This window comes from Molothrus aeneus, chromosome 5 (assembly GCF_037042795.1).
Source record: "Molothrus aeneus isolate 106 chromosome 5, BPBGC_Maene_1.0, whole genome shotgun sequence".
Classification (NCBI taxonomy): Eukaryota; Metazoa; Chordata; class Aves; order Passeriformes; family Icteridae; genus Molothrus; species Molothrus aeneus.
Genome location: NC_089650.1, coordinates 12,351,921 through 12,496,099, shown reverse-complemented (window position 1 = coordinate 12,496,099; position 144,179 = coordinate 12,351,921). Strand labels below are relative to the sequence as shown.

The following is a 144,179-nucleotide window of genomic DNA, read 5'->3' as shown; positions in this document are numbered from 1 at the left end:
TCACAGTAGCCAGAGCTGGAGGCCACACATCCAGAAATTCTTGTCTCATCTGAAAACTCCTTAACTCCATTTTAGCCCATTTAATGTAATTTATTGATATGTTAAAGAATAAATATCCCAGCACTGAACCGGAGAGCATCACGATAGCTGCCTTTCCACTGTGTTTAGTTCAGTGTTCTCTTTCCTAATTCTTAAACCGTTATCAGTCCTTGAGGGAATCCTTCCTCCAGAGCTGAGAGGGTTGAAGAGCTTTCACTAAGGAGCACTGTTGGCACCTTTTTTGGAAGATGGCAAACTCAGCACTTGAGCACAGATTGTGTCCATGTGATGGGTGACATGGATGTCTTCCCTGGACAAAATGAATGGAGATACATAGATCATACAGATAATATTTACTATTTGTTCTCTTCTTTGGGGGATTTTTTTCTGTGATTTCCAGCAGTGGCAGGGAGCCCTTTTTTAAGGTCGGTGCCACACTGCCACCTTTCATTCCTGCAGCACTTTGTCAGTGCTGAACCATAGATCACATCTCATGGCAGCTCAACAGCTGAAGTGCTTTAAGCTCCTGAAAAAATATCATCTGGTCTGGGCAGTTTTTCACTGGTTCAGTTTCTCAATTTGCTCCAAGTCATCCAATATTGATTTATCAAGCTGAGGCAGTTCTTCCTGGTGAAGAATGTCTCCATTGTAGGAAATTCATGGATACTTTTAGGGCCATTAGATGCTTCTGAAAATCTCTGAGGTTCTTTTGTAGCTTAGCAATATGTCCTGTCACAAACATTAAATACATAGTCACTCTGGTGTTTTGTTTCCTCTGTCCCACCCCTGATAGGCATGAATCAGGGCACTGTGTCTTTCTTCTTTTTTTTCACATTTTCTATAACAAGTTGAGGCTTTATTTTATCCTCTAATGTTCTGAGTCTTGATAGACACTTTGGTTGTGGTTTCAATTGTTGTTTTTCATAGAATCATCCTAGAATCACAGAATGGGGTAGGTTGGAAGGCATCTTAAAAGATCATCTACTGCCAACCTCTCACCATGAGGGTGGTTTTTTTTCCCCTGAACTGCAAAATCTAACACAATATAGACAGAAGTTTTTTTTTGGTTTTTTTTTGGTTTTTTTTTTTGTTGGTTTTTTTTTTTAATTAAGATTTTTCCTTTATGGAATGGTTATGAGACAGTTCATGATATGACCATTAGATTACCTACTTAGTATTTATTTTTTTAAGTTCTTCTGAAATTTGGACCCTAAATGCTTACATAGATTTACAACAAGGCTACATGACATGAAAAGTGATGAACATACACCAACTTCTGTTGCCTTTCAGCCTTTTCACTGTAACTCAAAGCCCTTTTCTTGTACTTTAACAGACAGGTGCTCTTTTGTTTCAGCCATTTCTGAAAGCAGAACAGGAACTATTTCATTACTCCCTCTAGCCTAGGTCAGGTGCTGTGAGTGGTCAGCTATCCAGATATTCAGCATGCCGAGGAAGGGAGGGCATATTCCCTGGACACCCAAGTTCAGGGCAAGGAGACTTGTCCCCTTTGGCTTTTGTAGCCACATTTCTCTTCACAGAGAAAAGCAAGGCACAACTTCCCAAGGCTGTTTCTGAGATTCACATTCTTTGAACCTCAGAGAAAGAAAAACCAATTCTTATCTCATTTACTGCCCCTGTGTTTTGGAACAAGAGGAATGCATTGAGGAAGATTATTTACCTGAAGGAATTTGCTTGATTGGATTCTGGTGTGAGTGTTTTGATTCATTGGCCAATTGGATCCACATGTATGAGTTTGGACTGTCAGCTGGCAGTCACGAGATTCTGAGTGCAGTGAGTGCTTTTGCAGATTCAGTTGTAATATAGTGTAATGTAATATAGAATAATATAGTATAATAAAGTAATTAATTAGTTTTCTGATAATATGGAGTCCTCCTCATCTTTCTCCCCTTGTTGGGGGTCGCTTGCTTCCACTATAGGCTTTGAGCTGCTGTTCCTGAGGCTGGCAGGCACCTTTCTTCTTAGATTGATGGTGGGTACCCAGAGTCACAGGCAGCCTCTCAGCATCACTTATTTTGTTTTGATAAAGCTAAAAGCCTTCACTATTTTTTTTCCCTGGAACTTCTTTGAGCTTTGGCCCATACTGACTTATAAAAACCGCTTACTCACTCATTTCTTTCTGAGATTTCTTCCAGTCAGGAGCATAATGAACAGCAGCCAATGTCATTGTGACAGTGTTGCAAATATCTCCAAGTATTGCCAAACTGCCACACCATAGATTAGGATTTCATTGTGGGAACCAGAATTCAATGAGAATAGCTCTCCAACCATAGGAATGATTGGTCATTGGAATGATTTATTTGTTGATTGGAGTAGATACCCTGTAAACCAGAAATATTAAAATCAAGGGCACAGAGATTTTTGTAAGGATGTGCTTGTTTCAGCCTCAACAAAAACTGTTACAGAAGAGAGAGATGATAGGAATCAGATTATGACAGTTTTCTCTTTTTTTTTTTTCTCCTAAAATGATATAAATTGTATCTCTCAGACTGGAAGTGTTTTTCTGAATTATTTACCAGTTTACATTTTTTATCATCTTTCTTCACATCTTCACTAGAATAGTAATACAATAAACAAGCAAAAGTTTTTGGCTTTTATTTCTGAAGGGCAGAAATAATCCACACTTCAAGTCACAGTCAGCATCCCCCCCCTTTTTCATCTCCTTTTGATCACCACTGAGGACAGACATATTCCTCTGCCTCTCACTAGGCACGTGCTGAGCTCAGAAATTCCACATCTCATGGCTGTCTCCAGAGGGAATTGTCATATGCCAAAGCCCACAGTGGAAAGGAGTGGATTTTTACTGTGTTGGATATTTTTAATATCTAGCAGGAGTAGTAGAAAGGGTAGCAAAGCAAACAAAATTAGTATGAACCTCAAGGTGGAAATAACTCATCTTTTCTGTTAGAGTTTCTTCCTCTTCAAGTCTGTTTCAGCTGAAGCCAAAGATGCTCAAATTCAAATGCTCAGACAATTTTGCAAATGAATTTATGGCTCATTCTGTGATGCACTGAAGGAAATGCTAGTTTCAGTTCAGTTCCTAGGAAAAAGTACACAGTGCCTGACATTGCCTGCTGCCACAACTGCTTGTCACCCTTACCTCTGATCTCTCCCAACCCACTCAATTCTTGCTGTTCTGTGGAAAGCTTTGCTTTCATACTGAAAAGTGATCTTTAGAAGTGTTTACTTAAATGAACAAGATGCTGCTTTTGTACTTGTTCTGTGTTTCTCATACCATTAAAAAAGTCCTTTTCTGTTAATTCTTGTATTCCAGAGATCAGTTCTTTGCTTTCCAGAGTAAGGCAGTACACAGGTAGCAAACACCACCTTGGTGTATTGGCTTGATTGTAGCTCAAGCAAAGTTCTCACCAGGCTTCTGTAAAGAATTGTGGTTTTCACTGGTTGCCATCACTTGATTGCTGTAATCAAGATTATATCCCTAAAACTACTGTTTCAACCAAGTTGTCCTGCTCAGAATACGAGATTCAATCACCATGTTCAGTGTAATAGAACAAGTTGACTCCCTTACCCTTTTAGCCCAGGACACTGATCTCAGGATGTATCAGCTTAAAGTTCCAGTGGCAATGAATGGTTTTTTTTTTCACATGAATAAAAAATGAGGAAGTGTATGCATGCACATTTTCAGCAGGTGGTTTCCAACAGCCTCAGTCTCTAACCAGCTGTTTTCTCTGTTCCCTTCTCATGGCTTCTGCAGCAAACATGCTGCATTATTATTCAGAAGATTGGGATTTTGAGGAGGGAAAATGGAGAGTCCCCAAACCATTCTTTTCCTGCAGCCTGCATGGCTGGCTGGGAAGCACAAGATGTGCCTTCTCAACAGCTTAGTGGAAAGGGGTAGAGACAGCCAATTTATTTTCCTCTGACAGTTGAAAACCTCCCATTTCTCTGCTCTCCTGACTTCCTTGTCTCTACTTCTCATTGCAGGGGTCACTGCAAACTCGTTCCAACTGGCTGCAAACAGCTGTGCTGTTAATTACTTTAATGGCCACAGAAGATCCCAACAGGTAACATTTTTGCTTGATTTCCCATCTCTTCTTTATGTTCCTCCTAATCTCTGCAGTGGGAATCAACAACTTTCCCAGTGCAAGAGGTGGAGGCTTAAAATAATAATGTATTTAATTGCAAAGGAATGTTTGAAGGGAAACCAAGCGCTCTGTTCTTAGACATGTTTTGGTACTTCTTTTGGAATTACAGCCTGTAGGAAGGCATTGCTTCATCTACTGCCTCTGCAAAGCACCACAGTCACAGATGGGATCACTCTGCCCCCTAGAATTGTCTGTTTCGTGTTCATTACTGTCTTCTGTCACCTTTTATAAAGCCACATTTTATAGGGTTTTACAGTTATAAAGTCAAATATTATATGTTTTTTATAGGGAGAAAATAATGAATTATAGAAGATATATATGATATCAAAGCAGATACAAACCAAGATTATTACTCTAAGGCATTCATTCATCTGAATGGTCCTCATAAAGTACAGTAATGTCAGAGATTGCACTAAACACACCTTCATTGCATGGTTAACCCAAACATCACCTTAATTTTCTCCCCCTTTCTACTATTTAGGTGAAAAATCTTGTACTATTGAACAAATGCATCCTCCCCGGTAAGGGTGACAACCCTTTGGACTCAGGTGGAAGATATCCAGAAAACAGGAAACAACAAGGACTTAATTCTCCAGTATTGTTCCTATGAATCCCCTACATTTATCAGTAAATAACTGAGACTATTAACTTACAGTGGCAGCCTAATTCTTCTGGTACTTTTTAAAGAAAATATCTTTCCAAACAAGGAGAAAAAAGGACCACTGAGGAACCTTCAGGTATCTCCATCCTCTGCTGAAATAGAGTTAAAATTTTCCAGAAGTGATAAAAGGGAAATTAAAATATGTTTCCAGCCAATGAGTGGGATTTCTTAACAAGACTTTGATTACATTGAGAAAGATGGTGGTAAAGCTTCTGGCAAAATGCATTGGTAATAATTGCAGCTGAAAGTAGAGCAAAACACAGGAATAAATTGTCTGGTTGTTGTGGTGTGCCTGTTGCTGATAGATTTTAATAATACATTAGAGCTAAATAAGCATCTCTCATTTTTGGGGCAGTCCAGTAGATCTTGCCTTAGGGCAGATGAATAAACTGGTTATTAGACTGAGGTCCCTCACAGCCCTAATTTTCTGTGATTCACCACCCCAAGGAAAAAACCTGCTCTTGTCACCCAGGCTATGAATGATCAAGGTCCTGGGTGCTGTCCTGGCTGTCTGGAGCCTTTTTATGTGCCCAGATAAGGAGTGGGACAGAGGGGAGGTGAATATTCCTGCTGCCTTGTACTGGCTGACACTGTTTTACCCTGTTTTATCCTGACAAAACCTTTGCAATCCTGCCCACAGCAGGGTCTGAGCCTGGGCTGTGGTGTGGAGTATTTTCCACAGGCAGGGGAGCTGGGACAACAGGAATTCTGTGGGACACCTGTAGAAGCAATGTCACGATGTTTGTTCTGTGGAAGGCAGCCACAAACTTGGGAGAATACATCTGCAGGTGTTGCATTCTGCTGCAATGCTCATTCCTCTGGCTGGCAACACTGAAGGGTTCAGAGATTTAAATTGTTTTGAATTCACTTTCAAGGAGTTGCCAGAAAGTCCAAGAAAATCTGTTCCTTTCTTGTTTAAAGAACTCCATAGGCTGTGGAATGTAAAACCACTGGAGAGGAGAAAAAAAAATCCTTTAAGCAAGTTACATTTTTATAGGATGTTATTTTTCTTCTATTTTAAATTTAATGATTTTTTTTATTCTTTATACATGCTGGATAGGCCTACTAAAAGATTCTTAAGCACATGACATGTTTTTCCTACATAATTTCTGAGATGAAAAATGAATAAATGCTGTTAGCAGCTGGAAAATAACACCTCACTTCAGGTTCATTTATATTATCCCAATAAATTGCTTGGCACGTGCTTTAGAGCTTGTACTGGAAGTCAAACTAGGTATAAGTGTAGCAGTAATGGAGAATTATGTTGTACTGTTACCTAAAATTTGCATGACAAGGAGTCTACAGCTGGATGGGTTCAAACTAGAAACTTCTTCATGAGATTCTTTTAAATGGAGCTTATTGGGAAAGAAAATTCATCTTAAAAGTGGTGGCTCTCTTTAGTCTTTAAAATAAAATTGTAGGGTCCAAGATGATTCACCACATAAATAAACTAGATTAGCAAATATTGATTGATTCCTTACATTTACGTAGGGCTATTCATCTGGGGAGAACAGCATCCTGTGCTGATTTACAATCTATTCTCCCTGCATATGTACCAAACTTCTAAAATAAGTAGCAGATCAAATGCTTTTTACCACTGCAGAAAAGGATTAGAAAAGCAAAGAACTGCCAGGAAAAAAAAAAAAAATCATAGGTACATGGAATTATCAATGGAAATGTTTCCTTAGGGCTAACTGAGACCAGACCATGTAGGTTTTGGAGAGGTGAAGGTTACTAAAAATGACCTCTGTCCTGACCAGCTCCCAGGTAAATAAAACTTGTCTATTTCTATACCTTTATTCAGAACTGGGCAGGCTTTGTCACAGTGGGGTAAATCATGAGTGTGAGGAATTTGTGGAAGTATCTCCTAGCAGCAAATTCCAGGAGTGATCACCTAAGGGCTGTGAAACCCACAGGTTCAGCTTCCAGTCCCACTGGGTCTATTTTAAAGAACATGAAGACTTCAGAGACAAAACATTTCTCAGCATTGGTTCTGGGTTTGCTGTAAAAGAATGCTATCTGTCAGAGAAATGACATTCAGGTATGGTGGCTGATGTTTATTTCCTGCTGCTGTGGGTGAACCAACCACAAAACCAACCACAACCTTCTGTGCCAGCTTCTTTTTCTGCCTTACAGAAACATTCTCTGAAAACAGACATTTCTAGACTAGAAAAACAAGGAAATGGTTGATGTTTGAAGTCTCTCTCTGCTCTGCTTCCCTTTCACTTTGCCATGCTGATAACTGCACACATTGGAGAGACCATATGATCTGCCAAAGAAAGCAGGGAATTATCTTGATAGCAGTGCTGAGATAGCATCTCTAGGGGCAAGTAGAGGGGTATAATCAACAAAAAATCATGATGGAGTGGATAGTCTTTCTCTCTTAAACCTAATTTTACTAGCTGCTTTAGCAAGCACTGAACTTAAATATGAAATATCTCCTTGAAACCAATGTGGAATCCCCAAATGAGACCTTTGGCAGCAGAGCTTACCAGAGGGTGCATGTGAGATTCCATAGTAAAGCACAGGAGCTGGCAGCCTCTGGCCCTCAGAGGGGAAGAACTTAAAATCAGTGCCTGAGTCATGGAGACAGATACAAACACTCTTGTTAGCTCTCTGAGAGATCAGCATTCCCATCAGGCCACCACCCTGCCAAGCCTTGTACACATTCTCAGCTCAAAGCAGATAAATAAGGGGAAATTTGGGAAACATGGACTCAAAGAATTACAGAATTTCAGTATAGGAAACACAGTGTTACACTACTAATTTGCTGATTACTTTCAAAGGTACTGCTCCAAAGGTTGGGTTTAGCTTTAAATATGCTGTGTCTATTTCAAAGCAGGAATTCCAAGGTAACGTAATTGCAATCTTGTGAAGGGTTGCACATCCTTTCACAGACAGCTGGGTGTAGAGAGCCATTCAGGGCAAGAATTGCTTCTTCTTTCTCTGATGTTCTCTGTAAGGAAGTCTTTGACTTCTCAGAGTGAAGCCCAAAGTTCCTGCCAAGGTAGAGAGCAGAGAGAAGGAATGGGGGAAGACTGATGGGAGCATTCTTCTGTGAATCTGTCTCATTGTTTCTGCAATCTGCATGTACCTTTGACTTTGTGAGCTTCCAAATGTAGAGATTTCTACAATGCAGTAAGAAGCTCTTCTTTTTTTGTGTCACCAAGAGAAAGAGATTCCTTTAAGGCCTTATGGTAGTACTGATGCAGCTTTCCTGTTCACAGCTGTTGTTTCATGACAGATGGAATCAGGCACTTGGACATGGCCAGTGGTGAATAGTGACTCATTCTACCTGGTTACCTGAGTTATGTGTCTGTGAAAAACTGAGTTATAAAACACACAGGGGAGACAAACTGATGTAAAGCGCAGCAGTACAGTCCCAGGCAGGGGAAAAGAGTAAAGAAATTGCTAAAACAAAAAGAATTATTTCTCCAGAGTTTTGGCTCCCAGAACCTTTTGTCTGAGTCTGGTTTCCAAACTTCCCAGAGGCTGTTTTGTTATTCCTGCTCAGGTCACATCACTTGTGCCCAGAGCTGGTCAAACAGGCTTTGACTGTCAGTAGCCAGATGCTCCCACCTCTGCTCTGTCTGCAGGTTCCCAGGAGCACAGGGAAACGCTCCAGGCTAAAATCATGGCAACACTAACAGCAGTCCTGGCACATACCTTCCAGATGATTTATGGGAACCAGCACTTCATGAACAGGAGCAGCACTCAAAATCTTTCCTTCCTTCACCACTGCTGCTTCTGCCCTAGGACACATGACTGCTTTTTCCTGTCCAAGGGAAGGGAATCACATCAGCAGCTCCTCTAAGATGAGAGATCTGGGTGTCTGTACCAGAGCTGTAGACTTGCTTGGAAGACGTGACTGTCTCAGGGCACTGAAATACCTTATTTCCCATTTAACATTTTATACATAGAATTCACTCTCACATGTACGGCTTGTGAGATATTGTAGCCCTTCTAAGTCAGGTTAAGAATTCCTTAAGGAATACTTTGGAGCTTATCCTCTGGGATTTGTTCTCAGCACTTTACATTTGCTGTAAGTAAAACTGTACAAATAACTAACAAGTTACACATGGAACTTTAACTAAGATGTTGTCTTACCCTTTTCAATTTTCTCTTTTTTCTTTTGTTTTTCACATTTCTAGAACCTACAGACAGAAAATGAGATCTCTTTCAAGAAAAGCAGAATGCTGCCTCTCTTTTCCAATTTCTCTGTTCTTCAGGGGCAATGAACTGGCACTGCAATCAGTCAATACCTAACAAAAGTAAGGTACAATAACATGACTGCAACAGTCTCTAATGCTGTGCAACTTGCTAATAAATCCCTTGAGTATCAGGCAGGTTATCTTAGATAGGCTGGCTTCCATGCCTACTCCTCCTGTGTATCATATTTGCCCTAAAAATATTGTGCCAAAATTTACTCTTATACAACTGACCATGAGAAATGAGCTTGACTTTTGCAGGCTTAATATTGCTGATATTTGCCCCTCCTCCTCTTGTATAAGCTTTATTTCTTTAAGGGATCTAGTGAACTTTTCACACTCCTCAAAAAATGTGTGGCTATTTCCTGAATGAAATAACCAGGGCTTACCTCCCTGATGATGGCAAAAATCAATTTAAATAAAAAGAAGCCTGGACTTCTAGCTATTGTTAAAGAAAACTTTCCCTGCACCACTTTCATATGCTATTCATGGAAGGTAGGAGAGAAGTGGCAGTCAAAATCCACAGCATCCTTAAGAATCCTTGGCTGCAGTTAAACTTCAGGAAAAGTTTCTCTGAACCAATAATCTTCCAGTCTCATCAATGTTCATTTGTCTTTGCTGAACTCTCTGTAAAGAAAGGTGAATTTTCCAGACTTACCTCAGCCTGAGCCATGTAGAAGTTACTGTCTCTTTGAAATATGTTCTGACAGACATGAATTCTAATCAGGCACAGATGATTTTTCATTCACTGAAGACTTGAACCAAAAAGCAAGAGGTGACAAAGCTCAATCCTGCTAATCTTCTTTCCTCACTTTGCTAAACTTAATCAGCAATTGCTGGCACTGACCTTTCTTTCCTTGACATCAAGAAAAGGATGCTCCTACTGAATTAATCACTTCCAGCCTGATGAGGAGGCTTGCACTTCTAGTCAAGTGTGGGATGCAGATAAGGACATGCATTCCTTCTAATGATCAAACACAGGTGACCCCATTGACACCATTTGTGGGGTGGACAAAACCCAGCAATCGAAATTCTGCTGAAGCAGAAATAAAGTGATTGTTACACCTGTGCAGATCTTTCCCTTCAGAGAAAGGGGAAGAAAACTTTGCAGATGGAAACAGAATGAAATTACATTCTGAAAATTATGGGACTTCATTTTCTCAGGCACTTTTTCAATATAATATAATACATATATAATCTTATAATAGGAATTAGTCTTACTTTCAGAAAAAGATATTTAGAACAGCATATAAAACCTGGAATTCTGACATCCTCCTTTATTCATAAGAGATTCATTCTGAAGTAAGCATGATGATATCTCATTACTCCTGCCCTGTATGTCTGGCAGCTGCCTAAAAGACCACAAGACTTTGTGATTAGAGAAGTGACAAGGGCAGAAAAGAGTTGAAACATCTCTGAAATGCATTTGCAATCAAAAGGGAACAAAGTATCCCTTGAAATATGGAAATGAAGACACTGGAATAGTATCTTTTTGAGGTGGTAACCCGGAGAAATAATATTTTTTGCATGAAGATGTACATACGAGTCCTGCACAGATGCTCTCTCATATTCACCCTCCACAAAAGATATAAAACCAAGCTGAATCAGATTTAACTATATTCTGAGTGTTAGTGGTTTTGTTTTTCTCCTTTAGATGTGTCTCCAGTTCTGTAAACAAAATGTTGACATTCTCAGTTCATAGTGACAGAAGAGCTAAATAAAGACTTGTTGCAGGAAAAAAAAAAACAAACTGAGAAGATAGCAAGCCAAGGCACATTATCATTAGCATTAATATTAGTATTATTAGCATTATTCTAGTAATTAGAAAGTATTGCTTATTAAATTCCCTCTTCTTTTTTTTTGGTAGGTATTATTGCCATGATCCAGGAAAAGTCTTTTTGCAAAGTTCTTCTTGTAAGCATTTCACCTGGGGAGACAAGGCTGCCACTAACTGCAGGAGTGATGCTTATGGATGCATCATGGTTCTGCCAGGTCCAGACATCTTCTGTGGGATCTCATTTAAGTTGTTTACAGCACAGACATTTATGTCTGGAATCTTTATCTAACCACCCTGAAAGGTCGAGGGGAGAGGAAAAGACACTGAATAATTCACTTAAACTCAAGGGGACACTTAAGGAGACCAAGACTATCGGCTCACTAAAAATGTCAAATTCTGTCCAGCAAGCATGAAAAGAGTCCAGGGGAAATACCTGGCAGGCATTTAGACTTAAGCAAAATTAATCTCACCCTTCACTTCAGCAGGTGTTGCATAAATTAAGAGATCACAGACACCGGAGTAACCAGATCACATCCCCCATATGCCTCCAAATATGCTTGTGTGACAAAACAGTGAAAATATCGTTCCATCATTCCAGTAGCTCTCTACATTTACACCAAAAAACCCCCATCTGCTGAAGCAGCCATAAAACAGCTGCAGAGGGGAGGTCAGCATGGCTGGGTGTTTGCTGGCTGCTTTATTCTCTGTTTGTGGCAACAAACCAAATGGAGCACAGAGACCCAACAGGCTTTTTTGGCTTGCAGTCAAACTGTGAAATGGTCCCATCAGCTGGGCTGTAGCCAACACTGCTTCTCATGTCAGGTATCCAGGGAAGAAATCAGTCAAGCCAGCAATTTCTGTCTTACCTATTCCTACCCTCTCAGACTAAGCCAGGCATTTTAAATGCATCACTCTCCTTAGCCACCTTTCCTGCCCTGCCTGTGTTTTCCCCCCCATATATACATATATATACACACACACACACATATATATACATATATATATGTTCTTTGTCAAACATAGCAATCTGAGTGTTATTACCATAGACATTCTATCAAGAACTATATAAAAAAGCTATTTCCTTTCCTTTACCCTCTCCTTGAAATTATTGTCCAGCTGCTTCAATAGACAAAAAATATCCTTCCTTGCACACATGATTACTATTATTGAAAAGATTAAAACAGTCTGGCTATCCTAAAGAAAGAAAAATAGCAACCCACACACAGAAGAGCAACTTCTGCACATAACCATCCAACCCAAATTCCAGGACATGGCCCCTCCTTGGTAAGAAATGTCTTAGGACGCTGCTTCTTTTCCTCTGCCCAAGCAGCCCTGCAGGTGGTGAATAAAAAGGAAGGAAAACTAAAAATATGTTATTAAAAACCAGCCAAACAAACAGTAGGGAAAGCTGTCTGCCTGCAACCTGCTTGTAGCCCAGGAAAATCAATCAGTCTCTAAACTGATTTCCAAAACAAGAGAAGAGACTGGGAAGGGCCAATATTTCAGTGTCTGATCCATTCTTCACTTCAGCTGTGCCTGTGTTATTGCACATAAGAATTTATTATGATTTGCACTGAGGAGTGCTAATTTATTAACCAAAAAAAATGTGTTGGACAGCTTCATTACACAGACAACAGATTCATTTCACTTGTGCTTACTTTTTGTGAGGCAAGTTTTAAGAGAACCCTATTGCTTCCTGTACTTTTGATGAAAATACATTTAGGCTGTTTTCTCCTAACTTGGGTCTCATTTGATAGATTCTATGTCCTGATTGTAGCATTTTGCTGCCTATAAAATTGTACTTGGGGAAGAGCTGTTACAAACATTGCATCGTAACAATCCCTCGATTGTTCTGTGCTTGGTGCTTTCCTGATTGAGGCTTCAGTGTTCTATTACCATACAAATTATGTTAGAATGAGAATAGGAAATGGGAAAAAGTGTTTCTCATTGATTATGAAGTCGAAGCTGTTTTAGGAGCAATGTGGGATAGTTTACCTTGTGACTCATGCAGCTATACAATTCAACACCACCTATCTTATCCATAACGCTGTAATCGAGTCACCCTGTTTTCCTTCAGGCTGCTGCATCTTTGTGAGCATCCACATTGCAGTGGAAACACTCATTTGCTAAAATAACCCTAGGTGTGTCATCCAGAGCTATGTCCTTGGCAGTCTCATGTTACTGTTGAAAGCTCTGAGCCCCTTCTGGCCAGCTTTGATTTCGGTCTGAGTGTCCCTCACCTTCCAGGGAGGCTTTTGGCAAACTGCACACAGAGGGCTCTTGGACCTTTGCTGGCCCAAGTGGAAGCCACACAAGCCCCTCTTGCTGGTAATTCTGTGGCTGTCCCTTTTTCTCTTCTTCACTTCTTAAAAGCAGCAAGATGGTGTAGAGATGGAAATTTTCTTCTGACCTCATTTGGATATCAAGGCCAGCCCTGGTATCCTCAGGGAACAGACAAGTATGTGGGCTGAGCATGCTGCTTGACACAATTTGTCTTAACAAAAAACACTTGGCTTGTAAAAGTAAACACTTGCTAGGAACTGTGCCAGCTATAATTCCATCACCCCACTGGTCCTATTAAACACTTTTATTTAAAAAAAAAAAAAAATTATCTCCCATTGCCGCACACAGCTTTGTTTTTATAACTCATGCTACTGTCCCAGTGTAGTCCCAAACCCTGCAGTATTAGGAGACCCAAATCTCACTATCTTGGGACGGGCCAGGCCAAGTTGGGCTAGGCTGGAAGGGAAGTCACAAGGCCACTTGGTTGAGTTTGTAGTTTGCTTTGACTTGGAGCTTTGAGGGCTTCTATTTTCAGCATGTTGGTAACTTGACACCTTTTTCTGTATTTAGAATGGTTTTGGGAAAGGAAGATGAGACACAAAGCTGGAATTGGAGGCTTGGTTCCTCTAACTAACCATCAGATTTGTTTATTCACTTGTGATTGCAGAGTCTCCTATTGTGGGTGAGGAGGTATATGTCAGAAAGGATGTGATTTAAATTTTATATCCCAGGGTAAATAGCAATTACTTCAGAGACAATAAGCTCACAAAGCTGTGTTTTCATCCCTCTGCAAGTGTAATTATGCCAGACTGATATGAGAAATGGGCACAAGAATTGGATCATTCAGAATTTAAAGTGATTGTTCCTCAACAAAATGGTGGGGAAAAAATGCTGATTATGATAAAAGATGTTCAATATTCATGCTTCCAGAGTAGGGGAAAATATTTTCCAAGGAGCTATTTCTGGGGCAATGATAATTTTTTTCCATCAATAATGCTTTGAATAATACTTCTATACAGTTCTTTGTGTTAAAGTTGTCTAAACATCTTACCTTATATTTCCATATGAAAATTTGTTAACTTCTAAAATACAGCTTGCACACTAAATCTCCTGGGTCTAAGGAGAACGACAACAATAATACAATGATTTATTTCTCAGCTCGGGTACCAGCCCACACATTCAGTTCTAAATGAAATGTTCTTCCTTCATTTTTTTAAATATAAAATGTTCATATTTGAGCACCCAGAAAACTCCATTAGGTAAGATGACACTGTGTAAAGGAAGTCAAAAGAGCCAATATACCAGAGGACTCTGTACTTTAAAAACTTCACTGCTCCTACTGTAGTCCTACCTTATGCAACCAAATACCAGTTACATGAAAAATTGTGATAACGTTGCAAAAGCTGCCAGAGCTCTGAGATGAGCTTTTGTACCAGTAACAATGAACAACACTGACAATGAGCAACACTTTTTTCCTGTTAGAGAAAAAAGAGCAACTCAGCACAGCTAACTTTGGAAAGAACAAGCTGCCACTGTGCTCATCTTGGAGCAATTTAAAGGTGCCTATGAGTTCACTCTGCCCTGGTCTAGGACAAGCACACAGGACAGAAGTTTGTGATCCTTGTTTCTTAGGGTCTCTCTGATTTTGTTCCAGACAGAAGGGAGATGTGGTCTGAAAGGCCACCGATAACAGAGGAATGACCTGTGGAGGGATGGTGAAGTTCAGTTATGGAGAAATGTCAGCAGACCAGCAACTGGGTCACCACTAAATTGATGTAGTCTTACCTTCTGCCTGCAGGAGCTGAGAGCAGGGCAGGATGCATCTGGAGATGATAAGTCACCAGCATGCCTAACACCTGGAGTGGTTGCCTGTCACCTGGAAATTTTTCTGTTTAAATCTATGGACTTGGAGCGAAAACTTTCAATTTACTCCCAAGACTCTCCCTGTGGATTTCCCTTCATCAATGTCCATAGGAAAGGTTTTCCCTTTTCCCTGCCTTTCTGCTGTCCCACTGCTTTGACATGTTGGATTTTGTTGGACCCTGAGTCCTACTACAAACTTGAGGTGATAACTAAAAAAAAAATCAATAAAAGAAGCATTACAATAACAGAGCTTTGAACTCCTTTTTAAACCCTTTTGACATGCAGAGGCCTCCCATTGTATATCTAACTCACAGGTTAAATTCTGCAGAAATCCAGAGGCTTCATCCCTGGAGAACCAGCCAGGGCATTCCAGCACAGACTAGCACAGAGCCTCGCTGCATGCACACAGCTGGCTGGATTTTTCTGCAGACTCTGGGTTTCTCTGCTGCAGAGCAGGATGGACAAATTGCTGGAGTGAAATGTGTGACTGAGATATGAATTAGCATCTCCTGACTATTGGTCTGCAAGGAGCAGTTATTGTGGCTAACAATAAAATATCACTTTAGTCTTCACCCTGTCTTCAAAGGGCCTTGCACTTTGTACTAGAGGGAGTTTATTTAACCAGGCTTGGAAATGGCAATTGTAATAAGGCAGGGCTCTTACACCTCCCAAAAGTAAGAAAGAGAGAAAGAAAAGGTTGTGGGTTTCTATCCTTCCCTTCTCATTTAAGCCCATTTTGTGAAAATACCATAATGCCTTGGATATGCTGGGCTGCATCTCCTAATTGTCCTCAATTCTAGTGCCTTTAAGTAACTGTGCCTTGGTCTGTGGCTCATCTGTTGTACCTTTGTTAGGAGCCTTACTGGAATCTCTTAACAAAGGCACGTTTTATACCTACGATTTATACCTACATCAGCCTATTCACAATTGCCTCTGTGTTTCTCAGTGCTGCTAGTTTCATCTTTTGTTATATCAATACAGTAACGATTGCTGCAGTTCAAAGTCCTGCAGTTTGACTCTTTCTTTTCTGTCAGTCAGTCTATTTTTTAGGTAGGACAGTACAGAGATTAAAATCAAATTATTTTTAAAGCTCAGTGACAGAGCCAGCCTGCATCCTATCTCCTTTTGGAAGCAGAAGCACAAAGGTTATACAATTAAATTCTCCAGAAACACATAGAAAAAGTTTTCCTTTTCTTTTTAGTCCTTTTGTGTGATTTCTTCTCTCTTTCCAACAGATTAATAGCCCAAATTGACACCCACAAAATCTCAGCTCCATGACATGGGAAGCTCTTCATCTACACCAAGACCTCAGTGAAGCTATTCATTCTCACCTGTGGCTTTGCAGAGACATCACTCTCAGAGTCAGAAACCCTTGTCTCTGTGAGTAGCACCAGGTTAGATGACTCACATTTGATCTTGGCACTGTTACTTTGCTGCAGGCTCTTAGCCCAGCTTGCTCCTCTGCTGGTCCTTCCTTGGCAGCTCCCAGATTTGGCTCCACCAGCACAGAGCTGTGCCTTACTGTCAGGCCAAGATGGGCAGCTCTGGGCAACCATCTCACAGCACTCTTCAACAATTTCATGATGAAAAATCATTTCAAACCGTGACAGACTTTTTTTGGTTTTCCAAAAGTAGACTATCTAGCAAGTTTTGCTGTAGGAGTGGTTCTAGTCTCAGCAGAGCACTCTCCTGTTCTCAGTGCCTGGATTTGCAAAAAGCTTTCTGGGAAGCAGGTCAGAAACTGCCAAAATAATCCATGCTTTTCAAAATCACACAGCAAGTTGTATATGCTAGAGAGGAATCAGGTCACTGCCTGGTGGCAGGCAGATGGGCTCCCAAATTCCTGAACCTACAGTGACTGCTGCTTTTTATGGTGCTCCCAGGCACTGTTCTTGCTTCCTGCTCTCTTCCCCTTACTTTTCCTGCCCTGGAGGCTGCTGCTGCTGCCTCCAAAAGAGCAAATGTGTGCAGGAACAACAGGCTTGTTTCATGGAAACTGTGTCCATGCCGAAAATAAGACTCCTCTTAATGCTTTTGGCAGATCAAGACCAAAATAGTGATCATCTTCAAGATTGTTATTGCCCTTGTATAATCCATATGATTGCTGATTAAATCAAAGATATATTGCAATTAGAATAGAGATTAAGATCTCTGATTTGGCACAAGGAAAAATGGGAGCTGAACGAGCATATAATAGGCAATGAGGAGTCAGGAACTTCCCTTGGGACTAAGTGCTCAGTTCTAAGAATATCCTTGAAAATCCTGACTTTGAGTTCCAGGTTATACACCTCCAAGAAGTGCAAGTGCTGCCTGTCAACACTACAGAGCCAGGAGAAATCCTGTTTTCCCTCCTATCCTATTACTCAGCACAGGGTTAGTCATAACTGCCCAAAATAAATGTAACTTTATAACATGAGGCCTTCACTATGCCTTGCTATCCATCTCTCTGGATTATTTAATTATTTCCTTTTCTACCTTACTTGTCCTTTTTTCAGTCTATTGGTTTTAAAGGAGTGTCTAGGGCTACACATTCATGTAAATTCAAAGAAAATAAATCACTTCAGGCTCTTCTATTATGTTTTCAAGTGAATCAGGAAATGCACAATTATCAAATTTAAAACAATTATCGGAAGCAAAAATCCTTACCAAGACAAGAAAACCCCACCCAAACTCACACACTGCATGTTATCTCTTGCTAACATCACCATTAATAATCTTGAACCCTACTGGCAGAGGAAAGTAAATGATAAAAACCCTCATCAAAGGACCAGAAGACAAAAAATAAAATCCTGGAGGTTAAACCTTGACTTTTTGAGAAGGATGTCAAAGGCAAACTGCAGTAGCTGGTCTCTTTGCTCTACTGAGGGCACAATGTCTGACTTTAACTCCATTTCAAAACACACAAAAAAAATACTGTTATTTCCCTGGAATTTAAATGACATTTCCTTTACATAGGAAATACAAGAATGTATTTCTTTTTATATGCAGTTTTGTATGCTCACAATTACCATGAAAGAGAAATATGGGAGTTTTTTGTCATTGTTAGTAATGAAACTTAAAGGTGTTCATTGGATACAGAAGTGACATGAGGTTCAGAAACGAGAAATTTGCAGGCAGGGCATTGATAGATTTTCATATTCCACCTTACAGCAGCAGAAAGAAATAAATTGCTGCATTGTCCTGGATATTTCTGATATTAAAAAGCAGAAAGAGCAATCATTTCAAAGCCTGGAGCAACTTTGCCTTTTTCAGCACATGAGATATTCTCCCTTTCATAAGATTTTCACCACGGTTTCTGTAATATTGCTAAAGTTTCCCCACTGGGACAGTACAAGCCTGGATTGGCATTTGGGCTGAGGTCTAGATTATTACATTAGGGATGTTTCAATGCAAAGGATTTGCTGCTACACCGACCCCTTTTTATTTTCCTTCTTTTTGACTGACTTGGTTCTAGAAAGTTAACTTGAATTAAAACTTGACCAAACAAAAACCAACAGCTGGAATGTATTCTGAAAGATGTAAATTTAATTTAGTTCCACTAAAATCCTGGTTGGAGCAGCTCTGAGAGTGAGCATCTGATGGGAACATGTCCTAGGGTGACGTTATGATGCTTGTATCCCCATTCATATGTTCTGTTAATGTTGGATATTATGTTCTGTACCTTTAAGACCGGCTCTGAAGAGGGAAAGTTTTGTTTTGGTTTTCTTATCAGCCTGGCGGGACACAGAGACTGCAGCTTTTGCTTTTGCTGCTTTTGCTTTTCGCTTTGCTCTCTCTCACTCTTGCTTGCTTCGCTTCTGCTTTCTTTTGCTCATTAGCTAGTTTAGCTAAACTGTCCAAATTTCTTCCTGGACTGTCTCTCCTTTCCTTTTTCTGACCATTTCGAACCTGCTCCGGACTGGGACCTGGGAACACCGAGAGTTTGCACCTCATGGCCTGCAGCAGCTGCCCCAGCGCTGGAGGGACTGAGAACAGAGTGACCACCCCCCCAAGAGAGACTTTCTGAATTTTTCATCCCTTTTTCAGAGCGGTGTCATCTGGTATTGTTCATTTTGTGTGCTGGGGGGTGCTGTGCCTATTAAATAAACAGGTTCTTTCCACTCCTCTCTGAGGAATCCTTCCCAAACCAGTTGGGGGGAGGTGCTGTGTGGGTTTGCTTACTGGAGGGGCCCTCCTTTGGAAATTCTCCTCCAAATTTGCCCTAAACCAGGACAAGAAGCTATATGTTAATGCATATTCCTCAGTCTATAGAGGGACAGAGAAATTGGAAATGTGTACTCTTTAAAGGTAAAATCCACAGAGAGAAGCATTACCATTTACATTACTGAGGTGCCCTTTAGTTGAGATCCAAATTTATCTTCCTGAATTACCATCTTTAGGCAATCTATTCTCTCTGCAGGTTGGAAAGTGCTGTTCTGTATGCCCAATACAATGTTATTTAGTTATTAATATTCACAACAATGTCAAAAAGGGATGGCACTGTTATTATTATACACAGTTTTAGTCTTCTTCCTGTCAAAGTTGGGAGTCACACTGGAAAAATTGAGATGGCACCTGGATGTGGTTTGTTTTACTCAGTATCCAAAGGCCAAATAGTAAACTTTGTGTGATATCAACTTTAGGCAGCTCAACTGAGCACAACTGGATTTTGCAAAAGGTTATTTATTGTGTTTGCAGGGACTCTCATGACAGGGAGAAAATGATGCATTTGACTCCATGTTCTCAAAAGGCTAATTTATTACTTTATGATACTATATTATATTAAAGAATAATATACTATACTAAAGAATACAAAAAGGATACTTACTGAATGCTAAAGAGATAATAATGAAAAGTCATGACTCTTTCCAGAGTCCCAACACAGCTTGGCCCTGATTGGCCAGAGAGTCAAAATACTCCCACCAGAATCCACTGAAACAATCACCTGTGGGTACACAATCTCCAAACACATTCCAAAGGAGCAAAACACAGGAGAAGCAAATGAGAGAAAAATTGTTTCTCTTTTCTGTGAGGCTTCTTAGCTTCTGAGGAGAAAACTCCTAGGTGAAGGGATTTTTTCAGAGAATGTGAATGCCACAGTTATTGAAGCTTCATATCAACACATTTTCCTTCCAGATAAACATAATGTTAATAATAACTAGTAACAATCAGTGATACAACACAGTGCTCTAAACGTGGGTCAATATTTCAGTGCTGCAGAGACTTTGGGTTTGCCTCTGAGGTGGAATCAGAGCTCTTCCCAGGGTTTCTGTGCTGTCACATGGCCACCCATCCACTCCATCCATTCATCTTCTGCTACAGCCCTGCCCAAGTGTGCCTACACATAATTTGTCAGAGTGACTGGTGCCTGCTCTTGAAAAATCAGATAAAATGAGGTTATCCAGTGAGGTCTTCCCAGTTGTAAAATGAAGTCATTAATTTAGTCACCACATTAGAAGATGTTTTGTACTCCCTGAATTCAAGTTTCTTACCATTTTCTGTCTCAAATGTATTTAATTTAGTATGCTGCATGCTCTACCAAGTTGACAATGCCAATGCATCATTCATGCTCCACAAGCTTCACTTGGGACTGCTTTATTTCCTCAGCTTGGCAAAGTTGTTTCACTAAGTGCCTTTCTATTTGCTTCATTAAGTGACTTTCAGCATGGACCTAATTCTCCACCCTGAAAACTGGCCTGAGGTCAAGGAGCTGATCACTCTTCCTTGTGTTTAAGCACTTTGTCTCTAAAGTTCTAGCTACAAAGAGATTTCCTCATTCTGTTATTAAAAGCAGCAAGGAGATCTGGGAAATTACCAGGTCACACATCTAAGTGATGGCTGCAAGAATTTTCATCCCTTTCATCCAACTACACTGTTGGATGAAACCCTGTAATTCTGTGCTTGGGATCTCTGAGTTGATATTGTATGAAGTTCCTTATTTGGCATTTGGATACTGAGTAAAATAAAACAAAACAGAATCTCCTTATCCTTCCCCACCCTGAAAAGAATAACCTTGCTCAGGAGGAATCTCGCTTGTGCTTGAGACACAGGAGACAAAATCTTGCAGTCACATTCATTCTTCTATGTCTCCATGACTTGAATACATTTAAATCCCAAGTGATGAGAATGAAGAAAAGCAGGAAGGAAAGATTGTTTAAGGTGACTGAAAAATTATCAACCTCCAATGACATCTCTTAAAGTCTGTCTTAGAAATGGCATCTTATCTCTCTACAGCCACTGTTCTTCTGCAGAGCTTGCTGGGAAAGATCATGTAGTAGCAGAAAGGTAACTAAAGCCTTGGAACAGAAGATTGGAATGAAGAGAGATGGGAAATTACTCAATTTTAGTTATCCAAATACTTCAGACTAAAATATTAACAACAAAACTCTATAAACCCCTGAGAACGTACAAGTAGTGAGATAGAAGTTGACAATTTAGCAAGAGCAAGGGTTAAAGTGTCCTGTGGAGCAATCAGGACAAAACGTCTCTGTTCCATTGACTCCTGCCTGACTGGCAGACTTGGGAAGGTGAGGAAGGGATGTTGAATCACTCTTATGCTGCTCAATCATTATCATTCACCTCAAATAAGTACTTAGGCGTCTATAAAGTGGTGGCATTATAAGTGCCAGAGACTATGAAAATCTGAACTGCCCCCATCATCCTATGATATGGCATTGTGCACAATCACCTGGCTCTTTGGATGCTGTCTTCCAGATGTGTCCTTCAGCAACAAAGGCCTTGAACAGCAAAGCCCTTTTACATTCCTTCCCTTGGTTTGGCTCAAAAGGTCCTTTTCTGTATCACTTACACACTGGTTCTCTTTGCCTATGGACAGGCTAAGTGTGAATCACAATTTCCATCCCAGAGGAACTGTGCTGGTATTTTACCATTTTTTAAAATAACGTGTTGGAAAGCTGACATATTTTAACATTTTTGACTGAAATGAACAATGTTGATGTTCCCAAATTAGAATGTTTGTCTTGCTGAACTCAGTTGGAGTTTCAGTTGAAGTCAATTCAAAATGAGCATATCTCTGCCAGTGCTGCTGCAGGCTCCTGGCTTGCCACTTGCTTTGGGATGAAGCTGCAGTGACCTAGGGGAAGTTCAGGGTGGGATAAAGGAGTCTGGCCTGTAATGGAGCATGAGAAATAAAGTCATGTGAATTCTGACATAATAGGATTTGAAGGGTTCAAGTAGAACATATTTCTGAAGAGATGATTATGTCCTGCAGTCATTCTGTCTGGGAGAAGGGATGTACTGGCATGGAAGAGGCACAGGAACAGGACACTCCTACCCAAAGAGGAGCAATTCTGAGTCTCTAACGCTGAAACTTGTTGCAGCAGGTCAGCATGTGTTTTATTCCAAAAACAATCCACAGCAAACTTTAAGGAAGAGGAGACAAGTTCATGGTGTGCAAGAAAAAAAGAAAAGCACCAATTCTGAGCCTACTTTTCAGTGCCTGTTAGTAGGTCTGAGGGGGAAAAAACAAGAGGAGAGCAGCTGATCAGCTGTCTGCTTCTCCCAGGTCCTTCTCCTCCAGAGCTCCTGCACAAATTGACTCAACATACTCAGGCACTGGGTAGGGTATGGAAAAATGAACTCCCTCTTTCTCTCTCTTCTTCTCCCTAAAATGATTCCTTCTCACTTGATGTAATTGACTCTTTTTCCAGGGAAAATTGACTCTTTTTCCTGGGAAAAGGGGAATAAACTGTTAATGTGAGTAGAGGGGTAGGGGGATGTAACAGCTCACTCTCGAATACTGCTGCAACTGTGGGGTTCTCTATTTTCTGTGACAGGGCTACTCACTGTGTGTGACTTTGGTAACAACTTCTCCAAAACAGTGTTAAAGACCTAGTAGTCTGTGAAATATTCTATTTTTCTCCCATTCCAAATGGTAAAACAGTATCTGAGATTTCTTGTAGACGTTTTCATGCCACTAACACAATGCTGTGGGAAGCCCACCTTGTCATGGCATGGACACAGGTCCTCTTAGGACTTGGAAAAGAATCAGTGAGAGGAGAACAAGAAGCTGAGGAAGAAAGCAAAATTTCCAAGACAACTAATCAGGATAAATCAACTAATTCTGAGCAAAATAAAGCACCTGACTTGTGCAGAGTATGTCAGTTCCTTGAATTACTGTCAGAGCAGAAAGCTTTCCATGCTTTAGCATGCACTGTTCATAAGAAAACTGTGCCATCTTGTGGGAAAATGTAGAAAATATCGAACCATACCTCCAATACATTCTGCAAAATGAAAGGCAGGCGCTTCCATGATCAGATATTTGAGGGAATATTCAGTAAAGGGAAGTCCCCAGCCTGAGCACTGAAGGACCAAAACCTTCAAAAGACAAGTTTACCTTCCTGACCTAAACACTTATGTGGGCTTTGTAGTTCTGAGACTGAGAAGACAAACAGCCAGGTGATTTATTACTGAAAAGTGCCAGTCTGGCAGGTTTCTCCCTGCCAGCTGTGAACTTCCACAGTGGGCTAATTCTTACCCAAAATAAAGCAGCGTAGGCCAGCTAACACATACCATCCTAATTTGGAACCTTTTTAAGAAAAGACTATGCAGATCAGAAGAGGTATGTTGATCAGAAGAGACATAAATGAAAATTAAGGGAAAAGAAGACTATTGGAACTGGAAGAAGAAAACTTGTATCATCAGAGCATCAGACTCTGTGATTCTTGGCAAAGAGCAAGCCCAAAAGACTTTGTGTCCACGAGAATCCTGTTGAATTAGCAGTAAAAAATAAAACCTAGATAATAGCAACAAATGTCTTGGTCAGAGTTCAAACGCTCTACAGCAAAGCCTTGGATTATTTATATAGCTTGGAACAGTGGTGCTTTTCAAGCAGACATTTGGACATGAATATTACTGGGCTGCTGTTGCTCAGGAATCCTGCTGCAAGAGGCACCATGAGGCAGGAAAGATGAGAGAAAAGGGACTTTAATCTCTGGGGCCAGTACAGAGTGGCAGAGAAAAAACAGTGGGGAAAGCAGCCCAGTGTCCTAGAAAAGAACAGGTAGTACTAGTCTGTGGCAGAGGAGGGCTGTGCTGTATCCTTCCTTCTCCAGGGCCTGGAGTGCTTTCCCACTGTTCCAGCCTGGCCTTGGTGTTGTGGAGGGAGCCCAGAGCCACCTCTGGCCCCTCTACTCACAGTGCCTCAGTAATTGCAGCACACTGCTGCTAAAGGGTGAGGTTAAGGAGCTCTGGACAGCCCAAGCTGCTCAAGATTCACAGCTGGGCTTACCCTTTGACAGGAAAAAGCATCAGATGTGTCTGATTAGCTGCACTACTTTCCCACAGCCACTTAAATAAGGCAAAGTATGGAAGGAAATTCTTGAATGCAAAAGAAGAAAACAAACAAGAACACAGGTCAGGACAAGATGCATTGCCACAAAATCATATTTGGGACACATATGTTTTAAATATAAAAACAACTGAGAGATGCTAAACAGTGGAAGGAAAAAGGATATTAAAAAAATTAAAAATAAGAGACTGTCGGAAGTCTTAATAAGCAACAAAAAAGGAAATCTGAAAACTTATGTTTTTTGCTGCTTGGAAAACTTCACTTTTTTATTAACAGTCCCTTGAGATATAAGGGAGGGTTCAATGGCAGGGAGAAAATTTTTAGTCTGGTTTGTTATTTTTACATCAAGAATAAGGACAGCACAAACTAAGAAGGTCAAGCATCAAAACAAAAAGAAAGTTCATGTGATATGTCCAAAATGTTGACAGAACCTACTTTAAGTGAGAGTAGGTCCATGGAGTAGGGCAAGAACCAAGGCACTGAACTTTCAGCTAAGATGGAGATTCAGGGCATTCTGTCCCCTGAAGTCAATACAGAGAGAGGGGCTCCAGAGAGCAAAGTAAAGGATTTCTCTGCAGTGTTTGAAGATTGAATCAGGACTTTGCTGTGGCCACATTGACACTGGGGATGTTTGGTTCAGGACCCCAGACTTACATGTGATGGTTTGGGCTGGGATAAGAGTTACTGTTCTTCACTGGTATGGGGCCATGCTTTGGATTTGTGCTGGAAACGGTGTTGATAACTCAGGGATGTTTTGGTAATTGCTGAGCAGAATTTACACAGAGCCAAGACCTTGCCACTCTCATCACACCACCAGCAACTGGGCCGGGGCTGCACAAAGAATTGGGAGGAGATACAGCTGGGACAGCTGATCCCAATTGGCCAAAGGGATGCCTCAACCCAAATGTTGCCATGCTGAGCACATAAACTAGGGGAAGCAGAAGGAAGAGGAGGGACATTAATTTCTACTCTTCCAGTTCTCTCTCCCAGCCCACCCAGGGGGAATGAGCAATTGTGTGGTTAAATCTTGGCATTATGTCTAGTCCAAAGTAAAACAAAGTATTTGCAGGCACCCCAAGGAAGGCAGCAATGATGCATCTGCCTCCATAGTCTCAAAAGGCTAATTTATTACTTTATTATACTATATTATACTAAAGAACACTGTACTGTACTAAACTAAATACAAAAAGGATACTTATTGAATGCTAAAAAGCTAATAAAGAAAACTTGTGACTCTTTCCAGAGTCCCAACACAGCTTGGCCCTGATTGGCCAAAGAGTGAAAACAACTCACACCAGAATCCAATGAAACAATCACCTGTGGGTAAACAATCTCCAAACACATTCCAGACAAGCACAATACAGGAGAAGCAAATGAGATAGCAGTTGTTTTCCTTTTCTCTGAGGCTTCTCAGCTTCTGAGGAGAAAAAATGGCGAAGGGATTTTTTCGGAGAATGTGAATGCCACAGCACGTGGTGTATTTGTGCCCTCAGCAATGCATTCTCCACCCTATTGATGTGTCCTGGCTGTGCCAAACTGTTGCTCATGTGTTTGCTGAGGCAGCACTCCCTGAAGTGATCTTGGGCAGAGTGCTGAGCAGCCACAATAATGCTGTCCCCAGGCTGACTCGGGCAGAGAGAGCTCTGAAGGTCTGGGGTTTTTGGCAGAGCATCTCCTTTGCCTGGGTTTGCCAGGAAGGGCAGAGAATGACAAACATAATCACACCATCCTCTCAACCAAAGCTGCCTTGTGGCACACAGGATTACCCAGTGGCATGCAGGGGAAGCAGAGCCAGCCCTGGCAACAAGGCTCGTGGCACCTGCAGCCTTCCTGCGCAGGGCAACCATGAAGGTGCTGGTGTTGCTGGTGCAGGAGGATGTCAGCCTGTACCAGCAGCAAGTCCTTTGCAGCAAAGTGCAGCAAGGGTTTGTTAGAGCAGACAGAACAGAAAATGAGCCACAAAGTTGGGATCTGGCCCTGATACTGAGACAAAAGAGAGCAAGACAGAGAATCAACAAGGAGTCAGCTTCAGCACCATGCTGCAATGGGCTTTTTTGCATGGGAAGATGGGTTATGTAAACCTATCCTGAACACATCATGCATTGGTGAGCTTCACTTAGGAAGGCTCAGGCTTTTAGCTCTATTAATTGGGGCTTCCTCTGATGACAGCATCAACTCTGCTGAAGGAAATGGGAATGTATTTGAATAAAGACCTAATCAGGCCAGTAGCAACTACATATTCCCACTGCTGAATGGCCTCTTTGTCAATTCAGCACAGATGTTTGATTGTATCCTGCTTGCTTGGCTTCCTTTTCATGCACAGCCTAACTAGTGTGATTAAAAAAAATTGCAATAACATTCCTCCATATTTGCTTTAAATTCCTCCCTGTTGGTTTTGACCTTTCTGAAAATATAACTACAAGTGAGTTTTGACTAAGAAACATTTTTAATTTGTATAGTCTCTGACTAAAACAGGACCTTGAGATTACTCTCTGAGCTTGGGGAGCCCATGACAAGTGCTGGGGAACAGACAGAAAGGTCTTTGGAGGAAAGAGAATATTTACAGGTTCAGAGCTCCCAGTTCATCATAAGCTGTCATGGGCCACCAGTTGATGTTCACTGGCTACATCCTGTACCTCTCATTCTTTGTTTCTCCTGGCAATAGACATTCTACTGGCCCCTTTCCCAGTCCAAGCTATTCAACTTAAGACAGTGCCAAACCACCAAATTTGATCCAATTTTAATCTCCCAAAGCTTGGGATAGGGTTTTACTCTCTTGTTATAAGATTTTTTCTCATAACAAAATTGCTCCTTTCAAATATTCAGAGTATACAAATTGTTGCTGTCAAATCCACATATTACATTATTTCAATTGTTTCCCTTTAGTTTTTCAGTCTAGTCCATGAAGAAATGACATATAAGTCCACTGATACTTGCCTCTTCTGACTTTCAGCTGGATTTATTGCTTCATTTCCTTGAAGCAACCTCCCAGCCACAGGAGTTTTAACAGGCTCACTTCTAAGGCAGACCATCTCTTCTCCCTGCCCCAGCTCTCTAGGAAAACTGCCCCCTACTCTTCCTAGACAAGTTCTGCTTGAATACCAGGTTGTTTAAAAAACCCAACCAAACAAAAGAAAACAAACAAACAAAAAAACAGCTGCAGCAATTTTATATGGGATGGGCTGTTTTCCCCCTTGCACAGCCATGCACTGAGGTGGAGGAGGGAGGGCACAGCCTCACAGGCCATGGTCACATCATGGGGGAGCCAATGAAGGTCCCAAAAAGTGGGTAAAGGTTTGGGACTGATCGCCTTATCCAGTAGCCACCAGCAGATGAAGGAAAGAAGTTATCATATGGTTTAAAACCAGTTCATTGAGGTTTTAAGTCCAAACTCCAACTACCCTGACTGGCAATTTTTCATAATTTTTACTATCTTCCAGAAAGGAAAAGTAGGTGACCTTGTTTCAGCTCATAGTAGTTTCCACCAGCCCCAGCACATTGTGTAAGAGAGTTTCTCCCTTTTCTGCATTGGGGTTGGCATCTGCTTTGTGAGGCTGGATCCAGTTGGTGCTAGGTTGTGTTATGGATGAATTGCACAGGCACTTTTCAGTCTGTGTCCTTTAAATCACATCGTTTTTGAGAAGCAGACCACAGAATTTTTCTTGGCTGGAGTTTCCCAGACTGTCTTGAGAATTTGTTCTTGCCAGATATTGTTATCCTGATCAGTGAAACTTTTCACTGCACTCATTTCCCTCTGCAAAGCAAGCAAGCTCAGGCCGATGTATTTCCGAAGACTGAATGCGATGTAGAATTTGTGCTGAAAAATCTGTGCTGGATTTGTGTGTCATATGAACGCCTCCATGATTCCACAGATGCACATTTAAACCTTTGTGCTATGTGGTGCTGTTCTGTGCTGTTCCTCAGACACCTGCAAGCACCACAGATTATACTATTTCCTTTATGTTCTCCCATCAAGAGATACACTCCATATCAATTTTCTTGTCTTTTGATTGCCCTTTTTTAAAATTTGGATCCATTTTTTTTCCACATGGTTGTTTTTTAGCCAAATTCATCTACAGATGAGTAGAGGAAAGAAAAAAAGGCTGCACAGCAGTGCTGCAGTTGTTCCCCTACAAGGCCCTAGGATGATTCCAGTGACAGTAGAGCACTGTCCCTCTTTGTCTCAGCACTCAGTGAAAACAGATGCCCCCGAGTTTCACTTTTCTCTTTCCACAGCCTTTGTTCCCCTCACAAGCCATGAAAAAAAATATTTTGTTTGCACAGAGATGACATTGCATCTCCTGACCCTAAAACAAGTCTCCTGAACTTAAAAATGTTCCTTAATGTTTTCACATGTGCAGTCCCCCAGTTTCAGCTGCAGTGCCAATGCACTGGTGCTCAGTCCACAGGATCAAAGCCTGAGACAGTCACGAGTTGTGTGACAAATGACAAAGTGTTAAAACTGTTTACACTACATCAGGATGAACTTTTAAGTTATTTAGATATGTAAACATGCAGGGAAAGACCAAAAATAATTTTTGAAAGGCCTTCTCTTGTTTAGGAACAAAACCACAAGATTTTAAAGGTCCCAGACTGCAAAAGGACATAGAAATTGAGGTAAGTACCAATCTTATGGCCTGATAATCTGCTGCTGGTCTGAAGAAACTCCAGCAGAGTTTCCCAACACAGAGTTGTTACGGTACATCCTGCACAGTAGGATTAATCAGTTTTCTGATGTAGATGTGATTTTCCTTGGATTCACTGAACTATGCCAGGACTAGAGAAAAGTAGCAAACATTATTCATCCATTGAGTTAAAGGGGGCAAAGTGAATCAACTGAGGGAAAAAAAAAGGATTTCTTGGGTGAATAGTTTGTGTTACTTTATAAAAGAATAACTATCTCATCAAATTTGCTTTAGGACCTGTGTGAAAATATATGCCTTCACTTAGAAGAGACAAGTCTCCAGTTCCTAACTCCAGGATTGGGTCTCTTTAGCAGATTAAAATCATGATTCCCATCCCTTAGTATTTGGCTGAGTGAGCCAGAACAAGGTTTTTCTGCCTGCCTGAGAGGAAGGGCACATGCCACCACTCTGCCTGTGTCACTGCACTGCCTGGGACATGATGGGATTTTGCACCCAGTCCCACAGTAAATGCAATAAACCTGACTCCAAGTGTTGCTCCTTGACATGCATTCAGTAAATCATCAAGAAGTCCTCACCTTGAGGGCTTATTTATGACACATTAGCAAATATATTTTTATTTGGTTTACAATTAATTATTTATTGGTTTTCCATTCAGTTCCTGAGGGGCTGAAATTTTTTATTTAGCATGGCTTAGTGTCACTGAGCAACTGCTATTGTTGAAAACCTTATTAAAAGTATTTTCATATCTTTCTGCCTTTATTTATAACAACACTACTTGGAGCAGTTAATAAGCCAATACCTACCTACTGCTAAGGGCAGATTTTTATTGCTGCTTTTTGAACTGTGGCCAGGTTAGTAATTCATATTTAATATCCATTCTCTGGTGTCCTGATCTCAGCAGGTAGGGAGAGTGAGAAACACCCACCTCAGAGAACTCAGATCTTTCACATTATTTGCAGACTAATACAGACTTGGCAATGAACAGTTGTAGCAGCAAGGGGAAGCTGGGGTGATTTTGGGTAAGAAAGGAGCAAGGGTTTGTTATCAGTGAGCATTCACAGGGCAAGCTGCTGAGAAATGTGTGTGGGTTGGGGATTTTTTGGTTAGGGTTTTCAAGAGGAAGCAGATGTAAAGTTCAAATATTAATTTCCAGCCTAATCCGTGCCTGGCAGGGAGGAGGTTTCAGGCTCCTTGCCTGCTGTATTGCCCTGCCCAGTGAGACCTTTCTGTGGCTGCTGATCCTGGGAGAAGGGGGCAAAGTCACTGTCTGTGCTTCCCTGGTAGGGTGGAGCTGCTGCCCTGCAGCTGGCACCGAGTGTGACACCTCCAGAACAAGGAACTCTTGGGACAGCAATCCTTGGAGCTGGCACATTAAATCCTGTTAACACTGCTTCTTGAGGAGCAGAGTGAGCTCAGATCTTACCTGCTGGTACTGCAGTTTAGAGCAGCACTTTTGTGCTGCAAGTGGGAAGGATGCTTTGTGATCATGTGAAGTCCCAGGGGTAGGAAAGGAAAATGTGACAAAGAATAATCCTCTGCTAAGGAGCTTGCAATTTAAATACAAGCCCATTGTTTCAGGATTTAAAGGGATTAGTGCCATGCAACCTGCACGCTGGGCAGGCTAACTCTGGCCTGCCTTGTCACCTTTCCCAGCCATCACCTCACTTAAAGGACCCTGAGTGGAGGGGAGGCACCACAGCTGTATTCTTGGTCTCTGACAGATCTGTGCATTGCAGTCCTTGTGCTATCAGGACAAATAACTTGTACCTCGGGCTATCTCAGCAGGTCCAGCACAGGCTGAACAGTGTATTTCTGAGATTTTCAGTAGGCAAATTACTCCCCAGTCTCTATCCTTAGCTGATTCTCCAGGCCTTGCAATTTGCTGCTTTTTGGAGAGCACAGCTCCTTCAGTTGTGATTCCTCCTGAGTCACAACAAATCACTGCATAAACTGTGCCCTCCACACCCTCTCAACAAGATTCTCCTGCTTCAGGGCTTCTTTGAGGGCTGAGTTTAAGACTGGCAGAGCAGATGTCTAGCTGGAGTTTGGTACCTGAAAATAGACTCATCCTGCAATTATCCACACACAATGACACAGCCAAGTTGCTTCCTTTAAAAGGGAACTTTTCCATAGCACCACATTTTTCTAGTTTATTCCGTTCTCATCCCTCATTAAGGCACATTCTCACTTCTCTCTTTCAGTTTTTTTATAACTTTATCAACCAAAACTGATTCACACTATTAAAAATTGTCGCACCTGGCTTATTCCATGTTTATCATGGTAAAAGTAGATATATTTCCTTGAATACCTAAAACACATCACTCTGTTGACTACCACTATAATCCTGGTTAGAGGGTGGCTATGCTTAAGGAAGAGTTTCTGTCACTCATGGTATCCCAGAAGCTATTCTTATATAAAACATCAAGTACCATTTCCATATGAAGCTCAGAAGTATTCTTTCCTGGATGTGAAAAGAAGAATATTTTTCTCTTCCAGCATTTTTTATCCAGACACTGGGCTTTTAGGGTTTGTTTACTCTGTAACAGGTGGAGTCAGTGTTCTGTAGTTACCTTGCCATGGAATTACTTAGTTTGAGCTGGGATGATCACCCAGGAACATGCAGCAAGTGAAATAACAGTGCTTCAATTAAGAGAGTGCCTAGGTTCACTGCTTTATGAGGTTTGTAACTTAATTACCAGCACGTAGATCAGCAGGGCTTCAATGTTTCAGGTGAACCTGCTTTAACAAGAGGGCTGGACTAGATGATCTCTAGATGTCTCTTCAACCCCAGCCATTAATGATTCTGATACAGCAGTATAGCAATTTATGTAACAATTAATTCAGTGATTTTTTCTATACATATAGATACATTTATATTTACATACAAAATAAATTCCTAAATGCTTCAGCTCTTTCATGCAAAGAATGGAGATGTTATATTTGGTTTCATGTAAAAGATTCACATTCAACTTCCCAGTATAAAAGTCCAAGGGTAACTGGAGAGTAGCACTGTGGGTATGTTTGGATAATTACTTGAAATCAAGGACCTGTAAAGAACACGTTTATTTCCAGCTTTACACCACCTTCATTTTCAGTGCTGTTTGAAGAGGACAAGTACCACAATAAACATTCTGATAGCCACTCCAAGAGGTGCCCAATAGTATTATTGCAATGGGTCTTAAAAGCACATAGCAGATATTAATATCTTCTTTCATTTCATTGCTGCATTTACTGAAGCAAGAGTTTTATGAGAATTTGGTATTGTTGTCACTGACCTTTCCTGCTGAAAACATTTACCACCATATTCACCATCAGTCTTTCTTTCAACAGCATCTGTTTAAGGAAAAATGAATCTTTTATTTATTCTCTTTATAGCTCAATCTTTTTCCCCCCCCATTATTATTTTGGCTTAATAAAAGGCTTTTTAAGATGATCAGGAACCATGCCTGTGAAATGCACCATCTGGGAGCAGAAACAGACCCAGAATGCAGATGAGTCTTAAAAGAGAAGTATTTTACAAAACAAAGCACCCAAAAAGAAAAAAAGGAATTTTTTTTTTCATTCTACCCTATCAAATATGGTTTCCACTAAATGACAGAGAACAGGGAGAACTAGAGAAGACACTGCACTAATGAAAGACAAATAGATTTTTATACTGTGTAATTTATGCTTGGGGTTACAATGCAGGAAATACTTAAGCCTGCTGTGATTCAAGGCTCATATGAAAGCAAGCAAGTCCTCTGATTTAAAAGGAAATAAACCACTTCAATCTCAGGTTATCAACTGTGGCAGTGATGGGAATGCTCTCTCCTTGTTTCTGCATTCATGATGTTTCTTTTACACATCTTTCTATAAAGAGATGTTCAGCTATCAACATGAGAGTTACAATAATCTTGGAACACAGAAGAATTACAGGGAAAAAATGGCCTCACATGAAACAGGCTATTACATCCCAGATTTCCGTCCAATTCTTCAGCATCTGACACCCCTTAAGAAGGTCCACACTTAATGCATTATCATAACCTAATTCTATTACAGTTGGAGAGCTCTGAAAATGCTCTTCACCCCCGAGTTCAGCAATTATTGATACTGCTATAAAAGCAATAACCCTGACATGAAACACCCAAGGCCATTTAGTGCTATAAAACAGCACATCTGCTGAGTGACTGGGAAGGGCAGTGCAGACTTGCTGTCATGGAATATCTCCACTCAGTGCAGTTAGCCTAGGAATGACTGTAATCAAAAGCAACTGATTTACCCTGTTGAAAATGATTAAAAACTTTCATTCTTGCTGTTGGTCCTATGAATGCTGTCATGCACTGTCATGAGAAGAGTGCCTATAAATAGCTCATGGCATTTCCTGTGTTAGGGCTATTTCCAGAATCCATGCTTCCCATATTTCAGAAGGATCCTTCTCAGAAACATAGATGGGATTCATCAGCTATCTGAGGTGTATAGTGATAAAAGGCCATTTCCCATGCAGGGAATATTTATCTAGGAAATGTCTTTGTTCTTCTTTGTGCTCATGCAATTCCTCTGTCATACCACAGTGTATATGTACAATCAAAAACTTTACCCACTACATCAACAACTAAAAAGTTTAAAAAAAAAATGGACATGTAACCTGACAGTTTAGACACTCTAAGCTGGGTCTGTTCACACCATTCTATGAGGTCACAGAATCATAGAAAAATTCAATCCAGAAGGGGAATCACCTAGTCTATTCTCTTCCTCAAACCAGGGATACTTTCAAAGTTAAGTCCAAGGAATGAGGAAAGCATTAAACATCTCAGGTAGAACTACTGGAGCTGGAACCAAGAAACATCTGCTCCTGCAGGTCTCACAAAAAGGTAACCCAAAAAGCATCTTGGGAGAAAAGTGAAGTTACCTGGTGGTTTGAAAGGAGCCACTCAGCCACTGGGTGTGCCATTTATTCAAACCAGAATTCTCCCCTGGGATGCCAGTCAGTGTTCCATGTGGGCCTCTGGATCCTGGCACAAACTCCCTTGCTGCTAAACCAAAGAGTCCCTAGATGTCAAAATTTCTCTTCACCATTCTCTGGCCCATAAGGGATGTTCCCTACACTGGGAGCTGTGTCAGACTGCCAGTACTCACCCAGAAGAAAGAATGGAAAGAGGTACATGAGGCTGGATCTTCAGCCCAGCATGGCAAAAGATTTTCTCACCAATATAATGTCCCTTTTTCCTAGCTCAGAAGTGAACCGTACACAGATGGGTTTACTGCTCCTTACAAAGGTTTCTGGAGCTTTGAAGGCAGTAATAACACAGCTTCACCACGATTCTTATATAGATATGAAGCATCTTGAGGCATAAAGAACTAAATTACCAGTCTTACTTTGCCAGAAATACATGATCAATTATCTGTCTGCTTCAATGGTGTTTGTAATTTCAAAGCTGTAAGTAAAAAGAAAGTGCAGGCTCTTTGTGTGTATACTGCTCAATTACAAAATGAGTTAATGAACCTCAGAGTCTTAAAACATAAGACATTTACAAATGAACATAGAAAGCAGAAAGGCACCAAGTGCAATTCTTGCTGCCATTTCTCTGCTGAACCATTTCTAAGCTTAACTTGCCTGTGTTTGCGTCAGCAATCAAAGCAAACATTAAAACACCCAAGAGTTAAATTTGCTAATAAATCAACACAAACTCAGCCCCTTGCTTGCCTAGACAGGCTTGCCTTTAAGACAAACCCCTAACAGTTTCTTCCTGGAACAGTCCTAGAAGTCTTCATTTAGATTTTTTTTACTAGAAACCCTTGGCAACCCTGTTTTAAAGATAATGGGCAAAAAGTGAGAATGCTGGTTTTGTTTTTTTTTTTTTTTTTTAAAAAGGGTGCAATATTTTATCATTTTGTTCTTTCCTGTGTGGCTTCAGATTGAACTACTGATGTCCTGATAATGAGACACTGTTTTATGAGATACATTAATCTCAGCTGCACCTTCTGAAAGTGCAGCCACTGTGTTTAAAGACTGCTTTATGTTTTTATGTCTGCTTTGCACAGACATAAAAACAATGCTGGTGTAAGGCATTATACAAATGCAGTGGCAGAGCCAAAGGCACAGAGTATGAATTCCTGTGAACTCAGCAGGTTTTGTGGTACTGAGTACATTCTTTCTCCATACTGCTGTGAAGGGTAACTTACCTGTGCCCATTTGCTCACAGAACTGTGCTCTGAGTTTTGGAGATCTCTACCTTTTCATTTCTAACACCCATAGGGCTATGAAGGTTCCATTTCTGCTGAGATATTCCTCATTTTCAGAAAGGTTGAAAGCATTTTCATGGTGCCACATATTTGCCATGTATGAGTTTAGGCATGTGTGGTGGTGTTCACAGGGGTCCCAGAAAGAGACGAGGATCTGACTCCATGTTTCAGAAGGCTGATTTATTATTTTATTATATATATTATATTAAAACTATATTAAAAGAATAGAAGAAAGGATTTCATCAGAAGGCTAGCAAGGAATAGGAAAAAAATAGAATGAATAGGAAAAGCTTGTGACTAACCCAGACAGTCCAAGACAGCTGGACTTTGACTCGCTATTAATTAGAAACAACCACATGAGACCAATCACAGATCCACCTGTTGCATTCCACAGCAGCAGATAACCATTGTTTACATTTTGTTCCTAAGGCCTCACAGCTTCTCAGGAGAAAAAATCCTAGCAAAGGGATTTTTTAGAAAATATCATGGCTACAGGTATGATCAGAGATTTTGAGGTAGCTGATATGCTCCTGTTATCTTCAGAATCATAGAACAAGGAATGGTTTGATTTGGAAGGGACTTTAAATATCATCCAATGCCCTCCATGGGAATGGACAGCTGCCACTAGACCAGGTTTCTCAAAGCCCCATCCATTCTGGCCTTCAGCACTTCCAGGGATGGGGCATCCACAGCTTCTCTGGGCAGCCTGTGCCAGTGTCTCTCACCACTCTCACAATGACAAAATGCTTTAATGCTGTTTCATTTTGTCAGGAGCTTCAGGTTACCTAGAGGATGTGTAGAGCAGCTGTAACAATGAGGAAAATGAATTTTGGAACAAATTTAGAAAAGACTTGTCAAATTCACCATAAATTTGCATCATTTACCAAGATGGGACAGCTTCCCAAATGTGTAAGTCGACCACATCATTAGATGCTCACTGGAGCAAACAGAATTGATTGGACCCAAATTTCTGACTGATGCTTTGCCATAGATCACCTTGTAGGACTTTCATGCTTCCTTTTGATGTTTGATAGGATGGTTAAATTCCAAGCATGATGATGGCCTGACCTAAAAATGCCTTCTCCTGCCACCCAGTAGATTGTCAGGATGTGTGGAGAGGTGCCAGGAGCAGTGGGGAACACAGCAGGGATGTTGTGTGGCTGTTCCAGCAATGCTCACACACTGGGATTTTGTACACCTAATACCTGGTTGCATGGCAGTGTGGAGGGCATCCTAAAATATGGAATGTTCCAGCAATAAGTATGTGTGATCCAGCTGCAAAGCACCATGAGCCAGTTGGAAATGCAATATTAGCCCATTCAGAATGGAAACACTTTAGTATTATATAAAGTTCAGACTTTGTAACTACTTTTTTTTAGCTACTTTTTGATTATTATTATTTCCTTTTATTTCAGAATAGATTTAGGCTTCAAAAGCTGTAACAAATTGCATCTATATCCAAATCTACATTTTTCTTTCTGTATTCATCCAGCCACAAGGAATGTAATTTCTTGTTTCTTTTAAATGTTTATAAAATAAATCATACAGATCTGCAAATTCAGCAGAACAGACTTTTTGTGGTTAAAGTATTCAGCATATGGATCATGTTTCATGATAGAGAAAATACTTGCTATTAAGTAATTTCATATTTTAATTATGGTATATTTAAGAAATACTTTTTAAAAAGTTTTATTGTATTTTGGAAAAGTATGTTTATGGTGATGATCAAAATAATTTAAATAGCATTTCTTTTTTTTTTCTTATGGATTCAAACTCAAGCCTTTAATCTTACCTAAACTTTGAAACAGGAGAAACACAACTTGTGCTTCTTATTTCAAGAAGTTAGAAAAATCTTCGTCCAAAAACTTTAAAAAAGTTTAAGGAAGTCTGAAAGTCTGGAGCTACCAGAAAGTGGGAAATGCAGCTTTCACATTAAATGAGAACCTCTGAATTTGAAGTCCAGTTTATTTCTTGAATTTCATCAGGATTGGGGCCCAGTCCCATGCCCTGTATCCTTCCTTCACTCTCTCATGGCAGCAGCCACCCATTGTAGTGAGCTCACAACAGACCTAATCCCAGCACAGTGCCTGCTCACTTGAGCTACAGTATTTTCTTCCCACCTCACAATTTGAGATTTGTTTTCACACTGCACATTGTCTTGTTTCTCAACCTTTTCCAATGGTTCTGCAAATACTGATCTGTACTTCAGAGATATTTTCTTTCTTTTGACTAAATGTGGCCCTCACATAGTTACAGATACTGTTAGAAGAGTTTTTACCCTGTAGGCAGAATTTCAGTCTTGCAATCAGTCATATATTGAAATTTCCTTTTCGGGAAAAAAGGAATTTCATGCAATTGTGGGACAAGAAATCTTAAATACAAAAACAGCTCCAGGCCCAGGCAAGTGGTCATAAAAGCTGTGAAGAATATGACATGAATTTTCTCCAATTAAAACCAAATGCAACAAGCATGCAACAAACAACAACATACCTTCCTAGCTAGCACAGACACCAAATATGGTGTCATTTTCTCACCACAAGCAGCTTTAAAAAAAAAATAAAATTAAAAATCTATGTTATGCTTCCTTGTAAAGGACAAACAGTTCATTTAAATGGGATTCATAACTTTCGTGCCAAGTTTGAGAACCTGGAAAATTAATCTCTGTGTGGGTGGAAGAAGTGTGCTTTTTCCCTTGACTAAACACAACTTTCCTCATTTTAAAAAAGGGCCCTCCAAAGCACAGTGGAACATCTTCCTGCGTCCTCCCAGGTGACCTGCCGTGGTGACAGCTGGAGCACGTCCCATGTTCCTTTCCAGGTGTCAGTGAGGCTGCAGAGCACCTGTGCACAGAGATGTGAGAGAAAACTGCTCACTTTGAAAATTTAAAAAGGTTTATTAAACTTTGACAAAAATACAACAAAGGACTACATGAGGAAAAAGCTGCAGCACTGGGAACTGCCCTCATGGATACCACATGGCCAGTTCATCTTCAAGATGGATGCTCAGTCTTTTATACCCCTGAGGTTGCATCAGCCAGCCCTGGCCCCTCCCAAAGTCTGTCAGTCAGCTCCTCTTTGCCATTGATCAGTGGAGATGCTTGCTTGTAACTGGGTTGGAGCTCAGGTGTTGCCATGCTGCCCCCCTGAGCACCCCCAAGCTTTTCCATTCCCCACTGCCCCATGGCAGGGACACCTGTGCAGCCTCTTTGTACCTGTCCTGGACAGCCCAGGCTGTCTGATGGCAACAGTACAGGGGGGAAAGGAACTGTGGGGAGAACAGAGGACATCTAAACTGCAATAACATAACTGTACATCACTAAAGCTTTTCTTAATATTCACACAATACCGATCTTTTAATTTTGAGAGCCAATCATCTCATCATCCATCTATAACAGAGAGCTTCTGTTCCTCTGCCCAGCCTGTTCCTGCCACTACAGGAGGCTTCCACCTCTCCTCCCACCCTTGGATATCCCAGTGGCACCAGCTGGGACATGGAGAGCTGGGACACAGCAGGCACTGAGCAGCTTGCTTTAGCTCCAGGGTGTGCAATTCCAGGTTAGCCTGCTCCAGGTGTCAGCATGCCCCAGCACTGCCCCTGGTCCCAGCCCCAGGTCTCTTACAGAGCTTTCCCACCTGAATTCAGAAAAATTGTTCTGCCTTTTGTGGGGCTGGGAGTGGCACAGGGGCTGTTGGGAAAGGACCTGAGGACCTGGAGATGTCCATCTGCACTCATACAGGTTGGTCTGTCCCCTCAGAGCAAGGAGAGAGGATGCCAGCTGAATCCCAAGCAGATCCCAGGGAGCAACATCCACGTGTGGAAATCTGCTAATCCAGGTCAGAGGCTGCTCCATACAGGATCTTGCTTTAACTGTGCAGAGAAGATTCAGGCTGACACAGCGACCAGCTATATAAAACTAATTTTTCCTTTCCCTGCCGCAGTGGTGACAACTAATTTTAAAAGTATGTGCTCTTTATGAGCCTGACTAATAGCCCTTGGGGCGTCATTCTAATTACTTCAATGGCCTTGGGTGGGGTCTGGAACGTTTTTGTTACCTTTTGTGCCAGTTGGGTCAGCTGCTTCTGCTCTGGTGGTGTCCACATGGGAGAGAGGGAGACAACATGGGGAAGGTTTTGGCACACGTCTTCTCTGCTCTCCTTGAATTCGGTAATTCCTCTCAGACTAATTGACAAGCCACAGGGAGCCACAGAGAGATGGCATTTGTTATAATTAGGAGTAAACTAAGAAGAGCATTTGGGCAAAGAGGGAGGCAGAGTAAACCACCACAAGTAAACGGCAAAGCCACAAAGTTGGCATGCAGGGCTTGGCTCCCAGCCCACCTCTGCTCCTGCCATTCCTTCAGCCCCAGGGCCGGATGCCAGGAGGAAGGAAGATACTGCTACAGGAGACTGTGGGACATGGGGGCAGGAAGAGTAAGGACAGCTGCTGGAGAGAATGTGAATCCTTCCTAATTTGCAGCTGTGGGTTACAGTGGGAGACGCAGTCTCTGCTCTACCATTGAATGTTGGGGAAAATGCTAGTCAGTTGTTTTTAAAATTTTAAAAGTTTAATAGTAATAAAATGGTTATAAAAGTAGTAATATAATTAGAGTAATAATAATTTGGACAATTTGGATTAGGATAATATGAGACAATAGAAAGAAAGAGTTACGGACAGTCCGGGTACCTTTTTCTGGGCAAAATAAGCCTGAAAAAGGACACATGTTAACGGAGGATTAACCCTTAAAAATAACAGCCTATTGCATATTCATACATCTCATACATGATGCATAAATTCCAATCAAACAAAGGATTCTGTCTGGTCATCATCAGCTTCTTCCTCATAATTCTAACGGCATCTTCAAGCCTGAGCAAGGTGGGAAGAAGTTTGTTTCTTCTGATAATGGAGCAATAAATTCCTTTTCTCTGAAAGATTTAGGTGTCCTGTGGCTGCTATCTCGCTGTGAGTCCTTTCTTTAAAAAAAATATCTTGCAAAGCATAGTTTGTATTTTAACATTTTGTTATATCCTAAAACTATATTTAACACACTACTTAAGAAAATTAATACATCATAACTTTCTAACACAACACATACAATATTCATTTTAATATTTGTGAAAAACCAATCATAAAATATGCATTTTTCACTATGTCCTGTCTCCTTTCTGCCTGGCAAACACCAAACATAAAGTTCTGCCCCATCCAGCTATCCATGAAGACCTAACAGCTCTGTTGCAAATAATATTTTGGGATTAAAATAGGGCTCCTGAAATAAGTTTGGGCCCCTTGCCCAAGAGGGTGTTTCAGGACCAAGCCCTAGTTTATTAGGAAAATTAGAATAATGTCAGCAGTATTATCTCCCTGGGACACATGCTTGAAACCAGTTATCTGCTCAGCGTCTTTCTGCTCTCCAGCTAAAGACAGCAGGCCATGCACATCCCCAGAGGGAGGGGGTGGAGGGAATAAAAGAGGTTATTGTCACAGAGGCAGTAACCTGTAAAATCTGCAAAGCTGCCTTCATTTTTTCCCTTTGCTGTCCAATGTTTCAACAACTTAGCTCAGCTGTGGTTTTCTATTAGGCTTACTGTCAAAATAAAAATAAAAAAGACTGGCTGAAAGAGAGAGAGAGGGAAAAGAGAAGGGATCAGCCATCTTTTTATAATTTCATAAAGGATTATGTTAATTTTTTTTCCTGCTTCCCTAATTTATTAACATTTACATTTAATCTGTCTTTGTACCTTCCCAGAATCTGTTTCTACCTAATCTGTCTCCTTCCCTTATTCTCCTATTTTAACTCAAATGTGGCATAACCATTAGATCCAGCTCTTAAGAGTACAGGGTTAATTTTCCCCTCATTTCTGCTGTCAACAGCCAGCATCATGTGAGGACACAGAGGGACCTGTTGGAAGTGAAATGTACATCATTTTGAAACTCTCCGTTCATCTGGACACTTTGTTTGAATTTAATGATCAAGAAATTTCACAGGTCACAGAAGGAGGTTATCTGGTACTTAATAGTGACATAAATCTACTTTTAGAGGTCACTGGGATGTAGGAGTGGTCCCAAGAGGACTGTTAATCTGAGCAACTTTTCCTACTCTGTTTTCAAGCCTTCTCTGGTTCCTTAACAACCTGCTCGCACACACTGTGCACAGAGCTGGTTTTGTCACTGCACTCGAGCCTACCTGTGTTCAGATAAAATTTGCCACGTGTGTTTTCTGTACCCAACCAGCCTGGCACCCCTTTGCTAACACAAGGCACAAGGTCTGACCTGGAGGAGCAGCGCCAGGCCAAGCAGTTCTCAGTTGCACCATCCTGACCAGCAAATTGGCCAAGAGGAGCCCCAGGGCTGTAATGAGGCCCCAGGAGTGAATGAAGCCCTGCTGGCCAGGGAATATACCCCAGCATAAAGCACAGGCTTCTCCTGGTGTCCAGGAGGAGGAAGGGTGCAGAAGGCACCTTGGTGAATGAGCTTTTGTGGAAACAGCAAGCTGGAAATGCCCATTGTCCTGAGGCTATAAAGCTCCACAGTCATGTTGTGGCTAAATCCTCAGAGCATTGTGCTAAAATGGATTTTCTGTACTTTTTTCCTCATCTCCAGCCATGCTCTGCAGTTCAACTCAGACCTTTGTGTGGTGGTGTTTTCAGGGGTCCCAGGACGAGGGAAGAGACGAGAATCTTGACTCCATGTTTCAGAAGGCTGATTTATTATTTTATTATATATATTATATTAAAAGGTAATGATGTATTAAAACTATACTAAAAGAGTAGAAGAAAGGATTTCATCAGAAGGCTAGCAAGGAATAGAAAGGAATGATAACAAAAGCTTGTGACTGACCAGACAATCTAAGACAGCTGGACTGTGATTGGCCATTAATTAGAAACAACCACATGAGACCAATCACAGATCCACCTGTTGCATTCCACAGCAGCAGATAACCATTGTTTACATTTTGTTCCTGAGGCCTCTCAGCTTCTCAGGAGAAAAACCCTGGCAAAGGGATTTTTCAGAAAATATCATGGCTACACCTTTGCTTCCATGCTACAATTGCACATGCATTAGACAGGAGGTTACCTCTTCCACAGTTCTCCTCTGCTGTTTTCATTTTTCTGTTTTCCTTTTCTCTTTTTACTGCCTGCCCTGCAGCATTGCCCCCATGGGATTATTCCTTATCTCCCATTAGTGTAGATTCATTCCATATCATGATATCCATATCATTCGCTCCCATTCCATATCTCCCTCATCTGCATGCTCTTGACCACTGTGAGAGCTCTTCAGTGTCAGCTGCCTCAGACAATCTCACCATGCCAGGGGTGCTGCAGGGCTGCTCCCCCATGGAGTGGGAGGTTTTACAAACAGGGGGACGTGTCTGGTGTGGTTCTGCCCAGCTCCCATCACACCTCCCTCTGATTCTGTTGATGCTTTGGTGTTTCCAGCACTCTCAGCAGTGATACTGATGCACCCCCCACACCCCCCCTTGATGCTGAGCTCTTTAAGATCTTTAATTATTAGAGATTTGAATTCTGCTTGAGGAAACCTCATCTCTGAAACTTGGGTAAAAGAGAAGATATCTCAGTCATGTGAACACAGATGTATGAAAGGGACACAGGTATCCTGTTTTGCACTTTCATAGACATTTTCATGTTCCTACAAAAACGATTGTCATAAAACCTGTGTCTATAGATAAAGACCGACCACTGCTTTTTCTGGACACAATATGGCCCCAAGGGAAGACAAACTTCTTCATTTCTTCAACTGTTTGCATAATCCTTTTGAGCTTTGTAAGATCAATTAAAAGTACTAAATCCAAGCCATTACTGATTTGAATTTTGGTGCCCAAACCACACTTAATGAGGTATATTAAACCTAGTTCAGCTTATCATATATCTCTTAAAGGGGTATAATTAATGCTGAGTGGAAACCAGGTGTTCTGCCCTGCAAAAGATTTTCCATTGTCAAAAAATGTTGAGACAAATCCAACACCTTTCAGAGAAAGAGAGGTTTGACTTCACTCCTTTTGTTAAAGAGGTTTCACTTTGTATAAGTAAATACTCATTAAGAAGACAAGTGTGGAAGGTGCTTATTAGGTTTATAAAAGGCTGATGGGATGTGAAGGAGACAAGTTGGAATCCCTGTCTCCATTAATACTGATTTCCTTGAAGGCAATGGAGTCCTTACAGTGGAGGAGCCTGAAGGATTCTCTCCACATGTGGGCAAGTGACAGGTAAGGTTCCTTTCTCAAATGTGGGAGTTACAAGGATTTGAATCCAAATTTTCCATGTTTTGTAGCAATACACTAAAATATTTCCTTCATTCACTGAGGACTGAATGCTCTCTTAAATTGGCCCAACAATTCCCTCTGAGTTTTAGAAACATTTCCTGCCAGAAACGGTACACATATTTTCCCCAACTCAGAAAATTTTGGTTTCATTTAGTTGATGTTTTCCAAGCAGGAACATATTAACCAGAAAGTTCCCTGCCACCTCTTTTAACTGAACTTCATTGATTTTACTGTTTAGAAAAGGAAGATAGGGCTGTGTCTTCTGAAACAGGAAGGAAGTGGCGGAAGGAAGTGGCGGAAGTGGCGGAAGGAAGTGGCGGAAGGAAGTGGCGGAAGTGGCGGAAGTGGCGGAAGTGGCGGAAGTGGCGGAAGTGGCGGAAGGAAGGAAGGAAGGAAGGAAGGAAGGAAGGAAGGAAGGAAGGAAGGAAGGAAGGAAGGAAGGAAGGAAGGAAGGAAGGAAGGAAGGAAGACACTCTGGCCTCCATGACACTTTTTGCTATTGTGTATGACAGAAAGATTTGGGAACAAAAGTAATGGTTTAAGTCCCACTGAAGTCAAGTAACTCAGCCGTAGGGAATTGTTCAGCTCACAGATAGGATGGAAGTCTCAGTGCTGAGGGATCCTCAGTTCACTGGAGGCTTGGTGAAAGTCAGGCTAAATAGAGTGTTCCCCTGGTGTCTTGGCACTTGACACAGCCCAGGGTGCAAAGGAGCAGCTGATACAACCTCTGATGAGTGACACCCATCAGAGAGGGAAGGTTGCAGTAGATTCTGCACTGCTGGGATTCACAGGCATGAAAGACACCTTGTCCCCTGGCTGAGGAAGCTGCTGCTAGCAGTGTCCTGCTGTATGATCGCAGACACACATGTGTACATGCCTCCATCTATAGCTCTTCAAGGAAAACAGAGGAGGTGAGAATTTCCTGCTTTTTCCATTACATTTGCCCTCAAGCTTTTGTGCCAAGCTGAAGAAGAAAGTGAGAGCACCTCAGAGAGGCACCAGTTCACACCCTTCTCAGCAGCAAGAGAGGTATTTGGTTGTGTTGTCAACCCTGCACTGTGACATGATCAAGAAATCCTTGCAGATAATAGGAATGCTGTGCTATAATATTGGGTGGTTTGTGGGTGCTAGCACAGCAGGGGCAGCTTATTCTGGGAGGGATCAGAGAAATGAAGCAGGCAGCAGCAGCAGCTCAATTTCCCCCCCTCCTGAGGCAACAGTCTGACACAATTGGCAGCTCATTTCTCCTGCCCTGGGATGTGAGCTGCCTCTGAATGCCTCCCTTGTGCTAGGGCTGGTACTGACCTAAACGTGGGCCTGGTGCCAATGATTACAACTCCCATTAGCTGGAATATACATTAACTGCAGACGTTTCAGACCTCTCCAGCAGGGGAATTGCCTGCTGTATGCATCCATTATTTTTCTGGAAGAGAAAGAACTCTGTTTCATGCCTGTTATTCACTCCCACAATCTGTTTGTTTTGGTTTATTCTGGGATTTTTTTAGGAAGCTGGCACTGTTAGAAACAGTTTTATAAAGGCCCTGAGGCAGTTTTGTCACCACAGTGTAGTATTTTATGCTGTCATGCAACGTGGCACTGGGTGGCTGCAGCTGCTGGGGATGGGGAGGTGCACCAGGACAGGCAGAGGCAGCTCCAGGAGCCTGGGGGGATGGCTGGAATGTTGCATCCACCTCTGCCCCACCACCTGTGTGCACACAGGCTGAGAGGATGCCCTGTGAGCCCCAGCAGAGAGCCAGGCATCACTGCTGGGAAGAGTCTCTTGAAAGTTGTAGTGATTTAAAGCAGTTATGGGAGCTCTTTTAAAGCCAGGGCATTACCTGTGCTTTCCACCCGCCTTTGCTTCTTTATCCTTGATCAAATCTTGCATCCTGGACAGATTTTAGCTATAAGCCTGAGTTGTTAAATCAATGAGTTCAGTCCTCTCTTGAAGCCCAAGGTACAGTCTAGGGCTTTAAGATGCTATTCACTTTACAGTTGTTTATCAAGAAAAATCATGGTTCACAAGTCTGAAAACAATGTGTTTTGAACAAAAATCCAGCACTTCATGCATTCAGGTTATTGATTTTTACTTGAGTCTGTGCAGCCTAGGATATTTAATTGGTTCTGACCTCCATTTCCTCTCCAACCTGCATGTTATTTTCTGTGCTGTCAGTAAAGCTGTGTCTCAGCTCTTATCACTATGATATAGTTGCTGTTTCACTAAATGCAGCCAAAGAAAGTCCTGGAGAGGTGAGTAGATCTGCAGTCTCTCTTATGTGTCCTCTCTACATGTGAAACAGGTGTCTTGATTTTTAATCTGAAGAATCTGGTCACTTTGTTTCATCTCCTAAGGCTTCTCAACAAATCTGTGTGCTAAATATTGCTGTTGGTTATGTCAGCTGGGAATGCTTCGTGTTGGGACCTGTTTGAATAAAATAAAGTGAAAATTCCTCTCTCCCTTCCTTCATCTTGGTGGCTCATTGCAGTCATAGGCACAGAATGGGGGATTGGTCAGACACCTAAAGCACCCCAGGGCATCAGCAGAAGTGAGGGCTTTGTGTGCTCAGTGTGGCACAGACAGGCTGTGGCTGGAGGATTTTAGAGTCTAAAGAGATAAACAGACAAGGAACAAGGGCAGTGTTGTCCTTCCTTTACTGCTCACAGGTAAACAAGGCAGAAAAAATGTCAGTGTTTTACTCAAAGTTTGCCTTTTACCTGAAGCAAATGTTTGCCTGCATCACACAAAGAAATGGAAGTATCCCTGAATGACTCTTGAAGACCTTTGCCACAAAGTTGTTCTCCTATTTGAAAACTTGGCTGCTTCAGGAAATGATGAATTGGTTCCCTGGAGGCGTGACAGCCGAGTGTACTGGTAGCAAAGAAAAGTAACTCTTGCCTCTCTAAAGATCTGCACGTTCTCAGTGGATCTGAGGTGTCACACACACATCAGACCTCCCATTTTTTGAGGATGCTTTGACTTCCTGCATCCCATGTAATTGCAAACTGGTTTAAGGGTCTTATCTGGGAGACTGTGAGCTGTAAATATTCGTTCAGCAGAGAAAATGCAATTGGTTTGTGATTTCTCAGTGTAAAAAGGCTTGGTGTTGTAGGGAATGCTCATTTTCCAGAGGAAGTGTTTGGTGTCTGGAGGGTCAGGCATTGCTTTGCAGACCACCTGGTGCATCTCTCCTTGCTTTGTTCACGTGGCTGCCTAGGAAGAAGGGAAGAGCTGAACCACCCTTCTGCTTCAGCCTGAAGGGAATAGTTTGAGTTGTCCTCTCATCTCTCCTGTATTTAGTCCCCCATCCTTCCCTGAAGAGCCCCAATGTCACATTCACATTCTCTGAAAAGTCCCTTTGCCCAGGATTTTTCTCCTGGGAAGCTGAGAAGCCTCAGAGAAAAAGGAAAACAATAATTATCTCATTTGCTTCTCCTCTGTTTTGCTTGTCTGGAATGTGTTTGGAGATTGTTTACCCACAGGTGATTGTTTCATTGGATTCTGGAGTGAGTTGTTTTCACTCATTGGCCAATCAGGGCCAAGCTGTGTCAGGACTCTGGAAAGAGTCACAAGTTTTCATTATTAGCTTTTTAGCCTTCTGTAAGTATCCTTTCTGTATTCTTTAGTATAGTTTAGTATGGTATTCTTTAATATAACATAGTACCATAAAATAATAAATTAGCCTTCTGAGAACATGGAGTAAGATCCATCATTCCTTCCTTTGTCTGGGGGCAACACAAATACAATACCCCACCAGTGTTCCCCTGGAGTAAACAAGTGGCAATATCAGTGTGTTAGAAGGCAGAAGCAGCAGATGAAAGTTTTCAGATCATGCACCAAACTTTCACATTGCACTTCCCTTTTGACTCTGTCCAGCTCCTGTGTCTGTTTGCTGATGTCATAACCTCACCTGCATCTGGCACCCACTCCTCACCCTTCCCCTCTTCTGTCATCCTCTTTGCATGATCCAATCTCATCTCACTCCAGTCTGAGTCGTCATGCAATGCTACTTCATTGCACCCCACCTCTAATACTATCACCACATAATCCATCCTTTTTGTGTCTCTAATCTCTCAATTTTATAATTATTAGCCAGAGTCTTTGTCTCTCTCCTTACCCCAGAACAAATTTATCCACAATTTTGATAAGCTGCTGAATCATAGACTCTGAATTAAAATATAAAATCTCTAGAATGCTCTGGTCTGGCTATTCTTGATAATGAGTGGAAAAGAGCTTGTGTTCAGTATTTGGTGTTTTACTCTGCTCCTGAGATAGCACCAGTTATTCCTGAGTTTGCATTGTAAAGCTCTGTTTTTATTTTGCCTTGGATTTAACATTTCATAACATTTACTGAGGAGACTTTTTTCCCCTGCAGTTCTGAGGATTTAATCATGAAACTCCCCCTGTGAACGTTCACTGCTGTCATTACTGGCTTTGCAGGCTGAAAAGCAGGAAATGCTCTGCATAGCTGACCTTCCTTTATGATATTAGCAGTGATTTGTGGCAGATATTTCTTGTCTGCTGCATTTCAGACCCCGTTTTACAGTAGCACTGCTAACAGCACTTTCTGCTGCTGAACTCTAAGTCATGGCCCTGGAGTTTCCATTGGCTTCGTGCCATTGGAGCTTACACTGTCAGCCAACAGGTTGCAGCAAAGCAGAACTGTTGGGATCTGTGGAAAGTTAAACAACCCAAAAGGCTCATTCTGCTTTAGCCAGCAAGGTCTGCATGCTTATAGGCTGATATTAATCCTCAGAGAGGTGTAGCTGTAGTGATTTACACCAGCAGTGCCCAAGCAGCCATGAGGAAAGTTAACAGTCTGCACTTTATAAGGTGCAGCAAGAGAAGGAAATCAGTCTCCCATCAGTGATTTCTGTGCTGGATCCTGCTGATTGCTGACTCCTTCTCCTCTCTCCTTGCTCCTGCCACTGCAGATTGCTGCCAGCAGCAGCGCCTGACTGATGCTTGAGGCACTGAACACAAAAAGCATCTGCATCATGAGGTGGCATCATTAATTTCTTCGTAGTCTAACACACATTTGACCAGAGCTGCTTTACTGAAATAGCATTTTTTATGAAGTTTTGGTTTAGGGAAGACTCTGGCTCACTGTTGCTGGGGTGAAACTGTGAGCATCACTCCGAGCTGTATTCACAGCTCCAGTTTCATTATCTGGGCTATCTGTACAGTGCCTGGGGAGAAAGCCTGATTTCTGAGAATGTTTCACATAATCCAGGCTGAAACACAGAGACTCTCTAACCTAGTCAAGAGGAAATACCAAGAAGAAAGGGGAGTATTAAATTTTGTGTCTCTTTGGAGCTTAAAGCTAGTGGGAGTTATTCATCTCTGCTCAAGTTTTCATTGCAAAAATGAGTCCTCTCCCTAATTTTTGTCTAAAGCAGGAGAGCTTTTCTTAGATACTTAACATATTCAAGTAAGAACCAAGAACCTGGATTCCAATATATCTTCTACTTGAGGCAACTTAAACTTCCATCTTTTATATGAGCTTGGTGAGTAATGCAGTACTGATGGAATGTATCCTGCTTCCAAATAAAAAAGGTGGCTAGGCAGTAAAACCTGCATCTTACTTGTGAGTGCTGTGATCATGGCAAAAAAGCACCACCCTCATTTTCCTTCTCTCTGCCACAATAAATATTTCATTACCTCCCACAGATAGTAAGAGATTCAGCAGCAGAGCTGAAAAGCTCCAGTCCAGAAGATCCTGTAATTTGGGTCTTTGGGGTGTTTCTTGTGGTGTACATCCACATCTCCTCAGGCAGAGAATGGGCTGAGCCAGGACACCTTATAAAGCAGACAACTTCTCAAACACACAAGTCACAGAGCAAAATATGTTCCCCATCTGCTTCCTGAATATGTGGAAAAAACTGAAATGTGCAACATGGGACTTGAGAGGGGCCTTTGCAATCATATGGTTTTGTGAGTAGTAAGACAAGCCTCAACATTTTGTTTGAAATAAGAACTAGGAAGTAAGAAGCTCTGTTTTTTAAGGTAGATACAGTGATACAAGCATTTAAGAAGCCTCACAGGGGAAGTTCAGGCACACAAGGAATTCAGATATCTGCAAAGCTGCATGTGTAGAATTTAAATTTCAGTTACTTAAATGTAAATCTGTGAAATATCAGCTCAGCATCTAAGTGCTCCTGTGAATGGGAGCTCAGGCAGCTAGGTGAAGGCAACAAGGGAGCTCTGGGCCACAAGTGTCGGAGCTCAGTGCATCCCTCTGGGTGTCCAGAGTTGCTGAGGACCCTGCCGGGGGGCTCAGAGACCCTGGCATGCAGCCCAGAACACCTGGGGATTTGATTATGACCCCTGGAGCAAGTTACCAGCTTTGTGTGAGGACATGAAAGTCACACAGGTTTGAATAGTGTAATAACAAAAATATCACAGGGTGAAAATGTAGATTTTAGGATTTTTGGTATGGGGGTTATGGGGACAAGATGGAGGAATCTGGGTGTGTCTAGCCTTTCTTGTTCTCCATTTTCTGCAGTGATGTTGGCACTGTTTAGAGTAGAAGTGCACTGTCTAACATAGGTGATAGGTATTGGGAATTAAGTGTAAATATGTTATATGTAGTTTGTGGTATAAAAGGACAACACCACCTCGGAGGCAGTCAGAGTGCCTGTGGCTGCCCTGCTGAGCAGATTTCAGCTGGGCAGGAAGAAAATTTTATAGATAAGAATTTATAAACAACCTCAAGACCGAAAAGTGAAGAGTCCAGACTCGTTCTTCAGTTGTGCGTGTCGAAACAGAGACATCCTACGCATCTCGGGGCAGCAATTACCAACTGCAACCCGAGAACAAGGACAACTGAAAGGTGCCCTCAAGTTCCTTCCAGCTTCCAGCTCGTGGCACTGTGTGGTCATACAAGGTCCATCCTGGCTGTGGCTTCTCTGAGGCTTGGTGGGATTCTGACATGCAAATTGTTGCTGCAGGAAGCTGCAAGCTCAGCTGAGGGGCCAGCAATAGTCATTATGGGCTATGGGGCTCAAATGCCAGTAGTCTATTTTAAAAAGATCTTTTCTTTTCCTAGGAGCTTGTGCACAGCTATTTTCCCCCCTCTCTTTGTTCTCCTTGTTAAGAGGGTATTTCTTTTCCTCTTGCAGAAGCCACTTTCTCTTTTTGGTAGATGGCAGTGGTGCTGTGTGAGCTCCTGCAGTGTCAGAGCAGCCCTTTATAATTTGGGCAGAGGAATGGATGTGCTCTCAGTGTCTGCCCCCAGCTCCACCATCAGTTCCTTCAGTGTGTGAGTCACTCTGGGTGCCTGTCTCCATTTCTCCATCCCTGTGGTGGGCAGGACAGCAGTGTCTGTGTCAGGCACGTTGTTCCATGCTGCTGGAGGCTGGCAGGCAGATCTGCAGTACCCGTGGCACAGGGCAGGGCTCTGGCTGCAGAGCAGACATTCTTGCTCAGAGGAACTTTCCATATGCACTCTGTTTTCCTATTGAAACAGGGTACATCTTAAAAAAAGAATCTGTCTGTTTGACAGAAGATTTGCAAGGGACACCCACAGTGACTGGGGAGTCAGGGCAGACTGAAATCCTGCCCTGGGTTTGGGAGAAGCTCATCAGAGCCAGAGCTGGTATCATCAGCTGGTATTCTCCAGTGAAACAGAGATTATTTTCTTTGGGAGACCCACAGGCTCCTGATCACCCATTGCCTTGCTTCCCCTTCCAGTCACTTTTTAGATTATGTTATTTCACACCATGAGCCACTAAAAAGAAGAAAAGGGACGCCGCACTTGATACACTGGTCACTCCAGAGCATCCCCTGGGAAATTCAGGATTTCTTTGTGTCCAGCTGGCTGAATTTGTTCTTCCACCATGACAGCATCTGTGATGGGAAGAAAGCTTTGGAGTAGCACTACAAGTCCTGCTCTCCCCCTTCCTGTGCTGCAGAGTGCCAGCTGACAGCTTCCCTGTTGGGTCCTCATGCACTCCTTTCCACCCTGCCCTATTTCCAGGTTTTTCAGAAGGACTGTGTGGGAACAGCAGTGACAGACACTCACTGACAGCATCAGGATGCAGGACTCAAATGGAATATTTGCTAGTTAGTATCTAGTCATTGGAGTTACATAAATGTCCATTTTCACCTCAAAAAGCCTGTCAGAAGCAGCAGCAGTCACACCTTGCCTGGGCCTGAGGGGTCTCACAGGTACTGGGAGCACCAGAGGACTTGCAGCTCCAGCACCTAAATTTATGAGACTGGGTAAAACACAAATATTCACCTTGACATAACTGTGACACTTAAGTCTAGCACTACACTGATTTAAGACCTGAATATTGTCCAGCCAGCAGCCCTGACCCTCCTGGCTGCACCAGCATGGCACCCTCTCCTTCTGGGTGCATCTTCAGGATGAATTCTTCACTCTAAAGCTCCCCTGTTTATACTTCCAAAGCAACGTAGCCATGGTTAGAATTTATTAATAGCAAGGATTTCTACCCTACTTCAGCATTCATTATAGTTGCAGTGATTCAAACCTCCAGCATAGACAGGAACTGCCTTGAGCTGAAGTTGAGCAAGTATCTAATAAAATATAGTCATGAGATGAATAGGAGTTATACAGTTGAAGTGCCTTGAGGATGCTTGAAAGATTTATTTCCTGGCTTCCTCTGGAGGGTTTTTTAGTAGGGAGGCTTGGACTCTGTGTGTGTATATATATCCATAGAGGAGAGAAAAATATTTTAAAGTTTTAAGGAGGGGAGGAAGGGACATTTACACTTCTTGAAGAGGTGCTACAGAGAAAGCATTCTTTATTTTCTGTGGACCTGCTGTATTTACAGCTGCTGAATTTCCTGTAGGAAAACAGATGTGAGAGCATCATTCACAGTCTTACAGGGAAATTTGCCACACAGTTGGGGTACATGCAGGGAGACACTCAAAGCTGTAGTGCCTGGAGACTGCACTGCTCTGTGGGATGTGGGTAGAGATTGTTTGAGCTCAGATGAGGAAGAGGCTGCTGGAGAGGATTCTGTAGCCAGACTCGGATTAAGGAGAAATAAATAACAATTTAAAAAATATATTATGTAACTTCAGAGCAACATCTCCAGGGCCTGGAAAAGGACAGCTCAGTAATCATTTCATACTCTCATGTCCCTTTGATCTGTATGCCTGTCTTACCACACACCTCTTCTGTCTCAGCTGCAACTCCTCCATTGCTCCCAGGATCCTTGCTCCAGGGGCTGGAAGTAGGGGGGAAATCAGGCAAGGAAATTCCTGGGACTCTTCTCTTCAGCCTTTCTAGGCTGCATACATAAAGCAGTGACAATTTAAAAACAGAGGAAGTGTCCCATTGCTGCCAGCCAGAAGAGAGAGCCATTCCAAAGGGCTCTCTCTAGAACATGGCTCTGATTCTGGTTTAGGGGGGATACAGCCTGTCTGACCTCCTTAATCCTCTCTTATCAGCTGTTTTTGCCTTAAATGTAAGAAATTACATGATACAGCACCTCAGAAGTTTCCATCCACACTCCAAATAATGCTGTAAAGATGTTCCTTTGTCACCCCACAGGATTTTAGGTTCTCTCATAATTTTCTTCCTTTTCTCAAGCCTGCAGTGTGCCTCCCAAGTAATGCTTTTCCCTTGGTTATCTGACTTTAAAACACCTTGTTCCCAGACCCAGTTGACATTAAGATCATCCTGTGACTGTGTTCACAGGGGTCTTAGGATGAGGGAAGAGATGAGAATGTTGACTCCATGTTTCAGAAGGCTTGATTTATTATTTTATCATATATATTATATTAAAACTATACGAAATGAATAGAAGAAAGGATTTCTTTAGAAGGCTAGCTAAGAATAGCAAAAGAAAGAATGCTAAAAGCTTCTGTCTCAGACAGAAAGTCTGAGACAGCTGGACTGTGATTGGCCATTAATTAGAAACAACCACATGAGACCAATCACAGATCCACCTGTTGCATTCCACAGCAGCAGATAGCCATTGTCTACATTTTGTTCCTGAGGCCTCTCAGCCTCTCAGGAGAAAAAATCCTAAGGAAAGGCTTTTTCATAAAAGATGTCTGTGACATCATCATTCTTGATACACATCACCTCAGAATTGGGCAAGGTGGTGACTGAATCTACCTCCTTTAAGAACAACTCATCCTATCCTGAGTGACCTGAACAAAGTACAAATAATCCTCTCTCTTTCTCTCTGCCCCTCTCTAGGGAAGACAGAGCTCAGTTTCCTCCAGCTCTGTAATTTCTGGACAGACACAGGAGTGAGCCCACACCTAAATTTAACCCTGCATTCAGACCCACCCTTCATATGCTATGGTAACAGGATTGTATATAGAGAGCTGCTGAGCCACCCTCCACTTGAATTGCACCTTTTGTCATCTCCCTGGCATGTAAAATACTGTCTTGCATTCATGTGCTGTTCATGTGGGAGTAACCTGGGGCAGTCTGAGCATAGGAAAATCTGTGCATGTAGGAAAAGAAGTGGAATTGCCTTGAGCAAGACAACCTCATTTGACCCTCCTCCTTCCTTTACAGTTGGTGTTTCAGCTGGGACAGGGAGGAATGAGGGGACTGAGGCTAAGGCCAGATGTTGGCATCAGGCACACAGGAGTTGAACAGGTTTTCTCCATGCCTTCCTGCCAGTGCACATTAATCCTGAGCCACAGTGCCCTCTGTCATTCCAGCTCTTGATCCTTTTCCTTAATCCTTCTATTTATACCTTCTGAGCTGCAGTCTCCTTTCTTATATGCCAGTTTTACACCAGTATAAATTCATGGATGTCTGTGGATTTGTTACTGGCTTACTCTCACCCATAAAAAAAGAGAATTAGACTCATCACTTCTAGGTACCAAATGAAGTATCCCCTGCCCCTTGGTTTTGTAAATACTCCTTGTATTCCTATTTTTTATCAGTTTGTTCCAACATACCAGCCTGCTGTTATTTTGGTGCTGTATTCCCAAAATGCACCCCATGATTCTGAAGCTGTGTCAGGGACAGTAGATACCTGCAGCTTCCTCCATGCTGAGTCAGCCTGGGATAGGCTCTCCCAGGGCTGTGTTCCTTGGCCCCAGCATCAGCCAGGAGATGTCTATCACTAGCCTTTTATTTTTCTCAGCTTCAACCTTTATTTTTCTCAGCTGAATGTGGAGACATTCAGCCTGGCTAATGTAGCCTGTCCTTAGGGTTGTTCACTGTTCCTCAAAGTTCCATTGAGGAGAGCCAGTTAAAGATTTGGACCTTCCTGTCATCCATAGTGGCCAAATGGAGGAAAATGCCAGGAGCTGTCTTGCCTAGAACTGAAATCTAAAGGCAGCATGGTATGTTCTTAATAAAGGAGTGATTATATGAATCACAGTAGCAAAATGTTCTTGCAGAGCACATGCCCCACTCCCTGACTGCAGTGTCTGAGGGCAGCTGTCCATCATTCCAGGGGAGGGATTGGCCTTGCACAGGGGTTAGTTAGTGTGTAGCCCCCTGTGTTACAGAGGAGTAGCTACAATTCCAGAGTCTCTTTTAATGAAGTTTCTTGTGGCAGTTTATTGGACGAAAATAAATTCCAACTGGCCCATATAACAAATGAAACTCAATGACAAAAATGTAATGATATTTATTCACCCAGCTGCCAGCAAACTCACATGCACTATGAGTCATTCCAGATGTGGATAAAAACAAAGTCTGTCTGTGAAAGTAAGTTTCCTGATCCCGAGGAGACTTGGTTTGGGAGAGGAGCTGTGCGCTGACTTCAGCTCTACTCAGAAGAACAGGCAGGTTCTTCTGCAAAGGGGGAGGGGGAGAGGAAAAGCCATCATTTATTCCTGAAAAGAAAGGAGCTGGGAAAATAAAAAAAAGCTACTGTACAGCTAGACATACGCGTTTTAAAGAGAAGGATGCTTTGGAAGACTCTGGTGCTGCTGCTGTTCTATTGCAGTGCTTATGCCACTGTGACCCACAGATGGAGCAGAGGTAAGATTTCAACCTGAAAAACTATTTAAGAGAAAAATTATTTGAGTTGTAGATTTGGTCTCAAATTATGTTGCATTATACATGTGTGTAGATATATATATCTATATCTATATATACCCAATTATAATTTTTTCCCTCCAACTCTGGAATTTTTTTTCTCCGTTAAACAGGTCAGCTAAAAATATATATAGATAAATAAAAAATACACATGAATAAGTGCAGAAAGGTAAAATGATATATGTATTTTATTATAAAAAAATTATATAAAATAGCCCAAGAACCAGAATCACATTCTTGCACTTTTTCCCTTCTTCTTTCTAATTTTTCTCGTGCGTTAACAAAAAAAAAAATGTAGCTTATGAAACCTTAAAGTGAAAGCCTGTGCAGTCCCAGGTGGCATAATCTGCTCTGGCAGGAAGATACCTGAGAATAGTAAAGCCAAGAATGCCTGGATTGTACAAGATGCCTGGGAATGCTGCCACCCTACCCTGGCAGGGGAGCACAGGTGACACAGAAGAAGTGACCTGGTGTCTTATCAGGCTTCAGCTGCCAACGTGACAATACACAGTCGTGACATATTTGTAATTCTTTTAAAGTGTGACAGCAGCATATGGAATGTTTGGGGACTGTTGGATGACACAGGAGATGCTTGCTTCAAAGCTAGTGATGATGTCCTTTCCCTTTTTTGGTTTTATTCTCTCCTCTGGTATTTGGCACTGGGTCAGGAGCTGCTGGAAGTGGAGAAAGGAAACACCTCCCAAAAGATTTCTTTGGTTCTGATATTGAGATTCACAGGCATTTAAAGGAACCAGAGTCTGCTAAAAAAAAATAGAGCATTTAAATGCCTCCCTCCCTACTCCAGTCTCCTCATAGCTGGTACCAGTCCAGTCTGACATTTGGGTTCGGTTTTGATTTTGTAGAAGAGGGAATGGTTGAGGGAATTAATGAAGAGCTACAAAATCCAGCTCAGGCTGATGAATTTTTCCTTACAGTGCTTAATTATTCCTTTCAAAAATCCCTGTTAGTGGGAGCTCACTGGCAGGGCTTTGACCTGGGGCTCACCATGGCAGGTTTTTTCCACAACTTTTTCATCAGACTCTTGGCTGATATTGCATGAGTCATTGTACTTGCATGTACCTTACTTTCCTCTTCTGGTATAAGACTGGAAATAGCACCAATATTTGTCATAAGATCCTGTAATTCTGTAGGTAAGAATTTGTTGTTACAGGGGTGACACAAAAATGTGAGAAAATCAGAACTAGATCTGTATATATTAATAAAAAAAATCTACAGCCCCACCCTTTGGAAGAATGATGTCACATTGCCTAAGAAATGGAAAAAAATTAAGAAAAAGGAGTTCAATTTCATGCAATAATCACTATTCAATTTAAGGATGTTCTTCACTTTTGCTAACACACTTATTCTAATTAAACAACATCACAACCCTAAAAGGAATTCATGCAACTATTAAAGTTCAATTTTAATCACCATGAATATTTAAAGAAAAACATTAGAACTCTATTGTGCCTTTTGGGAAAGCAGATTTTTTCAAGCTGTAAGCTCTAGCGCTTATTTTTGGAGGCTTCACAGGGAAGAGAAGATTCATTCCCTGTTGTGATAAGGAGTTCAGTTGTCACAAATAGTGTGTGCAGGCTTTTTCTGAGGAGGAAACCAGATTTCCACATCATAATTGAACCTCCACTGCTTCAGTGAACCTCCCCTCCCTTGAACCGTGTGTCAACCCAACCAAATCTGCAGTACCTTGAGAGGATCCAAGCACTATCTTAATTTTTGAATTGCTTAGAAACCTAGCATAAAATTTGAGTACTGAGCAATGACACATTCTGCCGCACACTCAGAGCTCTTCCCTCCCTCCACAAATGACAACTGAGTCTTGTTTGGGTTAAACTTCAGTCATTTAAGCCTTATCCAAGTCCTGATTTGAGTTTTGCAGTGAAAACCCAAAGACAGATCAGCATCTGGTGTGAGGGAAATGAAAGACAGATCTGTGTGTCATCTCCATGTTGACTTGTCATCCAGATTGTTTACAAACAGTAAGGCAAAGGTCTTGCTTTAATTGCCAGCAGTTGTTGTCTGCAGTAGAAATGAGCAGTCAATATTGTATACAACAATGTCTGGCTTTGACCATTTTTCCATGGGAAGCACTGGGGCAGCCTGAGATCCCTTGTAACCAATCATTCAAGCTTTGGCTCAAGGAGAACTCAGGCATGAGAAAAGATGAACACACTTGTGCTGACTGGGAACTCCCAACTCCCTTTTCCTTTTGCTTGGAAGCATCAATGAGTGGGGGGAAAAAAGAAAAAAAGAAAAGCATTTCTGGCAGGAAAACAGAGGGCTTTATTCATTCCTTTTTCTTCTTAAAGTGTCTCACCCTTTTGCATTAAAAATCTCACACACACTTCTCAGCCTGCCTTGACTGAGCTGTGGACACAGGTCCAGAAGTCACAGGCAAAACTTACTCCCTAGCATGGGTGTGTTAAAAATAAAAAAGAAAATATCCTGAATGATGATGAAATAATTTTCTTGTCATCACCTCAAGTTTCCTTGAGCCTTTTGTAGGCTTAGCTGCATGGAAGTATCCTCTAAGATTTTGTGAATCTCCTGTCAAGGGAAAAAAAGGTAAAGAAAAATGTAATTAAAAGTCTCTACTGACTAAGTATTATTCCCTATGCAATGGCAGAGGTGAGATTATATAAATTCTTCAAGTTCCAAATAAGAATTCCACATCTTAAGAGATGTTTCTTCTGAAGAAACCGAGGAACAAATCCTGGGTTTTAACAACAAAAATAAGCAAAAAAACCCCTTCCATGCAGCCATGACAACCAGTGTCACTGCTTTCTGGTTGCTTCCATCAAACTTTGAGAAGTACCAATCCACTGGAGAGCAGAAGCCAGCCTTATGAGCCTTACAAGAGTTGTCTGTTCCCTGAGGAGAAACCCTAAGGCAATCCTTACTAGCACATCTCAGCTGGCAGGAGTTTATTTGCTGTAAAGGCTGCCTGATTCTAATAAATGGGACACACAAACAGTAGCATTCTTGCTGTGTGTTTACTCAGGGTGGGAAGATGCAGATTTCCTATGGTTGTGGCTTTTGGCCAGCGCAGGAGCAGCTGCAAGGGTGAGTTCACCCCTCAGTGGAGGCTGGAAAAGGAAATGTTAAAAAACACAAAATAAGAAAGTAGAATGCTTTTCACCCATCAGTGTCAAATGGATATATCAGCACCACAGAGGTCTCATGCTTTTGGGGAGTTCTTGTGGTGTTCCTTCTAGGCCTCAAAAGCATCACTACAGTCCCATCAGATCTATCTGGTCCATGTCCATTATTTTCACCAGTGGCTGGTGAAAGTGAAATGGCTGTTTGAGAGCACCAGGGGAACAGTCTGCTCTCCTTAAAGTTTTTCTGCAGAAGGAATTGCTTGAAGGAGCAGAAGGTCCATCGTCTTTAATTTCCCCACAACATTGCAGACTCTCAGTGTTTGCTGTGGTGTGGTGGGAGCTCAGTTTGTGGGTGAAGGTGACGGAGCAGCCGCTGCTTGAGCAACTTTAACCTGGTACTTCTGCTTGTGGGCTTAGCCTGAGCAGGCTGGCAGCTCTCCAGGGCCAGGAGAGGGGAGACTGTGTAGAAGAGAGAGACTGGCTCTTGCTTATTGTATCTGCATTACCCCCAGACGAAGGAAGGAATGATGAATCTGACTCCATGTTCTCAGAAGGCTAATTTATTATTTTATGATACTGTATTATATTAAAGAATACTATATTAAACTATACTAAAGAATACAGAAAGGATACTTACACAATGCTAAAAAGATAGTAATGAAAACTTGTGACTCTCTCCAGAGTCCTGACACAGCTTGGCCTCAGTTGGCCAATGAGTGAAAACAACCCACACCAGAAACCAATGAAACAATCACCAGTGGGCAAACAATCTCCAAACACATTCCACACGCGAGCACAACACAGGAGAAGCAAATGAGATAATTATTGTTTTCATTTTTCTCTGAGGCTTCTCAGCTTCCCAGGAGAAGAATCCTGGGCAAAGGGATTTTTCCAGCCAATGTGAATGCCACAGTTACTAGAAAGACAGCCAGTACTTTTGTAAGGAAGCATTGTTTAATATGTTCTAATCTCTGTGGTCATTTGGCTGCTGGTGATCTCTGCTGTGTGTGCAAAGACTGAGTGCCTCAGAAGTTAGAGCATGCCCTTTATCCCCACTCCTTTTCATCCTATTTCCCCCTCTTCCCTGCTGCATCTCACATTGCATCCCTACAGCCAGGCACTTCCTGCTTGAGCAACTTCTGGGATTCCACCACTGACAGTAACTCTTGGTTGACTTTTTTGGCTTGGAGAGCATGAGCAAAGGGAATGGGGACTGAACACAGCCTGTAATTGCAACAAAACTGGTGAAACACATACACATTTAGGTACCAAGGGGTCCTTCAGTAAACCAGGTTATGCCCTGTGTTATTTGATATGTGACAAGGTTTCCAGAGATCTGGCCCAAGCTTAAAAAAAAGTTACATCAGCTGGTCCAGCTACCAGAAATTTTGAAATTGTAATGTCTATCCAACTTCTTTTAATTTCTATAAATTTCTATTAATTTCTATAAAGACTTTGTTATTCAATTCTTTAAATGTGCAGTGCAAATGAAAGAGACAAAAATGCTAAGGGACAACACCAACCCTGTCTAAGCCTGGCTGTGAAAAGAACATTACTTCTTATGAGGAAAATGCAATATTTCCCTTTCCTCTGGCTCTCATGTGATCATTTGGAAAACTGCCTCAATTGCCCCCGCTTCCCTGCTTGTTGGGTCCATTCCAACAACCTCACTGGAGCTGCAAAAGGTGATTGATCTCCTGCAGGGGTTTTTCCCACCTACCCTGAGTCTGTTCCATGAGTCTGACCAGTTCCTTGGAATGCATGTTTGTGGTCTGGAGTCCCCTGATGCAAATTATTTCTGCACCAAATATTGCAACTCTGTCTGTGAGGAGATGAAGGCATGACCTGAAGAAGGTCTGGGGAGGGGTTTACTAGTTTTTTAGGTTTTTTACTAGTTATTAGTAAAGCTGCTTGGTGTTGCAAAGGTAGCTAGAATATCAGTCTCTGAATGGATTTTAACCATGGAAGGATAAATATCCAGTAAGGCAGGGCTGTGACTGTAATCAAAATCCATTCTAGCATGTCCTGATTCCCCAAATGCTCCTTTAGGGTCAGACTTAATTAATTTAACCTGCATGGAGGATGATCCCTGAATCAGAATTCACAGTGGATACCTGAGCCTGAAAGACTTGCAAAGGATGCTTGAAAAAATTAAATAAATCGAAGTTTCCAATCTCTTCTAGGGAAAAGATGCTAAACTCTGATGAGATCAGAGGGAAAATAGATTATGGAAGTTTTCACATTTTTGTTTAGATCACAGATGGATTTTGTACTCTTTAGAAGCACTCATGCTGTTAGGAAGGAAGGATCTAAGCAGGGATTCTGAGACTTTATTCACCACAGGAAGCAGCCAAAAAATGGCTAAAGCTTACTGCTCACACAGTAAAACTTAAAAAGAGACAAGAACTAGACAATTTTGAGGAAACCTGAGTAAACAAGAGGAAGACACAAGAAATAAAGCTGTTTTCTTTTTGATATGTCCTAGATGAAATGAGATCAATTTGCTGAAAGTGGCACCTGTAGAATCCTCCTGGTGATCCCAGTTCCATCCCAGGACTGAGGACTGCCAAATCAGTTAGACATTTGCTGCCACTTTGGTCATCTTTCTCAGAATTCCTGCACGCTGTAGTGTCACATCTATTTGCCCCATTTCCAGGGGTGGAGCTGTCCTGGGATCTGGATCAGTTTGCACAAAGAGCTCCTGCCCCAGCAAAGCTCATCTGGGAAGCACCTCCTGCCCTTTAAGCCACTCCTTCCACTGTCAGCTGGAAATATCTCCCTGCACCTCACCCCTAACAACCACCTCACTGCTCTTAGTGCCTGTGGACCAGGCAGTGTTCTCTTCCAGAGGTGAGGCAGCTCTGTGGTGAATGAAACATTAAACTTGTGCAAAGAGTGTAAAACACTGTGAGTGCCCTCTGGTTACCTTAACTGCTGGCCCCAGACACATCAGTGGTACCTGGCTGTTATAGTAACTTCTTTGAGCTTAACAAGTTTTTGGAGGCCTATAACACACCTAAGATAGCTTAGCTACTTTTGGAGGCATAAAAATCAGCAGGATGGCATCTGTTGCAGTGTTGGAAACAAAAAGGTTTAATAAAGGCAAAATAACAAACAGAAAAACTGAGTTAGGTGTAAGAGGTTTTTGTTTTTCGTAAAACACTTTACAAAAGCGATTAATTTCTTTGTTCTCTTCTTTTTCTATTAAATGGCCTAGGTGAAACTTTTTGGCTTTAGCCTAATTAGCTATCCTTAAGTTTGAGGTGAAGTCTTCTGAGTCTTATAAAGTGTCTTTTCACTTAATCGAGGAAAGAAACTTTTAGCCTGCTTTCCTTTTAAGGGGACAAAGAATAGTTTTGTCACTCTGTCAACAAAAAACACACTCCTACACCTGGCATTATACAAACACACAGAATAAAAAAGAATCTGTCCTTCTCCAGAGAACTCTCAGTGTAATTAAGGAGAGGAAATATTAGCGTCCTTTTTTGTTGTGAGGCACAGAGTCATTAAATGCCTTGCCCCAGGATGGCTGTGTGTGTATTTAGTCCTGTGTATTGTTAATAGCTGTGGTTATTTTATTTTTTAATTCTATTTCTGAAGCATAAAGTGCTTTTTCTTGTTTTCCTGGGATAGATCATGCCAAATGCAGCAGGAGTGTAATGACTTCTCAGGCAGAAAGGAATCCTGTCAGAAAGCACTGAATGGTACAATCTAATTGAAAGGGAAGCCAGTAGGCCTTAATGAACATCATCAGGCTGCAGAGGCTCTGATTATTCAGCTGGTGACAGGCAAGATGCAAAGAACTGAGTGGGGCAGCAATTAACTCTGCAGCAGCGCCTGTGCCCGGGTTCAAGGGAGGGCAGGACCCACAGGGCAAGCCCAGGAGGAGGAACTGGTGATTGCCCACAGGGACAGGGCTCTGTGAATGTCCCTGCAGCCCAGGGCTCTGCTGAGGGAGCTGAGTCCATGCAGGATGCAGAGAAGCCAGCTGGGTACCTGGACCTGGCTGCAGCAAAACAGGGAGCTGTGGGAGTGTCCTGGCTTGAAGGGCACAAACCTGGCCCTTGTGTTAACTTTAAAAGCACTTCAGTGTGCAAACCAGAGTGACAAAAGCCAACAGTAGCTTTTCTGCTCTCTGGAGTGAGGCCACAATTCATTATCTGAAATTTTGTTTCCTTGCTTTTTAAAAATCTTCCAGCCCAAAGCAGATATTTGTTACTTAAAGGGGTTTTCAGCAAAATGGCATTGACATGGGTGAAGGTAATGCAGGGTCAGCTGTACAGAGAGCAGATGCTGGGAAGCAGAGGGGGAAATGTATCAAAGCATTATTGTATTTGTGGGGTGCCACGATGAAGGAAGGAATGATGAATCTGACTCCATGTTCTTGAAGGCTAATTTATTATTTTATGAGACTTTATTATAGTAAAGAATGCTATACTAAACTATACTAAAGAATACAGAAAGGATACTTACACAATGCTAAAATGATAATAATGAAAACTCATGACTCTTTCCAGAGTCCTGACACAGCTCAGCACTGATTGGCTATTGACTCAAAACAATTCACACCAGAAACCAATGAAACAATCACCTGTGGGTACACAATCTCCAAACACATTCCACATGAGCAAAACACAGGAGAAGCAAATGAGATAAGAATTGTTTTCCTTTTTCTCTGAGGCTTCTCAGCTTCCCAGGAGAAAAATCCTGGGTGAAGGGATTTTTCAGAGAATGTGAATGCCACAGAGCATCATTAAAAGAAAAAAAACAAACAAAAAAAAAGGCAGCTTAAGAATAAGCTGCAAATGACACTTGTTATTTAACACAAACCAAAGAGCCCTGTTAGCTCTGGGGTTTTCCCTCTGACTGGAAGGGAAGAAAGTCAGTGCAGGGATCCTGTATGTCTCTGTGGTGCCTCTCTCTCATTACACCCAAATCCTGTTTAATTTGAGAGTTGCAATGGCAGTTTTATGATATACATCCCCTACAGCATGCTTGCTCATCCAGATACATTAAACCAGCCCAAATCTGCAGCACAGGCTGTGGTGTTCCCATGACCAGTCCTCAGCCAGTAACCCCCTTCACCCTCCCTAAGGTGCTCCAGGCTGCAGCAATGACCTGTCTGCCCTTCTCTCCTGTCCCAGGGCTTATTACAGCACAGGCTCAGTGTCAGGCTGGAGGCTGAGGGTGGGAGGAGGAGAGAAGCAGAGTTAAAAAAGCTCCACTACTCCCAGTTTCCACAAACATTCCTTTCCTCTGGTGAAAGCATATGTGAGGCCTTTCCTGGCCCAGTTTGCTGGTTAGGTTTGGCAGCCCCCCAGTTCCCCTGAGAGCAGCCTGCATACCACTGGTCCTCTGGAAATTCCTCCCTGGCCACAGGGAAACAGGTCAGCAGCCAGGAGCCAGGCTCCAAACCACTGAGTCTCCCTCTGCTCAGAAGGAGCCAGGTGGGTAGCTGAAAAAAAGATGCTGAGAAAGGGAAAAATAAGTTGTTGAGTGCTCAGAGGTTATTTGGGAGGAAATGGGCCAGTGGAAGGACAATGCTTCAGTCTCATGTTGGTGACCCAAACTCACAGGGGCTTCTGTGACACCTGCCTGGCCCTTCACCCCCTGGCAGGGCACAGGGGAGGCAAAACACTTCAGACAGGTTCTGCCTAATTTTAAAGAGAGCAAGGACTGGATGTGGATATCTGCTGCAAGCATGAACACTGGGATTTAATCATCTCCATCCATTTGGCAGGTGGTGGTGTGCCACAAAAATGACCCTGATGCTTCTGATCTCTTCTCTGTCTTGGGAAGAGCAGAGGCTTTCCAATCTGGCAGGGATTGTTTGAGCCACAAAGAGGGAAACAGAGACAAAGGCAAAGGACAGATATGCTGAGGAAGAAAAGGGTGGAGGTAAAAATGAAAATGGTGTAAAGGAGAGGAAAAATGAAGATAAAGGAAAGGTGCAAAGAGAGAGAAAACGTTTAAATACGGGTGGGAAATATTAAAGTGTATCACATCAAGATTAGAGTAGCATTGTCTCCTTTTTCAGCATGGCATGCATCCTCACTTGAACCCACACTTCAGCAGATGCCCATCTGTCACAGCTGGTCTCCATCTTACCCATCTGCCTCTCAGGCTCTTGGAATGGCTGCTTTCCTTTGGAGCTCTGCCTTTTTCTGGTGTAAGCAGGACTCAAGTTTACTTCTAGTCCCCACCAGGCTCTCATCCCTCTCATCCTACCAGGATACTGAGAGCTTCCAGTCTGGGCAACTGACCTCTAGTCCCAGTATAAAAATTAAAGTTACTGCTACTGAATCATCAGTGTGGTAGGATTTCTTCACTTTTTTCAACGCCTCTCTTTGATCTTCTACACAATGTAGGCAAAATGACTCTTGCCACTGCCCAAGAAACAGTTTTATTCTGTGGAATAAAACTGGTTTTATTCCACAGAAGCTTCAGGAATTTTGCAGTTTTACAGCATTTCCCATTAACATCAGTCATAGGAAACAGCACCACAACTGCTCAAGTCCTTGTAGCTCCCTATCAGTCCCTGGAGGGATGGATCAAGTTTTGAAAGCCCTCAGTTTCCTCCCTGGTTTTCATAATGCTCACAGCATTGACATTACTTTTTTGTTTATGCTTGGCTCTGAAGAAACACAAAGTGTTTATTGAATTTATTTATTAAGCACAGATTTTATGTCTCAGAGAAGTGTTCATGTTTAAAGCCCTCTTTTAAAATAAAAGACATTTAAAACATGCTTCATTTTTTATTTATGTAATTATTCACGGCTTGGCACTGAACAAACTCCAGTTCCAGTTAAACACTATTTGTGGACCTCCTAATATAGAACAGCATGTTTTGAGTGAAGCCATCTATTTTTCATAGTTGCAGCAACTTCTGTTTTCCTAGATTACCATGCCAATTTGGCAGAAAGTTTTGGAAGGTTATAGTCTAATGATAAAAATGTATACACTACTTGTTCTGCTGCTTTCTACTGCCAGGTTTTTAATAAGCAGAACTCAAAGGGGCTGCCCTACCTTGACCTGTACTTAGCAAACATAAAGCTCAGTTGGGTCCTCACAAAGGAATGAGGATAGAAAAATATCCAAAGATTTTTCCACACTGGGCTATCCCATAGAAGGAATCAGATGCAATCAGCAAAAATCAGATCTACCAGCCCCAGTTAGACACAAGTGGCAAGGGACAGCGTGTGCCTGCCCTGTTGGGCTCTCCAGCAGGAGAGGACGATGATGATGATGAGGATGTGGCCCTGTTGACACACAGAATATCTGGGAAAAGCCAGGGTGAAATGAATGGGCATCACAGCATCTGATCTCTCCCTAAAACCATCCTGCTGTTCTGAGGGAAGACAGCAGCCACTTGACTGAGGCCTGGGCACTGCTGCATTGTAGGGATGGAGGGAATCCTGCAGGAAGGCAGAGAGAAGGATGGAGATGTTTAGCAGAGGGACTGAGAGAGTTGGGGCAGTGACACAGGCTGGGCAGTAGTGTTGCCATGGTGCTGCATTTTCCATGTTCACAGCAGGGAAGTGCTGTGGGCTTCAGCTGATGAAGTCTGGTTTTGAAGAATGTGCCTGGTAAATACCTAAGTGTTAAGGATACCATAACAAATTGTATTTCCCTAGAAAGATGCTCCTTTCCTAGCCAGAAGCTGTATTTTGGGAGCAGACTGCTGGACACTTGCTGGGAATTTCTGGATGCCCTTCAAGCCCTGAATGACTAACTGCATGTGCCATAGCCCATCAATCCATCACCACCCAGTTCTGTCAGCCCCACTCCCTGTGTGTGCTGCTCACAGCCAGTGTGCTCCAGCCAAAGGGAATGCCAGAGCTGAAAAACATCTGCATTTAGATCCTCCAAAGGAACATAGAGGTACTCTGAAGTAAAATATTACCATCAAGGCAAAGAGCTCAGTTTCTACATGCACAAATTCAGCAGTGTAACCAACTTGTCATAACTCTTAAATAGTCCCTTTCTATTTTCATGGTCAGAGATGGAAATGTGTGTCATGCTGTCTTGGTTTGGAAAGACAGAAGTCTGCTAAGGAAGGCAGGAGCCTCCCCTGAAATGGAGAATGTAAATCCTCCCCACCCCTCCGATTTGCTATGAATTTTAAATTAAGGGGCTCTCAGGCAAAAAATATGGGAGCAGGGAATAGCAGTTCTTTAATAAGGAAGAAAAATAAAAGGATAAAATAAACAATGCAGTACACTAGAACAACACTGACAGAGTCAGAACCCAACCTGACACCCTGTGGGTCAGGGGGTTGGTAGCAGTCCAATTGGAAATGTGGCTGCAGCCCTCCTGGAGTGTCAGGGGTGGTTCTGTTGGAGCAGGGATCCTGTAGAGAAGGATGTATTCTTCCTCCAAAGATCCAGTGGAAGAAGAGGCAGCTGCTGTTCTTCTGGGAAATCCAGTGGAGAAAGCCATGCTGGTGTCTCAAAACCTCTGGATTATATCTGTGTAGCAAGGCTTGGCTCCTCCCCCTGGGCAGAGCAGCTCACGATGGGATGCTGTAGTTCTTATCAGCCATGCAGTGGCATTCAATGGCCTGTTATCAACAGATGTCTCCTCAGAGGGAGAAGTGATTGTGGTCACTCAAAGAGAGAGATAAAGCAAACTGCCCACTTGACAAAAGATAATCTGCCATACAGATGGTAATGGATACATCTTGCATTGCAATCTGGAACACATGCCCAGCTGGATTTTCACACCCTCTTGTGATGTTCCCTCAGGAGCTTTTCCCTCCTGGTTGAATTCATGCTACCAGAGGATATATATGATATATTCTCTGCTGGACCTGAGGCTGGAGCTCATCACCCCCAGCAGGATGTCTGCCGGCTGAGGTGGAAAAGAGTGCCAGTCCTTCCCACTGCAGTTCCAGCTGGGAGCAAACTGTGCCTTACTGAGCCCAGTGCATTTCCCTCTGGGTGCTTTTGCTGACAAATTAACACATGTATTATACAGGCAAAGATATAAATCACCTTCTGAGCATTCCTTTCCCAACAAACCAGTGTGCTCAAGGCAGCCTGTCTCTGTAACCCACCACAGTGGTTAACAGCTACTAATCCAAGGAGCTCAGCCATGACAAGCTAGTTTTCATTCTCCTTCTTCCTTCCTTAATCCTTGGCAGTCAGAGGTCAAAGCAGAACTTAAAGATTAATGGGTCTAGCATTTGGATTTTTAAATAAGGAGACAAGTAGTCCCTGCCTTATTTTGTTGCCATACTAAATGTCAGTCTACCCCTACAAAAGACCTCTGTGTTCCAGCATTTCAGACAATGATTACCCTAAAGGAAATTATGATTACAAAAGGAAACCATATGAAGATGATGATGTAAGATGGGTATCAATCACATTTTCATAACCAGGGGTGTCATGCAGATATATCACATGCTGAAGTCCAGCTTTGGCAAGGAGTGATTCTGTAGGCCAAAGCAACAGACAGCAGATGGACCAGAAGATTTTTCTCTGGCAGGATGTAACCCACACACCAGCAAAACTTTGCTAAGCAAGCTCATTTCATTATGCAAGCTTCAGAGTCTCTGAGCTAGCAAGGAGAAAGCCCAAATGTAGAAAACAACAGGATGAGATTTACAATGAGTATCACTTAAATTAAAGTGCTTAATTAAAGTGCTTCTCCACAGTAACAATGCCTTCACACACAGTCCTCACACACAGAGGAGTTAAACCAAGGAACTGACTCCCAGCTGGTTCCAGTCAGCAGCATGCTAAAGTTTCGTGGAAATCAGGCCTTCCTCCCTTTCTCTAAATTTATTCATCCTAAATTCAGAAGATGAAGTCATTTTTTCCTTAAACATTTGCTTACATTATTTTCCCATAAGCCAAAATCTATTTTACAAGTTCAGCTCAGGTGGCTCCAGAAGAGGGTGTACATTGAGGAAGAAGAGCACTGAATCAAATACATCAAATACAAATACAAATTGGCAGGGAGCCACTGGGAGATGGCACCTGTAGGAGCAGGGACTGCAACAGTGAAAGAGGAAGATTTTGAATTTCCATCAACTTCAGGCACAGCTGTCAGCATTTTGTGCCTTTGAGGTCTCTCTCCTCAGGAAACAGGATATTTGGGTTATTCTGTTGGCTGTAAGATTTCTGTAACCCTGACTCTACCGTTCTTTTCTCCTCTGTGATCCCAGGCTTGTCTCACATAGCACAGGGTTCTCTGTGGCCTGGCTGCCAGCAGAGCAGCATCACAGGGCTGGTGGTGCCAGCTCAGGTCATCTGAGGATCTCACCCAGTCTCCAGCAGCCTTTAACAATTTGCAACATTCCAAGTTTTAGCAAGGCTTTCTGTATTTAATGGCGAATCCAGTTGTACATCAGTCTCAGCTTTATTTCAGCAGATCTTGAAACCTGAAAGATCTCGAAATAGAAAGGTTTTAGGAGAGTCTGGAGTAACAATGAAGCTTGCAAAAATGTCAGCTTTGTAAAATGGAAATCCCATGTGTGTGTTTGTGAAATGGGGGATGCAGCTATAAACCCAACCCATTTTTCATTCATCCTTTACAGTTCTATGCTGTGTTTATGGCAATATCACAAAGACTGGCTTGGCCCAACATCACATCTGCACACACTGAAATCCACTGATCAGGTTTAGTGGAGGATTATATGTGAGCTTCACTAATATTTCAATATTATTTCCACAGAGATGCAGACATTAACATAATGGGGCCCAGACATGCAGTCACAGTGTGTGTACTTGACAGAATAGATGTCTTCCCATGCTGATCCTCACTCACCTCTCCAGGAGAAACATGTGTTTGCCCAGACTCTCAGCAGGGATACAGCCCAGCTTTCCATCATTCATGCTCTGCTTATGTAACAAAGCAGCTGTAGCAGTCCAGTTCAGAGACAAACCTTAATCCATCTTCAAGTCTTGAGTCCCTTTCTCAGACTTCTTACCTTTATTGACACTACTAGAAATCATACAATGATTTGAAAGGGAATTGCCTCCAAAAAATAACACAATTTTTTTAAAAAGGACCTAGTACCCCTATTCATTTTGTTTTCTGGGCAAGGCTGATTTATCCTCTTTCTCATCCAGCACATATTCATGTCATTAAGAAAACCCTAGCAGGTGCACTGACATTTGGAGCTCAATGAACAGCTGGAAAGGCAGCTGGGGTTTCCCTGCTTTTGAAGAGCAAGTGAAATCCCAGAGCTGAGGAAGCAGAAAACTGGTATTTATGTATTCACTTCCTAACAATTTATTTCAATTTGGATGGGGATCTGAAGAAAAAGGGAAGATATTTCTGGTTGTTTTCAATTGGAGTGAGAAGATATGGTCAATCTAATGTTTATTTCTCCTCAGTTCTGAGCTGTGATATTCATACTTAGTGAGGATGAGGAGTACCTTGTTGTTTCATGTGTGTGAGCAGTTTGTACATGAATAAAATAATAATAATAATAGCAATCAGATCAGAGACTGCTCCTAGACCCACTGTCAGACACTTGAATTTATTTGCCAATTGAAACCATTCACAGATGGCTCAAGTGAATAATTCCAGGGTCCCTGGCATTTCTGAGCTGTCATGTGATCGTGAAAAAAAATTCCATAGTACTCCCTGCTAGTTCTGTGGTCCAAACTGGACCTTTGATTATTTTCATCCAGTCTGGGAAAAAAAAAATTACCTATTCTTTCTGCCAGTTGAATTTCCTCTGTTAAAAGATCTGTGGGGTGTAAGCACAGAAGGGGAAGAAGTGTTTGGCAGCTGATGGTCCTGCAGCCAACCCTCTCCTCCAGCAGGTTGAGGTGGCCATCAACAACAAAAAAAAGGATCTTATCCATCTGGTGGTTAGATCAAGGGTGTGCAAGCATGAGGAAGGGCTTCTGCTTTTCCTCCCAGGGCTGATTTCTATCCTTAGGTCATCTGAGGACTTGAATCATCACCAGCTACACCAAAAACAGAGCACAAGTGCGCTGGGAGTTTCTCATGCGTAGAAACCCTGCTGGCGTAGCAGATGTGTTGTGAAGTGAGACAGCTGAAAACTACCACTGTTTTTTTTTATTTGCTTTTTCCTTCATTCACAACCAGGCAGATTCCTGGCTTAGGTGCCTGTGTGGCCACACAAAGCAGTGTCAGCACCAAGGGAAGGAGCTGCCCCTTGCAGCCACAGCTCCATTAGGTCAGGCTCAGCAAAACCCTCGCCAAGCTGTCACCTCTGCCTGCCAAGACACAAAGGAAACTCAGCCATTCTTAACTACTGAGTGAATACCTTTTCTGCATGCCCAGTGACTCAGCTCTGAGGAAGTGCATACCTGGGAGGTGGTGCAAGGCTTGAGCCCACCCCTTTGGGCTCTGCGATGTTGATATAAAAAGGGCAGAGAACTGGTGAGAGTGATTTGGTGTTGTGAGAAACAACTGCTCACTTTGAAAATTTAAATAGGTTTATTAAACCTTAACAAAAATACAACAAAGGACTACATGAGGAAAAAGCTGCAGCACTGGGACCTGCCCCTCATGGATACCACATGGCCAGTTCATTTTCAAGATGGATGCTCAGTCTTTTACACCCCTGGGAATTGCATCAGCCAGCCCTGGCCCCTCCCAAAGTCTGTCAGTCAGCTCCTCTTTGCCATTGATCAGTGGAGATGCTTGCTTGTAACTGGATTGGAGCTCAGGTGTTGCCATGCTGCCCCCCTAAGCACCCCCAAGCTTTTCCATTCCCCACTGCCCCATGGCAGGGACACCTGTGCAGCCTCTTTGTACCTGTCCTGGACAGCCCAGGCTGTCTGATGGCAACAGTACAGGGGGAAAGGAACTGTGGGGAGAACAGAGGATATCTAAACTACAATAACATAACTGTACATCACTAAAGCTTTTCTTAATATTCACACAATAGTGATCTTTTAATTGTGAGAGCCAAATGATCTCATTTTCCATCTATAGCAGTGTTGAAGGACTTTGCTTCCAGAGCAGCAATAGCACCATGCAGGAAGCTCTTGGAGCTGCTGCAGTTCTGTCTTTTCCCATGAAGCAGACCTCTGGTTTCCTTTGTTCTCTCTCCATTGCTCAACAGCAGAGGCAGCTGCTTCATTCTGCTCCTGGGGTGTTTCCCCACAGCTCAGCACCAAGCACAAACACCCTGCTGCATTTCTTGTATTTCTTCCTTCCTTCCCTCACTCACTCCCTTCTCTGCTGCCTCCTGGAAGAAATGGCAGTAGATTGGAGCATTGTTGTATCCCTTTGCCTGTTCATTTGTTGGAAACTAGGAAATGTGAAATAGGAAACTATTTCAAATGGGTTTAATTAAGACTGCTTGGTGTCTTTCCTTTGGATCAGAAGCATTGTGAGCAACACAGACAGGGAAGGAGAGGTGGCTCTGCAATGAAGACAGGAATATAAAGTACTGGTTCATTTCCGGACTCTGCCTGAAATTAACTGTGTTACCACAATTATTTATTGCCTATGAGTTAAACCTGTGGAGCAGGGTTGATATTTCTTTCCTTTATTGCTGCCCTTCACTTACACAGTTTTTGCCATTGTCTATTCCCAGTTTGTGCTAATATAGCAGCAAACTGAAGGATAAGAAAACAATATATTTCACTTCTTCTTTCCTTCAGTTTCTCTGGGTGCATTTTTTCTCTTCACGCCTTCTGCAGCGACTTCACTCCAGCATATTAAAGGCCTCTCCTGGCTGACTGGAATGTTTTCTTATGAGCATAAATAATTCCAGGTGGGCACCCCTCCTTATCACACCAAGGGAAGAATAAATAACGCAGCATACTTTGTTTCAGCCTGGGAACAGGTGAAAATGCTGCATAATGGAAATTCCATATGAGGGAATAAATTCTCAGACCATTTTAGTTGGTTGGTGCTCGTGATATCTTTGAAACCATTTCACTTAAGTCATGAATGTAAATATCCTCCACCTCTCACAAACACAGGCTCAGGCAAACCATTTTCTTCTCTAGCAATACCCATTTCTGCAAGCATAATGGTTTTTTGGTCTTTCTAATACACCTTTGCATTTCTTACTTGTGCCAAGTAGCTAGGCAGGCTATTACCACTCTAGTTTTTTTTAATGGGAATTCTGTTGCACATTAATCTAATCTCACACATCTCCGGTCATTTATGAAGGGCAGAAGTTTTAGGTAGGAATAGGTTCTGTTTTCTGCAACTGAGAAACCCTTTCAGAATGTGATTGTTTCTTTAAGAGGAGGTAAATTAGTAAAAGCTAACTTACTTTGGAAAAAACTGATAATATGTTGCACTAGGGAATTAAATTCAATATGGTTTTAATTTTAGGTGTTTTAAAGTCCTTTTTTCCCCCCTAAGAACAGTATTGCCCGTTGCCAACTTTCGTAGGGAAATCTACTTCCTACATCCATATTAACAAAACTTTTCAAGCCAAAGTTTTTCCTTTACCATATTTTTTTTCTTAATAACTAAATATGATGCTAATGTCTATTCTCACTTTTAATCAACAGTTACGAGTTAAGTTTAGCCTTTGGAGCTAAGATAGCAAGGATATAAATTTAGAGCAAAAAGAGGCATATTCTCTTGGTAGCTGCTTTTAAACATGTGCTAATTCATGGTGTTTTGTAATTAGAATGTTTTCTCCATCTCACTGCTGTGTTCTCCTAAGGGGCATTGGGATTTAATCCCCCAATGATGGAGATTTAAATGTATCAAATTTGGATAAAAGTCCTTGCATTGCACTTGTTGTCATAGAAGCTACTTATGTCAATAACTGCAAATCCGCACACAAGTTTCAGATGCTAAACTGTAGCACTGCAGCATTTTTTTTCCTTGTCTTTCTAGGATTTTGTATGTGTTTCCCCGTATTTTATTATCCTTATTCTTCCTCCAAATCCCTACTCTGTCAATTTCTCTGGCACTGGGACAGTGTTCAATGATTTCTAATATAGCAGTTTTGATACAGAAAAGGAAAAAGTGAGGGAGTGTAGCCAAAGCTCATGTTCTGCCCTGGCAACAGCTGCAGGCCCACGACAGGGCAAACACTTTGCAGATGGTGAAGATGCATCCTTCTGGGGATGAGCCAAGCACAGGACAAGGAATAAGATGCATAAGACACATTAACCCTTTAATAATCCTGCCCTTGTTGTGATCTACATTACCACTTTCACTGCCTGACACACCTGTCACAGGTTAACATCCTCTCACCCTGCTGTAAGTGAAGCTTTTGGTACCACTGCAGAATGGTAAAGATACCATTTTCAAGGTATTTTCAAGGGTATTTCCCTGTTAGCCTGAGGCAGCAAATAGGGAATAGGGAATTGTTACTCCAGCAATGACAAAACTCGCAATGGACCCACCAAAGTGTCATTAGGCAGAAATAAAATTCTTCATGTATAAAAGATACTTCTGGTCCGTGTGCAAGCCCTCAGAAGTAAGGTTATCAAAGAGAAACATGAAACAAAAGCTTTTTTCAAGTGTATGTAAACTTTGACACTCGTGTCCTCTTCTCTTCTGTACAGACTGGGCAAGGAGAGTTCAAACCTTTGCTTCCCATGCACAGTTACGGAATCCTCCAGAAAGATGATTCCAGAAAGATCCAGGGCCAGGTTGGGAGGTACCACAGTGGGGCACCTGGTGCCACCTCTCTGCTCCAGCAGGGTCATCCCAGAGCGCATGACATGGGACTGTGTTCTGAAAATTTTAAATGTCTCCAGTGCAGGAGATTCCACAACCCCTCTGGACAATCTGCTCCAGTGTGCAGTCACCCACACAGTAAAGAATCCTCTTGTGAGCGTTTCAGGCATTTGGCCTAAAAGCCAAAACAGCTTCTAGGAACTACCCAGCAGTCTCTGCAACAAAATAGATTCAGTCAGCCTGCACCACTTATCATTTTTTGCATGGCATTAATTATAATGGCTGATGTATCTGCCTATACAATCACTTTATGGGCAGTGCTGAGGTTTTGTTTTTGTTTTCTTTGACAAAAACACGAATCCATCTTGAAGAATCGAATCCTTCTTGTTCCTCTGCTCCTCCTGTCCTTCATGAGAGGTGTCCTTCTGAAGCAATGAGATAACTCTTTCCCATGCCTCTGAGGGCAATCAAAGCCATTCCTTCTGAGTCATAACCCCAATTAAACTGCTCATGCCATAGAGCCCTGGGGAGCTGTACTTGCTTTGGAGCAATGGTCTGCACCGGTCCCAAATTGTGCTTCACACCTTATCATAGGGGAAGGAAAGGGCATTGATGATGCACAAATAGCTGAGAACTCCTGCAGCTATGCTCTGTGCTTATTGAGCAAACACAGCACAGGAAGCAACTGGGAAATAATGAACAGATGCATGAACTGGAAAGCAAAACTAAACATCTGTACCCTCACCAATCAAACTGCAGGGAAAACCTGGGAGAGGATCACAAATATTTACCACACAGCTAATGAAGTGCAGAAGATTCTGGCAGAATCTCTTAAGAGAGATGAAAACATCTTTAAAATGAGGCTATTGTCAGCCTCAAATATGATGTTTTGTTTAAGCCATAAAGATGCTTTAGCTAAGTGGTTAGAAGCAAACATGGGTTGGCAAACATGGCTTTTTTTCTTTAAGAGCCTGGGTAGTTTTGAAGGAGAGTGGAATTGAGTCAACAGGGTAGTAGGAGGCTGGATGGGCTCCTGCAGCAAGAAGAAAATGGAGATTTCTGTGCCACTTTTGAAGGGCAATTTTAGCCAGCCTTAGCAGGAGAGATGTGGGCTGCCTGCAGTCTCCAGGCAGAGGCAGTGATGCACTCCAGGCCATGCAGAGCCAGCCAGAGGGGCCTGGAGGGGGTGATGTGCTCAGATATGCTGCTCTCTCTGATCCAGCCCTGAGCCCTGAGCAGGCAGCAAGGCAGAACTCCCAAGGCCCCTCTGCAGAAGGGATTTGGAAGAGGATGAGCAGTTATATATAGATATATAATAGAAAATGTTTTCAGTAAGGACAATGAAAAGCTTATTTTTCCTAACTTGTCTCTGTAAATCATAAGTTTTTTGTTATGTGACTGACCAGCCCTTAGGAAAGAAGCACCCATATCTACATTGGAGATGTCTTAACACATTTGTAAAAGAAATAAAAACAATAAATCAATTGGAGACTCTCCACTGACTTCAGAGATCACTAGGCTAGGCTTTCTCTGTCAATACTAATTGGGGATTGCTGCTTAGATGTTCATGGCTACTGCCACTGAAATGAATTGGCTGCAATATGAACATAAAATCGTGCAACAACATAAACTCTGCATCTCCAGTTGCTTGAGAGCTTTATAGAGAAGTCCCTTGAGAAGGAAATTAGTAAAGGGTTATAAACTCTTCTACTGTTCTTTGATGTCCCCAGACAACTCATGTCAGAGATGGAAGTAAATGCAGGAAGTAGAAGTCAGCAAAAAAGCTTCAAGTGGAATTTGCAATCATTAAGTGCAGAAACTGACTGAAAATCTTTCTGTATCTCAGCTTTTGTACTTAGCTGACACATGTGTTAAGTCAGTACAATGAAAATCAGAGTGCTTGCTCCCAAGTGTTCATACGACTTGGAGGAACTCGTGAATTCATGGAGAGGACTGTGGAGGGAGTGATGGTGGAAGGATTTGACTGCTGAGCAGGAAGGAAGAGAAAGGGAAGGACTGAATAAAATGCAGCTCAGGAAAATCAGATAACCATGACAAATACAAACGAGCACTGAAAGACTTTCTGAGTAGAGTCTCTAAGAACTGTAACAAACTTTAATATGTTTTGGGAATGAGATAATGAGATGAGGGAGTAAGTGCTACAGAGGCTGGCATGCTTCTGATGTGCATAAAAATCCCTTCTCACCACAGAGCAGCCCAAGCCCTTGTCCCTTTGAATCTCCTAACAAACCCTTCTTCTTTCTGAGGTGTTACTTGTGACTCAGCAAGTACTGAGTCAATAGCATGGCATTCATTTTTGTGTGAGTCCTTTGCTGAGGCTTTTCTGGGTGAGTGGTGATGGGCTGAAGCTGGTGGCCCCCAGCTCAGCTCCGTGGTGGGAATCTCTGCTTGGATTGAAGTTTAAAAGCAATCAGTGTGATGACAAGAAGTATGACAGCACTGAAGCAAGATGCCACAGACACTTTTGCCATGGCTCAGGGGGTATTTGAGATGAAAACCATCTGCAGATGTAGGTGTACTCCATGCTCTGAGGCTGTTTTCACCAAAAGGGCATCTAAAAGCTAAAAGGGATAAAAATGAATAGTCATCATTATGGACTGGATTTCTGCCAGCTGCTAAGTAATTAGAGTTTTAATTGCCCAGTAATAAAAGTTTTTAATTACTCAGCAATTAGTGCTTGAAGTTTCAAGCGCTTCACATGCACTCAGTTGCATCCTTGAATTGTCAAGAGTAAAAAATGGAGCAGCTCCAGTGGCCTCAGCAAAGCTCTGAGCAAGAGAGGGAAACACCAGGGATGGAGCAGCTATGCCTGAAACCCATCCTAACTACTCTATCTAACTACAGTATGTTTATTGCAGTTCAAAAAAATATTTTACCTTTTCCCTAGCTAATTTAAGGCCAAAATACCCTTTGTATCATCAAGTATGAATTGCTTCATACCTAGCATTATAGTGATTAATTTTCCATATGCAGGATAATAAAGGTCCTGAGGCTTTGGTTTCTCTCTTCTTGCTTTAGAATTTAGATATTGGTTTAGAATTTAGATATTTGGTTTCTCTCTTCTTGCTCTAGAATTTAAATATCATTAACAAGCCAAACTACAACAAAGTCAGCAGCTGCCAATGGGGCAGGAAACAGGGCTGCATTTAGGGTACAGAGTCTGGAAGAAACTGCATAGATATGATCTGCTTGGGTAACCTCAAAGAGGCAAATTGTCTGATGAACCATGTAGTCAGAGAGTTGGGACAGCTTTTCCATAAAATAATTACAGTTGCTCCAGCCTTCTTTTCTTTTCTTTTCTTTTCTTTTCTTTTCTTTTCTTTTCTTTTCTTTTCTTTTCTTTTCTTTTCTTTTCTTTTCTTTTCTTTTCTTTTCTTTTCTTTTCTTTTCTTTTCTTTTCTTTTCTTTTCTTCTCTTTTCTTTTCTTCTCTTTTCTTTTCTTCTCTTTTCTTTTCTTTTCTTTTCTTTTCTTTTCTTTTCTTTTCTTTTCTTTTCTTTTCTTTTCTTTTCTTTTCTTTTCTTTTCTTTTCTTTTCTTTTCTTTTCTTTTCTTTTTTCTATTTTCTTTTCTTCTTCTCTTCTCTTCTCTTTTCTCTTTTCTCTTTTCTCTCTCTTCTCTTGTCTTTTTAATGCCCAGAAGAGAGAGCTTTAAATGATGTTCAGGTTTTTTACAGGCACTGTGCAAAATCCATCACAAGAACTTTGGCAAAACCAGGCAAAATTGATTTAGTAAAATGTTTAATGAAAAAAAATTCTGGTAGTAGAAGGGCAGGTTGAAACCTTCCAAAAATTCAAAGTAAGCTGCATGTTCTATTACATGTTACTCATAACTCTAAAAAATCTTAATTTTGACAGAGGAATCATAATGCCTATCAAAATTTGGGGGATTTGTTTCCTTTTTTTCTTAGACTGGTTTCCAAATTTATCTGTTGTCAAACAGAGTTAAAGTTGAGAAGTGAAGCTTATGGGAAACATACCAACAGTCACATAAGCACAAGTTAAAAAAAAAACCCCTTCCTATGCCTGAATATTAGAAAAAATACCAACAAATTCAAATTATGATTACCCAAACATCAAAATCAAAATAATAATATACAAATAAAACATTAAAGAGAGGTTTTTTCCCTTCTGCTCCGAAAGTAATTTAGACTTTTTAACAGCACATGGATGGTTTGTAACCTGATTAATAACTCAAAGCATTTAGGTCTTCTCTAAAGCAGCATCAGATGTTTTCTGTACTCTGGGCTGTCCAGGTCACTAATTCCACACATGCTGCATGTCACTGGGGTGCTGAGTTCAGGGACTGTACATCTGTTTGCTGTCTCATTTCCCTGTGACAGCACAGTGCACTTCACATTGGTCAACAGATACCTGATGGTAGCAGGCTCTGGTTTTTCCAGTTATTACACTGCAAAGTATTAAAGCCACACTAAGCTGGGATTCACCTCACTGGATGTAGCTGCCTTGTCTAAGCTGGTGACAGGCTCAGTGAAGTGACACAGACATCTGGGTGAGTGACTCCTTCCAAGTGTGAATGCCCAGGACAGATGAGCTAGTTACTCTCTGGTGGATCTGTCTCAAATAAATAAGGAGAGATCAACTTTTAGGCAATTGAAACCAGGAGAAATGTAGACTCAGAAGCATGATAGTAGAAGAATGGACCAAATAAAGTTGTTTTTGTTCAAGCATCAGTACTGGTTTCCCCCTTCAGATCCAGGAAAAGGGCCTGTATTTCAGACAATGTTAATGCTGCAATTATCATTATTCCTTTCACCTCTGATGGTGCAACTCAGAGTCCCAGGTTTGGATAACAAAGCACCCTGTGTTAGGCATCCTCTGGATCCAGCTGAACTCCATCCTTGGTCAATCAAGGCCAAAGCAATCCCTGCCAGACATTTCATTTACAGTCAAAGGCCGTTCTGTACAGTAAGATTTTGCAAGATGCATTTTTTTTACTGGATTCTACTGTTGAAAATGCTGCTTCTTGTCAGTGTTTGGCACCTTATGAAAACTCTGTTTTCCCATTGCTGTTTTCCAGCTGTGCTTTTCCCAGCTTCTCAGAGATTCAAGAGGTCCTCAGCTGCCTTCCTGAACCCAGTGTTACAGAACTCGCTGGAGGATGTGGTCCTGCTCTATGAGGTTCAGTATATGGTTCCTTAAACCTTAACCAAGACTGGGGGTACTGCCCATACTTGGGTTATCTGGCTTTGTGTCACTTTTATTCATCCAGCAGTAAACCCCTGGCTGTGTGATAGCTCACCAGAAAGGTGGGAGCACACAGCAACTTTCTGGTCTTCCCCACCTCCATACAGTGCAACTCTCTCCATTTGACAAAAATTAAAGACCCAAGGACATGTTGTTAATTCACATGTACTCTGTCTAGAGTCTCTTGGAGAAAATAAATAGCTTTCTGTGTTCTGATTTTGTACCAGTTTCTTTTAGCTGAGCTTGACATTGACAAAGGTCAGAGGATCTCCATCAAGGATGAGGAGCTGGCTTCCCTGAGGAAGGCTGCTGACTTTGACACCATCTGCAACGAGATTATCCCCAAGAGCATCCCAGAGATCCGCAGGCTGAGCAGCAGGCTGTCTTCCTACCCGAGGGTCCTCAAGAAGGAGGACTTTGAGAGGACAGTGCTGACCATGGTCTACACGGCCTACAGAGCTGCCCAGTCCCAGGGACACCAGAAGGACACTTGGGCTGAATCCTTTGTCAACCTCTACAAAGCCCTGAAGAACGATTTGATGCTGTCATACAACAAACAGCCCTCATAGTGGAAGGGGAGCAGCAGCTCAGCCACCTGCCCTGGCTGGTGAAGGACACCTTGTAGCACGCCCACCACTTTATGCTGTAAAGAGTTTCATAGCCTGCTTCGTGAAAAATTGTTTGTTTTCTGGCTCCCTCTTGTGGAGTCCTCTTTCTAGTTCCATGCTAAATGGTGAAAAATGTCTTCAGTCCTGAGAATTCGATTTTTGTGCTGGCTTGGGGGCGCCTCCTGTGACAGGAAAAGAAGGCAGTTTGGTGCACACCCAGACAGATCAGGCAAACCCTTTGGGTTTCCTATAGGCAATACATAAATATACTGTGCTTGTGCTCACATGCTGGTGTGTAAGTGCTGGAGAGTGCTGCTCTCCTAGCTGGGGAAACAAGTTCATGTTTTGGCTGGTCAGTAAGAGAATATGACACAGAGATGAAGGCTTGCTGCAAAAGGAAGAGGTTTCATAACTGTCAGCCTTCAGAAATTATGCCCCATATTATCCATTCCAAATGTTCTCATAAATAAGCACCCTCTGATTCACTTTATTTGGCTGAGCCAGTGTTAAATTGCAATAACATTTTCAGAAGACAAAGGGCATTGTGAAGACCAGCAGCAAACAATGCCTGTGAACTTATTCCCTGCTTCCTGGAGCTGTCCTCCCAAACAGTCTGCAATGATTCTTTCATTATTTGCACATGACTTTGCTTCCGCTGCTTGTTTTTTTTTTTTGGTTTTGGTTTTTTTTTTTTTGTTTTTGTTTTTGTTTTTTTTTTTTTTTGAAAGGAACATGTATTTGTCCTCAGTGGAATCCAAGGCAAGACAAAAGCCCTATTTAATTTAATAATGACACATTTTTCCTGGTTAAAATCACTTGAACATAAGTCATCTAAACCTGTGCTCCAGAATCCCACTGAGGCAAGGGAAGAAGTGCATTAAAACATACCTGGTGCTGAATTTGGCACTGTGGCTCTTTTTTTTTTACAGTAAATTGTATATTCATTTCAGTATCCTTGTGTTTGTGTGTGTGTGTCTGTGTTCATGCATGTTGTGTGCACATGAGTGCTGAGTATGTAGAAGAATCCCAAATTGTTCAGTCAGTGAACAATTGCATCTGACCACATGGCAGAAAAGGCTATTTACCAATTCAGTGGTGCAAATTATGAGTTTGGGACCAGCAAAGGAAAAACTGTAGAAATAGTGCAACCAAATACAATGAACTCCCAAAAAAGTCGTGAAAGGCAAATAGGCAGAAAAAGGAGATCTATTTTGTCAGAAGGATGACTAGCTATCAAAAATCCAAACTCTTCTGAATCAACCCCCCTAATGTTTGTGCACAGGAGATACAAACTCTGTTTTCCTATTGATATTAGAGGTGCTTCTGCTTCCAGACCATGGGAAAATAGCTGAACATTTATTTCATCCTTTCATATCATCATTCTTTATTTTTCTAGTGCATAATATATTAAGGATGCAGGTCCAAATCACAAATCCCCAAGACTAAAACAGACCTAAGGATTCCAGCCCAAGTTCTGAATCATGTTTAACTGCTTTTGCATCACTTGAGCAAAAGGAATTAGTTCTCCTGTGTCCCTTAACAGGGGTACTTCAAGGATTGGAGCTGAAAAAATCCACCCAGAAGCACAGCAAAGAGCACAGTGCAAGCAGTCAGAGCACTGGCTTTGGCAAACAAACCCAGTTTGTGGGTTTGGGGAAGCACAGCAGCCTTGGGGCAGTCTGGCCATGGCATTAGCAGCTGCACAAAGGGCTTAAAAAAGACAGACTCAGTCTTGTTTCCCCCAGGAGTTTCTGGATTTGTGTGTACAAGTGTGCATGTTCATTTAGACACACAAATGTGTAAGTGCCTTTTATACCTGGAGAATTTTGTTGGCCATCTCCAAAGCCTGTCTGGCAGATGGCAAAGGAAACTGCAAGCCTCAGGCAGAAAGCTGTGGGCCACAAATATCTGTGTCTCCTCTGCTTGCATACACAGAGCTCAGCACCCCCAGAGCAGCCTTGCTTTGCTGCCCACGTGCCCTTTGAGCCCTCAGCTTTAACTCTGATGATCTGCTTGTGATTTCTTCCCCCCCTCCATGCTTTGGAAACACATGAAGGGGAAATGCCACAGAGTGCAACACTGCCTTTCCAGCTCTGCTTCTTGGCTCCCTGAAACACCACTTGCTGGAAGGGCCTGGAACCAGGGCAATTCATAAATGCCTCATTGCCAGCTACTCCAAGTCTGCAGAAATCACAAGAAAGAGAACTAGAGCAAATATTAATTGCTGTCAGATAACTAGAGCAAATATTAATTGCACATCTCACCAATCAGAAAGATACCTCCCAGCCATGCTCTTCACCCCACAATAGGACTGCCCAGTAGAGTTTACTAGTCATAAAATATCCCATAAAAAAAGAATTACAGATAATTTTTGATATATTATAATTCCCTATGGCATACATACCTTACCACACTTACAAATTGGTAACTGAAACATTTATGTCCCCAACAGAAAATAAAGGTTCTATGAGTTTGTTTCCCTCCTTCTTTTACTGTGTGTAATGTTAGAAAAAGATTTATTCCTTGGGAAAGTGCTTGGACTGCCCAGGTTAATTTAACAGAGACTCTCAATGTAATAATAAAAACATTCTACATAAAAGTCCTTGCCTTTGCATTGTATTGATTTCAGGAGTAGATTTACTATTTTGCAGCTTCAGCCTGAATAATTGCTTCTCTCAGACTGTGAAACTCTGCATGGGAGCACCAGTACCAGAGAGAAGAGGGAAGGGCTGTTCCCTCTTCTCTCTGGTACTGTTGCTCCCATGCAGAGTTTTTATTATTATTAATTTATTATCTGAAGGACATAATAAACAGAATATTTATTATCTGAAGGAGATAATAAACAGAAATGAGAGTGCCTCCTTTTTCCAGGGCTCAGGGGGAAAGGAGCACTCTGCCTTCAGGGAAGTTCCCTGGGCTTAGGGCACTTCCCTGCCTCAGTATTGCTTAAGATGCAGGTGTAGGTTGTCTTCTCCCTATCTCAGTTTTTGGCTTCTCACTTCGGACTGAATCTTCTTTATGGGCAGTTCTTATCTCACAGGTTAGAAAATCATTGCCCCTAAATGACACATTTTATCCACCCTTTGACCATATGGATCATAAAAATATGAAATAAGATTATATTTTTTCTGTTTAAAATAAAACAAATTTTCATTTTATGAACATTTTAGACCTTTTTTTTTTATTATTCACTTAGTTTCTCTGAAACTATTAAAAAAAGAGATCCTGAGCTCTATTGGCCAACCCAAAATCTTCACATTAACTATAGCCTTTCTTCCAGATCTAGTTGTTAAATTTACCTGAAAGGTCTCAAGGTTCTGTTGCTTGATGGAAGCTCTGAGGTATGGAAATCTAAGATGCAATTATTAATTTCAGGAAGCATTCACCCTGCACATCAAACTCCTCTGCAAGGCTGCATTTGCCAGGTTTCCAGTGAAAAACTGAGCTCCCCAGACTGGACTGTGGTGCCTCTGTGACCTGAGTCCTGGAAACCTGTCAGATGCAGCCTTGCAGAGGAGTTTGATGGGCAGGGTGAATTCTTCCTGAAATTAATAATTGCATCTTAGATTTCTGGCTGAGGCCAGGCAAGCAAGCTTGGGGGGCATGGAAAATCCTGGATGTGTTCTTCCCATGAGATACAGGGCAAATATACATTTGTCTGTCTACAGATGGTGCATGCAACCAGCCAGTGGGTTCAGTCCTAAATCTCCACTGCTTTCTGCCCCACAAAAAAAGCATTAATAACAGAAGAGTTGGAGAAATGCTTTTTTCCCCTAGAAGACAAGAGTAGAAAGTCTAAAAATTCTCAATTTGATTTGGAGCCCTGTGGTTACTCAAGGCACAGGAGTCAATAGAGATCAGCCCATGCCTTCTGAATTAGTGACATTCAAGGGTTGTGATGGAAGAAACACAAAGATACTGTTCAGAAAACAACAATTATTTATTTATCATCAGTACAGGGACCTTGCAACAATAACAAACTGTTCAGCAGCCTAAAAAAGGTCTTTTTATATATTTGTGGGAATGTCAGAAGGCTGTTGATTTTCTCAAATGTTCTGACTGGGTTTGGGACAATGGGTGGAGCAACTTCTACCTTCTGCAGTCCTCATTGGTGAATTAGAGTTGCCTGTAGCTTTTTAACAAATTTTTGTCTTGAGACCAAGTATAATCCATGTTGGAATTACTGCCCTGTGAATTCCAAGCTCAGGGCAAAAGTAGGGTAAAGGTAGATACAAAACAGAAGCAAAGAAATAAAATCTGAAGGACCTGCAAATGGAGGGGGGGTTTGGTCTTTTCTTTAAAGAAGAAGTACCTGAAAATTTACTTCTATGCATTGGAAGATAAATTGTTTGGTTTAGTAATCTTCCAGTAGAAAAGAAACTGTGTTTGAGACTTTCAGACTATCAAACAAGAGGAAAAGCAGCAGCTCAAAACATATCTTGCCTGGTTTATGAAAACAGAAATAACACCACTAGATGATGGAAGAAACAAACTTCATAAGACATGGGAATGAGGATACAACACATCTACAACTGTGAGTCTGATTGAAAAAGAAACTTTGTCAAAAGATCACTATGCTCCAACTTGCAAACCTCTGCATGTTATGGTGTGATAATAATTCAGATGTTCTGGTGAGCCCTACTTAACTGAATATATTTTTAATCAAAAAACCTTTTCAAAACAACAGATTGAAGAATAAAGAAAGAAAGATATTTTAGGTGGCTGTGGGAATAGGAGATGAGGTTGTGAGAGTTTTCTGGGGGAAATCCAGGCACAGGTGAAGGAAAACGTGGCATGAAAATTGGAATATCTGAGGAACCAGAGAAGAATCTGAAGGAGAAGAAAGCCACCAGAAGGAGAATGGCAGTGATGAAGGAGATCCTCCGATCCAGAAATCTCCTGCTCGTTGTTCTCATTCCACTTCTGCTGCTTCCTCTGCCACTCATATACCCCAGCAGTGTAAGTACATTTTCATTTTCTTTTTAACAAAGCCTCTGAGTGCAGCAGATAGTCCTGCTGATTCAGTTTGCAGCATGCAAAAGGAAAGACAAAGATGTCAAGAAGCACAGATCTTAGAAAAATCAAAGACTCATCTTTGAAGGACTGTGAGGGTCACTGAGAAATCATCACTAAGAGCTAGAGCTGCCTTGAGTTGTGTCACAAGCAGAGCTGAAGAGCCAGGTGAAGCTAGAAAAGCACTGCTTTGAAGCAGAAATGTTGGATCTCTTTCTACAATAATATTGTGGAGAAGGGGGAACAGAACAAACACATCCATGACATTTTCTTTGACGAGAGGTCTTGAAAAGGAATGTTTATCTTAAAGCAAATCTAAAAGGAAAGCAAAAGTTTTAGCAACACTAAGGGAAATCTTTAGTTTTTTAATTAGAAGTATGTATGGAGGGACTTTCAATTTAATGTGGGTTTCTAAAGACAGCCCCTCAGGTGTGGCAGGAGCTGGCACTGGGTGACAATGCATGGCACTGAGTGCTCCAGAGCAGGTGTGGGTTCCTCTGCTGGAACACTGCAGCTCTGACATTGGCACACTCAGCAATGCAAAGGAGGAATATCCTGTGCTTAACACACAGACCAGGGAAAGGAGTGAGTGCAGCTGTGCTCCTGACCCTGCTTTGGAGATACTGAATGCCTTGGCCACATGGCAAAGTCCTCTTTTTGCACATCTCTACGGTTTTAACCCATAAAATAGCAATGTTTTTTCTGTTGCCCTGTTCTTCTCAGTTCTTCTAAGCCTTCCAATGTTTACATTCTTGTAACAAACTTTCTCATGCAGTTTTATGTAAATAATTACTGTTTTACATTCTCTTCTGGAGGAGGAGAAATTTGATGGACTGTTGGTTTGTCCAGTGTCATTGGAGAGGTGACACTGTCATCCTCCAATCCACTGTCACTTTTGACAATCTATAAATGTTAGAGTCAGAAATTAAACTTCCTTTTTTTTTACCTTGGAGGTTCCAGTTTCCATATTGTTTTATTTCGTGTGCCATAGCAACATTTTTCTTTCTTAGAGAGGTGGTGATGTTTAACTTATCAAAATCTGCAATGTATTAAAAATCTGCAGCTTGTCCTTCCCCATAGACCTAGACATAAATCTGTCCAAAAAGTGCAGCAATATCCAATTCCACCCTCTACCCTGTTAAAGATTCATTCTTCCTTAAAGTATCAGGGGATTTATGAATGCTGGTATTTACCCAATAGAAATGCAAAGGATTAGAAATTGCATAGCTGATTTCAAAAACAAAACAGTAACATTTTGTTTGGAAAATAAACCAGAATTCATAAAAAGGAAATATTCCTCTGTGTGTTGCACTTTGAGTTCTCCTGCTTTGAACTTCAATGTATCTTGGCTGTTCTCTTACAGTGCTTTTTCCTCTCTTTTATCTCCAGAGAGGGAATGAATAACAGACGATTGTGCTCTTCAGGGAACAGAAAGGCTCACCCTTTCACAGAGGCTTGTTCTGCAGAGGGGTTTAATCTCCCCTGATACCACTGGAAGGGTTACATGAAAAGAGATGCTCCCTGGCATGCTCAGCCAGGGGACAGTAAAGCACCTTATGGCAGCTGAAGCAGGAGTTCAGTGACAGGATTGCTGCAGGAATTGCTATTGTACAGTACAAGCTGCTCGGCATTGTTACTCTGCACCTCGTGGTGCTGCTTTAGTGCAAAGTGATGGAAAAATCCATCCAGTGGAGATTTACATCCACTTTGTATATATTTGAGTGACCACAGAGGGTAAAGCACAGCTGACAATCTGACCAAGAGCTGGACAAATGTTTATAGTGCTATTAAGAAAACATCTACACCATTTAAACTCAGCCAACAGTACACACTATCCAAGTGCTTTTGTGTAGATTTTATTTTGTTACAACCCACTGACTATGATTACTTTTTAAATATGAAGATTAAATTTGATGCCTGCCCACATGCTTGTATTTTTACAATTATATTAGGCTTTTTGTCTTTTTTATAGGGATTGAAATTGCTAGGTCATTTATATTTGCATTTCTGCAGGGAATCAGCTTGCAGTTTCTTTGATGATACCAGCACATCTCCGGAAAAGTCAAAGGAGCATTACATGTGTAGTGGCAAAAGAGATCAAAGAGAGCTCAAGGAGTAAGAATTGTTGGTTGATGCTGCTAATGGGAATAAACTCCACAGCTTCTTTTAGATTATTTTGTGAAAAGAAATTTGCTTGAATTCTTTTTCCCCTTCCAAAGTTATGACTGAACTTGTACCACAGGTTTGGACATACATAAATGCCTTTCAGGCCAAAAAAAGTGTGTGTGCTTTACAAACTGAGGGTCTTTTCCATTCTGTCCTTATTTCCTTCATTGTTTACAATGACATGTGAGCATTTTTGCTTCTTTTTTGTAATCTTTATCCTCCCCCTTTTTTTTTTTTTGGCAATGAAGCCACCAGAGATACCACAAGGAATGCCACATGATTTCAGTCAGTTGGGGACAGGCTTTCTGTGCCCACTGTTGCTGTGGCTACACTGCACCCAGTCAAGGACATTCCAGAAAGTCACCTGCTGGCAGAGCTGTGAGAATGTAGTATCAGGGGATGTTGGCATCTTGATATGCCAAACCAGTAGAATGGACCCTAAAGCACAGAACCTGCTCTGAAGAGCCACAGCTGACTCATTTTCATTCACCTTTGGTTTTATTTACGCAAGCTGAAGGATGGAATTTCAGCATGATCCCATAAAATCACAGATGTTATTCCAGAGGCTGGATTACCTCTTTGCAGAGCTTAACCACATGTCTGCATGCAAGATATGCAACAGGCAAATAGTTGGGCAAATTTCCTACATAAAATTTATTCTTCCTTTTAACCATTCTGAGATCCTTGGATATTTTAGTTACAGAAGTTTTATGCATGACCCTTAAGTGTGGAGTTTTTAGCCATGTCTTCCTTTCAGCTCTTCTTTTAACCCAAGGGATTGATTGAAGAGAGATAATTAGATGATAGTCCCTCCAAGCACCACATGTTTTCCTATTCCCTGCTTCAAGCTCTGAGGTGGATTTAACAGAATTTTTCAGCCCTAAAACAACAAGTGAGGAGGGTGAAACAGTTAAAATTACACTGCCACTGCTTCAGTGTAATACTTAGTAGCTCTGGTAACCATTAATTAAATATATAAACTCAGTTCAATTAAATAGAAGAGATTAATATGGTTTCTCTTGGAAACCAACAGAGAAAATAAATAAAGTTGCCAGACAAGCCGATTAAGTTTTTAGTGGAGATTAGCAAGCTTGGCTTTCCCAGTACTTGCTTACAGTTTTGTACCATTTAAAAATGCAATTTATTTGGGTTTTTTCTTTTGTAAAATGATTACAGCCTAGTGTATAGGAAACATAAAGACTTAGTGCCCATCCCAGTAAGGTTTTGGTAGAGATGCAAATTCCCTCTGTCCTATTCCATTTTCACTACCAGCCCACTTTTTTTTGCCACACACAGAGGAGTAATATAAAATTACATAATTGTTCAAAGAAATTAGAAAGAAGCACATTTTTAGAGTGAGAAAATGGTTTTGATACCCCTTGGATCTTACATCTGGACTGCTCTAAAATAAAAAATCATTGATTCTTCTTAAATTAGAAGTTTTTCCCCTCAGACAACTGCTGAATCTGACACAGAGCTCATACAAACATTAGCAGAAGCTAATGAGTTAAAAATTAAAAATGTGTCGGAGTCACTAGGTCACAAAAACTTCCCTGTGCTCTGCTCTCTGTGGAATATTAACCTTGAGGTATAACGTAGTTAAATGTGACTGAGCAGCAAGTTGGCTTATCCAGAGCTAAATTCCTCCAGCAGCCTTTCAGATACTCTTTATAACCTCTCAAGGAATTGGAGTTTATCTGCTCAAAGGAAGTTAGGTTTTCTTATAAATTTATTTCAGTTATTTTGGTGGCCCTGCTTAATAGAACCACAGTGTCATAAAATCATTAATGTTGGAAAAGACTTCTAAGATCATCAAGTCCAACTGCTCACCCAGCACCACCCTGTTCACCATTAAACCATATCCCCAAGGGCCACATCCACATGTCCTCTGAAAGCTTCCAGGGATGGTGGATCCACCACCTCCTGGGCAATCTATTCCAACCCCTGACCACCCTACCACTGAAGACATTTCCCCCAATATCCAATATAAACCCACCCTAGCTTTGTTGAATTACAATTGTTTAATGTTACACTTTTCTGAAGCAGGAGTCAGAGTAACATCTGGCTGCTAATTTAAATCCGAACTTCTGAGTAACTTTGGCTACAATTCCTGCACAAGTAAAGGAAATAGTACATATCAGTCTATCTTAACTTCCTCTCTGGGCTGTATTCTGCCTGTTATTACTATAAGCTGTACTTCAAAAAAAAAAAAAAAAAGATGAACATCTGATTGTGGCTCTTTTTTAGAGGTAATGTATAAATGACATCTATAAAGAGGAACTTAAACACAAACTTTTGATTAATTCCATTGAACCCACATCCCTGTATAATTTCACTAGGCTTTACCATCTTGTTCACAAAACTGATTGAAAACAATGAAATGTAAAACATGCTCTTTGATTTGCACAAGGATCTGGGAGAATTGCTTGTGAGGCCTCTTGAAAGCTGCTTTATTTAGTAGTCATCCAGCCAGGATGGATGTACAATATATAAAATTATATTTTAAGAGACTCAAATAGCATTTGTGAACGGTGAATTTTCTCAACAATAGCCATTTGTGAGCTGTGACTCCATATGGCTTGATAGGTTCACATGGAGCATCTGGTGCAAAATGAAGAACAGATAAATTTATAGCTGAAGTAAATCAGTGCAGACCTATTAACTGCCATAGAACACAGGTTATGGCAAGTACAGGACTTGGCTTCAAATTTAAGAATGGAAAAGAAAAGGAAAAACCTTTTCTTGAGGATAGTTTCTGTAATTATTACCAGCAGACATCCCCAGGTCTCTAAGTACAGAAACTACTGCTAAGAATAAGAAACTGAGCTTAAGGAGAGCTCCAATGAGAGCCATAAATAAAGGCATTTCTAGAGAAATGGACCAGAAGACTTCCATTCACTAGCTGTGTTTTCCTGTAAGAATATTCAGCAGATAGCACTTTTCTCTATCATATCCCAGCTCCCCATGATGCTCACCATGATGCTCTCATGCCTTTTTCAACCAGAACCTTGGACAGCAGCAAATTTGTTTGATTAGCTCCATTCACCTATTGCCTCCAACCCTGCAGGCCTGTGGTCTTCTTCCAAAGGTCTGTAGAATTTACCTGAGCAAATAAAATCAGCTGACAAATGTGCTTGCACATTGCTTAAAAAAACACCAACAAACTAAAAAAAACAATGAAAAACCCCCAACCCAGGTTTCCAGAGCATTTCCCAAAATAACTACAAGGCAGTTTTATGGCAAATATGAATGCTCTCATCTGGTCCTGAAAGCTAATGGTTTCTGTCCTTGTCCAGGACTGGAGAGAAAAATATGCTGAGATAACAGGTCAACAGGTCTAATCTGAGGAGCCATGATTGAGTGCTTCGTAAATATTGGATTATGGAATTCAAACAAATATGCAAATGCACTTGAAGCTATTATTTTGCTGATAAATAGGCTTTATTCCAATGCTTTGCTTTGGATTATATGTGAAAACTTTCATTAGCCTCATCTTCTGACTCTCTCCTTTCAGAAGGCAGCCAAGATTTCACACCCAAACAGCTGCACCTTTGGAGGTCCCAATGCAGTCCTTTTTATTTTTTTTTAAACCAGGGCACCCACAGTCTGAAGAATCCTAAGGGTGAGTTCCCAGGGCTCCCCAGAGCATGTGGTGGGGCAGTAACACTCATCCTCTGTGCTTGTCCCTGCAGGAAGCCTCGTGTGCCTACGTGCTCATGGTGACAGCTGTGTACTGGGTCTCTGAAGCAGTGCCCCTTGGGGCAGCAGCCTTGGTTCCTGCCTTCCTCTACCCTCTCTTTGGGGTCATGAAGTCCAGTGAGGTCAGACCATTGTGTGTTTTTTATCATTTCATGTTCTTGCTCTCAGCTAATTATGTGAACAAGGCTGATCTTAGTGCAGCAGCAAGACTTAGAGGCATGGCAGGCAGGAGTGTACATCCTGTAAGGTGCAACTGGGTCCCACCAGCCCTTTCTTCATCTGAAGATAGATATAGGATATGAGACAGGCTACAACAGCCAGGAGAGGTGTCCATCCTTTCAGGTCCTGCATCACCAACAATTACCAACACCTATTGCACCACAGGATCCCACCTCTGCCTGTCACAGACATCCTTCATGAAAAATCCTTTCCTTGGGATTTTTCCTCCTGAGAAGCTGAGAGGCCTCAGGAACAAAATGTAAACAATGGTTATCTGCTGCTGTGGAATGCAGCAGGTGCATCTGGGATTGGTCTCATGTGGTTGTTTCTAATTAATGGCCAATCACAGTCAGCTGGCTTGGAGTCTTTGTCCGAGCCACAAGCTTTTGTTATCATTCTTCCTTTTCTATTCTTAGCTAGCCTTCTGATGAAATCCTTTCTTCTATTCTTTTAGTATAGTTCTAATATAATATATATCATAAAATTATAAATCAAGCCTTCTGAAACATGGAGTCACATCCTCATCTCGTCCCTCATCCTAAGACCCCTGCAAACACCATCACATCTGCCCTCCTCAAATCCATGAACAGCAGCCACAGGATTCACTAAGTTTCCTTCCAATTTTATTTATTGTGGATGTGATATAAGGCAAGAGGCTACATGTGCTAAAACAACTTACCATTTACTGAAAAAGACTGGATAATTTTGTTATCCAGATGAAAGTCTAGCCTTTTTTCAAAGCTGTAACCTACTGTAGCCATAAGTTTTTAGGCAAAGGAGTAGCTGTACAGAAAAGTTTCTATGATCAGTCCTGAATTTGCTTACTTGAGGTTTTTTTGAATGTTAATTTCTTTCATTATATGCCAAGAATTTCTTTTGTTTTCTCTGCAACTTTTTTTCCCCTGCCTTTTTCTATCTCTTTTTGAGGAGTGAGGGGACAGCACATTTGATTTAAGGCAGAGTAATACAGATAAGAATGCAGAGGAATATGTAGCAAACATAAAATTGTTGGATTTCTCTCACAATATAGCACTGGGAATATCCATAAATGGGTAGAAACAAGCATGAGCTGAGAGTTTAATGACTGCTTATTCCCCCAAGTATTGTAATAAAATGAGATGCATTTTCATACCAACACAATTCAGTATTTTCACAATCTTTTTTTCCTAACATAAAGGTAAAGTAGTTGGGCATTTTCATTAAAAATTTGGCAGCACATTGGAAAAGGAAATTTAATGTCAGCCTGAGAGAAATTCAATGCAATAGCAAATAAAGTGACAGTAAGACTACTGCAAAGAATGTATTATTTGCTTTAGGAGCTGAAATAAATCCCTGCATGCAAAAATAAAAAACTCTGAAGCATTATTTCCAATCTGTTGTCCTGGATTGACTCTTGCCTAGAAAATTACTGCTATTTAAGCTACAAATTACTCACAGGGGCTTAAGAGCATGAACCAGTGTGTCTTATATATGTATGCTGGTATTAATGAGACTATTAGCATTCACTTATTTCTCCAAAATTTCTATGAAAGGAATAAAGGAGAAAAAAACCCAGATTGTTCATCCTGCTGGGTTGATGAATTTCCTTCATTCGCCTCATTATTTTTTTGAAAAGGTAGCAGGAAAATAAAGAAAGTTAATGAGAAAGAAACCAGTGGAAGAAAGCCAAAAAGGTGATATTTAAAAGTTCTGGCACACAATTATGATGACCAAGTCTATTTAGTCACCGTAGGGATTTATTAAATAAATGTCATTAAAAATATAACTTGTTGCAAATTTCACAAAATAACATTATTGTCATTCTTGCATTTTATGGAGGAGCATCGGTATAACTGAGGGCAATGGATTTTAATTGCTTTAAAATGCTGGCACCTACATTTCATTAGAGAACTAGTTTTAAACTGAAGAAATGACATTTTTTGAAAAATATTCCAGCAGCAGCCTAGGAAGGATTGCATCAAAATGAAATGAAAAATTTTGCTAGACCCCAACCATCTCTTTGTGACTCTTATTTTCTCCCATTTTATTTTTGTTTTGACAGAATTATGTGTGTATGTTTGAGTAAGAATTTTATGGTTTGCTTAATTTTTCATTTTTGCAGTTGCTTCACAGAATATCTTCTCATATTTTAGCAAGACCCACATCCACAATTCCAGCTTTGGATATTTTAAATATTTTTGAATATTTTCCTGAGGCAGTGATGGGTTTTGCTCATGGTCTTTACCTTTAAAGTTCTTATTCTTGAAACTTTTCCCTCTTTTCCTGATAAAATGGAAATGGGTTTCCAATGTGACAAGTTTTGACACAGGATTTGTGTATCACTGCAGCAATATACCAACCCGTTTATATTGCATTCAAAGAGCAAGTCCCAAAGGACTTCTTTTATTCTGATGCAGTAAGTTCTAGGGATGCCACATTTTTCCCAAAAGCTGAACAAGACAGAATAAAGATAGGCAAGATAAACAACACCTCCAGAAGGAAAAAACAGATGAAGCACATGAATAAGCTGCCTTCAGTGCACTTTTGTCTGTGCTTGTTTCCATCTGAGCCTAGCTGAGTATGACTGACTCACTGCAGGCACTGAACATCCTGCTTGCAAGTATAACATTTCTCTTGATCTCTTCAAAACTCAGAAGCCTATAAACAACAGGAGATAGAGCCTTATTTGTAAACACAACAAGAAAGAGATGAAAGGGAATATTTTGATTTATGAATTCTTCATTTTCTCCAGCTCCCTGTCATTCTTACTTGAGGGAGCAAAAATGCACTATGCTATATTTCTTCTCATTCAGCATGCTTTCTGTGTAGGGTATTTACTGCTTTTTTAACTGTCTGCTTCCCCCTGGCCCTTAATGCAGGTGGCTGCTGAATATTTCAAGAACACAACTCTGCTCCTCATGGGTGTGATTTGTGTGGCAGCTTCTGTAGAAAAGTGGAATCTCCACAAGCGAATTGCCCTGCGCATGGTGATGATGGCTGGAGCCAAGCCAGGCATGTGAGTGAACCTTTGGCTTTGAGGTAGTCTGAGGCTGAGAGCAGCAGCTTGAAACCACTCTGATCTTCCCATCCATGGTCAAAAGCTCCTTGATTTGGGGCATTTTTATACCCATCTTTCAGAGTTTGACAGAGTTTGCCCATCTTTCAAATCTTCCCCTATTTTTTCTGCCACCTCCGACCCCTCGTGTTTCCCTGCCCTGCACTCCAGGTTGCTCCTTTGCTTTATGTGCTGCACCACGGTGCTCTCCATGTGGCTCTCCAACACCTCCAGCACAGCCATGGTGATGCCAATCGTGGAGGCAGTGCTCCAGGAGCTGGTGAATGCTGAGGAGGAGTGCGAGGTCATCACGGCTGCAGGCAGCACCATTGCTGAAGAAAACAAGCCAATAGGTATTTGTCAGTATTGGCATTCACTCTTTTCTCATTTGTTTGTCAGTGACCTCACTTGTTGATACATATTACTGAAATTCTGTTGAGGTCGGATCTCTCTGACTTATACTGCCAAAAACACTGATATGTACTCTTTGTACTCTGATATTCCTTTTTTTACTCTGATATTCCTTTCAAAAAATGAAAGGAAATTTTATTTGTGATGGAAGAATAGGAGTTGGGAAACTATTTTTACTGAATCAGGGCATCTGCTGTAGCTGTGTGTCATAAACTCTTGGCCAAAGGATTTTACAGGGTTGGAAGAAAACCTTTGGGAATAAAGTCCAGGAAATTTAGAAGAGGTTCAGAAGTTTTCTCATGACAATCCCATAATAAAAAATTGATAAGACCTCTAAGGTTCATTTTGTTCATTCCTTCCCAGAAGAAGAAGGCTTAGGAAGAAAAGAATCTCTCTTTTCTCTCACTTTACCGTTTCCAGGCTGAAAATTATTTCATCTAACCTTGTCTATTACACGTAGGTGTCATAGTCTTTTAATTGCCAGATGCACATGATCAGTACAATACAAAATAATAAAATGCCACAACAAGAGAGCACCTGAGAGTGTTTGGACAAAGTTCTGTTTGCAGCAGCTCCTCCAGGTGCAGTGGTGTGAGCCAGGGGCTCAGCTCAGTTCTTCCCCCAAGGGCTGCTCTCTGTTCCTCTGTTGCAGGTCTCGGTGAAAAGCACGGGCAGCCTTCACTGGAGCTTATCTTCATCAATGAGGAGTAAGAATGAACCCTGTACACCAGGACTGGACATTTGAGCCCTACACAGGTTGCAATGAGATGAACCGAGGAGCAGAGCCAGGAAGGGCAAGCAGAACCTTACAAGTGAATGTGTCACATGTGACTGACCAGGAAGGCATTAATGCAATGCTCTGGATCTCACTAAAATTTGCAGTATTCATTTATTTTTTTCAACACTATGGATATTTTAGGGAGAAGGAAAATATTTCTAGGAGTTTGAAAGCTTTTATTCTGTTCCCCTGAAGGAACAGTGGTGAAGAAGATCCAAGTACAGCACAGGCTGCCCACAGGACAAATCCAGAGAGGACATCCTTACAGAGCATTCCTGAAGAAAGTCTGAATTGCCTGCATTCAAGAGAGATGAGAGTGGAGGGCAGGGGAACATGGGGGGAGGGAGAACCCACAAAAAAACACCCCTCCTCCCCTACAAAATTTGTAGAAGATTTCTTTAAATATAGATGAATTTCTTCAGAGATTTGAAACACCAGTAGTTTCTATTTGGGGAAGAATCTAGTAAGGGGAAAGGGTAAATCAAGTAAAGGAATAATTTCTTTGTCAAACTATCTAATTAAGTTCAAGATATACAAGACAGTATACAAAGCTAATGTTCTAAAAATTTATTATAGGCCAATTCTGAGGAGCATCTTATAAAGTGTGAGAACAAAATTGCACAGTCCCTTTTTGAGCTCTTTCTGTATTTGCAACTGCTCAAAATAAAAGAGAAACAAGTTTCTTATACTGTAAATTTAAATTTGCTTTAAAACAAATATTACAATTCAAACAGTACAGGTTGATGCCTTTAAGTTAACTTGCAAGATCTAAATAGTTTTCTCATTAGTTTAGAGACTATTTGGGTTCTCCAATATTCCCTCTGTTATCTCTTTTTACCCCAGCCATATTTTCTATGCAGTATAGAATCAAATCTTCAGATTGGCATTGTGCCATTAATCCCTTTAACCCCTGTTGAAGAGTATATGTGGGATATTTCAAACAGAACTATTATTAAAATAGGATTACTTGAAAAAGAGCTTTGAATTTGGCAGGAAAAGTCGCACATCATCTGGAAATAAGTTCAGTGGATTGTTTGCATGATCCACATGCCACACAGGGCAGGTTTTAGGGAAGGCTTTAATGTGGTACAGGTGGGTACTCAGAAACAGCATTGGAAAAGTCTTTACTCCTAGAATGGAGTAAATACTACCAAGAAACAAATTTTTTCTTGCATGGAGGTGGAACTCCACTGTTACACAGCTGGAGATTGAGCTATGAAACATAATAATGACTTACTTTTTGGCCAAGAGCCCCCATAAGAGGTTCTAATAAGTGGTATTCAGCATTTCAGTAGGCACTAGTTCTCCCCTCCTACCCATGATGTGTGCCTCTTGCAGAAGCTGGATGAACAGGCATTTTTAAAGCACATTTTCCTTTCTTTGTTTTTAGTGCTACTACTACTGACTTCAGCTCCTTGATGCACTCAAAGGTATTGTCATAGGTGGTATCTTCTGTGCTACCCTGTCTTCTAGTGCAGGAACCAGCAGAGCAAAATGCACACAGCTCTGAAAAAAAAATCTGGTCCCTTTATTTCAAATGTGTGATGGTTGTTGGCAGAAATTAGGGATTGCAGAATGTCCTGCTTTGTATTTAACCTGTCAGATTGCTTGCACAAATAAATTGGGGAACATTAGCTCCAAAACAGCAACAACAGAAGTACAAAACAGTAGAAGCCTGTTGTACTCCTTGCTGGAGTTCCTGAGATCCAGTCAGAGAACTAACAATTTCATATGGTTTTTAGCAAATCCAGATATGATCTTTTGTTTTTCCAGTATTGCCAGCTTCTGAAGCTGAGAATTCTCAAGTTGCTGCAGCAGCTTGTACACATCACAAAGTCACAGACTCAAGGGACCTGTTAGAGTCTCAGACATGCTAGAGGAGGACCTAATTTCATTCTAATTTGACTTTAGAATCCCTTAAAAAAAAACAAAGCAGGGGGTTTAAACATTTTTTTTCCTCCAATGTAAAATTAACAGTTGGTTTTAGTGGGTTGGATTTTCTTGTAGTTTTGGAACCTTTTTCCTTTTTCCTTTTTTTTGTCCCCAAAGCCTGCCTCCCAATACCTTTACAAAGCATCACAAATTCACAAGTGCCCCATGGAACACAAGAAAGGCTAATCCAAAGGCATTTTCCTCCTTGCAGAGTATGAATGGTGTGCACATGATAGCCAACCCTATTGGAACAATGAATTCTACCAGCAATGGGCAGCACCTGCCTCAGGTAAGGAAATGTTAGACCTGGGGGTGAGGCAAAAGACAGATGTGAACATCACCTGCTCCCTACTGTTTCTTATTTGTTCCTTGAAAGGAATCATTCTCCATCACCTCAGCACAGCCACAGAGTGGCCCTTTGCCAGCTCTTGCTCCCATTTAGATGCACCCAGCACGGGTATGTTCAGAAGACCCTTCCCCAATGGCTGGGACAATTAATTTAGCTTTACATCCAGTAATGTGATCACAAGTTTCTTTTATTATTCGACTGTAATAGCCACTTTGTTTCTGCAAATCCTCCTTGGAAAACAGCCCAACTCAAAAATAACAATGTAGAATGTAAAAAAGCAGACCATTAATCTGTTCAACCACTTTGTTAGGTACTCTTAGTATCCACTTCCTTTTTGTCTTCCAAAATATCCAGCCTCAAAATCCTCCATTAAATCAATTCATTCCAGTATTTCTACTTCTCTTGAGGGGATCTAAGAAGAGATTGCTGTTTGGATGACAATTTTGTAGTGTCCTAATGGCATAAGTTTATGGGCATGAAAGAATAGGCTAAAATCAACACAACTTTGCATTCACAGTTCAAAAATAAATCAAAATAAAAATTAGTAAATGTAACAAACCTTTCTGAACCACTTGCTATCTTTTTCCTCATTCTACCTTTTTTCCCAGTATAAGGACTTGATCTACCATCATAGACATTTTCCTGTCACTGATATGAAAGCTTCTTTTGGAGCAAAATTTTCTGGCATCTTTTCTTTCCATATTCCCATCGCTCAGCCTTTTCCATTCCATTTTAAGATCCCCAGCACTCCATCCATAATTAGAGGCCCTGAGCTAGTTTAAGTGTGAAAAGTTCACCAAGCCTTTGTGTGGTGGCTGCTCCTAAGCCTCAAGGATTATGGATTCCTTCTGCTCAGTGCTGGAATCCTGTCCCTGCAGCCCTCAAAGGATTTTGATATCCCACTGATATTCCAGTCAGACCTGGAGCTGGCCCAAACCTTAGCCAGAAGCCTGATTACTGCTTGTCCTACATTTTTGTCACAAACCAGGCCATTTTAGGCTCTGGGACAAGTTTCCAGGACTGATCCCAGTTAATCCCTGTGAAGAAAAACCTGGCCTCTCTTACACAAACCTGTTGCTTCTCTGGGCCCCATATTAGAGCAAATCAAAGGTGACTCCAACGAAAGGGAGAGAGAATGATGCATCTGACTCCATGGATATCAGAAGGCTAGTTAATTACTTTATTATACTATACTATATACATTTAATCTAGACTGAATCTGCCAAGCACTCAACTCTGCACACAAGTGCTCACACTGCACTGAACCTCGTGACTGTCACCCAACAGTCCCGACACACAAGGAAACAAAACATCCTCACTTTGGATAAACAATCTCCATGTTGCATTCTACTTTGGCACAACACAGGCACAGCAAGTGATAAGAATTGTGTTTTCCCTTTCTCTGAGGTTCAGAGAATGTGAATCTCAGAAATCCTTGGGAAGAGTTGTGCTTGCTTTTCTGTGAAGAGAAATGTGGCAACACCATATCACTCTGGCATTAGAGCAAGCTGGGCTGCTGTCCTGATCAGCTGCTTTGCTTGTGACTGTGTCCCCCCACAGGCTCAGATCCTGGTGCTGCCCCCTGAGGCCTCGGAGCTGAGCAGCAGGTACCAGACCAGGCATGACCACATGGTGTGCAAATGCCTCTCGCTGAGCATCTCCTATGCAGCCACCATCGGGGGGCTGACCACCATCATAGGCACCTCCACCAGCCTCATCTTCCTCGAGCACTTCAACAAGTAAGTGGCACTGGGGTTTGGTGAGAATCATCATCATCATCCTTGTGGGTCATTTCCTACCTCAAGGAACCCTAGGAAGAACACTCTCCCTGAAGGAAAATTTGCTTCTTCCTCTAATGTTACTACCAATGGTTAGTGTTTGAAGGTTGCTACATACCCATGTCTTTCTCTCACGCAAAGTAAAACCTCCTCAGTGTGGTAACATTGAAGTTTCTCCAGCAACTTCTTTTGATTTGACGTAGTGGTTATCATGAAAGGCAGCAGGCACTCTAGAAAAGTAAACACTAAAGCTATGAAGATAGAGCAAACACAAAGAAATACTCACAAAAGAAGAAATGACATAAAAACAGCTGCTCGACATGTAGTGCAAAAAAACCCAAACAACCAACTTAGATATGTGGTCTTATGCATTTGCTTCAGAGAAGATGAGAAGCAGCTCTCTGATCATCTATTTCCTTTACCATAGTCCCAGGGCTCTCAAAGACATGAATGTTTCAATGTCAGAAACAGGAATGTTTTTCTGTCAGGAGACCGGTGGCAGTTCTCATGCACAGAAACACATCCAAGCTCAGATCTGATTCTGCTACCACTACTGCCTTGATATCTCTCATTTCTCTCTCTTAAATGGTGGTAGCACAGAAGAATAAGTTCAGAAGTCATGCTTAATCCAGGGATTTGGATTTTACAGAATTTTCCAAGATCTTGCTTTTATGACAGTAACATCAAATGCACACATCCAACATCTTTGTCACAGTACAGCAGAATATAGTCAATATTTGTGTGGCCTGTGAGAAAACATAGAAAGAGGTTCTGGCTGAAATCATTCTGAAGACTGCCAACTCTAAAAGAAGCTTTAATATAAACCACAGGTAGGGATAGAGTTTCACTTCAGGTATCTCCACGTGTTTTTGAAGCTGGCCAGACAATCCAGACCATCTGGTGTTAAAGGTTTGGCGAGTTGCACTGTTTGTCTGCTGGTTTCACTCTGCATAGGTAATGCAGCTGTTTGCAAATGCAAAGTGATGGAATTTTTCTCTCACCCCATGGGGTGAAATAAATATGCCCATAGGTGTGTTTGCATCTATGTCTGTTTGGAGGTCCCTGTCCCTGTACTGTTCTAACTTCTCATGCATCCTCTTTTTTAATTTACAGCCAGTACCCAAAAGCTGAAGTGGTGAATTTTGGAACCTGGTTTCTGTTCAGTTTCCCCATCTCCCTCATCATGTTGGTGCTGACTTGGTTCTGGCTGCACTGGCTGTTCTTGGGCTGCAAGTGAGTGAAAGTTGTTCAAGATACACAGATTACAAAAGCAGGACATCTGCAGCTCCTCTCAAACGTGTGCCATAAAGAAGTTTTTACTGGCAAATGACAGAATTTAAGGCACAATCTCCTTCTTCTTGCCAGAACAATGACCAGAGGAAATCTCACTGCTTAGCTGCCCTGCATGGACAGCAGTGCAGAGTGTTGCTGCTTGAGATTGAAGTGCCCAGGTAGTGCTGATAGAAATCCATATTAAGCATTCAACTGGTTTGGGTTTTTTTTCACTCTAATGAAAATGAGGATTCCTTCTTGGACCAAATGTCTTGTTTAAAGTCCTTTTGGAAAAGCATAGTTTAAAAGATTAATAGAAAAAAACCTGCAAGTGAACAAGGTACTTTTCAGATCTGCCTCCAGTTCAAGGAAATTAACATAAAACCAATTAAAATTAAAGGTAAATAGACTCCATATATATTTCTCTTTAAAGTAGAAGGGACTCACAGCCTAAGAGACAAATACATTTAATACCAGTCCCTAGGCCCCAAAATAAGAAAAAGTTTCAGTCTTCTAGGTCATTTGTACCACATATTGTCTTTACAAAGTTAATGAAAACTGCCAAATGTGTGCATTTAGAATGGGTTTGTTAATCTGCATTGAATTGTGATGCAGACACATTTGCTCTGAATTAAATTTGCCTTAATTTGATTTAGTTCACTCTTAAAAGTAAACTGAATTGACATCACTATTTCACCCAGGACAATGAATAAATTGATAATGAGTTCTGCTTGCTGCTGACCTTGACTAGATTTGAAGTAATTTAGAGGTGAGTGGCTCCATGCCCCTCTCAGTCAGTCTCTGAGTCTTATAGCTCCAAATTAAAAGGCTAATATAAATTCCCTCTGCCGCTTTTTCCTTTTAATCTTGAGGAGAAACAGGTCCTAACATGACCCTCAATTAATTTGGTTTGAAAACAAAAATTGAAATTCCACATTGCATCCAAGACTTCATGCTGATTAATGTTGTTCTAAATAATACCATAGACTGAAGCATTATTGACTTCTTGAGAAGTAGTTGATTCCAAGGCTCCTTAATCTCTGACTTTATTCACTGCACTTCATTAAAGAATATATTATGTTGGGAGCTGGGCTTCAGTTCTTTGCCTTCACATCCTCCTGAGCCTGGAAACACTTGGAACCTGTTGAAACAGCTGCCTAATTCTTTAGCATAAATGTTTAATGAATTCCCGTAATGTTATTTTCCTAAGAAGCCCTGTGCTATCAATCTGTTATTGCCTGGCTTAGCTGGAACAGCATTCCAGACTTTAAGGCCCTAGACCAGGTCAAGGGTGAAAGAGAATGGACTCATCAAGGGATCATTGCCAGCAAAGAAGAGCTAAGGGTGGAGGTTACTACAGAACTGTCCTTTATAAACCATAGAGCTCTTCTTTTCCAGCCTGGACAGCTCTTCCAGCCTCATCTCTCCCTGATAGTAGATTTTACTAAAGTCTAACAGCAAGATTTGCAAGGAAATTTAAAATATCTATAGATGAAGGGCAATGCTAAGTGAGTTAAAAAAATGTGTTGCTTATTTGCCCATGTGAAATTCAACCCCTGGTTAAGTCCTTCTGTTGACCAGACAGGGCCTGTCTGGATCTTGAACAATGCAAAGAAATTTGAGGATCTGGCCTTAAGCAGATACATTGAGGGAGATTGCAGTCCATGGTTTGGCCAGGGTTACAGCTTGGGTGTCTAGTGAGGTACCCAATGAGATATTAAAATAGCAGGAACCATAAGAGCACCTATTATCACCTGAAAGAACCATAAAAGTTGTGCTGCCATGGTACCTGAGTCACTGCTGCTGCATCTTTTAGACTTGCTTAGATCCTGTTACACCTCTGTGTGACAGAGGGTACAGCTGGAGTGAAAAAGGAGGGATCTGTGGCTCAAAGCACAGCTAGGTAACACTTCTGGAAAGAAGAAAAGGAGAGGGTTAAAGTGAGCTTGAAAGCATCTTAATTTCAATTAAGAATGTCCATGCTTTCTTACAGAATGAAGGAAAACTGAATAAACTAAGGGATTCACTTAACATCCATACAAGTGTATAGGAGGCTCAATATATCCAGCAAGGAAATGTGTTTTTGTGTCCCTGGCAGAAGTACAGGCATTTTTCACCTGGGCAAAACACCAGGGTGACTCCCCTGGCCTCTGTGGTGCTTTTCTGGCTGTGCCTGATGTATAAACAAATGTTACTATGACAGTATAAGCAGAAGCAGACAGGTCGTGGCAGCTAATGGGATCACAAGCACAGCTTTCCCTCATTATGAATCCTGAATATTCAAGGCAAATATGGTCTCAAAAGCCAGAGCAGACCCCAGATATGTTGGATAACCCAGGAAAGCATAGTTAGCCCATGAAAAATTTCTATTGATAGCTGACCTCTGTCACAATCTCTCCATGTGATGATAGACACTAGCTGTAGCTCTGGGAGGTTTCTGGCAGCTCTTTTAGGAAGCCTACGCAGAGGGAGCCCAGCCATGGCTCAAGATGGCTCAGTGATACCAATCAGTACGAGTCAGAGCACCCTGGGAACCTTCCAACTATGTCTAGAGTTGAATCTTAAAAGCACTTGAAATCAGATTAATCAAATAGCATGCACAGTAATTTCCTTTTCTGTTGCCATCAGGCCTTGGCTCAGTCACATCTTCTCCCAACAGCTCCTGATACCAGAATTTTCAGTCTACCCCATTGCTGGAGGTTTTTTTAATTGCCTCCCCCACTCTTTATGCTCTTGCCTAATTTTATCATGCTATCTCAGTTTTAAAGAGACTTGTTCTGTGAGCAAGAAGAAGAAGACCAAACAGGAAGAAATGTCAGAGAGAAGAATTCAAGAGGAATACAAGAAACTGGGAAATGTTAGGTAAACCAGACCTGCCCTCCTTGGGAATTTGTCTCTCATTGTCTCCTATTGCTCTCCATGTTGCCTTGGGCTCTCGTAGCTTATTCTAAAATTCTCAGCTCTTTTTCCTCCCCTCCAGTATAGAAATAGAACAAAATGCAAAAACGAACTAAAATCAAAGACTTTGTTACAAGCATGAGTGCTAACGTGCAACTCATTTATTTTTGAGGAAAAAGGGAAAAGAAAGGAAAGATTCAAGTTTATTCCAGGGTTCAAAGGTCATCTAGGTTTGTTTTTGAACCCTAAAGGACCCCTTCTCCTAATTCAGGCACACACTTATTTTAGTAGATATAAGTTCAAAAAAGGCTTTTTCCCATGCCATGGGTTGTCCAGCCTTCCCAGTTGCACATAATATTTATGCACAATGGCAAGAAATGTCTCTTGAAAAGATTATTTGGCAACATTTTCATTTTCAAAAGGGCTGATATGGCACAGAATTCCTTCTTCACAAGCATTTTTGTGCTGTTTAACTGAAATATTGACAGATCAATTGCCTGAATACAATAAACTCTGAAACTAAACTGTTGTTCAGGCTGAGCCAAATATGAAATCACTCTTAATTTAAATCTATGCTAAATTAAAAATCCTCTAGCCACCTCAAGTATCCTCAAGTCACCTGCTGTGCACCATCTGTGCTAATTTACATTGTCATTTGCTCTTAGGCTTTCTATCCTTCTAAAAAATGCAGGAGAATATATTTACAGTGGAATGCTAATATGAACTTCACCTTGTTAACACATTTAATCAGATAATAATGCAAATACAAAACAAGCATTTAGAAATATTTTCCTTCACATCTTGCCCATAAATGATAGCATTACAAATACAGATGGATATTTTTAGCCTTTTTCTTACAGGGTTTATATGGTTCCCAGCTGGGAGCCAAATCTAGAATTCTTTCATTCAAACTAATCTCCCTTGCTATTTTTCATATGTTTTTTATTCTTTTTTGAAGCCAATTTCTACTTTCTTATTTCTTCTGGAACTTGCTCTTGAGTTTTCAGACAGACCTTGGAATTACTTCGTTACTTTCTCTGGTTTTTATTTCTAGCTACCCCGAGATGGTGACTGGATTCTTCTTCATCCTGATGACTTTGCTCTGGTTCACTCGTGAGCCTGGCTTTGTGCCAGGATGGTCATCTTTTTTTGAGAAGTGAGTAAAATCCCCATAACTACTGCACAGGAATACAACTTAGCTTCTTATTACTTTCTATAATATTTTTCCCCCTAAGACATCATCAGACACATTTAATGAAGCAGTGAAAAATGGAGTCTTTATTCAAAAATTAGGATTTTTTTTCTTAAATTATATTTTTTCGTATAGTGAAAAATTCCATTCTTCCTCAGTATTCAAAGTGAGTTAAGCAGAGAAAGTAAATGAAACCATTTCCAATGTAAAAGGAGGGTCAGATTTTGACGTTAAAACATTTTAGTGCATTCATAAAGAAGTTTTCATTAGAATATACTGCAACTATAATTGAAATTAAAATTTTTGACAAAAAGTGTTTTATCAAGAAAATGTCCATTCAATTAAATATTGCTTAGAATGGTGACTAAAGCAAATAATTTTTCTTTTATTTTAAATAATATTGAAAAAAATTATATTAAATAATTTTAATTATTTAATTATACTATAACACTTTGCACATCAAAGAATAAGTTATTTGAATGTAAGTTTACTTTATATTGCTACTGTATAAAATTACTTTAATTTTTCATTACAATTTTGAGAGAAAAACAATTTCTAATACTGTGATTTTCTGATGATCACTGGCGTTTGGCACTCCTCAGAATAGTTTTACAGAAAGCCTTTTAAACATTTAATTTAAAATCAATCTACAATTCATTTCTAAAGCATCACCTGGGTTTGGCTTTTCCCCAGAATGTGTTTACTGTTTCTTACACTACAGTAAACACACTATTTTTTTGTACCTCCAAGTTAATAGATTTGTAAACCAAAAGGGATTATTTGTTTTTCAACCAGAATATTGAAAATTGTTGAGCTGTGATTGAAGTTGCTTACCAGAGTCAGTTTAATAAATGGGAAAAAAATCCAATTTGTACCCTTAATATGCAGGCATATTTTTCTAGTAGGCTGTTAGTATGACTTCAGATGTGGGAATACAACTGCATCTGCAGAAATGTGCTTGGAGCTATGTACCTGGTTTGGAAATGTTTTTGTTAATGTGTTTTTATGAAAACGTTGCTATTTTTTTCCTAGGAAAGGTTACCGGACTGATGCCACTGTCTCTGTATTTCTTGGGTTTCTCCTTTTCCTGATTCCAGCAAAAAAGCCACGTTTTGGAAAAAGGAGAAAAGGTGAGGAGAATGCACTAAGAAACAGAACTGGTACATTTTTCAATGTCTCATATTTTTTGTTATTTTTGTTTGTAAAAAGATCCAAGAAGATACTTCTATTTTGGTAAGTCAAGGATACCAGCCCTTCCTACATCAGACCCCCTTTTCCTTTGCTGTAATTCATATTGTCTCATCCAGAGGAAGACAAACAGGTCTTCAACCTGAGACTGCCTCCTCTTCTGTGCTAGCAGAGTTATTAGACCTCAGGACTGAGGACTGAGCTTTGGGAAAGGTTTAGATGGAGTTACATATTAAAAAACCATAATGCAAAATCAGCCCAAGATAAACCCCAGTAAAAAAATTAATCATCACTTATACAGTGGAAATCACTGTCATGTCTTAAGAGAAACATAAAAGAGGTCATAGAGTGCCAGACAATGTTTCAATTTTGTGCAATGCTTCTCTCACAGTCTTCTTGATAATGAGATTATTTCACATTTCTCTTTGGGTAGCACTCAGTGATTCGATCAGTTTGCTGCACCACTCTTTCAGCAGTGCTGTATGACAGTAGAATTGTCTGCACAGTCTTATGTAAAGATTATAAATTTATAGAAACATATATTTTTATGCTGTCATATATTGTACAGGTTTAGGAAAATATGACATGCTCTAACTCCTTTTTTAAGAAAATACTCAGGCACTAAAAAAACCATTAATGTCCTCAGATAAAATCTAGGGCACTTTATCAAGCATCATGGCCTACTTCATAGCCCTTCTTTGATAATATAACCCCATTGTAACACCATCTCTGTGCTCTACAGATATATGCACATGCATATCACAACACAGCACACAGTCCCTCAAAAAGCTGTGACATGAGAACACAGGGGTTAACAATTAGTTACATTAACAGAGCAGCCAAGGGAAAGTCAGGATGTTTGGAATTAATATGCTGCAGTTTGTGAGGCCAGACTATCCAGAGAAATAGGCTATGCACTGCTTCTTTGCCTCTCTCTCAGGTAGTCCCATGCATCTTCAATCATTTCTATTCTTCTGAAAAATGTGAGGATCTTTGCTAAAAGGGCAGTAAATACTGGTCATACACTTTATTTCATATAGGAGATGGTGAAAAGTCAACAGAAACTAACCCATTGGAGCCCATCATTACCTGGAAGGACTTTCAGAAGACCATGCCCTGGGAGATTGTAGTGTTGGTTGGAGGAGGTTATGCCTTAGCAGCTGGATGCAAGGTACTGGTGTAGATTTTTTTTAATCCTCCTTCCTAAACATATTATCAACCTGCTCTTTTATTCCTTTGCATGCTTCTCAGTCTGGATTTATGATGTGGATACTTTAAAGCTTGTACATGATGCAGTAGGCAGCACTCCCTGTACTCAATATATGCCTTTCTTGCTATTCATTAAACACTGCAGTGAAATCTAGTTTACTGAGCAAAAGGAAATGCAGAAAGCATTGATCTGAACTTTGTTTATTTGCTGGTGGGATTCTCTGATGCAAACTGCCACAGAAAGGAGAATCTGTTTGACAAACATACCAAATATTTAGTAATGCTTGTGCTTCTGTCCTTTCCCCAGACCTCTGGCCTCTCTACATGGATTGGACGTCAGATGCTCTCCCTGAGCAGCCTTCCCTCCTGGGCTGTAACTCTGCTGGCTTGCATTTTGGTGTCCATGGTAACAGAATTTGTTAGCAATCCAGCAACCATAACCATCTTCCTGCCTATTTTATGCAGCATGGTGAGTTAAAACAGTGACATTTTTAGATTGTTGTTTCCTCGCAGGCTTGTGGGAATTTTTCAGGATGTCAGGGTCTTGGCACTCTGTCCACATGCAACCCAGCCTCAGTTCCCAAGCTACTGTTCTGTAGTCTTGAAACTAGGAACAAAAACATAATTGGGCAGCCAAAAGCATATTTTAGCATCATGGAATTTATAATACTTCTCAGAGAAAGTGCACTGAGGAATTCATATGCCAGGTACAAGAAAAGGTGATTATGGAATTAACAAGATAGGTGAATTTCACATGAAGCTTGAGATCCTTTTGTCAATGTTATTTTAAATGTGTTGTTCAATACTTAGTAGTCACCTGCTCCCTACTTGTGAGAAAAGACTGCAGTGCTGAATTTTATTTCAGATTTAGAAGTGTTCAAGGGGTTGATCTGGTAAAGCATATTATATTCTACCGTGGAAAACAGAGATGTTTGCAAGGGGCAGAAAAAAATCAGGATGCTATTGACAAAGTTAGAAGAAAGAGAGAGTAAATTAATTTTATATTGGAATAGCAGTTACAGAAAATTTCCTTTTTTAAAAATGTAATAGAAACTTTTCTGTCCAAGAATGGAGGTTGTTAATCGTCTTTCCCTATTGTAACTATTTTATGGGATTGTACCAAAGCATATTATCTGAACAGTTCTGAGTTAATACTAAGATGTGGCCACATTACAAGATGTGATTGTGTTTTTGTGGCTTAGGAGTTCAGATTTTCTTCTGCTCCATGCAGAAAGAGATTCTCCTGAAAAATATTTAGAGCAGTAATCTACTTGTAGTCTGAACTACCATCTTAAGGCAGACTCTCTTTTCAGATTGCAAAAGTAACCTCGAGACACTTCCCTCCCCAAGATGATTGTAGCCTTGTTTATCCTTTCCTTTCCCTCTCATATAAAACTGGGCCAAAGCAATGCAAATGAAAATGGAGCATTTCATCACCACTGAAAACTACATTCTTTAGCCCACTGTAAAAAATATTCCATCATCTCTGCCTTCTCACCATGCAAATTTGGATCGTGAACAGCTGGTTCTCCTAACCAGTATTCAGGAGGATATCACATAATGGTCTCAGCATATTCAGCAACTGGAAGAAGCAAGTTCTTTGTGTTAACCTCTTGTGACTTCTCGTGGATAAAGACTGAAGCAGTAGTCAGTGTTAAACAGAATGACACAGAAAACAAGTGGGAGAAAGAGCAAACGTGTCCTAATAGTAGCAAACTCCACCCTCCCTCAGTGTGAAATGTCTCAAGAGAGATCCCTGGAGCATGACTAGCTCAAAATTATGGCATTGCTCTAAAAAAACCCAGCCAACCAAAAAATACTTTCACGCTTAAGTTTAGAAATTAGGCAGGTGTGATTGTCATCACAGTCATTGTCGGCTGTGACTTTATTGATCAGGTGAAACACCTCTCTCCCTCTGTTCTTCCAGTCAGAAACCCTGCTTATCAACCCTTTATACACCCTGATTCCTGTCACCATGTGCATCTCATTTGCGGTGATGCTGCCTGTGGGTAACCCTCCAAATGCCATTGTCTTCAGTTATGGGCACTGCCAGATCAAAGATATGGTGAGTCTTGGCACTGGCTGTATCCTCCCATGCTTCATGCAACTCCAACACCTAAACCCTCATCAAGCAGCTAATAAAAAAAAAAAAAACAAAAAACCAAAAAAAAAAAAAAACCAAACCAAAAAACCCTATATTACTGCTAATATTAAGTAGTGATGTCTGCACTGCTCTTACACAATAGAGCTGTCAGGTTAAGAACACAGATCGGTAGGATGCACACATTTCTTATTTGTATTTTTTTTATGAATGTAATTGTCTAAAGAGCTTTAGGAGTATGCAGTCCTTTTTGCACTGACCTACTCAGACAAGCACAAGAGAGCATAAGAAATTAGATTTATCACATAGCTCCACAGCAAGTCATGTATCACTCTGTTATGTGTGGTTTAACTCCCCATTCTGATTATCTGTTTGAGAAGTCCAAGTGACAAACTCAACAGTTCACAATGAACTGCATCAGCCTCTAACATGAATATTCATTCCTCAAAACTCCAACATATACCTTGACACATATGCTCTCATTTATGCTTTTTTTTAGAAGTCACTACACATAAATTATCACACTATATATGAGTCAGTATAAATTCTACAAACTGCTTTTTCTTTTTTTTTCCCCTATGTTAAGTGTTTTCCGTGAAGTAGCTCTGATGCATTTTGCTTTTGCAGGTGAAAGCTGGCCTGGGTGTAAATCTGATTGGCCTGGCTGTTGTCATGGTGGCCATCAACACGTGGGGAATTAGGCTCTTCCAGCTGAACACCTTTCCAGAATGGGCAGCAGTCAGCAACATCACAAGCCAAACATAATCTTCAATGAAAAAAAAGAGCAAAAGTGCAAGACCAAAGCAAGTTAGGACAAAATATTGAACCTACGTTTCACATATGAAAGAAAGAAGGAAGCTTGAACCAGGATCCATTGCAAAACTATGAAGAAAATCCACTGGGAGGTCTTCTGCAACAGCTTTTCAGTTCTGCAAATCAGTGTGAGTTAAAAGGAGAGATTAGCTTTGCTCTATTGTTGCTTTCTCTGGGATACCATAACTCAGAAAAAATCCACTCCTCCAAGTTATTTCCCTATAGCTTTTTCATGCCTTAGAGCAGTTATGTAGGACTTGTATGCAGGACTCCAGTGGCAGAAGACAAGTACACAAACACTGCTGTACTCAGCAGCAGCAGTTTCAGGCCTACTATTGACTCCTACACTGAATGTAGGGTGAGCCTTTTTCCCAAATCCAGAGGAGTTTTATAAGTCTACTTCTTTTAAGGCAAATTATTCTTGTTTTTTTGAGATGACTCATCAATGTTTTGCAAAAACCATTTTTCCACCTAACTCATGTGACCTGGACGGAAATCCAGCTACCAACTACCAGCTACAGTGCTTCAAAGGGATAATAGAAACCTCCAGAGAGGAAGGAGAAATCCAAGGAGAATATGGGGTTTTTTTCCACACAGCACTAGTATAAATTTCTAATATTGCAGTACTTGCAGTCTCAGCTTTGGAAGGAAGAGTTTCAGGAACAGAAAGTTTTGTTCAAGACCTTCTTCATCATTACCGCAGTGGGAGCTCTTTCAGGAGGGGAAGCTGTGACCAGCAAAACCACGTCAGGCCAACAGCCCCTATCACTCTCCTGGCTCTTTGGCTGCTGTTTAATTATGCACTTATGATTCCCCTGACTGAGAAAGTCCCATTCCTGATGGCACTTAGTGCTGCTCCATGAGTAAGAAGGGAGAGGGCTGAAGTGGAGTGGTGCTGGTGTATCTCCCCATCCCGTGCATTCACTTGAATCTCACGCCCCCTGCTCTCTAGCAGCCCAGAGAGCAGGAACTTCAAATGTAGGAAATTGTGACATAAAGTAAATAACTACCAAGCCAAAAGGCCAATCTCTTTATCACTTATCAATAAAGTGAATGCCCTGCTTTCCTCACTGGATCTCTGTGACACTCATTAAGTCTTCTCATGTATTATGTCCAGTTTTTAATAATTTCTTTAATGTCAATACATTTAAGCTGTATATTAGAATGATTGAATCTCATGTAATCACACATACACTTTAATGAATTTTTATGCTTTCCACTTTTAATCTAGGCTCTCTAGATGTGAATGTATTCTGCAAAAATAAAATGTCAATAAAATAAATTATTCACTACTGCACATTCTGGTGCTCCATGAGCATACAAATAGGATATATTTCACTCATAACCCACCAAAACCTTAGAAAAGCAGTGTTGAGACAGCAGGATGTTTTGGTTTACTTCTTCTGTCAAAACGGAGGGATCCCACAGACTCATCTTGAAAATAAACAGGTACAATAAAAGGTCTTAGGCTGGCAGAAGTGAGAAAGAAATATGGGAAAAAACCAAAAAGCATGTCTTAACCCTGGTTCCAAAAGCAGGAAGCTGCATCCTTTAGCAAAACAATTGCTATTCCTGGTAGTTCCTGTAAATTTCTTTTTGAATAGCAAAGTGTTTCTGTGCATCAGTCACTTAAAGCATCCCCGATGCATAAAACAAGAACTTGGCCTCACTTTTTCAACTCTTCTCTCACCTCACCTGTTCCTGTGTTCCCCTTACCTTGAGCCTGCTGCTCTGCTGCACTGCAGCACACAAAGCTCAGGGCAGCCTCTGCCATGCAGAGCCCCCTCATCCTTTCTGCTCCCCTCCCTGCTCAGGGTGTTTCCCTGCTCCCCAGCAGGAGGCTGCTCTGAACACAGATCCTAAAATGGTGCTCAAGGCAGAGGCACTCCTGACAGGAGCACCATCCTGAAGCCCCAGGAGCAGGAGAGGAAGGGGCTGCAATGTCTGCTCACCAACATGGGCAACTTCCTCCAGGACAAGCACTACAGTGGGTGGGCATGTCCGCAATACCAACAGTTTTGTCCCTACACACAGCAAGCAGAACATCTCTTTGTTCACAGTGCCTAAAGTTACTTTTGATCATTCTTCCCCTGCCAAGAAACTTTCTGGCTTGATTTCTTCCCAGGGCTTTAGCTGCTCTGCACCTTTCACTTGCACTCATCTTCTAATCCTTTGCACTTCATGCTTCATCCACCAGCATCTTCCAATTGCTTTGCTGCTCAGCAACATGAGCAGCAAAATCACTCTCTGCCTTCCTAATGCTGACTCCTCAGCTCTGCTCAGTTCCCACCACACCTTGCTATCCCAGAGATCTCCCAGGGGATATGAACATGGGACATTCTCATTTGTGAGAGACCAGCAGCTGGCATTCCAGCCAGCCTTAGGGAGACCTGGGATTACTCACAAATCAAACAGGGTGCCCAGCAATGCTCTTCAGTAAGAACAGCAAGAGCACGAGGTATGTAAAATGGCTCTTGCACATCTCAAACAATATTTCTTCAGAAATACTTCCAGGAGGCATAGCTTGTATCTCATGAGATTGGTACAGAGGCATTTGGAGTGAACTCAGGCAAGGACACATAGGCATTTGAAATGGACATTCACAGAGTCCACGTTAAATGGGAAACTTGCTCCTAGGTAACTTCATGGAGCATCCATCTTTTGTGCTCTGCTATGACACCAGTGCACCCAAAGCATTCTGAGCCACCAGATGCAAGACCTGCTTAAAGCACTCATTATCTGTGCTCACCCTCTGAAAGGTAAGGTCAAATTTTAGTATCACCTAGGACAACCTCAGGCTAGGTCAAATGTGTTATACAGAATTTGCAAAGTCCACATCAGCTGTGTTATGTTGTCCAGATTTACAGTTTACTATGTGGGAGGAAAAAACCCAGCTTGAGCTAAAATGGAAAGTGTTGCTAATAGTGTGAAACACCTCAAAAATCCTGTCTTTAATATTAATGAGCAGATATTGTTTCCACAGCCTTACAGCTGCAGCTTTTCACTTACTAATATGATAGGAAAAAAAAAAAAAGAATTCTAACATCTGCTTGGAATGCTTAGCTGAAGAGTCAGCTCCAAAAACACTTTTAGAGTAACTGGCCTGTTTGGCAACAACTACAGAGATTTTGAACATTATCTCACTTCTCATCCTGATGTAAAGAAAGGGAAGAACATAAAATATGTTTGAGCAAAGAAATAATCCAATTTTAAACACTAATATAATTTTACATGACAAGCAAAGAAAAATGAATGGGTTAGACACAGTATTTTTCAATGCTCAAGAATAGGAAAGGGAGGGGAGGGAGAGGAAGTTGGTGGAAACTTAAGTTCATCATGTTCATGAAAAAATCAAAACAGCCGTGCAGCACTATCACTCTAGGGAAACACTTTTGGGCATGGAAGAAAATCCTTTCAGTCAGGTCTGAAGTCCGAAGGTAATGGAAATCTCTCTGGGTATCTTCCATACATGCTGCTACCACAGGGCTTCTGATAGCTGGGTTCAGGTAGTACAGCCATTTCTCCCTGTCAGAGTTTCTGGGAGTGTTTCCTGTGGAGAATATTGGTTGTATCACTACTAAGATTGTCTGACTTGAGTTGTCTTTAAACTTCTCAAATAATCCTCTAAAAAGACTGAAAGCTTCTATGTAAGCTACACATTTCAGAGCAGAGATGAAAAGAAGGATTTAAAATTACAGGTGAAATATTCCTTATATATATTTATATTATAAATATATATAGAATATATATGGAACTTCTTCTATATGTATTCTTGAAGAAGAAGAAGGAGAATCTTTGTCTCAGGGATACTTTCCTCTGTTTCAGGAATGCATTGTGGAAGAACTCTGTCACCACCAAACTCTGGTGAATGATGCAAGTGTTTGGTGTATGGTACTCTGTAAATGTGTCTTTACTGATCCAGTGAGAACCCCTGAACTTGGGAGTCCACTCAGATATATAAAAAATTAAAGGCTTTGGGGTAAAGAGTGAAAATTACAATGGGTACATAGAGTTCTGTACTTTAAAGCTTTGACACTATGTTTATATCAAACAGCACATTTCACTGACAAAGCAAGACAATTAGTGCCCAGAGCCTGGGTTCTTTTCCTTTTGAGTGCCCCTAGACCTGTCTAATGGACTGAACACCCATTAGAGATCAAAGCACATCTTCTGATTTAGTCTCTTCTGAGAGGAAAACAGACCACATGGTCCATGTGCGTTTCCTATGATGCAAATGAAAACACAGTGAAAGGACAAACCACTTTGAAGGCACAATCCTGATCCTAATTAAAACATTAATGGAGAAGCACTCTAGGTATGCTTTAATCTAGAGCCTGAACAAATGGAGGTCATTCTCTGTGCTTGTCTGTAGCACTTCATCACCAAGCATTCTCAATAAGAACAAGAACGCCTTCCTGGCACTCTTCTGTGTTCTTCATGTCCTGCAAAAAACTGTCAAGGGCACTCTGTCATTGAAACCATGTTACAGAGTTGACAGACCTCTTCCATTCCATTCTTGAATTAATAAAATTGACATCTCTTCAAATCGTTGCAATTTTTTTTTTTCAGAATTTATAACAGGATTTTTGCAGAATTATGGTTTCAAGCAGAAGACAAGAGTTTTACAATGGATATGTGTTTTCTTACACACTAGGGGTTTTAAAGGCTGCTTTTTTTGCTTTGCTTGTGTGTGTGGCTTAAGGACAGTGAATAACCACTGCTCACAACAAATGACAAGAAACTCTGAAAGTTACTTCTTGATGCATTTAATTTCTTTTGTGCTGTTCTAAGAGCTAAGATATTATCAAGTGTGAGGTTACAATTGTAACAGGACCAAAAGCACTCCAGTTGGATCAGGTAAAAACAGGTTACAAAATATTAGGAAAAGAAATACTGAAAAATACAAATGATATCATCCAGTCACGCATCAGTTGCAAATCCAAATTCTGAAACCCTTGAAAACCAGTCCCAGGAAAAGTTCACAGCCACCCTTTCAAAAGGATATTCCAGTTCTAGGAGACTAAGAGTGGAGCAACCTCCCATGCCAACCCTCTACTTGACCTTTGCTGCCTGAAAGGTAAGAATTGCATCCTTGCTGCACACACAGAGTTGACCTGGGGAACATTTCTCTTTCAGGACTTGTCATTAGGAGGTTTCTTCTTGGCTTCCACATCCTTCTTAAAATCTTCCAGCTTCTTTGCAATGTTAGGAATCTTTAAAGACAAAACAAAACAATCAATCCCCACACTACAAAAAATCTGTGGCTATGTGAGTTTCATCAGGAAAGACAATACCATACACAAAGCAAGAAATTCCATAAAGTTTAAACTGGTTTTTAAAAGATATTTCCAGTATCTGTTACCTTGCACAGAGATTAAATCTAAGCAGTATCAGGCAAACAGCAGATGAGAGCACCTCACATGAGGCTTCAGGAAATACTTAGATTATTAAGGCTATAAGTCAGTGGTGATGGGAACAGGAGGAAGGAAAAAGGATCACCTAACAGGAAATTTAGCATGACCAGTCTGGCTTCCTGACTGAAAGAAGACAAACTCCCAAGAATAAGCAGATTTAAACACTGATGCACAGGCTTTCAAAGGGGAAATTAGATTGCACTATACTGGTCATGTCCCAAGAGAAAAGAGACGTTCAAGAGCGTCAAATATGTTCTCAAGAAATTTATTAAGAAATATTTCTCCTGGTTCATCTGGTGGGAAACCAAATTCCTCACTGGGGAGTTCTACTGCATTGCAAATTGGCACCCTTTTGCAGTTTCACACTTGAATGAAAATTCAATTTACTGCTTGTGAGCTCCAAATCTTCAGCTTTCTCTTACAAATAAAATAATTTTGATAAAATAATCCAACAGTAAATTTTGATCACTTGAAAGGGAAAAAAAGCTGAAGCTCTTAATAGCAAAGAAAAAATTATGACTAGCTAAAACTGGGGAGTGATAATGTATGATTTTACAAAGTAATGTATGATTAAAACAAAATTAAAGCAAATTTTCCACTCTTAGCTGTGAAAAAAAAAATCCTGGGTTTTCACTTCGTATGCAACCTGACCACAGAGCAGAAGTTAATCCAAACAGAATGCTGTTCTCTTATTGAATAGTCTGAGGCTCACAGAACTGGTAACAAGCTCCTCTCACCTTCCTTTTCAGAATGAAGCTCTGTTTGAGAAAATGAAATTAAGAGCCCAGCCTGTAACTTGCCTGACATTTAAACTAAACCAAGAGAACTCCACCACTGTCAGCAGAACCCTCCATGTACTTATTACTAAGCACATTGTGTGTACAGCTGCAGAATTAGGACCTCATTATGACAAGCTTATATTAAATGTCACCTCAAACCAATCATCCTTAACACCAGCAGTAAAATTTCCATGTTCATGCTGCAAATCAGTGTTGCATTTCCAGGGAACTTCTTGCAGCAAATCAAAAGCCTGAGTCCCCCTCTTGTGGCAAAACTTTATCAGTGCTGCCAGAAAAGCACCATTCAATGTTTGTGATACATATTGATACATCCAAATATATTGTTATGATTACATTTTTGTAACACTGTAAAACCTGTATTGGACAGAAACAGCCTTTCATTAGTCCTTTAACTGGACTGACTGACAGGAAAAATCACCAAAGTTTGTGCATAAACAAAGAACAAAATGTAAGATTTTTTTCTTAAGCAAGATGATTTCAATACTGAAGATGAGAGGAAAGCAAAACATAAATGCCACCAAAGCCTCAAAAAATTTGTGTTTTCTTTTTTCTATTAAGGCTAATACAGATTGCCTAAGAATTTAAAAATTTTTATATGTTAAATGTTATTAACTCCTCCGGCCAGTATATAAAGTGGCACTGCTCTTACAAGGGATTCTGCTGACTAGGCAGAAAGTAAAAGCATGTTTTGAAGGCTCAGCTTGAAATCTTTTTCCTCTGCCCTCTCACATTGAAAACTGTTAACTGAGAACTAAAAGAACAAAGTTCTCTTTCTTTTCTCACTGTGAGAAAAGGAGGAAATAAAAATTGCAGGTCAATACACTTTTTGAAGTAGGAGAAAGTATCACATTTACAAACAAAGCTGGCAAAACTTATTTTCATTATAGGTCCAGAAGAAAAACATTTCACACGCTTTGAGGATTTCTATTAACAGTTATACTAAGAGGAGAACACTGTAAGAAGACAGGCTGAGACAGGAAACCAGTATTTACTGCTGGTAAAATCCATGAGCAATTGATAAACCTTTTCTGTTTCTCCTGTCTTTGCCTGAGGAAGGCTGGGCTCTAGGACTGAACAGAAGTTTAGGCTTTAAGCACTGCACTACCTTAGATGATGTTTTGGTTACACTTTTTTTTTTTTTTTTTTTTTTTGCAATTAAGGTTGGAAAAACCCTACAAGACCACAGAGTCCAACCTTTGAACAATCAGCACTTTGTTAACTAACCAGAACATTAAGTGCCATGTCCAGTCATTCCTTTAACACCTCCAGGGATGGTGACTCCCTGGATGACTTCCCTGTGCTGCCTGTTCCAATGGCTGACCACTCTTTCAGTGAGGTAATTCTTTCTGAAGAAGTCTCAGTTCTCCTGTAACTCACGTGAGCATGATCTGCATTCTGTTCACATAATATGAACCATCAAAATAAAGGCTGATTAAATTCTAATTGAGGGAAAACAGTCATTTATTTTCAGTTCAGGACAGGTGTACCTCTGAGAACAGCCAGATACTCACATCATAGTTCTGAGCCAGATACATCCCAACCACGTTGCCAAGAGTAAAACCAAGCTAAAAAGGAAGAAAGGGAGAAGAGTTAACATCCTTGCATCAAAAGCTTATTGGCTAAAATAAAGAAAAAGGGATATTGCAAGTTTTAACTCCACTCCTACGTAATTTCTCATCTTTCACCCAGAGAGGTGCAATTTTCCCCATCTTCCTCACCAGAAACACCTTGCCATCATTTCCAAAATACCACAGAGTTTTGTTATTCAATCCACATCCCCAAGACTATTTGGATCAAGCTGTGTTCATCCTTGTAAGGTTCTCTGCACACCCACAAAGGCAGTAACTCCTAAAAAAATAGGGGAGACAGCAGCAAGGACCTACACATCACAGAACTCTTGGTCCATGATGGGAAAGCCTAAAGCAATACCCCACTAGAACAGTGCTCAGTGTTGGAAAGGGACATACATGTCTTAGGAAAAAAAACCCAAAACTTCACAACATGAACTTAAACTGATGTAAACCTGCTTCTTCTCTTCTGCAGCAACAGCTGGGCATCTTCCAGACAAACCCTTCTGACCCCAAGAGATTAGTTCTCAGCCAAATCCACTCTGATCTAGGGGCTCCTCCAAGGCAGTATAGTTGGCTGGAAGCTGGGCACAACCTGTTCTGACAACTGTGCAAACTTATAGTTGATGAAGGGAGTCCATAAAAATGCACCCTGGAAGGAGAGCAAGAGTAAAATACAAGCACAGTTTCTGGCCCAGACTCTGTCTGCCAGCTGAGGAAAATCCTCAAGGCTAAGAACAATTGTAGAGTGAAAAAAATTCCTCTCTACAAAGGCAGGTGATGAGACTTTCACTCAGCAACTGCTAAATATCCTACATTTTATTTTTGTTTTTACACTTCAAAAAAAGTCTGCCCTATACCATGAAATCTCATTTAACTATTTTGAAAGGGGGCACTACTAATATTGTGCTTTCATCCATTGTTAGTAGACAAATCACTCTTTGTAAGAGCTGAGAACAGTTCTATTTTACAAAAATGTTATTGCTCAGGGTCACTGCTGTCAAAATAAGACTATTTTAAGAAAAATAAAACCACAGTCCACAAAACAACTTTGCCAGCATTTACTGACCAGACATCTTTTCCAGGCCCAAAGCAGCACTGCTCATCTTTTCTGTGATCCACATTCCAAAAGCAGCACTGGTGAAAATCTATCTATAGAAAACTAAAATTGGCTGAGAGCTATCACATGAACTCTGACTGCAAATTACTTCAGTATTTTCTTAAACCCATTTTTGGTCTTATTACTTATATTTATTATATCCTTCTATTCCTATAATTATTTTTTTTAAACTTAGCTTTAACAATTTAAGAAGAATTAGTCCTGTGTGTACTGTCCTGCTTATCATATGCTCTTGTAGTTTCAATTATCAGCTAAGTAGGTACTGTGGGAGATACTGACAAATAATGCACTGATGAAAACCAGACCTGTGGTTTCTCTTAATTCAGAGTATCACTCTCGAAGAGGAGAATTTCCTGTATCTTTAGCAGGGTCTGGGAAGCCACCTGGAAGCACAAACTAGATCCTTGTTTATTAGCAGTGTTCTAGGCTTTTAACCCAGAACCTCTTCAATATATGTCATATTCTGTTGAGAGACAACCCTTACTCAGTAGAGAGAGTACTGAGATTAGCACTCCCTTAAAGTGTACTCCTTTATTGGAAAGTCCAGCACTGCATCCACCCAGTTACATTTATTTTTAGACCTGACAATTCCAACAGTGGGGGAAAAAAAATCACTACTTAAAACTTCAATTATATGGAAAGCAAAACACACAGCCAATGAAGATGTGCATATTCACTAAAAACAACAGGACTGATGAGGGTTCAGGGTCTTCCAGTTTCCACCCAGCATTTTGAGGTGCTTTGTAAACAAATGGCTTATTCAAAGCTTAACTCTGGACTGCAAAAACACAAGGTTTGTGAGATTATTCCTTTATCTCTCTGCTACAGTCCTAACCAGGGAGAGCAAGAGTCAAACATCCAAACTACACCCAAGCAGGGAAGAAACCCAGAATTAGTATATCTTTTGTCTAACAGTCATGCACTGATGAGAAGTTGTAATTATAAAGTATTTTCATCTACAAAAAAACCAAACAAAAAAAAAAATCCCTATTAGCAGAAAGCAGTACAGCTGATAAACACAGAAACTTTGAGAGATGCTAACCATATTTAGCCTTACTGAAGGTTTCCATTCGGGTGCAGAGGGGATTATAAACAGCTACAGAAATGACTGAGGCTTTCATACTTGTTATTATGAAGCTGGGATGAGAAATAGGCCTCATTTATTTATTTATTTATTATATAAAAACAGGCAAGACTATCCCAATTTACAACAGGCCATCATTTCTTGCTCTGCATCACTTGCTATGAAACTCACTGGCCTGCTGCATTATCTCACCCCAAAGCAAGATGAAGTCTAATATTCAGTCTAATAATTCTGCTGTTCTTCGGGGCAGTAATGAAACACGATCCCTCGCTTTAATTTCCATATATAAAAACCCACATCTCCAGCGGTACACTTTTAAGGGTGCACAAAACGGCATAGGCTGCTCTCACTATGAAGGAGGCATTTATGCTTACACAAAGAAATTTGAGCAGCAAGGAGAGCATCACCGTGAGCAAGCAGAATCTCCAAGGCAAATTAAGGCTTGGAGGAAAAACAAGCGGTGCAACTCCATTTTCAGAGCAGCTTTACGGCACCGTTCTGCGAGAACAAGGGGGACGGGGGGGAAGGAGGAGGAGAAGGGAAGCCGCCCAAGGATGGGGCGCTGCCGGCGAGCCAACACCGGGCACAGCCGTCCCGGGGGCAGGGGCCGCGGGGTGGCGGGACACGGGGCCGTGCTGCGGCCGGACACGGAGCCCCTGGGTGGCCGGACAAGGGGCTGTGCTGTGGCCGGACACGGAGCCCCTGGGTGGCCGGACAAGGGGCTGTGCTGTGGCCGGACACGGAGCCCCTGAGTGGCCGGACAAGGGGCTGTGCTGTGGCCGGACACGGAGCCCCTGCGTGGCCGGACACGGGGCCGTGCTGTGGCCGGACACCGCGCCCTTTCCCCTCAGCCGGGCAGCGGCCCCGCCGTGCCATGACGGCAGCGCGGCGCCGCGCCTCAGAGCCCAGAGCCTTACCAAGAACTGCAGCATGGTGCCCGCTGCCCGCGCTGCCGCCCCGCCCGACAGCCGGGGAAGTGAGGCGGGCGGTGGCTGCTCCCCTTCCGGGCCCGCCCTCGCCGCTGTGGACTGGGGAAGGCTCCGGCCCGGCCTCCGGCCCGGCCCCGCCGCGCCCCGGCCTGAGGGGGAGCCGCGACCGCGCCATTCCCGGCCCTCCTGAGGGGCTGCGGGGGGGTGCCGAGCGGTGCCTGTTGTTTGGTTTTAGTTTGTTTTTGTTGGTGTTTTTTTTTTTGTTTGTTTAGTTTGCATGAGTAGTTGTGCTTTGTGAATCACTTTGGGTTCAGCTTCTTTTAATGGCTACACTTAATTCATTGGGATTTGGGCAGTAAATCTCAGGAAGAATTCTCTAGCTGCGAGGCAGTAAGAGATCGCAGGCTTTATCGCAATTTATTTCAAAACTCTTCCCCCCCCCACCCCAGCAAATTTTCAGACAAAAAACCCTCAAAAAATAAAAAAACCCAAACACCCAAACAAAAAACCTAACAAAAAACTCTCAAAAAACACACAAGAAAACAAACAAACAAACAAAAGCCCCCAAAAAACAAAACCCCAAACAAAAAAAAAACCCCACCCCAAACAAAACAAAAAGAAAACTAAACAAAGCCCCCCCCATGAGATAGGTATATGTTTGAGCTCTTGGGAAACTCTACCCTGAAAGCAAGTTAACTCAGATTGCATCTCAGTTCCCAGAAAGCCCCAATGCTCCATCTAACAGAAAATTTGTAGCATCTTCCTTTCTAAGGAAGGGACCTTGGTGAAGTAAAGTATCTCCTACCCACTTCAGGAAAAAAAAGCACAGAAAGATACTAAGTAACACCCCCTTTTTTTTTTTTTTTTTTTTTTTTTTTTTTTTTTTTTTTGTCCTGCAAAGGACCTGCACTTGAGACCACTTTCTCTTGAATTTCAGGATGTCCCAAAGCTGTTGTGTTCTTCACTCCCTGAGAGAGAGCTGACAGCTGGAAGTGACACAAAGATTTGAATAGACGTGGCACAAGAGCCAGGGCTGGACTTCCTTGCCCTCTGGAATGACTGACTCTTCCAGGGGTCTCTCAAATGAGCTTTGTTCTGGAAAGAAGAACAAATGAGCTGCTAAAAACTATTTTCCTAATACTGAAGCCTTCTCCATGTGGAGGATCAGAGCCCTGAGATAATATTAGACTCTAGCCTGAGCACATGTCAGAAACCAGATGGGGCAAACAAGGCTTTTAGTAGTTATAATGCCTCCACAGTATCATCACAGGGAAATAAGGCTCATTAAATATGTTGTTATTATACTTAGGCTATAATAAATACAACATGTGTTCGACAGTCTTGGCTCAACATTACTCTACAGGGTTATTTTCCTACATGCCATAAATTTCCTCTGTGACATTTAGAGGACTGCCAATTTTTTTTTCCTTTAAAGTAAAACTATTCCATTTGCATCAGCCAATGCTGAATCATTTTGGGTCAGAGAGTGTAGAGGGTGGTGCTGTGGATGGCATACGTTAATGAAAGGAAGAGCTCACTCTGACAGCTTTCATTGCAACAATTATGTTTTTATAAATGGGGTTGTGGGAGAGAGAAGCTAAACCAAAAGCCCCAAATAAACAACCTAAACCTACTTTTTTTACTGCTAGGGTAGACTTTCTCAATGTTATCTACTATACTCTGGTATTCTGCAAGTACAATCAAGCCCGTGAGGCATGCAGAAAGCTTGTTTCTCAGGAAGTACTGGCTACTCAGCATTATTCTCAATATTCTCTAAATCATATTGAAGATGCATTCATGTTGATTTAATATTGTTTTTTATGGAGCATGTGCAGTACATATGTACTCCACTCTATGGAAAGTGAGAATACCTTTTTTAAAGGATAACATTTAATTTACCCTGCTTTTACAATAAATTTGCTGGGTTATGAACATATTAGGACAATGATGTTTTAGATATTAGGCCCAGTAGAAAAAGAAGGGTGTTCTGTCATGATATTGTGAGAATTGCTAACAAAGAAGAGTTTAAATTTTGATATCCCCATGAGTCTACGTGCCTGGACAAAATTTGCCCCAGTGAGAGAAGTGGCTGACATTGCTGCAGGGCCACTGTCTATAATACTAATATTTATAATTAAAAGTTATGGAGATCAGAGGATATCTTTAATGACTGGAATGTCAGACACATCTATAAGAAGGACCCAAAAGAAGGCTTAGGAAACTAAAGAATCATTAGTGTGGCTTCAACCCCTGGGACAGGGCTGGATCAACTCCTCCTAGAAACTATTACAAACCAAGTGAAGCAGGTGATTTTTCTGTACAGGCACAGTAATTATGTGATTGTCAGATCTGGAAGCAGAACCAATAAAATATTTGATGTGAAAATTTATGATAATTGTGTTGCAAATATCTGAGAGTTTATTTGAATAAAGCAGTATATTGATTTAGCCATCATGAGATGCAAGCAAAGCAAGGCTGGTAGGGAGGAATAGTGTTTTGGCATTCTAACTGGTATCCTAAGGAGAAATGATAAGTTTGGTATAGAGGATCTTTCTCAGAGGTGAAAATTATTTAAGTCACAGGATATAAAAACTAAATTTAAAAAGTATTCTCTTTTTACTTTCACAATAAATAATATACAACTTTGAATGTAAGTCCTCAGAATATGTATGTTTAACTGTCTTTTTAATACCACTCTTCATTTCCCATGTGCAGATGGAAAGGGAAATCATACTGCCTTGAGGTAGAAATGTTGTAAAATAAACACCAGATGGAGCCAGAAAGCCTTCTACTAAAATTTCTGTTAAAATTTTATTGTGTTTAATCTATACATTTTGGTTTTAGTTCTGCCCATTTTCTTTACTTTATTTTAGTAAAATATCTTCTATAGTCTGTGATGTGGTTTCAAGGTTTCTGAGAAGCTATAATTATCCAGGACTCTTTTGTCTTGCCATGGAGACATGCACTATTACAGTACACAATAGATACACAATGTATTCTGCACTTGATATGTATTGAACAATATGTAATAAGAAATTAGAACTGCAGGACAGTAAGCTTGCCAAAAATTTAGTAGGACTTATGACCTTTCAAGTGTAATTGCCTACCTCAAAAAAAAAATAGGTAGCCTTTCATCTCAAATCTTTCCTGGTGGAGGTGCAGTTTATTGTTAATTAAAGTTGTTGAAGCCATCTTTTCCATAATAACTTCCAGTGCCTTCTGTCTCCTCTTAGTGGCTGTATCCCAAAGGCCCTCTGGAGTTCTCAGATCAATAGCCTGCTACATTTTTGACAGAAAAACAGAAAGCATCCCTGACTCACAGTGTAAGTCAGACTGTTTAAGGCCAAATTTTCAAATGTAGTTATGACTAGAAGAAGTAGTTAGTTTATAGTGGTTCATATTGACCCTCTCAAAGTCAATTTTTACACAGAGCTCTCTGAGAGCCAAAGCTGATTGTGTACACTGGAGTCTGCGTTGCTTTGTGTGAATGATTTGTCATTCAGAGAGGCAGAGAGAGCAGCTTAGCCCTTCATGCCAGCCCTCAGCCAGCCTGCGGAGCCCTGCAGGAAACGGGGCTGCAGCAGCAGCTGGAACAGGGAGATGTCAGGCACTGCTGGGCTCAGAGTGAACTCCAGGGTGCACTCCAGAGCACTCCCTTCTCCTAAAAGTGCTCCTTAGCAGAAAGAAGGAAACTTAAAAGCATGAGGAAGGTGAGCCCCAGGAGAACCAGAAGAGATAAACCTACAGAATGTCTCTGAGCAGCAGGGCTGAAGGGAAGCATGAATCATAAGTTGGAGGGTGACAGTTGAGGGATCTGTCACCCCCCTGGGGTGACACAACAGTGCAGGACCTTGGCCCCACGTCAGTGAAGATCGTTTCTGCATTTCCAATAAAATGAGAAAGTGGTCCTTACTCTTGTGGCATGGTCTGATGATGGATGTTCTAATTTAATATATGAATCTAAACATCTATGGCTTGTTCCTCTCTAGAGTTACTCCACAAGACCCTTGGCACAAGGGGAGGGAATCAGAGAGATTGAGGGGTAGCTAGAAAACAGAAAATACAAGCAAAATTTTCTTTATGTGCAAAATAACAACGGGATGCTTCTCCAACAAACTAACCGTGGAAATTTGAAATACTTTAAATTAAAAAAAAAAAAAGATAATTCAACCACACTTTCTTTTACTTGTAGATGCATGAAACTGCATTTCCTGACCCATTTAGCCATTCATTCCATCCTAGCATTGCAACTTGATCCTGCATTTCAACAAAAGGTGATCTGGAAACCCTGTCTATGAATTTATCATATATTTTGAAATTATCTCACACAGTGATATATATGCCTACAGGTGGCTGTAATTTATCTGCTTAATATCTGACCACACACCTTAGAGCCTCTGGTTTTACCCATGTAAATGGCTCTGCTTTATTCTTTTTTCTCCACTCCTTCAGTATATTTATATATATAGGCAACTTATATTTGACTTGGACTCAGCTTTCTACTGTTTCATCATGAGGGCAGTCAGATGATGGTGCAGGTCAGAGAGGCTGTGCCATATGCATCTTTCAGGTTTTCTTTTTTTCTTTTAATGGAGAAAAGAGATTTTTCAGTCTTTGCATACAGGAATAAAGAAATAATCATCTACCCTGCCAGGAGAAATGGAAACCCGTTCAATATAAGTTATAGGGTATAATTAAAAAAACCCTCAAACCCAAAAGACTGATGATTTTATTTATAGGCAGAGTAGTGGAGTATCTTGAACGCAAATGAGTCATGATTTTAAGTTTTTACCCTGGAGCTACAACATCTAGAAATGTTCTTTAAACAACTCCTCCCCCAGCCAATTGAGATGTTCCCATGAATACATGTCCCAGGGACTAGAAATTCAAAAATTGGAGGCTGAGTCAAGCAAGAAATTATTGAGTAATGATACCTTTCAGCTCTAGCTGCTGTGCTGTGGCCTGACAAGGACAATACATGAGAAGTAGATGATGTATGAGGAATATATAATTCTCCAGTGACTCACGGAGAGGCATAATTGCATGAGCACATAATAGATATGAAACGAATTCTACTCTGTGCCAGACCCACAGAAGGCAAGGGTGCCAGTCATGCAGATCTAGCTGGCATTTCAAACTCTAGCTGTGCAGGCAGCTGTGGGAGCTCTTGGTTCAGCTCCTCACATTCTGGTTTAGAGACAATCATCACAATCACATCAGGTGTGAGACACTGGGGAAATAGTCCCATCACTCATAGGATGATAGCAATCACCAGCACACCAGTTTTCTGAAATTGTTTCTCAGAACAGCACTAGAGCTTTTTAAGAACTCAAATCCTATCAAAAGGGCAGAAAAATGAGCAAAGAAAACCTATTTATAGCTAAGCTTTCTTGCTGCACTCAAGGCCCTGAGTGCACACACAGGCTCTCCAGCCTTGGCTACCACCCCTGGGTTGTGAGACAAGGCTGGGAGAATCCTCGCTGGGGCCCTCTGTGCCCGGAAGGCTGCGCTTGGTGCCTGCTGCTAAGGTGCTGCTGGCTAGTAAAGCAATCAAACATCACAGTGCTATTAGCTGATGGCTGAAGGTACACAAGCTTTCTCTCACGTGTTCAAGAGTCATCCAGAACTTCTGGAGTTAAGTTTATGACGTTGCACACAAATAGAACACATGCAAAGGAAACATCATACAGGAATTTCAGAGTGATCAGTAGATGGTGCTCTTTTGCCGAGCAAGAATGTAAGGAATATTTTCAAATTACAAAAAATTATAAACATCTTTCAATTTTTTTATTCCAGAATTAGGTAATATTTATTAAAAGTTGTTTCAAACACTTTTTTCCTTCCAAAAGTCACTCCAGATTTTCACTAGATAAGAGACAGAGAGGCACTGGTTTAACTGACCCACTTCATTAAACTTGGTGGAATAATCTAATTGTGGTGTTGCGCTTTAAAAAACAACCCTTCAAACAGAGTAAGATTGTCTGTCCAAACTTTAATTAGCTCTCCTCTTTCTACCATGAGATTGTTTGTTCTGCTTTTTATGAAAACAAAACAAAAAAAAACCAACCTGTCACCCCTAAAATCCCAAGCCCCTTTAACTACCTGGTGTTCTTTTCTTAGACATCATTTCTTCAGCTAATTAAAATAATCTGAATTAATATAGAGATAACTAAAGAGTGACCTGTTCTCCTTACAGTAGTAATGTCAAAAAGAAAATATTTCTTTTTAAATGCCCAGGACTCTTGTTTTGAAGCAAATTCCAGGTATACAGTGAGAAGTTCAGGTGACAAGTCACAGATGTCATGCCTTTGCAGGACTGTGGCTCTAAATATTCAATTAATCTCTGACACAAGAAAATCTACACTGGTTGCTTTCTGCTGAGCCCTGTCCACATTTCTTTTTAGTCTTCAGTGCAAACAATAACCTGCACGCATCACAGAATTGAGGAACCCCACTTACTTGATTACAGTTATTTGGTATTCACTCACTTTCTGTTTTTCTTTGATGACTGTCATACTCACTGGCAAGTAATCAGAGTTCAAATGCTCCCAGTTACCAAGTTACCAAGAAATTTTGTGCTGCCACTTCCCAAGTTTCCAGCACTGTACAAGACAAGCCATTAAAGTAAATCTGGGGAGCACAACTTCTATGAATGCTCTTTTCAGCCCTGCACCTGACTGCTGTGCCTGTGAGTGCTTCTATTGAGAAATTACAGCTCCAGAGCATCTCAAGCCTTCTCCTTGAGGGTCAAGGAGGGCCACTCAGTTTGCCCTCTTTTGCAGGCTTTTGGGTTTGGGCTAAATAATTTAAAGACCCCAACAAGGATTTAGAGTTTCAAATGCTACTAAAACCCATGCTTCATGTGACAGCTACCTTTAGATAAATGAATATTTACAAGATTTAATAAAAGCAAAAGAAAAAGTCTGGAACTCATACTAAGTGCATAATTTTTCCTGCAATGACTTTTTGAACTGATTGAATGATTCTTCTGTTTAGGCCAATGTGGTGTTACAGGGAGCATTCAAATTACTGTGATTTCATACAGATAAAGTCAAGGATATTATAAGATATGAGATTTTAGCTTAAGAAAAATATGTATTGATTTTTTTTAAGCAGATTGATGAATGTAAGATCAAATCTGTGCTTTGTACTTGTCTGTAATATGTAATTCAGAACACGAAATTTCCTTCTGTTTCAGTAACTGAGTGCTCCTTCTTTCATAGCCTCATTTAGATGCAGACAATGAGATCCTTTACTTCAATAGCACAATTCTTTTAGATGGATGATAGATATGTCTCTGTTGTACTTGGGAACATTGAGGCTGCAAAGGTGTAAATTCCATGGATGAGGAAATGTGATAGACTTAGAGGCCTAACTCCAAATTATGGAAAGCATGGGGCATTTAAGGCCTAATTTACAAAAGGACTAACTTAATGTCTTGCCTTCTGAAAGGGTACTGAAGTAGAAAACTGAGATGATCCAGCTGATCCCAACTTCTTTCTGGTAGTGTGTCAAGAAACAGCGAGGCAAGCTCACGCTTTCCATGAACAGACCTTGTTAATTGCACTGTCAAATTTATATGCTATTAAAATAAAACACCGTGTTCATGTGTGTCATGTACATTTTGTATAATATCACATACTTATATTAGAGTGGTTTAAAAGTCTAAATTAAATGAAATAACACAATCTGATGATTACAAAGGGAAACAAAAATCACTCTCAAGGAAGCATTTTCAAAGTATATAATTTTTTGTTCAAGTTAAAGCATCCATTTATGTTGACATTTAATTTCTGAATGAAAGAGTTTTGAATAAGCTTAGAGATGAATTGCTATGTGTACTTGATTCTCTGATCTTATGGGAGGCTGCACAAGGGTGTCCTAAGAGCTTTGTGAAGTGCTATTGTGTTGTACAATGTGTACTGCTTCTTGCAAGTTCTTGTCATAACATTCCTGACCTCTATTAACTACTATAAACCACAACTAGCATATACCTTCTCATTCTGATAATATATTCTCATAATAAATGTATTATTCTCATCTAACATGGGAGAAAAACATAGAGAGACACAAGTGCTCCACTTTAATCTCAAACATTTCATATTGCTCGTGGTCTTCAATAATGTGTACAGCCAGATGCTCTTAATCTTCTCCTGCAGGCAGTTCTGACCTGTCAGTGCTCAGTTTCTGCTGAGGGGTAGTGGGTATTTCAGTTTTGCTAATTTCACAGGTTTTTTTCAGTAAATCACAATATGATCTGCTGTTTTCTAGTTCAGAACTCCTTCACAATTGTGTTTACAAATGCTTTTCGGATATTTTTTATTCCATGGAAGTAAAAGTTGTTCTTCGGATAAAAAGATCTCTACTTCTCAAGAAGTATTTTAATATACTGATGGTAGGTGCAAGTTCTTTTCACATTAGTTCATGTCTTGCCACTTAGGTCAAAGTAAGGTGGTTCTGGCAACACCCATTTTAGAGTGACTATTAAAAAACAATGTGATAGGTAATGAGCATGAGGTTACAGACTTGAATAACAGGTATCAAATGCATGCTCCTGTTGCCTTAGTAACCATTCCTTCCCCACTGAGAATTTAATTTAACCCTCTATTCAATGTAAATTTAACCCAGGATATTTCCCAGTCATAGTAAAGGGAAACATTTCCTAGATCCTGAATGAAATTGCTGGAAGAAACAGAAGGAAGACATGAAGGAAGAAAAGGGGAAAAGAATATTATTGTAATAATATTTGTAACTTTAATTTGTAACTTTACAGCAAATCTTCTGCTCAGTTCCCTGTTCACCTGTTACATAACCTAAGTGCAGGACAGTTTCCTGCACCCTTTTTGTTTAATATGCACATAAGAATTAAAAGCATCATAAGAATTCACTGTACATCTGAGAATGACTTTATGTGGAAGTGCAAAGGTAAACAAATATAGTTTTGTAGTTACTGATTCTGTTTAGCAAAGTGTTTAGCAAAGCCAGGAAGATAATATTCTTTTCCCCTTTTTGTCCCTTATTTCGCAAGTACCCAGGCAATTATCCTTGAAGCTCATTCCAGGAGCTGCCTCTAATTATTGTAGTTACATCTGCTAAGGCATGAAAATAATTATGTCAAAGCTTAAGGTAAAAAAACCCAAAGAACTGAAGTGTTAAGCTATAGCTGGAGCTGGTTCTGTACTTGGGGAATTTTGCACAGTGTGCTGTCATATCTTAAAGAGATAAAAGGAGAAAGGGAATCAAACTGTTCTTCCTTCATGTCTTCTTGAACTGGCCCCTAAAAGGCCTGATATCAGATGAGCTCCTGCAGTAAAAATTTGTGCTGGTATTGCTCAGGGACATGAGGAAGTGTGATCCCTGAGCAGCAGCAATGTGCTAACTGAGAAACCTTGGTAGGAAGCAGAAACACACTTCAATGTGTAGCAGGGTGCCCTGAATGAAATGCATCTTCTGAGCTGTTTTAACAATTAGGGCCCTTTGCATCAGTATACCCTGGAGTCAATGAAGCCTCACTAGACACTCTCCTTTTGTTTAGATTTTACCAGATGTGTATCTTTTTTTTTTAGTTCATTTCAATATTTTATTTTGCTGTTTCAAAGCTTTCATTTTCCTTCTAAAACAATTGGAAAAGCACAGCTGTGTCATGCCACATGGCCCTGGTAAGGCTCTTGATGTGCAGCAACACATAAAACAAGATCATTTGGAATGGTCTATTGAGCTGATGGCCTGGACCTCAGGCAGGAATGCTTAAACACAATCTCCAGAGAGGCTTCAGACTTCTTTGTTTGAGGAAGGGTGCCTGCTGAGAAAAACAGTTGTAAGCATGAAATGAAAGCTTAAGGGACTATGTAGGAGCAGAACTGCACAAAGGGAAGAAGCACAACTGAAAAGGTCTTCTCAGTCCTAGTACTCCCTAATTTTTCTTTGTGCACTATATAAATATCTTGTGTGCAGTATATTATTTATGAGGTAATTGCCTCAGGACAAGATTAATGATTTTCAAAGTCCCATCCCACCTCAAATAAAATGGCCCATAGAAAAAGAAGAAAAATAATTGAGTTATGCAAGTTTTGTTGGGAAAAACTAATTGTGGTGCTGTTCATAAATTATCCTTGACTTTAATACCAGTTAAGCATCTTTTCCCCAGCATCATCTCCATGCCCTCTGCCCAACAGTCCCAGACAGGTTGTCATGACATTTTTACCTCTGTTTTAACCTCCTTTACTCTGTGGTACAGGTTAAAGCCTAAAGCTCAGGAATGCTTGAAAAGAGCCTTTGCTGCAAATACCAGACTGCAGACAAGGTAAAATAAGTGTGTTCTTTCCTAGTATTTGAATATGGTTCTTCAAAGAAAAACAATAAACTAGATACAACATTGCAAGGTGCCACTGCAATACTTTCTTTGCACAGGTGACAGTAATGCTGTCGAGTAATTTGTTCTTTTTGTGGCCCTTTTTTCTTCCAGTAAACCCATGCAACATGACACTTAGGATGCAGGAAAAACTAGAGGAACTCACACATCTCATCCTGAAAATTAAGTATTGGAAAGGAAAAAAAAATAAAATTGAGTATTGGAAAGAAGGTCCACTTTATGCATATATTCTCCTCTCATGCTTTTTCTATTCCATATCTTGCAAATAAGAAAAGTTATTGATCATTATTGTGTTGTTAGTAGCAGAATTTGAAAATGTTTTTGTGTCTACAGACTGTGCATAAGTTGGCTGTCAGGTGTTATTCAGATTGTTTTTTGCATTGAGAGAGGCATATGGAAACATTTAAAAAGGTACCAAATAACCATCCCACAATAAATCTTTTGATGGGCTTGAAGATCCTGAGGCCAGTCAGGTAGGTAGCTGTTCAGGGCCTGCTAGGCTGGGAGTGTGAAAAGGAATCAGTGAACAGGCTCTTAGACACACAGAGAGTTTCTCTTCTTTCTTCCTTCCCCTTTCTGAGACTCAAGGGGAAAAACATGAAAGTTTGGAATATTGGAAATGTTGTGGAGAAAGCAATGCTAAAGGGTACAAATGTACCTAACAAAAATGCACTGACAATTCCCATTATGGATCTCTGAGTTCTTTGGGGTAATGAAACCTTTTTGTGTTCTCTGTTCAAGTGCTATGATCTGATAAGGCTCCTAAATTGTAACACAATGGCATAGGAAAGAAAAGATCAGTTCAGTGAAAAGCAGTGTGCTGAGAAGGAAGTAAAAACCCTGGCACTGACACAAATCAAACTCATGGCTATTATTTTAACCAACTCATACGAGTGAGAAATAGCTGTAAGTGATTTTCAGTCCATTAACATGAAATATTTTTCATCAGCAGATCTCAATACAGTCCATGACAAAGTCAGTGTGATTGTCATAATGTTGGAAATGAAGAAATTGAGGTATAGAGAAGTAACAATGTTTGATGCAAGGTCACCCATCTCTCTGACAGTACCACAGTAAATACAATCCCGGAATCTGTAGACTGAATCCAACATTTTCTTTTTGAAAGTGTGTGTGGGGTGATATTTGGCATGTAGATGCTCACACATCTTTGCACAAACTCTTACACTAGCAGATATTCTAGAAATAACTGGAAGTATAATTCTCTACTATCCCATACTAGTAATCACCTGTCAGGAAGGCATTGAGCACATCTTATCTGAGTGCAGAATAATCTTATCTCTAATCACTTTCACCTTTCCAATCCATTAAGAAGCCCATCTCTGTTGTGCCTTCCATCCAATTTTTTTTTTTGAGAGACCCAGCTGATCTAACATGTATTGATCTGAGCTTGTCTTCCAAATTACTAATTTGTTTATATGCTCCTAAATGGCTCTAGCAGTGTTTCTGCCAGGATTCTGTCAGAATCTGAAATAGATGCTTTTTTATAAACAAACACGCAACTTATATCATTTTTATAATAATATTTGATTACTGTTCATCATACTTTTACAAAATACTTCAATGTAGTAAAGGACAGCACCTGCCTTTGGGTACAATGGCTACTTTTATAAATGCTGCTATTTATCATTTCAGTGAACCTATTTAAGCAAGCTGAAGTTATCCTTCCTAAAATTGTCCCAAGGGAACAATGGGATCTACTTCTTTTTTTTTTTTTAAGCTGCTTTTGCATTATCACAGACCCCAAAAATTAAAGTCATATTGGCTTTTAAAAAATAATAACTTAGCAAGTATAGAATGGAAGCCATCAATAAAAACAAACCAGATTTGTCTTATTTTCCCTTTTATATTTGTCATGTACTTAATTTGTTGTGATGCTGTTCTGATCCTCTATTATTTTAAGAATCAGAACTGATTCGAAATTTGCTTGCAGTGCTTCTACTAGAAATCCCCTTTTTACACACTTTCTTTGGATATTTGTTTATGTTTTTATAAGGAATGGTAGGATAGTTCCATATTACTGTGGATGTTAATGTAACTTCTCAGAAACTTCTTTTTCCTTGAGATTACTGTTAATCTTTAAGAAATTTTCTAGATGAAATATTATAAAAAGATCATAAAATCATGGAATGGTTTGGGTTGGAAAAGACCCTAAAAGTCATCTAGTTCCAGCCCTCCCTTGCCATGGGCATGGACACCTTTCACTATTCCACATTGCTCAGAGCTCCTTCCAACCTGTCCTTAAACACATCCGGGGATGGGGCATCCACAGCTTCTCTGGGCAACCTGTTCCAGTGCACTGAAATGAAATGCTCAGAGGGTAAATTTGATCCTAATAACTACTGGGGATTCTACTAAGTTAGATGACCAATCTGTTTCAATCAGAAACTCTGATTTCTAAAGCCACCGTTGGGCTGTCAGATGAAAACTGGGGACTTTCAACCATATAAGTCTGGATGTTCCTGGTGCTGGAGGTGATATTCTTCATTCTGCAGCAGATGGCTGATTCTGGGTTTGAATATGGATGCAAGCTTGGCAGTAAGGGGCTGAGCCTGCTGGAAGCCACTCAGTTTGCCCTCTTTTGCAGGCTGTTTTCCTTAGGGATCTGCTCAATTCCAAATCAATTCATTGCAGTTTGCCCATCTGTAGTCTCAAGACAAAAAAACCCTGCTTCATTTCCATTCTGAGCCAATAAGTTTCATGCTCACTGTTGGTCTGCAATCCATCTCAACGACCTTATATTATCATCCACTGTCCAACACAAAACAGTTTGCATCTAAGTGTTGTGTTTTCAACTCAGAAAACCCAGGAGAAAAGTTGGCTGCAGAGAAAAAGCATCTTTTTCTCACTCTTCCATGTTTATTACATCTCCATTTTATCTTTCTGTAACTCTCTGTAATGTTCCTCCCTGGCATATGTTTTGGATGCTTCAAAAGCAGAGGGAAGAGATGGACAACATTTTAACCAAATAAGTTAAATTTTTCTCTTACTACGAGAGCATCCAGCCAGTCAAGGAAGCACTATAGAAACTGAAAACACCAAGGAATGTTCTTTTTCTTGCATAGAGTAAGAGCTGCACTTCTGAGAACTGAAAAAGAACAAAGTCTCTGTGCAGAGCCTGGGCACAGTGGGAAAGATTCACACATGCCTCTGTCCTACTGCACTGACTTTGTGAAATTAAAGCACACAGTATAAGTTGATATCTAAGACAAATTGCATTTATGAAATTACATTTCTATAATCGTTTAAATGCTCCTTCTCCCACTGTAGTACTGGAGTTATTGATTATGAGCTAGAAAATGAATTCTGTTGCTTTCCCAGCATAAAGACAAATGTGGAAATGTGGATACATCTGTGAGGCTTCTTCTCTTTTGCTGGTAACTCAGAATGCCCCTAGGAATTTTAACAATCCGATGGATATCTCAGGCTCAGAAAAACAGAGAACATAAAGGTATCAGCTCCCATGTACACAACATTTGTCAAGCCTTTGGATGTGAGAGACTGTTGTTTTACCAGATTTCCCTATGGCCAAAATTTACCTAGACAATGCTTCCTTTGGTCTTATGGATATCTCACAATTTACTGAGGCTCCTGGGTGTCCAGCTGAGTGCACATGTGCTTGTCTGCCATCTGCCAATAATGGTTCATCTACAAAACACACCCTGCCAGTAAATGGATAAAAACAAGTAGAGTCAAGAGACTTGACCACAGAAGACTTCTCCTCATTACAACAAACTGTCTGAAGGCCCTGACAATTTGTTTCATTACAAGCCTTGCTGATGCAGACAGACCTTAACAATATTCTGCCAATGATCCACTGTGCAGTAGCAGTTACCTTGCACGTTTCATTTAGAGTTGTTTTTCTTTCACATTTTTCCTCTAGGTTTTCTCTTAAGACAAAGTTAAAAGGCACATTTCAATCAACCAGGCTGATGTTGTTAAACTCATGCACTGAATTCCCACGGGGGGAAAAAATACAACAAAACTTTCTGCTGGAAAGGGGAAAACAAAACTCTCCGCTCCAATTATGTAAATCAGGAATCTGTCTGCAGAAAGGGAAGAAAGGGCTAAGTGGAATTAATAGAGGAGAAAAAAACCTATTTTATTATTTATATTTGAGTGAGTGTACCTGACATCTTACACTCCAGAGACCTTGCTGTCAATAAAAACATACCATGAAATATTGCTAAATAACAGTACAGCAGCATTTCCTCTTTCTTAGGGAGAAGAAAATATATTAAAATATATGTCAGAATTATACAGTCATAGAAAATAGGGCTGGAAGGGATCTTATTTAATCATCAGGCTCATATTGCCACCTCATGCCTAAAATATACCCGGCAGACATCTGGAAAACCTCGAGCAATGGACATCCCACAGCTGTTTTGGACTAACAATTCCTTGTCTTCAGTAATTATCTCTTGTAATAAAGCACACACATTCCTGTGAAGCCCTGTCCTGTTCTAGCAAACCCAGCCTTCTACTGTACCCCTGGAAGCTGCTGTAGAGCACTGGAGTTGGCCCTGACAGTCCCTTTCTTTCCTTTTTATGCAATCTTACCCTATCCAAATAGGTCTGATGGCAGCTGTTGCTAAGCAGAGCCTAAAGAACAAGGTGTTTTCTCAGATATTTGTCTCAGGTATGTCTGGATTCTGCCCATTCACAAGTGTGGGTGCAAGAAGGAGGAACAGAAAATGAAGCAGAGAGAGGAGCAGATACAGCACCTGTAAGATATTGGTGTGCCCTGGCGTTGGATGCAGAAGTTCTGCCAGTTTTCCTCTGAGTTGTGTGGCAGGAGCAACAAGAACTGATGGCATATGTCACAAGGGTCAATAGGTTGATCATGTGTGATAGGCCATGAAGCTTTTATGCACTGCTAATCAGAAATTTGGTGAAATGCCTGTTTTCCTCTCCTTTTTAATACAGCTGTTGCCACTGTGTGCCCTTACCACCAGAAGGACAGGGAGAGTAGCTGGACCCTCCTGGGTGCACACAGCTTCAGTTATGCCCTGAGCAATTTGTTTTCAAACACAGTCAGGAATACCTGGAATTGCAGGATGTAGGTAGTTTTGGTTTGTCTTTATTTTAAATTCTGTTTTCCATTACCTATGGACTACCATATCAAGTAGCAGCAAATAATATCACATTGTTTCCTTCATTTCATCTGGCACCTGGAGCTTAGGGGTTGTACCCTGCAGAAATCCAGACACACTCCTCGTGATGCTTACATTCATATAATCTAGAAAAAAATTCTTTATTGGAGTTTAATGCCTGGCAGCCACTGCTATTTGGGTGCAATTTTCACAAACAACAAAATTACTTTCATAATGAAAATGGCTCTCGAAAATGTATCTGCTGTATATTTTTAGTACAAATTTACTTTCACCCAAAACCAGTTTAAAATATTTTACTACTGAATTAGGACAATTATATGTTAGATAATTTAGCAGAAAATGAACCTGTTTCTAAGTTAAATGTTGTAGGTTTTAAAAGAACAGATCACTTTACATAGTGTTGGGAAAACCTACCATTTTATAGAACTGAAAATTTAGCCACAGCTGGTAAAATAATCAAGAATTCCATTTCTGCATAGTGGGCAGGAGGAAAAAAAAACATGACTCCAAGCAGTTTGTTTTCTTGACTGAGGAGAGAGTTATAAAAATAGCATTGGAGCCAATGAGCACAGAGACCCATCCTGACGTGGTGCTCTTCCAAACACAATCTCAGCAAACATGGCCTGTGATGAAGACTCATCTCATATCAAAATTGCCAGGCAAGTCACAGTGAATCCCTGGCATCATGATAAGGACTCTCCTTTGTTCTCTTTATTTATGAAAATTGCCATGAGAGCAGAAGCAGTGTGGTTGGGAGTTTTTTCTGCTTAGCACAGTAGGTGGGTTTGCTGAGGAAAGGGAAGGCATTAGGCTTGCTGGGAGCTCTGTGCTGCTCTGTACTGGATGAAAGCAAAGCATTGGCTGTGCTCTTGTACATCACCCTCCTTCCTTCTGCCCTCACTCCCCCAGGCCAGCTGCAGCCAGTTTTATTATCCAGCAACACTCATTGCTGAGGATGGTGATGCTAACTCTGTATAAATAAGGCAATAACAGGTAAAATCTGCAGGCTGAGGGATGGAGAGTATCCCCCTCTCTTTTTAAAGAGCATCCACAGCTCTCACCTCATTCCCAGTCGGCAGGAAAACATCTCTGTTACTTTTTTCAATTTGCTTTTGAACACAGTGATGCAGGGTGATGTTGGCCTCTTTAAGGGACAGATAAGGGGCAGAGAAATGCCCATTCCCTAAGCAATGCTCCTCTGTGAAGAGTGAAGGATGCAATCTGAGCCAAAGTGGAGAGGCAAGAGGATGATTTTAGACAGCAGGCTTGCTGGGGTAACATATTTATCTATTTATCATTTTAGGCTTTGTTTATAAAGAAACATGCTGGCTAAATCTGTAAATATTTAAAATAGTTCAGTCAGTGGTAGGTGTGGGAAGGGGATCCAAACAGGGATTCTGGGCATTTTCCTTGCTGTTCCTTCTGACATGTCAGTTCAGAGCAGTTGGTAACATAGCGACAGGCTGCAGCACTTCATTAGCACCACAATCTGCTACCTTTTTAATATAGTATCTGACATTTCAGTCAGACAGAGATCTGCATCCTTAAGCTGGCAGGAGCCTGATGCCTTGCACTTGAGGACATCGCCTTGCTGGGCATGGGCATGAGGCAGGGCACAGGCTGCCAGTGTTTATCTAGATATGTCAAAGCATGGCACTCAGGTGAAAGGCAAAAATATATAAATACTGATGGAAAATCGCCAGCAAGATCCAAACCATCCTTTGCCATCTGGCAAAACCATTTCCCTGTTATGCAGTTTCCAGCAAGGGCTCACAGAATTTGAGAGGAGAAAAGCCAGTGTCACTTGACCTTTGTTGGCAGAGCTGAGGCACCCAGTGGGGCAGGTGCTGGCATTGCCTGTGCCACGAGGTTGTAGGGAAGATGCCAACACTGAAAGTGATGTGGCCACAGGGGCACAGGGTTGCAACTCTGTTAGCCAGACAAGAGGCAGGACTGTACTTTTGGGATTGCATTGCAGGGAGAAATTTGAGCTTGGAATGTTCTGACTCAAAAGAAGCAACTCCATGCCGAAGACTTTTCCTTAGGTATGTTAGAGATTTATTATCTCAGACCTGCCTCTTTTGCATGGCTTTTTGTGGCTCATCTTGAGTGTTCTGTTTTGCTCTGCCTACTTGCCCTTGTTGGGAATCTGCTATTAGAAAACCTAAATAAATGGCAGAAGTGAAAATGTGTAATAATATCTATTGCTCATTTGAACCTCTGCATCTCAAAACTTCTCTTATAAAATCTTAAATAATATCAGACCTGGAAAGCAGATGTTACTAATATTAATTTTCCAGGTGGGTAAACTGAGGCACAAGCAGTTACCAGCCATGTACAGACTTTCCTACCTTTACTGAGTAGCTGAGTTTCTCCCAGGAAAACTGTGAATTTTATAAATTACATGGAAAAGATGCACTAAAGTTCTAGGATTTAGCTGCAAATAAGTAACCTAACTTTGAAATCAGAAGGTTCTGGTTTGCTGAAGTTTTGCTTTGCTACTTTAAGAACACTGGCAAGTCTGATGTTTCCTGTTACAGCCCATTGAGATTTCAGTCAGGGGTACCAGCATGACTGAGAAGTTTAAATGCTGTGCTAAATGCTGATCATCAGAAGAGCTGCCCTGTTTGCCCCACAGCTGCACAGGGGGAATGTGTGAAATCCTCTTTGTTTGTAATGCTTTCTGTGTTATCCAGCTTGAAACACTAGATAAGCTTTTGTTAATATTTCAGCAAAATTTTTATCTTAAACAAATCTTTGATCAAAGCTTAAAATTACCTCATTGATCTAAGCTGACTTTATAGATAGAAGTAGAATAAGGGACTGATTTCCACTACTCTCCATTTTATCTTGGGGAGAATAGTTTTCCTCAATAATTCATGCACTACAACATCCATAATCTTTCTTTTATTATGGCTAGACTATTTGCTTTAATACTAGGTTTAAAATGTCACGTAGGATAACTATGGGAGTTCTGTGAACTGAATTGTTAACAGCACTTTTCTGCTTTTTAATTCACATAAACCATAGGCTGATTATGAAAATAAAAGCCTGTGACCCTTTAAGTTATACTAACACATTATGATCGTTGTTATGAAAAGAAAGGTGAAATCTTTTTCTTGTCAATGAGAAGCAAGTATGTAAAACACAATCCTGGTCTGATTTGTGAGCAGTGGTTAGCACAGTGATTTAGTGGAAACTTCATAAAAGCACTCCAGTAATTTGGGACATTTATCTTAATTTTTACAATCATCCACAACCTGTGAAAGCTTAATATTCATTGCAAAACAGGGAGACTCAAACTCCTAAGTGTCTAAAGCCTTTTGAAAAACAATGATTCAATTCTCAAAAGCCTGTTTTTCCTTCTAAAACTCTCAGTTCAAATGCAGGGGTTTTGTTTGAGTTAGTTTAATGTATTAAACTTCTTTAATAGCAACACAAGTTTGCCTTAAAGGGTCTTTCACACTTAGTGAGTGTATGTGGGAAGTACAGGATGTGGGAAATGTAGGATTCCATGTTATACCGAAATGCATCATGCATCTCCAGGTAAAGACTGAACTTGCTCACTAAAGTTCACTGCCTGTGAATAATAAAGTAATAAAATACTATGAGAGGATGCTGAGCATGCATTAATTGATCCAGCACACTTCTTGCCCAGTGGAGGGCTGGCAAACACCAGCAGGCAACACTTGTGGTCAAGGAAGGGTATTGCATAGTGAGAATGTACCTAGGAATCATCCTAATGCTGTTTCTAGATGTGTTGAACATGCTTTTTGTAGTGCTTGGAAGTCACCAGTTGGAGGTCTGACAAAGCTGTCAGTCTGCTAGGAAATATCAGGACATGTCAGATGGCTATGAAGAGCTTTTGAATTCCAGGTCAGAGTCACTGGAGCTGCAAGGCAGATTGAGTTTGCTGTGCAAAACCAGGTTCCTACTCTTTGTTACATTGGGTAACAGAAATTGGTTGACAAATATCATCAAAGGATATAAAACAAACAAGAGGCTGAAGGGCTTCAGTGCTAAGGTCATTTTCCATTATTTTGCTTGATCAGAGTGAGGGGAAAGAGGTTCATCACCATTATGGCACTAGAGTGTGCAGTTCTTTGCTGAGACCACTCTAGACTTTGCCCCTCATTTTATAGCAGCTCTTTCCCTCACAAGTGCTTGCTGAGTGTTTTGGTTTACCCCACCTGGCAATTAGCCCCCACACTGCTTCTCACTCACTTGCCCTGGTGGGATGGGAGAGAGAATCAGAAGAGTGAAAGTGAAATATCTCGTGGACTGAGATGAAGGCGCTGTAACAGGTAAAGCAAAAGCCACACACACAAGGAAAGCCAAGCAAGGAATCCATTTCCCATTTCCCATGAGCAGGCAGGAGATCATCCATCCCCAGGAAAGCAGGGTGCCATCCCAGGTGAAGGTGACTTGGGAAGAAAAACTCCATCACTCCCAACATCCCTCCCCCCTTTTCCCCCTTCCCTAGCTTTGCCTGGTGAACATGACAATGCACAGTATGGGATATCCCTTGGGTCAGTGGGGATCAGCTGTCCTGGCTGTGCCTCCTCACAGCTTCTTGTGCACCCCCAGTCCACTCCCTGTGGGGGCAGAGTCAGGAAAGGCCCTGACCCTGGGTAAACCCAGGTGAGCAGCAGCTTTCCAACTTCTGCAACATAAACAGTATTTCCAGCACAAACCAAAAACATAGCCTGTACTAACTTCTGTGAAGAAAATTAACTCTGTCCCAGACACAAACACCACACCATGGCAGTCTGGGTCTAAAAATAGTGCTGATGTTAATGGAAGAAAAGAATGAGATGTGAATGAAAAATTGAATGCATTATATTGATGTCTCGACTAAAGAGAGATTTCTGACAGTACTTCTCCTGCAGTTTTGTAAAGCAGTACTTCCATTTTATTAACAATGGCTGAAAGAAATAAACAATTGCCTGCCTGTTTTTCTGGGGAGAAGTTTCTCCTTCTGAAATCCTTATAATGAAAGGCCATTCTCTCTGCCTTTCTCAAACCAATTTGTTCATAATTGCTACCTTTGAAAAAGAACATGTCTGAAGATTTCAGTTTTTATCTTCCAGTCCAGATCTTAAAGTAGAGGCAAAACAAATGAGCTCAAGCTAAAACTTTCTCTTTTTTGTGTGTGTTCTTTTTTTTTTGTTGTTTTTTGGTTTCTTTTTTCCACAAAAATAAGAGCTAAAACAGATTAGGCCCATGCTCCATAATGCTCTAAACCTTTGCAAAACCATAAGACCCAGAAGTTTCCTATCAAGAAATTTCTTAATTGTGAAACATTATGCAGCTTCATAAAACAAAAATAAAAAGGTCTGCCTACCTCCAAATACTGACCCTTTGTATTCCATAGTGGAAAAGAGAAGACTTATGAACCTCATAATTCAATATCTGAGAAAATACAGCCTGGCAGTTAATGGAAAGGAACCTGCTGTGGGTCATTTTGGGTACATTTCAGAATTTATCATTGACTCGCAGCACAGCACTGAGCAAGGAACTTGATCTCTTTGCAGCCCACTTTATATCACTATTTAAAAGTTGTAAGGAAATCTACCTTCCAAGGGTTTTTTCAAGCCTTATTGTTCATAAGACATCAGGACAGGACCAGTCACTAGAGAGATTTCAAAGTATAATTAGTGTCAGAGGATTACTAGGCTATTTCCTACTTCGGTGATGTGCAATTAACCCTGTAGGCATCCAAAAGTGCCTAACTCCCCAAATTCATTCTACTGAAACTCTATGATAGTCTTAATTTACAGCAGCACCAAAAAATAGATAGAGGAAAATAAATATATAAAGATAGATAGATAGATAGATAGATAGATAGATAGATAGATAGATAGATAGATAGATAGATAGATAGATTAAACAAGGATAAAGATAAGATAAAGAGAAAACTTGAAAACTGCTTTGGGTGGCTCTTTAAGCTGTAAAATAAAGTGAGCTGCAAGTTAATGCCAAATTAGCAGTGGTGAATCTGTTTTTCCTCTTGACTGTATTGCTGACATATTCCTTAGTTTGTTCCAAGATGTTGCTATTAGGAGTCTTGGATGTAAAGCAAGCATTTTGACAGCAAGCATTTCACTTTCTGTGAAAAAAAGAGATGATATTTTAAAAGTTGTCTATGATACCTCACTGCAATTGTATTATACTGGAATATATTCACATTGCTGCTAGTTACTGAGTTAAGAAAAGCCAAAGGACAAGCTAAATAGTCTCCTTTTGGTGAAAATGAAAGAGCAATTAAGCATTTGGATAGCCAGGGCTAGATGCAGCTCAGTGATGGGAGGCACCGAGCACTTGCACCATGTGGCTCTGGAGAGCAGATGCCACGAGTGGGTCTGGGAGCCCCAGCTCATCCCGTGCCGCAGAAATCTGAGTTTGGGGGCTCAGCTGGTGCGGTGCTGGCCACTGCCAGCAGTGCTGGGAAGCATGAGGCTGAGCAGAATGCTGAGAGGGCTCTGGGGGAGCTGGCTGGAGAGCAGCCACCGGGCTACAGGCGGATTACGGGAGGTCGAGTGCGGATTTGTGCGTGGCAAGATTGAGAGCAGCGAGTGTTAGCAACACTTTGAGGGAAAGCTAAGAGCTTTTCTGCTTTCTTTTCTGCTTGTTTTTTGGAAAGTTTGACTTATGCTGTGCTATGGGAGACAAGTAATGAACGCAGTTTTAGCCAGTTTCTTCTTCTGTCAGTACTTGCATCTCACAGTTTTAAAGCTCTGCACCTGTGTCTTGGAATAAGAGATCCTTGGCCTTTCTGGGAAGATTTATTAAAAAAAAAATTAACTGGACGGAGATTCAGCTAATGTTTATATGAATAATGGAGAAGATGAATTTTTATAATTTGCTTTTCCTTTGCAGTTTAGGAATTTAGGTCCTCTAGAAAAAATGAACTAGTCCCAATATATTCAAAGCATCCTGAAGAAGAAATTCAGGACTCTTGTCCTGAAAATCTTTGCTTTTCACAGCTAAAAAAATTGTACTTACTTCAAATTTAAATTGTCAAGATGTCTCTTCAAATCTCCCCATTAGAAAGAGTCTAAAACTAGTATTCAAATTTAATTAATACACTGGATATGAGAAAATAAAAAAAAGGAATTATCCCATGCATCCTCTTGTGTGTATATGGGTTTTTTCTTAGGAATCCATTGTAGTTTATACTAAAGTTACTTTCTGAAAAATAAACCTGTTTGAATGTATGTTTCCTTCTGCTCTATTGGGACAATAATTTACATTCCCATGTTACTTAGCAGTCACCTCAGCTTACAGCATCACTTGTGTCTATGCTCTTCAGAATTCTCCTCCAGAAAGAGGTAAATCTAATTTCTCTTCCATTTTCTTAAAAATTTTACAGTTGCTGTATCACATGGGTCAAGCTTGGTCCTTCTTATGCATAAGGTTACTGAAAGTACATTTCTTTATTACAGTTGTATTTTCCCCCTTTCTTTATATTTTCCCTCCCTGAGGGCCAAGAGTGGTTAACTGGTGTATGATGTCATTGTCATGCCAGTACCAAAGCAGCAGTTTTGTGTTCAGAACCCTACCACTCATTCTGGATTTACCACCGTGAGTTTGGGTGAAGAGTCAAGAACAAAGTTTATGTGAATATATTGACGAAAGAGCCAATATTATACAAAAATAAGTAAGCAAAAAAAAAGAGATGAAACCAGAATGCATTAAATTAGTAATAGGCCTTGCAACTTCACCAGGTAGGGTACTGCTGCAGACAACCTTCATGCTGAAATTAAATTATTTGACCCATGTAAAACAGAA

At 41.0% G+C, this 144,179-nt stretch overlaps 3 protein-coding genes across 3 annotated transcripts; 2 read left to right on the top strand and 1 right to left on the bottom strand.

Annotated features, from left to right (window-relative positions):
• Positions 1–76,535: 76,535 nt before the first annotated feature.
• On the top strand, positions 76,536–79,878 carry FAM180A (family with sequence similarity 180 member A). The gene is made up of 3 exons (XM_066549831.1): positions 76,536–76,614; positions 79,143–79,243; positions 79,537–79,878. Exons 1-3 carry the CDS (start codon positions 76,536–76,538, stop codon positions 79,876–79,878), a joined length of 522 nt encoding a protein of 173 aa, XP_066405928.1.
• Positions 79,879–84,122: 4,244 nt separating this feature from the next.
• Positions 84,123–111,039, top strand: SLC13A4 (solute carrier family 13 member 4). Its single transcript, XM_066549870.1, has 16 exons — positions 84,123–84,876; positions 90,789–90,917; positions 93,873–94,009; positions 94,220–94,401; positions 95,112–95,166; positions 96,628–96,667; positions 97,381–97,458; positions 99,079–99,257; positions 100,410–100,529; positions 103,329–103,430; positions 104,521–104,622; positions 105,691–105,788; positions 106,887–107,017; positions 107,363–107,524; positions 108,983–109,120; positions 109,784–111,039. The coding sequence occupies exons 1-16, from the start codon at positions 84,712–84,714 to the stop codon at positions 109,919–109,921; spliced, it is 1,956 nt and encodes a 651-aa protein (XP_066405967.1). The 5' UTR covers positions 84,123–84,711; the 3' UTR covers positions 109,922–111,039.
• Positions 111,040–114,719: 3,680 nt separating this feature from the next.
• STMP1 (short transmembrane mitochondrial protein 1) lies at positions 114,720–120,981 on the bottom strand. The gene is made up of 3 exons (XM_066550105.1): positions 120,873–120,981; positions 117,695–117,748; positions 114,720–115,182 (listed from the first exon to the last, which is right to left on the bottom strand). Exons 1-3 carry the CDS (start codon positions 120,885–120,887, stop codon positions 115,102–115,104), a joined length of 150 nt encoding a protein of 49 aa, XP_066406202.1. The 5' UTR covers positions 120,888–120,981; the 3' UTR covers positions 114,720–115,101.
• Positions 120,982–144,179: the final 23,198 nt, after the last annotated feature.

Bases quoted from the DNA above. Each gene is read 5' to 3' on its own strand.
- FAM180A (XM_066549831.1), top strand. From the start codon at position 76,536: ATGACAGCACTGAAGCAAGATGCCACAGACACTTTTGCCATGGCTCAG. The intron at 76,615-79,142 runs GTAGGTGTACTC...GCTGTTTTCCAG, and splicing joins GATGAAAACCATCTGCAGAT to CTGTGCTTTTCCCAGCTTCT. The intron at 79,244-79,536 runs GTTCAGTATATG...ATTTTGTACCAG, and splicing joins ATGTGGTCCTGCTCTATGAG to TTTCTTTTAGCTGAGCTTGA.
- STMP1 (XM_066550105.1), bottom strand. The intron at 115,183-117,694 runs GTGAGTATCTGG...TTGTCTTTAAAG, and splicing joins ATCTGGCTCAGAACTATGAT to ATTCCTAACATTGCAAAGAA.
- SLC13A4 (XM_066549870.1), top strand. From the start codon at position 84,712: ATGAAAATTGGAATATCTGAGGAACCAGAGAAGAATCTGAAGGAGAAG. The intron at 90,918-93,872 runs GTCAGACCATTG...CCCTTAATGCAG, and splicing joins GGGTCATGAAGTCCAGTGAG to GTGGCTGCTGAATATTTCAA. The intron at 97,459-99,078 runs GTAAGGAAATGT...GTCCCCCCACAG, and splicing joins ATGGGCAGCACCTGCCTCAG to GCTCAGATCCTGGTGCTGCC.